At 43.5% G+C, this 122,806-nt stretch overlaps 12 protein-coding genes, 1 non-coding gene and 5 pseudogenes across 15 annotated transcripts; 9 read left to right on the top strand and 9 right to left on the bottom strand.

Moving 5' to 3' along the window:
* Positions 1–4,190: 4,190 nt before the first annotated feature.
* LOC127779476 (probable polygalacturonase) lies at positions 4,191–7,982 on the top strand. Of its 2 annotated transcripts, XM_052306262.1 has the most exons (8): positions 4,191–4,450; positions 4,579–4,700; positions 5,450–5,558; positions 5,655–5,770; positions 6,067–6,187; positions 6,284–6,458; positions 6,553–6,623; positions 7,051–7,982. In XM_052306262.1, the coding sequence occupies exons 2-8, from the start codon at positions 4,680–4,682 to the stop codon at positions 7,776–7,778; spliced, it is 1,341 nt and encodes a 446-aa protein (XP_052162222.1). In that variant the 5' UTR covers positions 4,191–4,450; positions 4,579–4,679; the 3' UTR covers positions 7,779–7,982. The 2 variants fall into 2 exon arrangements, with proteins under 2 accessions (XP_052162222.1, XP_052162221.1); XM_052306261.1 differs by having other exon boundaries at positions 5,450–5,770.
* An 831-nt stretch (positions 7,983–8,813) lies between these two features.
* Positions 8,814–11,342, bottom strand: LOC127779477 (guanosine deaminase). Its single transcript, XM_052306263.1, has 5 exons — positions 11,208–11,342; positions 9,871–9,930; positions 9,535–9,725; positions 9,279–9,383; positions 8,814–9,191 (listed from the first exon to the last, which is right to left on the bottom strand). Exons 1-5 carry the CDS (start codon positions 11,221–11,223, stop codon positions 9,003–9,005), a joined length of 561 nt encoding a protein of 186 aa, XP_052162223.1. The 5' UTR covers positions 11,224–11,342; the 3' UTR covers positions 8,814–9,002.
* A 9,788-nt stretch (positions 11,343–21,130) lies between these two features.
* On the top strand, positions 21,131–21,496 carry LOC127778260 (non-specific lipid-transfer protein C6-like). Its single transcript, XM_052304832.1, has one exon. The coding sequence runs from the start codon at positions 21,131–21,133 to the stop codon at positions 21,494–21,496; it is 366 nt and encodes a 121-aa protein (XP_052160792.1).
* A 1,308-nt stretch (positions 21,497–22,804) lies between these two features.
* LOC127778333 (pectinesterase inhibitor 28-like) lies at positions 22,805–23,513 on the bottom strand. Its single transcript, XM_052304919.1, has one exon. The coding sequence runs from the start codon at positions 23,511–23,513 to the stop codon at positions 22,899–22,901; it is 615 nt and encodes a 204-aa protein (XP_052160879.1). The 3' UTR covers positions 22,805–22,898.
* Positions 23,514–26,671: 3,158 nt separating this feature from the next.
* On the bottom strand, positions 26,672–28,112 carry LOC127780922 (coniferyl alcohol acyltransferase-like; annotated as a pseudogene).
* Positions 28,113–31,972: 3,860 nt separating this feature from the next.
* Positions 31,973–33,255, bottom strand: LOC127779370 (transcription factor MYB118-like). Its single transcript, XM_052306104.1, has 3 exons — positions 33,038–33,255; positions 32,802–32,928; positions 31,973–32,119 (listed from the first exon to the last, which is right to left on the bottom strand). The coding sequence occupies exons 1-3, from the start codon at positions 33,253–33,255 to the stop codon at positions 31,973–31,975; spliced, it is 492 nt and encodes a 163-aa protein (XP_052162064.1).
* An 8,662-nt stretch (positions 33,256–41,917) lies between these two features.
* On the top strand, positions 41,918–43,733 carry LOC127778893 (pentatricopeptide repeat-containing protein At4g18520, chloroplastic). Its single transcript, XM_052305537.1, has one exon. It carries the CDS (start codon positions 42,027–42,029, stop codon positions 43,332–43,334), a length of 1,308 nt encoding a protein of 435 aa, XP_052161497.1. The 5' UTR covers positions 41,918–42,026; the 3' UTR covers positions 43,335–43,733.
* A 903-nt stretch (positions 43,734–44,636) lies between these two features.
* On the bottom strand, positions 44,637–49,637 carry LOC127780720 (uncharacterized). Its single transcript, XM_052307678.1, has 6 exons — positions 49,331–49,637; positions 48,218–48,291; positions 46,110–46,259; positions 45,718–46,003; positions 45,090–45,323; positions 44,637–44,952 (listed from the first exon to the last, which is right to left on the bottom strand). Exons 1-6 carry the CDS (start codon positions 49,487–49,489, stop codon positions 44,644–44,646), a joined length of 1,212 nt encoding a protein of 403 aa, XP_052163638.1. The 5' UTR covers positions 49,490–49,637; the 3' UTR covers positions 44,637–44,643.
* Positions 49,638–59,964: 10,327 nt separating this feature from the next.
* On the top strand, positions 59,965–61,721 carry LOC127780470 (benzyl alcohol O-benzoyltransferase-like). Its single transcript, XM_052307383.1, has 2 exons — positions 59,965–60,471; positions 60,571–61,721. Exons 1-2 carry the CDS (start codon positions 60,019–60,021, stop codon positions 61,495–61,497), a joined length of 1,380 nt encoding a protein of 459 aa, XP_052163343.1. The 5' UTR covers positions 59,965–60,018; the 3' UTR covers positions 61,498–61,721.
* A 6,352-nt stretch (positions 61,722–68,073) lies between these two features.
* LOC127780836 (pathogenesis-related protein 1-like) lies at positions 68,074–68,604 on the bottom strand (annotated as a pseudogene).
* A 4,070-nt stretch (positions 68,605–72,674) lies between these two features.
* Positions 72,675–72,781, bottom strand: LOC127780980 (small nucleolar RNA R71). Its single transcript, XR_008018870.1, has one exon. It is a non-coding gene; the product is annotated as a small nucleolar RNA R71 (small nucleolar RNA).
* A 5,475-nt stretch (positions 72,782–78,256) lies between these two features.
* Positions 78,257–78,984, top strand: LOC127780444 (pathogenesis-related protein 1-like). Its single transcript, XM_052307349.1, has one exon. The coding sequence runs from the start codon at positions 78,308–78,310 to the stop codon at positions 78,836–78,838; it is 531 nt and encodes a 176-aa protein (XP_052163309.1). The 5' UTR covers positions 78,257–78,307; the 3' UTR covers positions 78,839–78,984.
* Positions 78,985–94,117: 15,133 nt separating this feature from the next.
* Positions 94,118–95,448, top strand: LOC127779369 (uncharacterized; annotated as a pseudogene).
* A 1,557-nt stretch (positions 95,449–97,005) lies between these two features.
* LOC127779835 (glucose-1-phosphate adenylyltransferase large subunit 4, chloroplastic/amyloplastic) lies at positions 97,006–103,128 on the top strand. Its single transcript, XM_052306746.1, has 16 exons — positions 97,006–97,241; positions 97,367–97,510; positions 97,701–97,874; positions 97,990–98,082; positions 98,171–98,254; positions 98,350–98,405; positions 98,677–98,770; positions 99,065–99,177; positions 99,521–99,593; positions 99,754–99,834; positions 99,919–100,005; positions 100,083–100,187; positions 100,816–100,922; positions 100,996–101,056; positions 101,561–101,688; positions 102,672–103,128. Exons 1-15 carry the CDS (start codon positions 97,086–97,088, stop codon positions 101,660–101,662), a joined length of 1,530 nt encoding a protein of 509 aa, XP_052162706.1. The 5' UTR covers positions 97,006–97,085; the 3' UTR covers positions 101,663–101,688; positions 102,672–103,128.
* Positions 103,129–103,191: 63 nt separating this feature from the next.
* LOC127779836 (uncharacterized) lies at positions 103,192–103,797 on the bottom strand. The gene has a single exon (XM_052306748.1). It carries the CDS (start codon positions 103,688–103,690, stop codon positions 103,337–103,339), a length of 354 nt encoding a protein of 117 aa, XP_052162708.1. The 5' UTR covers positions 103,691–103,797; the 3' UTR covers positions 103,192–103,336.
* Positions 103,798–110,207: 6,410 nt separating this feature from the next.
* Positions 110,208–113,330, top strand: LOC127778492 (mitochondrial import inner membrane translocase subunit TIM10-like). Of its 2 annotated transcripts, none has more exons than XM_052305101.1 (6): positions 110,208–110,411; positions 110,543–110,596; positions 111,702–111,754; positions 112,027–112,065; positions 112,386–112,455; positions 113,005–113,330. In XM_052305101.1, exons 2-6 carry the CDS (start codon positions 110,555–110,557, stop codon positions 113,050–113,052), a joined length of 252 nt encoding a protein of 83 aa, XP_052161061.1. In that variant the 5' UTR covers positions 110,208–110,411; positions 110,543–110,554; the 3' UTR covers positions 113,053–113,330. The 2 variants fall into 2 exon arrangements, with proteins under 2 accessions (XP_052161061.1, XP_052161059.1); XM_052305099.1 differs by having other exon boundaries at positions 110,543–110,617.
* A 2,547-nt stretch (positions 113,331–115,877) lies between these two features.
* LOC127779368 (DIMBOA UDP-glucosyltransferase BX8-like) lies at positions 115,878–117,372 on the top strand (annotated as a pseudogene).
* Positions 117,373–118,415: 1,043 nt separating this feature from the next.
* Positions 118,416–119,917, bottom strand: LOC127780887 (uncharacterized; annotated as a pseudogene).
* Between the last annotated feature and the right edge of the window lie 2,889 nt (positions 119,918–122,806).

Raw genomic sequence — 122,806 nt, 5'->3', positions numbered from 1 at the left:
GTTATTAATTGCATAGACGCAGTGTCTAGGTAATTAATCTTCAGTGGTTGCTGCGTATCCCACAGTACGTTTGAGGTGGGTGTAGAGGTAGTGACAACCCTCAAGAGCACTTAAGTCCTCCTTGTCCGGGTACGTAGTTGAGCGACATCTGGGAACAGCGGGTTACCAGTGCCTGAAGTATTGCATTAGGATTAAAGTTAAGCTTTCCTTAGACACTGTTTCTCATTAGGAAATCCTCTCTCCCCTCTGCCCACATTAGCTTTGTGTCCTTGGATGAACCTAACGAGGACATAATCACACACGTTCCCTTGATTCGACACCCTTGGAATACTCCGTAAGAGAAGTGCTACATCGGTATATCCGTGCGCTTGTGGATTCTATCTGTGATCGTAAGAAATACCAACACTCACCCTTGCGCAGATGCAGCCTCCTTTTGCAGTTTTGTTTTGCTGTGGGAAAATTTGGATTTGTTTTGTTTTGGAAACATTCCGAAAAAACCGATGTGTGAAAATGGTGTGGAGTCCGGATAGACTTATCCGGTTCGGTTACGCGGAGTGGAGATCGTGCATGCGCCTTGATCAAGCGACCTATCTCTATATAAACCGAGCCGCCGCCTTCACGCAACACACACGAAATCAATCTAGGGTTTGCCTCCTACTCTGTGCTACGCCACCGCTCGTAGACTACTCCATCTCGCTCGCTGGCGTGCACCGGTGATCGGGAGAGCAGGTCTCCGGAACCTCTACCTTCGACGTCCTACACCGGGACAAGGCGGCAATAAGGTTTTTGAGAAGCGCTTCGCGTGACTGCTCCCTGTTCGTCCGCGATGGCTTGCCTTCCTCTCCGCTCGCGTGCTGCACGCCTTCGTCGACGCCCGCAACCGCGAGTGGTTCCTACTAAGCAACCGGTCTTTCCGCAACCTTGGTACGTGTTCAAGATATTGCGCATATTTGATCTGTTCGTGTTTTACTGCTTAGTTTACATATGTAGATCTAATGATGCGTTCATGCTAGTTTACATCTGCAATGTCATGATTTATTTATGGAACAAATTAAATCATTACGTGCTTATAATTTCAACAACACAATCAACCCCTTATCTTGCCATGAACTTTGAGGATAGTTTCAACTAGCAAATCAACAGCGGAACAACAATAAACACATGCACACAAGACACGGTGATTTACATAGAAAAACCTCCTCGGTGTGAGGAGTAAAAAACCACGGGACCAACGGTTCACTCCAAGCTTCCGCACTAATCAACAATGGGTACAAATGGATTCTTCTTTAGAACATCTAGAGGCACATGACAACAGCAACTATAACATCAAGTTACAAACTTGGCATGATCAACTTCAACTATAGCAACTAACAAGAGGCATACCAACAAGCAGAGAAATGGCAGATTCTGTCCTCTTCGGTTCTTAGCTGAGATCTCCTAAACCACAAATGCAAATTGCACGAAACATGGCAGAAGTGATGGTCTATGAGTCCCTTCTAGGCTATCCAAAAAACAACCAAATCGGACACTGTTTGACCCCTCAAACTGACACTTTACTAACTGCTGCACAATCTGTAACCGCAGTAACTCGAGCTGACAAACCACCACCCAAATCTGGTGCTCTACTCAACCAATCCTCATCCAAACGTCTAGATTGAAGTGCTCAAAGTGAGGAACAAACTCACCAAGTTTAGTGCTAATCCAACCATGTTTGAGCCTCCAATCGCTGACTTGATGAAGATCAGGTAAGAGCCCCCAAGCTGAACAAGCCGCCCTTCTTCTTCTCTACTCTCCTCTCCCTCTCTTGTGTTTGCTAGGTTGTTTTTTCACCTCAAAGCTGCTGCTCACTCTCCCTCCAATGAAGGCTAGGGTTTTTCTTCCCACCACTAAAGGTTGAGGTAATCTCAACCATTGATCAAGACATTAATCAATGGCTCACAATTGTTGGACTTTTTGGACTACAAATGGGCTGAGAACAAAGGTCCATGTGGAGGGAATTTAGCCCAACAGTAAGATGGAATTATAGAAGGGCACCTACGGCAAATGTGATGGGAGTGCTACGAATCGAAGAAAAACAAATGACATATGCTTCTTATAAAAGGGAAAAAAATATACTATTTATGGTACAAGCTTTTTTTCTATGCTGTGCATCGAATTTTCTCTCAATACGATGCAACTTAAGTATTTGTGTTTGGTTTGACAATGAGATAGATGGCTTAAGACTTATCCCTTTCTTTCTGAAGTGTTATGATTCCAACCATCTATTTGCACATATAGGGATGAGATGAATAAATATTTTTTAATTGAACGATATGGTCCGTATATCTATATCTATACCTAATTAAAATATAAGTAAGGATTCCGTAAAAAACTTTTGTCCGTCATTTTTTACTTTCGCAACGCGGTTTTTTTTCGGTTTTCCGTGGGTTTTTTCTCCGCATGCGGTTTTTATTTGGGCCCGGTTTTTAAGTCCCATTTTTTCTGAGTGGGTCACGACTTTATTTTGTTACTGTTTTTAAAAAAATTTTGTCTGACGTTTTTTACTTCCACAACGCGGTTTTTTTTCGGTTTTCCGACGTGGTTTTTTCTCCGCATGCGGTTTTTATTTGGGCCCGGTTTTTAAGTCCGATTTTTTCTGAGTGGGTCACGATTTTATTTTGTTGCGGTTTTTTGTGGGCCCAGTTCTTTTCCACAGCTGTTTCCGATTAGTTTTTTTCTTCGTGCACACGAAAGGATTGAATCTCAAATAGAGTTAACTAATTTTCATCTTTACCTATTATAAAAATTGAAGATGATTCCGTACTTATCTTAATTTTCATCTGTCATCTGGGTTAGACACGTATAAAACTAAATTGGACCAGAAAAAACAACCAACCAGCACCACAACCAAAAGCCCAGATCCAACAAAAAAGACTGTCCACTAGCAACCCAGACAAAAACTACCAGATCGGGCCGGAAAAAACTCGGCGACCTGGACCGTAGCAAAATAAGATTAAAATAGTCTTCACCCATAGCAACACACTGACTTTTTTTAGAAAAAATAAAATAAAATATATGCTATTTTATTATTTAAAAATAAAATACACGTATAAAACTAAATTGGACCGGAAAAAACAACCAACTGGCAACCCAACCAAAAGCCCAGATCGAACAAAAAAAACCATCCATTAGCGACCCGGACAACAACTACCAGATCGGCCGGAAAAAACTCGGCGACCTAGATCGTAGCAGAATAAGATTAAAATAGTCACCCGTAGCAACACACGGACTTTTTTCTAGAAAAAATAAAATAAAATATATGCTATTTTATTATTTAAAAATAAAATAATAAAATAAGCGACCCGGATTAGACCTGAAAAAACCATGTGTATTATACAACATGTGTATTATTAAAAAAATCAGATCGGGCCAAAAAAAAACTCAGCAAAAACCAGGTGTATTATTAGAAGAAAAACCAGATCGGACCGAAAAAAATGAGCAACTCAGATCAGACCCGGATGTCACCATTGTCGTTTCTCTCTCTATCTAGCGGAACAATATTGTGAGTCGCGTTTCTGCTGTTCTGATTTTCTTCGTTACCAGTGTCCACCATCAATAGATGAATCCAATTGTGATATGCATCCTACCACAGTCCTCATCGCCATTTGATTATCAGACCATCCATGCCCATCTTGAGTATTATGAAAACATGAGTATATCAGTATGCAATGGTGGTTTTATCCATCCTAATTATCATTAAAATTTCTAATCAATACTTAGTCTAAGAAATAATTTATCCGTAGCGAAGCACGGACATTTCGCTAGTCACTGAAAAAATGAAAAAAAAGATCGGTTAGATTGACCCAACAATTTTTAAGAAAGATGATAACTTATGTTAGTCATTCTCTTTTAAATTAAACCTATTCTATCCTATCCCTTAAATCAAACACACGCTTAAAAGTCTCATCGGTTGACCTAATAAGCCAAAGTAAAATACTAAAATTTAAATTTATGGACTTGAAGTTGTATTTAAGATATTTTTAATGCAATTTCTTTTTAGTGTTGGCTTTTAAGTCACTACGAAGAATATAAAAAAAATTACCTAAAAATTAATTTTATTCCCTGGTAAAACGTTTTGGCAACCAATGAGACTTTGACGGACCCAATATTCCAAGTCAAGAACCGGTGTTCCGTCCAATATTCCATTCCATCGGGCAGCAGCAGCACCAGGTTCCCCCTATCCGACCTCCGACCAGAACAATCGATGAGCCAGCAGCCTCTGCACACCTCCCAATAAAGTGAATAAACCTCGTGACTGTAGCTTGGTCCAGTCCTACTCTTCTCTTTGCTGCCGCTTGGAGCCAGAGAAGGTGGTGGGGAGTGAGTGTGTTGAGTGAAGCCATCGGCATAGCCGTCGCCGTCGACGCCGCTGCGTTCGCGGCCCGCGAAGGCGAGCCCGGAGAAGTAGAGAGTATGGCTTCTTGTTTGCGTTTTTTTTTTGTTTTGTTTTGTGTGCTGTGTTCTTGTTGGTTGGTCGCTCCTCGTTCTTGATTTCCGTCCATGGTGACCCTGGTTAGTGGTGGTGGCGGCTGGTTGCAGGTCGTCGATCTTGGCTGTTGTTCTGGTGTGGTGCCTGCTGGTGAGTCGATTTGAGGGAGGAAGAACTGACTTGACAATTTCTTCACTCGCTGCTAGAGAAAATGATGAGCCGATCCGCATCTGTAAGTGGACGATTTCTTGTTTTGGGTCCCATTTCGGTTGCTCTGATTGATTACCTTGTAGTAGCATGTCCTGCCTTGGCCAAGAACTCTAATGTGGTGGTAGAATTGAGCTATAGATTTGGATAGGAATCAACTGATCCAAGAATTATTTGGGTAGAATTTGGCAGTTCGCCTAGAATTCAGTTCTTTTAAGATCGGGCACTGTGATGGACAGCCTAATGGGTGCATCACGGGATAAGTGCACTGCTGCTGTCTTTGTCTTTTTTTGATGGAGACATCTGTCTTCTTGCATGGGGATTCAAGTGGGACTTTTATAATTCCCATTTGGCCACTTTTTTTTTGGGAAAATTCTCCGAGGATGATGTGTGAGACCTTTGCTCCTAGTGGAGGAGCTCCATGCTTTGCTTTTACCTGTGATTCCTTCCCCTATACCATGGATTCCGACATTGCAGAAGGCGGCGTGGCCTTGTTAGAACTTAGAAGTCAGCATTGGCAACACTACGGAAATCAAAGTCAGTTGATGCTGACATTTTATCCAACCCATTGTAAGGACAAAGACTGATGGATAACTTGAATTAATCTTTGTGGCAAACTAATAAGTTCACCCCCCCCCCCCCCCCCCCCCCAAATAGTGTTTACTCTGTGTTTGAACTATGTTTCATTTGCTTTGTATTTCCTTAAAAATGTACTATTCAGATTCAGCTCATGAACAACATTTTTTGACGTTCATCTTCTGGAATTTGTTGTAGGCACTTCAAGCCCTTTTGGTTTTTGCAACTGTTTTTGCTGCGACTCAATGGGCCACTTCATCTGCCATGTACTGCAACGACTTGACAGCAAGCGTGCATCGGCCACACAGTGTGTCAATTACTGAGTTTGGTGCTGTTAATGATGGTGTTACTCTTAACACGAAAGCGTTTAAGAATGCAATCTTTTACCTCAGCTCATTTGCAGATAAGGGTGGGGCAGAGCTCTTTGTGCCTGCTGGAAGGTGGTTGACTGGGAGTTTTAATCTTATCAGTCATCTCACTGTGTCACTTGACGCCGATGCAGTAATAATCGGATCTCAAGTAAGATAACTTTATGCATTATTTGATTCATTTCACAGAAGTGATTTATTTATTATTGTCTTATGAAATTTAACAAAACTAGTGCATTCAACTTTATACTGCTTTACATAAATCGCATTCTAACAAAATTGCAGAATAACGTGAAATGTTTTATATTTCATAACATTCTTTCCTGAAAACAAATTATTGGAACTTACAGTAACTGTTTCTCATGTTCCAACATGAAAATACCTTACACTAGAACAAACAGTGCAAGAAGTATTACAATCGCGATCGTCATAAGAATTCTTTTGCAGGATTCATCTGACTGGCCAGTTATTGATCCTCTGCCATCTTATGGGCGTGGCAGAGAACTCCCTGGTAAAAGACACCAGAGTCTTATTTTTGGATCCAATCTTACTGATGTAATAATAACTGGTTAGTAAGTATCATATTTATATCATGTGTGCTCTTGTATTTATTAGCCTACTTGTAAATTGTAATGATGCATTTCATATTGCTGTGCTCTTGCAGGTGCTAATGGCACCATTGATGGCCAAGGTGAACTTTGGTGGAACTGGTTTCACAATCACACACTAAATTATACCAGGCCCCCTCTTCTTGAACTGATGTACTCTGACAGGGTTGTTATTTCCAATTTAACCTTCATGAATGCACCATTTTGGAATATTCATCCTGTATACTGCAGGTTGGTTTGTCTACATCTCTGCTTCATTATTAACAGTGCCAGCTGTTGTGGTTGCACCTATTTCTTATCTTGATTATTTTTTCAAAATAATCAGCCAAGTTCTTGTCCAGCATCTGACGATCCTAGCACCTATCAGTTCACCAAACACTGATGGCATTGATCCAGGTGTGCTTGCTTTATTTGAGTTAATATGACCAAAATTCTGAATGTTTCTATAATATTTTTCATGTAATTTCAATTAACTTGCAGTTAACCATGATTCAATATAGTTACTGTCCGATACAATGTACAGAACTTCTCATTACCTTAGTAAACACAAACTAACTGTGGACAGATATACGATGGAATAACAGTTCAAAGCATGGAGCATACCAGTTCATCTTCCTGAGATATTTGCCTCAAATGTAGCTTCGATTCAGTTTTTTCGAATGTACCATGCACCCCTAGATAAAGCGACCACTTTAATGCATAATTTTTAGAGTAGTCCTTGCTCTGATACCTGGTTTCCCCTTTTTTTCCCCTTGTTTTGTATGTTTGCATTCATTTAGCAGATTTCAATAGCTGATGCTAATGCAACTTCAATGCCATCCAGACTCATCCTCAAATGTGTGCATCGAAGATTGCTACATCAGAAACGGCGATGACATTGTCGTCATCAAGAGCGGTTGGGACGAGTATGGTATCTCTTTTGCCCATCCTAGCTCCAACATTAGCATCCGCAACATCACTGGACAGACAAGGAACAGCGCAGGAATAGCCTTTGGAAGCGAGATGTCAGGTGGTATATCAGACGTTCGAGCTGAGGGCCTTCGTTTCATCAACTCGGTGCATGGAATCAGAATCAAGACTGCCCCAGGGCGCGGTGGGTATGTGAAAAACATATACATAGCTGATGTGAGCATGGACAATGTCTCAATAGCCATCAGGATCACTGGAAACTATGGGGAACATCCTGACGACAACTATGACAAGAATGCGCTTCCAGTCATTAGCAACATAACGATAAAAAATGTGGTGGGGGTAAACATTGGTACTGCAGGAATGTTGCTGGGCATCCAGGGGGATATCTTTAGCAACATTTGCTTATCAAATGTGTCCCTCAGTAGCAAATCTGCTGATCCTTGGAATTGTTCGCTCGTCGAAGGGTTCTCAAATTCTGTAGCTCCTGAGATATGTGAGCAACTTAGGCCCAGCCCTGGGCCAGGCCAAGTATGCTATGATGGTAATAGCTACCCAGTGCCAGCAGCACAGCAGCCATATAAGTCGGGCGCTACCCGGTTACAAAATCCTTTCCTCAAGTTCATTTCTCTATACAGTTAGACGCCCCAATCATCAACTAAGTCCTTGTAGATTTTTATTTTTGGTGCAAGTGATTGTTGAAGACTTCCAATTTTGCCTTAAGGCTTGCCTTGTGTAGTCGTGTGTATAGAGCTTTGTGGAGATAACTGTTGGTGTGATGTTATTATTTCAATGTCCTGTATTGTTTGGATTCTTACTCTAAATAAAAGCAACCCATGTTTATAACTTCAAAGGAGTGTAAAAGATACAGTTACCACTTTCTATTAGAGTAACAATGTGACAATTTCTGTTGATGCACAGTAACTTCTACCCTTGTCCAATGTGGAGAAAGTCAAAAGACAAAAATATCCCTTATTAATATAGAATTAATGTTGGTTGGTTGGTAGGTGAGGGGTATTGAAGGGATACAATTTCTAAACTTGCGAACTGAAGTTAGATAAGAAGGTAGAAATTGGTTTATTTTGAGACAAAGTTTAAAACTTATTTTGGGATGGAATGAGTACTGGAGAAGGTGGTACACTGATAGTCTGCTACATATCAATTCAGAAATTCAACAAAGATTGGAGTTACACAAATAAAACTCAAAATAGTATGGACATTTTCTGAGAGTGTTTATATTCCTAGTGTACATCATTGATGTAAATTGATTAATTGAGAATTATTTAGGCACCAGTGCAATGGAACCATTACTGACAACCTGAAAACAAGGACTTCTAACCTTTAGCAAGTTGATCTATGGAAAATTAATTAGAAAGTTTATTGTATAAACTGAACATTCATGCAAGAGCACATAACAGAATTCGCAGATATTGTCATCAGAATGTAAATACACCTTTGAGTTGATAGTTTCAGAAACAATTTATAGTTGAGTATTCTGTTCTTTCAGTACCAGAAGAAGGATTTTACAAATCTGATGCCACCACCCAAGTCTTGAGTCATTTCCATATTATTTTAGCTATAATGTAGAGTAACCCGTTGCTTTCAATCAACATGTTTAATTAGCATCCATCATCTGTCGTTTTCATGGTTTAAGAGTAAATAGACATGCAAACTCTGTTTTGCAATTGTTTCTGTAGGTACCCATTCATTGAATGATATTAACATGCAGACAATTGAAATGTTATCAGGATGAAAATACAATTGAATTGGCAGTTTGAGAAATAATGGAAAAGCTGAACATTGTAGTTTTATTCCTCCCTAGATCATCAGGGGGACTTTGGCGTATCTGAGACTCTATCCTGCACATTAGTACATCTGAAACTTCTCCTTGGTCTTCTCAAAGACTTGCTCTGCAATCAGGGCTCCATTGCCATCAGCCTTCTTGATCTCCATGTTGGCCTTCTGGTAAAACCCAGTGCCTCTGAGAGCATCTGCAATGAAGTCATCAAATCCAATGGCAATGGCAGCTTCTGCCTTGGCTCCATACACCAGCCTCTGTAGTGAAGAATTAGCAGTTGTGTTAAATAAAATCGTCAGATATTTGTGATGAGGTTATGCGTAGGAAAATTGACGGGTGCGGACCTTGATCCGGGAGAGATGAACTGCACCAAAGCACATTGGGCATGGCTCACAAGACGCGTAAATTTCACAATCTGAGAGCTCGATTTTTCCGAGCTTTTTGCAAGCCTGAAAATTTAACAGAACGACAATGTGAGTAGCTATCCGAAAATGGTGTGGTAAACAATTCGAAGTTTAACACGCAAAAGGCCCAAACGGATACACATATTCTCATGAACAAATGATTTACGAGCAGTGACAGATAAATAAAGCATTTCACCTCTCTTATTGCAGTCACTTCAGCATGTGCAGTTGGATCAGTATGCTTCAGAACCATGTTATGGCAGCTGACTACTACTTCATCATTACGGACAACGACTGCTCCAAAGGGGCCTCCATCACCGCAGTCAACTCCCCGGTACGCTTCTTCAACTGCTTTTGTCAAGAATTTGTGGTCTCTGTCTTGCACAGCTGTAAATTTTTCCAAAACTCAAGTTAACACTAAGCAGTTCTTCTGGAAGACCTTAAAAGCGCCCCAAATCACCCAAACAGTGAAAGCTGGGCTGCAGATCAAACTGAGAAGACTAAAATATACTACCAAGTATATTACTCTTACCTTCATGGTGACCAGCAAATGCAGAAGCAACTGAGATGGTTCCATCCTTTGACTCCACAACTACAGGAAAAGTAACTTATTTTAGCTTATTTTACATATTGAGGACATGATCATTGGCAACTTCATAAGCAGAGAGACCTAAAAGAGTAGAATCTTCAACGAAGTTTAACAAGAAGTACTAAAAGTATAGTGATCGCTACCAAACGTTATCTGATTGACAATTCGAGTAAATTCTCTTATTGTCTCTGAACATCCGGAGTATTGCAATTTACCCCAAACTAAATCAGGCAAGAAGTCCAGAAAGGCAGATTAGTTGTTACTTGTCAAAGACATATACTACAAATGCCAAGAAGGCAGAGAAACATAAAAGCAGATTCTTCTTTCCATCCAAAGGCATCAACGGCCAGTTGGTACACGCATATCAATAGAACAGAGTTACTGTGACAACCGGTAGACAGCATGACATCACTCTCATCTACTTTCAGTTGTTTCCAGCCGAACACGAGTTCTGCATTTGCCTTATATGGCGTGATAGGGATGCCAACTCACAAGGATATCCTACTTGATCCGGTTGATCACTCAATCAATTCTAAAGATGCGATGCCCAGCCCGAGATAGTCTTCTCATCAGTTTTTTCTTTCTCTCAACAGAACAACCTACACGCAAGAAAAAGGCGTACTTTTCTAATGACATTGCCACAGCTCACACGCATCGTCCTGTCAAAGAGAAAGAAAAAAAAAAGAGAGCATCTACATCCACCAACCCTCTAATAAAGTCGCCAACGTGCGTTTATTTTGGCAGATTCCGGTGAAAATGGACATTAAAAAAAAGTATTAAGCGAGCGCAAAAAGGTTTCAGATTTGGGACCCCAAGAACAACGATTGCAACAGAAAAAGCTCCACAAAATATGGAGAATCGAACCCGGTGGTCACCGGAATTCTCAGAGTTTATACTAATCCTGATTTGGTCGGCATGATTATTGGCTATCCACGAGATCTCAAACGAGCATCGTGCATTCTAACGAAGAACAGGGCCAAATTCATCCGAGAATTCAGGCAGCAAGAAACAACAAACAGCTTGTAACAACCTCTCCCCCTCAAACACCAGATCACACATCCCAATGGGGCTCTGCCCCATGACACCCAGAACATAACAGAACAGAACAGGATCAAGAACCGATCCCGATTCTCGGTTTCGATACTCCCAAAGCAGCGAGAGAGAGAGAGAGAGCGCCCAGAATCGAATCAATCACAGCCTCAGAGTCCCACACCAAACCACACCACCAATCAAACTCACCATGAACAGATGAAGAGAAGAGAAGGGAGACAGAGACGTACACTGGGCCTCCTCCATGGCGGAGAGAGGGAGAGGAGCAAATCCAGCAAACTTTTCAGCGAGAGAGAAACGCGTTGCCTGACCCTCGTGCTCTAGCTTAGCTTGTGGCGGGTGTTGCGTTCGTTCGGCCCGCGCGCGGCCTAAATAAAGGGAGGGGAGAGAGCCCGACCTCGACCGTGACACGGCAAGCTCTGACTGACAGGTGGGGCCCTTAGACTAAGGGGGCCCCGGCCCCACTTGGCCGGCGTCACGTGGGGAGAGGTTTTGTGGATCAAGTGGGCCCATGGTCATGCTGGGCCGTGTGGTGGGCGTCGAGTCCCGTGGGTCGTGTTCGCTTCTCACGGAATGGACGCAAACGGCGCGGCGGGTTTATGTGGACGCGGTTCACTGGTAATTGGTAAAGGATGCAAAACTGGTCCGTGGATTACTACTGGAATCACAGGCAGCCGTCCCCGGCTAGGAACAGGCAAAAACCAGGAGGATTTACTTATTATTTGTCATCCTACCCAAATACACATGGCTAAATACCACTTTCCTAAATTTTCATTTTCAATTATTACCTAGGCCACATGTCAGCCTTCATTCCTATTTATTAAGCTTGTGGATATGTGTGGACCCGGGAAGAAGGCTGATATGTAGACTCGGATAGCAAATGGGAATGAAAATTTATAAGAGTGGCATTTGGGCATGTATTTTTGGTAGGATGGCAAATAGTAAATTCTCCTGACAAATACCCCGCAAGCGGGGGTGTAGGAATTTTTAGGTGTCAAAATTTACAATTAAACAACAAATAAACGCTAACACTACCAATCAAGTAAAAATATGGTCAAAACAATTAGAAATCTAAATCTTTCCCAACAAACCATGCACTTATCAAAGGGACCCAAAACAACTGCCGAGAATTGCAAGGGAGAAACTCACCGAGACATGCCATCACAATTACTGAGAGTGAGAGGCAATGAGGTTGTCACGCCTAGAGGTCATGTGTAGCGGTAGCAGCGATAATCTGGTGCACGCGGGATTGCTGGAAGAATGTTGGGTAACACTGATCTAGCATATGGTAGTGGAGGCGCTAGCGTCAGAGGAGCGAAAGGTGAAAGGAGCAAAAAGAGGAGGAAATGGAAATAAAGAGGGTGATGTGGGGTGGAGAAGACAAAATTCACAAAACATGGTGAGATCTAAGGTTTGAAGCAGGTTTTATACATGGTATATTGTAATCCCACGTGTGAGCGGTTTTATTAGGTCTCCTGATGGTTAGCGGGGAAAGTGAATGCTTCATCAGCCATGGCCTAAATAGATCCGACATGAGAGTTGGGCCTACTAATTGACTCGTGGTGAAAAGATTTCGTCATATCTAGGCCTAATTGATGAATTCACCATACGGATTGGTGATTGGGCCCTACATTGTCATCCCTATCCCTAAGCATGTATTTGATCGGAGCAAGGCGATGGGATGGGTTGGGGTGAACCCATTTTCAGGGTGTTGTTGACGCGAAATTCATCGTTCACATGAAGGCTTGGGAGATTTGCTTAGCTCCAGTGCAGGTTTAATCAATCGGTTTCAGGGCGTGCCAGTTAGTTTGATCCTGCAACTAACAAGATGGAAATAGATTGATGATCAAGGAGTTGACCAGCCAGTAGACCGATGTGATGTAGCGATGTCAGCCGATGTCGATAAGGTTTTGATCAATCAACTATAGACTCAATGTAGATTCAAATATACCAGATAAACAATGAGATTTATGTTGTCATCGGCTGGAATCAAAGTATGCATAATCATCAATAAAACCGTTCTTTATAAAAAACAATATTGATAGATCGGATCAAACCGAGACAGTACAATATTGAAGTTGATAAAGATAGATTTAACTAAAGATTATACAAGTTTGAGTATGAATTGATGTAACTCAGAAGATGCAATGAGGTAATATAATATGAACCAATCAACCGATACTGATATAATGTGATAAATGTAAATCTGATGGTTAAAGCATACCTTGGTTGGAGATCCGATGTAAGTAAATTAAAATGTATATCGGCTAACTAATTGATATATCTGATAGCTGAAACCCACAATAATGATAACTCATCGGCTAGCACTCCGATGAACGTTGCGTAAAAACCTATCGGGTTACTAGAATTAACCTTACTAGCAGCAATCTAATAGATCAGACCTAACAAAGACAATATAAGATTGAAGATAATAAGAAAAATCTAATTAGTATATAGATCTACACAAACATGATGGATATAACAAATCTATCTAGAACAGCAGTATGATTAGAGAAATATCAACTTAGTCAAAATATTAGACCTAACCGAGAAAGTCTTAACTAAGTTGATACGACTCTAAACAACGATGCAGTTAAATATCGAATCAATATATCAGATAGGCAACGTTGCATCAACCTAGATAGAATATCGGACTTAACCGAGAAAGTTCTAGCCACGCCGATACTAGCGAAGTTGACGAAACTTAGTTCCTCGCTGGAGATCAAAACCGTGCAACCCAACTCGAAACTAATTAAGAACTTGATGGAATAAGGGTTGCGATAGTCCAAAAGTAATTATGTAATTGTCATGTGAGATAGATTACAAAGAACCCGAGTGTACATATTTATACCCTCGGATTGATACTAGTCCTGATCGGACACGATACAAGTTTCCTAAACATAAAAGGAAGGCAAAATTTGCTACAGGGCATCGAAAAAACGTGTAATTAGCTGGTGGACATCGCAAGAATGAGAATTTGCTGTCGGGCATCACAAAAAATGTGTAATTAGCTGGTGGACACTCGCGGGCTTATTTTATTATTTCCGGTGGATTTGGAGAGAGAAACACTGGTGAGAGTACGATTTTGCCCCTACCATTGTTCCACTTACAACGAGGGAGCGAGAAGGCGAGCACCGCGTGGTGGATTGGATTCGATTCATCCCCGCAAACCTTAGACGTTGATCCCCCCAATTCATCCCCGACTCGATCGCCGCCGGTCGCCGTACCGTACAAGCATGTTTCCGTCGTTTATACTTCGGGCACTCTCCCTCGCCGGTCGCAAGGCGGCGTGCCCACCTCACCCCCGCGACCTCATCATGCTCGCCGGCGTGCACAGTGCAAGCCAGGCCACCACCATCCTGTTGCCGTCCTTCTCTAGGCGCTCTCCAGCTGCAGCGTCGGCGGCACGAACCTGGTGTCACCTACCACCACTGCCTCTGGTGGCGATGCATGGTCAGAATTGGGATATCTGCAAAGCCCGCTCCTTGGTAGATTAGCCCGCCGGTGTGAGCGCGGACATCAAGTTGGGGTCGGATTCAGTGGCTTCGGCGACCGCTCACGAAGACTCTGCTTTCCTCCGTGCTCGTCACCTCTTGACCAAGGTACAAGTCTAGGCAGAGCAACATCACCTCGCCGTGCGCAATGGCTACGGGGAGTGAGACTGGACTGGGTCTTGATTCGAACCAGACACAGTCTACTGTAAGCGAAACGATGGCAGGGGCAAAATCGTACTCTCACCAGTGTTTCTCTCTCCAAATCCATCGGAAATAATAAAATAAAGCCGCGAGTGTCCATCAGCTAATTACACATTGTTTTGATGCCCGACAGCAAATTCTCGTTCTTGCGGTGTCCACAAGCTAATTACACATTTTTTCGATGCCCTATAGCAAATTTTGCCTAAAAGAAAAGACAAAAGGTCCGATCGGACACTAGACAAAACTTCCTAAAGATAAAGGAAAGTTACTAGATCCTACCTAATTAAATTGCCATGCCATGGTCTTCACGATTCCTTCTTGAACTCGGTCTCTTCTGGATATGCTTCCATCGGTTGATCAACTTCTTTTCTTAACCGAATCCAGTAAGGACCATTCCAATCCGCTTCCTTTATCTCATTGACTTGCGGGCCATACCCTATCATTCCTACAAAAATAGGATCATTCCATCCATCATAGATGAAACGATCCCATAAAAAAAAGCATTTCTAAAGTGTGTGTCCAGTGTCCTACTAAAGGCATTTCTAAAGTTTGTCCTTTATTTAGTCAAACCCATCCTTTTCTACTAGCTAGAACTATTTGCTTCGCTAAGGTAAAAAAAAAGTTTCCAAAATAGAAGAAATAGTAGTAAGTTGTATACATAGAAAAAATGTGATTAAAAGAGTACTTTAGGTCTCCAAGCTATTGGACTTCCCTAACTGAATAGTAGGGAAAACTCGCATAATAAGAGGACTAAAATAGGGGAGCCACTTAATTTTAGTATAGGATGTCTCATATAGGTATGACAAGCGGTGGCGCAGAGTCATGGATGATGACGGCCTAGTGAGGGGTAAGAGTGCTACCCTCCAACTTGTGCAATGGATTTGAACATAGTGAATAGGTATAGTTTTTTCTTTGAAAAACATGCCCTTCGCTCTAGAAAAAAAATAGCTAAGAACTAGGCATAGATTACATCAACTTTATAGCCGAAAGTAACAAAAGAGGGAGTAGGTCTAAATTGTCTATTGCATTGACAGCTAGATTTATGTTTTACTGGCCTACTTAGTACAATTAGTGCTAGTAGAATACACCGTGCTAACAGGACAATGAGCGGTGGGGAGGGTGAATTTGTGGATGTGGTGGGTAAGCATTCTATTGCCACCTTTTTCAGTCCCAACATGAGACTCACGTAAAGATTTGCGGTGTTAATGGAGTCGCCTACTATCACGATCTAGATAACTCTAAATCAAGATAGGTGTTGAAGATTAAACTGGCTACCGGAGCCGATTTAGAGATCAAATCAGCCTTGAGGCCAGTTTAGATCGATTTGAAGATAACCTCAGGCCCAAACAAGAAAACCCAAGAACCGATAAATCAGACTCGAAGTTGGACTCTGCCAGTCTGACTGGCCTCATGCTGACGGCTAGATTGGGCCCACACCGTCAGTTTGACCGGCCCTGTGGTAGCGGTTAGACCGACCTCATATGGCAAACCGGGTCTTCTTTAAAGCTGGTTGCGTTTTCCTATTTTTCATCCTAGGTGCTAAAGTTGGGTGTTAACACATTTGTATCGACTATTGCTGGCTACTTAGGCTTGTTGCATGGTTTGTATCATTATGGACAAGTTTCCCATGCATATAGCTGTGTTCTTCTCTGTACTTTTCCCACATCTACCCACTCGTTTTTCGAGTGCACGTTTCGTAAAATGTTAAATTATGTGTTTTTTTGAGAAAATATATAGAAGAATTACTTTACCAAATTATATTAATCTAGTTTTTTTAGAAGTCAGCTAACATTTAATTATTCATGCGTTAATAAGTCGCTATGTTTTATGTGAGCGAGGATCAGTTCCTAACTGCAAGAGCCGAACACAGCTTATTGTGTGTAGTACACGTTAGAATAGAAATTATTTGTATCTTTGAAATTGATACAGATTGCGATAAATTGTATCGAGAGGTTTCTCGATCGAAAGTATGTAGAGAAACACTGACGCTAACAACCCAGCTAATGTAATCCAGTATGAGGTGTGATAAAGCTGTACATCCACAAGGTACCTTCTATTTACTCTCAGATAACGTTGTAGCCTTGTAGGACATTGTTGCCATAAGAGCAAGTTTAATAACATAGCCTACTACTAAGAGTATTAGCTCTAATTCATCTATAGCTGATCTAATAGCTAATTCATAAAATAGTTGATTACTGTACTATTAATATATGGTCACACCTATCATACACACATTACGTCTTGAAGTCCGTGCTACAGCTGGCTACAGATCTGTAGGCCGCTGCTCTTCTATCTCATCTTTTATCTCATTAAAATATACTTATAGCTGGCTAATAGTATGCTATTGTACCTACTTAAAAAATAAACACGACGAGCACATAAATCGATGGTAAGGTACGTAGGATAAGGGGAGGGTGGCCGCCGGTTAACTAGAAGTTTCTCTCTCTTTTCTCTTTCTGACAGGTAGAATAACTAGAAAGTTACTCCGACGTACTGACGACGTACGCACTACGCACGCGCACCTGGCCTTTTTCTTGGGCACATGCATGGCTCATGGCACCTACTGCCACGTGCAATGTACATATTGATCAGTACAAACTGAAATAAACATATCGTCATGAGTACACGGCTACACGCTCACCTGCCAACCAGACTGTGTGGTCCTGTGTGGATTATGAATGTGCTGCAAGTATATGCTCTTGGTTGTTCTTTGGATTATAATTCAAAGCAATTTTAAATTTTCAACTATAATTTTAGACTTGATGTCTTTTTTACTTTGCCTTTATATAGAAATCATAAATATCTATCCTCTCGAGCCATTGAATTTGAATGATTGCGTACACGATATGCTACCTACTTACTACTCCTTTCTTTTAATCTACTTACTACTTCTTTCATTTAATTTTTAACATATGTAGTACCGTTAACTTTTAGACACAGATTTATAACTATTTATTTTATTTAAAATTTATGTTCAAATGTATAAGATATAAATCATGTTTAAAAACTTTTATGGTAAAACAACTCACAATAAACTAAATTATAGTTACGTAAATTATTTAAATAAGGTAAATAGTTAAATATATATCTTCCTGTGCCCTTGCACTGAAACGTTGGCATGTACTACTTCACTTCTTATCCTGTGGATAGGGTGGGGACCACGTGTTATGCATATGGCGCGTTGCCACATCACTGATGCGTGGTTTGGGCGTCCCATCCTGATCTATATACTCCAAATGTTTGGGATCAGATATTTAGATCATGTGAGTGGCTTGCTAATTTACTTGTCCAATAAGCTAGGCAGCGAGCTTAGCTAAGCTTCAATTCTAGCTGATCGACTCACACAATTAAGGTCAAACGTACGTACGACCGACCCATTATCGCCGGTGGCCTGAGACGTGGTGGGTAGATCGATCGTGCATGCATGTGGACGTGTACATGCACCAAGGGATAGGGATCGAGTCACAGGACTTATCGGGATTATATGTCGGACAAAATATACGATTAAGTAAATGGGGAGGTTTGAAATCGATCGGTACAATACCGAGAGGTGGATAAAATTCTAGATTTGAAGTCTGGGTTTGAATTCAAAGCTTAATTTCATGCTGGCAGAGAATAATATAATCATTCCATCGGGATGGGACTAATCGGTCGATCTAGCTACATTTAAGGTTGAGTGAATTATATTTTGGACTATCTTTTTTTATACCACTCTTATATGTATTTCTCGCAAAATGGTTTCACTTTGAACCAGGTATGTTCTAAAATGTTTTGCTTTGAAGCATGTATTTCCTCTAAAATCTTTCCTTTTGGGCTTGTAATTCTTATTGCTCTGTCTTCCTCTCTGGCCCTTCTCTCCATATCTTCAATGAACTAGTCTAACCACATCTAACCACTCGAGTGCTTCAGTTAAAAAAAACCACTCGAGTGCCAATATTGTTGGATTTGACGAGGCCTTGAAGTTGAAGAGTTGAATATTTGAACTACCACAGTAGCACTCAGCCTTTGCAGACCCAATAATAAATACTCCCTCCGTTCGAAATGTTTGACGCCGTTGACTTTTTAGCATATGTTTGACCGCTCATCTTATTCAAAAAATTTAAGTAATTATTAATTCTTTTCCTATCATTTGATTCATTGTTAAATATATTTTCATGTAGGCATATAATTTTACATATTTCACAAAAGTTTTTGAATAAGACGAACGGTTAAATATGTGCTAAAAAGTTAACGGTGTCAAACATTTTAAAACGGTGGGAGTATTTAATTTCTAGGAAGGAATATATATTTGATCAGGCCCAACAAACACCCAATTCCTGTTTGGGCCTTTTGTCTAGCCCATTAAACGCCTAATTTATAGCCAATAATCAAGCAGATTTAATGGATGGTTGATTGTCTATGGGTGCATTCTGGAATTTTGCCAGAGTCATCTCAAAGATTTTCCAATATTGCCAAATTGTAAATGTCAAATTTAGTAAGATTTATTTTGGCTACAATCTGAACATATCCTAAGTATTATTTATGGGCAACCTAGGACAATGCGACTTGATTTGAGCTTGGGCCTAATTTGTTACCAAGATGGGTGGCTATTAACTCAGCCTAGGGTTGAAAAATCGGCTTATTGCTATTAGGAAAAAGTCCACTTTGACTCCCTTAATTGTAGCCGAATCTAATTCGTATCGCTCAATCAGAAAACTGGATAGAACGACTCCCCGAACTATTGAAACCGGTGCGATTTGACTCCCTCAGCGGTATTGGAGGGCGGTTTTACTGACGTGACGCTGATGTGGCGGTGTTGACCCGGTCTTCGTCCCACGTGGCCCTTAAGTGGCATTAGAATTTTAAAAAAAAATTGTGGAACCCATCTGTCATTCACAAAAAAAATATATTGTGGGACCCACTGACATGTGGGGCCCACATGTCATCCTCTCTCTCCAACCCTTCTTCCTCTTCCCTTCCCCCCTCTCTCTCTCTCCCCTTTCTCTCCCCCTTCCCCATCTGCGGCCGAGGAGGCCGGAGACGAGAGGGGCGGCGGTGGGCGGGCGAGGGCGTAGACGATGAGGAAGGTGAAGAGGAGGTTGGCGGCGACGCCCGCGGAGACGACGAGGAGGCGGTTGGGAACGGGGCGGTTGCGGAGGAGGTCCGGGTTGTCGGGCGCGAAGTCGGAGTCCGGGTCGTCATCGGAGAGGTGGTGGCAAGGAAGTGGCCTGACTTGTGACGAGGACGATGGTGGTGAGGGCGGAGGCAACGGACTGGACACTGGCGAGGAGGTCGGACGGGGCGGCGGAGATGGAGGTGGGCCTGGAGGAGGAGGAGGAGGAGGGGTGGCGGTGGCGGTGGAGGGGGAGGTGTTGCCCGTGCCGCTCGCCGCAGTGTCCGCTTCCCCGACATGTCGTCCCCACCGCCGCAGCGGCTGGCAGCTACGGCTGCGCCGCCCCTCCCCCAGCGCACGACATCCCCGCCTGCACCGGACGCAGCCGCCTCCCCCCAGCCGCTCCCTCGTGCCTTCCTCGCCGCCACAGCCTCCTCGCCCCACCACGCCCCCCGCGTCCCAGACATGTCGTCCCCACCGCCGATGCGGCCGGCAGCTACAGCCGCGCCCCCCTCCCCTCCTCCGGCGCGCGACATCCCCGCCCGCGCCGGCTGCCGCCGCCTCCCCCTAGCCGCTCCCCCGTGCCTTCCTCGCCGCCGCGGCCTCCTCGCCCCACCGCGCCCCCACGTCCCCGACGCCGGCACCACCGCCCCCACCTTTCACCGGCGCTACCATCCGATGGGGAAGAGAAAAAGGGAGAGAAAAGATAGAGAAGGGAGAGAGAGAGGGAGGAGGAAGAAGGGTTGGAGAGAAAGGATGACATGTGGGCCCCCACATGTCAATGGGTCCCACAATATACTGTGTGTGTGAATGACATATGGGTCCCACATTTTTTTTAATTCTAATGCCACTTAAGCGCCACGTGGGACGAAGACCGGGTCAACACCGCCACGTCAGCGCCACGTCAGTAAAACCGCCCTCCAATACCGCTGAGGGAGTCAAATTGCACCGGTTTCAATGGTTCGGGGAGTCGTTCTATCCGGTTTTCTGGTTGAGGGGTACGAATTAGATTCGGCGTACAATTAAGGAAGTCAAAGTGTTATATAGGGGTTGGATAGATGATGCAGGGCCTAAGATAGAAGGCCCATTGGGTCAAAACTACATCAATTCAATTTAATTCAATTCGCTTGTCAAGAACAATTTGATTTGCCAAGAACAACATGGCTTCCTGTCCCTTTTTAATTCAATTCAATTCAAGAGACCAGTAGACGTACTGGTAGCAAAAATTGAGTGCATCCATGTTTGCATGGACACCTGTATACTTGTATCGCTCGTAAGACGATGGGGTTTCTTCTCCCTTACAAATAGCACTAGAATTTCCATTGATCGTCAATCTCGTCTGCGCGTGCCAACACACACGTACGCCATGGCGGTGCCAAGGCTCGCCGTCTTCTTCCTCCTCGCCGTCCTCGCCGTCATGTCGCCCGCCGCGGCGTCGTCGGCGGCGGCGGCGCCGGCGCCGGAGACGTGCGTGCGGACGATGCAGCGGATGCTGTCGTGCCTGGACTTCATCGAGCACCGCACCGACGCGGTGCCGCGGCCGTGCTGCGCGCAGCTGAACGCCACCGTCGCCAAGCAGCCGTGCTGCCTGATGCACGTCCTGCGCCGCGACGTGGCGCGGCTCGTCGGCCCGGGGTTCGACACCGCGCGCGCCATGGTCAACGTCACCGCCGCCTGCCTCGGCGACGCCTCCGTCCTCATGTCCATCGCCCGCTCTTGCGCCGGTAATTAACTAATAATCAATTAATCGTGCTTAATCCTGTCTTGATCTCCACTGATCTGATTAAAAGGCGCGAATATCAGGAAAACCTAATATTAAATAATTAGAAGATTTATCGTGCTTAATCTCCACTGATTAAAAGGCGCAAATATTAGGGAAAAACCTATTTGGAAGGAAGAACCTAATATTAAATAATTAGAAGGGGTGAGACTTCAAACTCAGATCATCTAGCTCACCACCTTGTAAAGTTAGCCGGAAGATCCCTAGACGTTTATGAAGATCTCCATTGATTAATTATATATTTTTTTTTCAGGCAAGCCGCTGCCGCCACTTACGCCGGAATATCCGTTTACCACCGGAGTGCCGCCGGCGCCTCCGCAGACATCCGGTGAGCAATTTAATTTCTTGCGAGCTTTTGATCGTTAAAATGTAGATTGAACTGGATTTTCATGTTATTTTTGTTGGAGTAGATTGGTTTGTGATGAAATTCAAAAAAGGTTTGGAGAAAATAACGGTGATTTAATTTACGTTTTGAACTTAATTTAATTAATCCGAGTGGTATTCGTGCGTGCAGGAGCGACGCGGCTGGAGGGCACGTCGAACACCGCGCTGTTATTTGCACTTGGGGCGGTCGCCATCGCCATGCTACGGATTTAGGTTGCACTCCGTCTGTTCGATGCTGATCTCTAGGATTTATAGTCATATAGATGCTGATCTCCAAGGTTTATTGACAGGAAAGGCTTATCTGCTTGTTATATTTTTTAACTAGTTTACAATTCTGAAATTCTTTTGTGGAAGATAAGCTATGTTTGTTTGTAGCATTGCGAGGTTAACTACATTGAGTGTTCGCTATGGAAACACTAATTAATGTACAACTTGTTTTCTTATATTGCATAGCAGAAGCACACGCACACATAACACTACATACATGCACCCTTAGTGAGTCCTTAACATACGCTCTGTAGATGAAGGCTAGCGACACATCTCTGATCTCTTAGTGAAGTTAAGACTTCATTCATATCTTTTTTTTAGAGAAGGGTATTTTTTACCCGGCCTCTACATCTAACCGGATATATACGGCCATTGAAATAGGGAACTTAGCCCCGCAAACAACACCTTGGGGTACTACTCAGGTCACTATAACCACTATGCTACATGCCCTTTCGTATTTCATTCATATCTTGGGCAGACGTCACGAGTTATTAGATTTAGGATCATCTAGTGTGCGCCTCATACTGCGACGAACTTTATTTCTTGTAAGAAACACAACCAGAAATTTTTAAAACTACAAATTTTTTACATTGAAACTTTTAAGCTGAGATTCGAACTCTTCAACGTGAAATTTTACCTTCAATAATCTCACGAAATCCATATATATAGTGTGGTTAATCACTCGCGAGCTAAGCGTGGCAGATCACATCACGTCGGCCTCGTCGGCGGCAGGATGTCGGAGGCCAACCCGACCACGACGTCGAGCTCGATCTCGGTCCGCGGCGTCCAGCGGCGACCCCTGTCCGCCGGCGGCCTCGAACGCGACGTCGCAGCGCTCCGGCGCGCCAGTCACCTCCGCCAGCAGCATCTGCGCCTCGCGCATCTCCCTCGCCCCGGCCCCGCCGCGCGAGCGGGACACGACGTCCCTCGCGGCGCGCCCGAGCCGGCGCACGGCGGCGGCGTACTCCGCGGCGCAGGCGGCCAGGCCGTCCCGCCGCGCGGGCGCCGTCTCGCCGCGCTGCAGCCTGGCGATCTTGGCGCCCGTGGCCACGGCGGTCGCGCGGGCGATCCTGGCCGCGATGGCGGCGAGCCCGCGCTCGTCGGCGGTGGCGCTCGCCCTGTCCGCCCGCAGCGTCCTGATGCAGTAGTCGTAGCTGGGCCGGTCGCCGGCGGCGTAGAGCTCGCAGTTGTCCTGCAGCAGCGTGGAGGAGGACGGCTTGGCCATGGCCATGCACGCGGCGTGCGGGACGAGCAGGAGGAAGAAGACAGCGGAGAGAGTTTGGTGATCGGCCATGACAGACATTTCACAAGTTCTCATTTGATCAACCGATTATAAGAGATGCGGATTTTGCATTGATGGTAAAAACCCGTTAGTTAGGAGGCAATTAATTCGATTGGAACGTCGGTGCAACGTATGATTAATAACCACAAGCGTTAATGTTTCATTTGCTAATACGTTAGTACACATCATGATGAGCTAGCTAGCAAGCAAAAAACCTCGAAATGTGCGGGATCCATGGAGGCAGCCCAAGCGATGCCGGTTGTTAAGCGGTGTGCACACTGCACACGCTTGTAGTAGAGACTTATGGACAGTCGCTACGGCTTACGACAACACCGCTGCCCCCTGTCAAGCTCATCAAAGTTATTTTCTGTAGTTCAGTCTCCCTTTCGGCCTTTCCTGTCGAAATCAAGAAAGCCTATATCTATATCCTATGCACGATGTTTGCTTTAGGCGATAGTACCAGGATTCTATTCCATATATATATTTGAAATTCATCTTTAATAAATTGTACTCCCCGCATCCTATAATATAAAGCATTATCAAACTTGACACAGTCTTCAAAACTAATATTTGACTTAAAATTTCTCATATATTATAAGGTTTAATGCAACAAAATTATAATCATCTTAAAGTAAATTTAAATGTCAATCCAATAATATTAATTTTAATAAATAAAATTTAATTTATATTATAATAATTGTTCGTCAAATGTTTTTAAAGTTGAATCCTGTAATATGTGCACGCCTTATATTATGAGATAGAGGGAGTATTTATTTAAAAAAGGGCAAGATATTATTGATAATCACTCTAGTCATAAATATTTATCATTTAAGATAGAGTAAATTTCAGAAAACTGTAACTTTAGTGACAAAACTATTAGTTTGCTGCAACATTAGCGACATGTTTCAGTTTGCTGCAACAATAGCGTGGGAAATTATCACAAAACTGCAACTTTTACGTTATATGTTGTTACAGTTGTCACCTATATGTACTGTAGCAGCATATAACGTAAAAGTTGCAGCTTTGTGATAATTTCCCACGCTATTATTGTAGCAAACTAAAACATGTTGCTAATGTTGCAGTAAACTGATAGTTTTGTCACTAAAGTTGCAGTTTTTTGAAATTTACTCTTTAAGATAAGGTAGCTGTAGTTAGTACATTCACGCGGACATGCGTATTACTTTGTATAGAAAACAGGTGGAACAAAGTTTAGATTAAAAGCAAGATGTTCTCATTTTTCAATTGAATGTTCTTTGACTATTTTTTTAAGAAACCTCGTGAAACTTTATTGGTAGCACCGAGTCCTCGCTTTAGTTGGTTCATATGCTTGCAATTTGTTATAAGCTTGCTTATGATTTGCTAAAACTGTTGTAAGTTGTAACTATGTATAGTATTATATAGTATAGTCGTAGTATACCAATGTAATTACACTACAACAATAGCGTAACTACACTGTAACCTATATAAGTTACAAAGTTGCATATATTTTTATAGTTGTATACATGTTATGAAAAAGTACAAATTACCCCTCTGAACTATTGCAGTTGACCGAATTACCCCTAAACCCGAAAACCAGACATTCCTCACCCTGAACTTTTAATACCGGACGAATTACCCCCTTGACCCAATCCAGAGCAGTTTTGTCCTACATGGCGTACGCGTGGAAATCCAGTCAACATTTTATTTTTTAAAAATAGTGGGACCCACATGTCATACCCCTCTTTCCCTCCCTCTATCTCTCTTTCGGGCGCAAAGCAGGCACAGCGGCGCGGGGATGAGAGGTGGACGGCGGCGTGCCAGGACGGGCGGGAGTGGACGGGTGGAGGCGGTGTCAATTGCGGCGGGTACGACGAGGAGGAGGAGGCCATGGTGGCGGTGTAGCGGCCCGCGGCTATGCAGGGGCTCGAGCACAACAAGGGGATGGCACACGGCAGCGCGGTGGCTTGAGGAGGAGCAGGAGGCGATGGCCTCTGCACGCGGTGGCACGGGGCCCTCGGACCATGCGGTGACAGTGCCGCACGGTAGAAGCTCAAAGACGACGACGCTCTCAGGCAAGCGATGGCGCTAACCGTCTCATGCCGCCGCCTGCTTGGGCACAGCCAAGCCACCGTCGAGTTGCTGCTCGTTGCCCACCGTGCATCCCCGCGCGCCGGCGCCCACCTCCCGTCCACACGCTGCACCGTGCGTGCCACTGTGCACGTGGAGGGATGGGTGACGGCCGTGAGGCGAGGGGGCGGAGGCCGCGGCGGCGATGGCGAAGGGGGACGGCGAGGGGGTAGAGGAGAAGGACGCCTCCCGCTTCCACTCCCGCTGGCCGCTCTAGAGGATGAAGGCCTCCACATCCACGCGCCGGCGTTGCTCCCGAGGATCAGGCGTGGTGGATCCTCGCGCCGCCCTCGCTCCTGCTGCTGCTGTTACGCCTACGTCCGCTTGAGTGCCGGCCCACGCGCCGCCGCCAACCGCGCGCCACCGTCGTCTGCCACCCCCGCGCGCCACTTTCCGCCGCCTGCCCCTTTGCATCGCCGTGCACACTTGTGCCCGCTCGAGAGAGAGAGATTATGAAGAGATGAAGTGGAGGAATGACGTGTGGGTCCCACTATTTTTTTTACAAGAAAATGCTGACTGGACTACCACGCGTACGCCACATAGGATAAAACCGCTCTGGATTGGGTCGAGGGGGTAATTAGTCCAGTATTGATAGTTCAGGGGTGAGGAATGTTTAGTTTTTAGGTTGGGGGGGGGGGGCAGTAATTCGGTCGCCGCGATAGTTTGGGGAGTAATTCGTACTTTTTCCTATATGTTATATTAGGTAAAGTTTGGAACTCCACCTCCCCGCACGAAAGCGTGGTGGTTTATTAATGTATAACTAATTAAGTATTAGTTAAAAATAACTTTAAAAATAGAGTACTAGTTACTCTTCAAACAAATTGAATAACTAGTTACTCTAAAAATAACTAATTCTCGGCATACGGGATGGCCGATAACATCGTACGTTTAATTAGGCAGAAATTCTAATGATCAAACCAAATTGAATTTAACCGGCTGTCGTATAGACAGCCCCTTTATTTAAAAAGGGTAAATTGAAGTGAAATACACAGAAGTCCCAAATGCAAGCGCACAAGGCCGGCCGTTATCTTAGGCACGATATAATAATTAAGGCAAAAAAAAGCCCCGCGCGCGCATATATAGCAAAGCTAGACGAGTCCAAGATACGCCGCCGTGAGAGGCTTGAAGACGCCGTCGGACTCGAGCGCCGCCGCCATCCGCGGCCATATGTAGGCGCTCACGAGCCACGACCCGTCGCCTCCCGGGCGCACTCCGACGGCCAGCGTCCCGCAGCCCATCTTGCCGTGGTCCCAGATGGGCATGGCGAGCGCCGCCTGGCCGAACCGGAAGTCGGTGTCGAGCGGGAACGACGCGAACACCGTCTGGTTCACCGTCCGACGGTGACCGTCGGCGAGCCCAGCCCGAGCCCACCCTTCTCCATCACCTTCTCCGTCTTGTGCCCCACCACCCAGTCCACCAGCTCCTGCAGGTACTCGTCGTAGTCGATCGACGCGATGCTCTCCCGCACCATGGCCGCCACCTCCGCCAGCGGCCTCTCCAGGACCTCCCCCACGGCCGCGTCGCCGAGAGCGTACGACGTCACGTTGCCGCAGTAGCCGCACATCGCCGGGACCAGCGCCGGCGACGCCACCCGCCGCCGCGCGTCCACCCAGGCACCCACCACCCCATGCAGCACCGCTCCTCGGGCACGCACGACGCGGCCACCACGCCGGCGAGCGCCTTCCACAGGTACGCCGACACCGCCTGCACCCGCGACGCGCGCTGCTGCTCGGCGCCGGCGCTCGCCGCGTCGCGCAGCCGGGCGATGTTCCCGGCCTCGATGTAGTACAGCCGCTCGACGAAGCTGTCGTGCGCGGTCAGGGCGTTGACGAGCCGGCCCCCGTCGTCGTACGCCGTGAACATGGCGTCGATCGCGGCGCCGTACGACGGCGGGCTCCGCGGCCGGAACACCGACCGGTCGTGGTTAATCGGCAAGCCGTCGGAGATCCTCCCCGTCCGCGCCAGCTCCGACCACATCCTGACGATCATGGTGCTGACCTGACCGTCGTGGAGGAGGTTGTTGTTCCCCCACACGACGGAGAAGCTGCCGCAGGCGAACCGCAGCAGCTGCACCGACAGCGCGCGGCACGTCCTTGGGGTACGGAACCATTACCCTCTTCACCGACTCGTTGGTCACGGCATAGTTCAGGCTGCCCAGCGCGACGTCGACCTCACCGACGACGAGCTCCGCGCCCTGGTTGTGGCAGTGCAGCTCGGGGAGGCCGGTGGCAGGGTCCACGACGATCCGGCCGGCGAGAGGGTAGAAGTGGTTGAGCAATGACGGGAGAACGGCCTCGAAGGTGGCGACGACGGCGTCAAAGTCGCCATCACCGGCGTTGGGAAGCTTGGTTGGGTAGAGGCAGACGATGGAGGCTTGATAGCAGACTAGCAGTTAGGGTACAGGTCGAGGTTGGAGACGGCGGCTACGTGTGGCTGGATGGAGGCGTCGGAGGCCTTGACGAGGCGGCGGCTCACGACGCGGATGGCCATCTTCTCGCCGGCGGGAGGGGCAGCCGCCTCTGGCGCCATGGCAGTCGATTTCAAGCTAGGAGCTATACCGGCTACTCGATCGAGTATAGCTCCTGTCTCTTGAAGGAGCAAACGTAGAAATGGAGGGGCAATATAAAGGCACACTTCCAGTGTACAAATGCATGGAAACCCTAATACTGCAGGAGTGCTCCGGGGCGCAATCGCGCAAGGTCGCGTGCCCCCATCCCGACGACCGATGCTAAGCAAGCTTAGCGTTAAGCTGAAATGACTTAGCGTTAAGCACAATGACTTAGCGTTAAGCACAATGCTTAGTTTTAAGCGTAGATTTTTATAATAAGATAGGATGGCTTGCCACAAGTACGTACTATGGTTAGTAAAACGTTGATCACACTTGAGGCAAGCTTAGCTACAAAATTAAGTCAATGACAAGCAAGCCCATTTGATTGAAAAATATGCCTGGGACAAGGTTTATAGACCGAAAGACAAAAGAGGTTTAGGTGTTATAAATCTATACATTCAGAATGTGGCTCTGCTCCTAAAACATCTTCACAAATTGTACACTACTGTTGATTTGCGCTGGGTAAGACTTATTTGGGATTCATATTACATGACAAAAGTTCCCTATTTAATTTTCCACCTATCTGACATATACAGAGCCATATCACAATGCACAATCTAGTCTAGGACTACTGTTTTGTTCTGGGATGATTTTTGGAATGGGAAAATCAGAAAGTATAAGTTTCCAGGTCTTTTCTATCATACAACTGTCAGATGGGAGTTGGTGTGTTTTTATAATAATGTGCATCTTGAAGATTGTTTCAACCTTCCACTTGAACCACATGTTTATATACAATATTTGTAGCTAGAATCAGAGTTAGATGGTTTAGGACCTAGCACATAGAGAGGTGACTCTTGGTTTTTTTTTTTTTTTTTTGGAATTCCCTAACCTTTTACGCTCATAAGTTCTATAGGCCTAATTTCTTGAGAATCTCTGTTCCAAGACCTTTCTAGTGGATCTGGAAAACCAAATGTGTGAAAATGATCAAGATTTTCATGTGGCTTGATCTGTTGTGGGATAGATTAAACACAAGGGACATGCTTGATAAGAGACATTGTGCACCGGATGATGTTGTTTTAAATTGTGGTATCTGTGGAGGCCCCAGGGAAACATTGATTCATCTCTTTTTCTCTTGCCCTTACAGTAAAAGTTGCTGGGAACATTTGGGCATCAGATGGAACACTACTACACTTAGCACTAGAGCACTAAACTAAACTTGAGAGAGAGAGAGATCGAGATCAAGTCTTGCTTGAGTGTGTGTTGAAAGTAAAATGAGCTCCTCCTGAAATAGGCAAGTATGACGGTTGTAACTGATGCGAATTGTATGAAATGCCCCGCAACCACCATCAGCAAGCAATCCTGGACGTCCACATGTAAGGCCAACTGGAGCTGGCGTCACCAGGGTTCGGTCGAACCTGGGCCGGCCCAGCAGGCCTCCACACTTCCCAGGGTCACTGACAGGTGAGTCCCTATGACGGTTGTGGCAATTATGGCGGTTCCCGGGACGGTTGCACCTGACAAGTGGGCCCATCTTATCCTTAAGCTTGCTTAGGAGTGAAGTTTTCTCATTTCTTCTCTATTTATGTATTAATCTCTGCAAACAAATAATACTCCAAGTACAAGTGTAACTATGTTATTCTAAAATAAATATCCATTGCAAGCATAGCTAGTTCTCCTTTATTTTAGTTATATTGACGGTTGAAATTGGTCTATAACGACCGTCAACAATGTCGTTAAGAAATACCGATAGTGACAAAAAAAATACTACATCACATGAGAGCTGGCTAAAAATAATTAATTTTGTCATTTTGTACTTTGTGCTTCTTATTAAGTGCTTAATGCTTTAAATTACTTCCAATATTAGTATATTACTACTTAATCACTGCTTTAGTATTTAGTTATGTTGTCTTGTTAATATATACTAAATTAAAATGCTCATTTTTAAGGTGAAATAAATAAGTTAGACCATGTGAGCGAGCTTGACAAGCCAGTTTACACTTAGCTGGCCAAGGTAGACTTTTCTTCCAAATTCAATGTAAAGAGTTATAAAATTTTTTTAAGAAAAGAATGATAATGTAGAGTATAGTGATACCTAAACACTCCAGCAAAAATCAAGTTCAAATATGACCTACACATTGAAAATAAGATAAATTCATGTATAAATAGTACCACTATTATTCATATGCTGCTAAATTTATCTTTTTTTATATCTCAATTTGTGAGTTGAGTTAGGAACTAATTTTTTTTTTGTAAAGTAGTGTATATATATATATATATATATATCTGTGCGCGCGCGCGCGCGTGCATGCGTGTGTGTGTGTGGGTGTGTGTGTGTCATATGAATTTGTAATTTAAAAAAAAAAGATTCATAACTATTTGAATGGTTTTTGACCAATGTGGGATTGATAGGTTAAGACAGTTTCCTGTTGAAGTAGGGTTAAAAACACAACCAGTTTTGGACTTCAGGGTAAAAAAAAGGACTTTGAGCATAGTAGGCAAAAAGTAAACTTTATCATTTTATACTTAGTGATTCTTATTTAGTACTTAATGATTTAAGTTACTTCCAAGATTAGTATATCACTACTTAATCACTACTTCACCATTTAGTTATATTATCTTGTTAATATATATTAAATTCAAATGCTAAAATTTTTTAGGTGCAATAAATAAATTAGACAGTGTCAGCGAGCTTAAAATAGCAGTTTATACTCAGCTTGCCAAGCTACACTTTTAACTCATTTAAGTTAACGAGCAGAGCTACCTTGTTATTTAACCCTACAGCCAAATGGAGGACTCTCGTATTATCTAGTTATCTCTAATGTCTAGTTTACATATTTGAGCTTTTCTAACATTAGAAAAACATCCCCCTCCCCGCGCGTGTTCCCATAAAATCCTTTGTATTATGGGACGGGTACCAGATACTACCACTCTCCCACTCAACAATATAAAACTAAAATATACTACTTTTCTTGAGAAAGAAAAGTAAAAATTCTAGAACAATGTAACTCATACATTGATCGACACCTTAAATATAATAAGCACAACACAATAAAGGTTCATACATTAAACAATATCTTAAAAAGAACAAGAAATTAATAAAGGCTCCCACACCACAGGGACGACTCAAGACTCAGATGTTCCAAACAAATCAAAGTATAGGCATATAGCCATACAAACTGCAATTGTAGGTGAGAGTTCAACTTAATTGGAGAAATTCCAAAAAGAAAAAAAAACTAAGAGATGATAATAATAATAATTATTATTAAACGAGTGATGATCCGGCAATACTGCAAGCAAGCCTCAGTTGATCCACCTGGCCATGTCAGGAATGCCACCACCCTCAGATGGCATCACGAACTGGTTAGACGCCATCTGGATGACGCCATTGTTGTCCATGCCGCCGGTTCTGCCACTGGTGCCGACGTTGCTTGGGCCTACCTGGGCGTTGATCCCGTGGGGTTGCACCGGCAGCTGGCCATACTACAGTTGCCCCTCGCATCGAGCTGTAGGCAGTATCCACTAGTGTTGAGATGTGGCACCACCGGTGTTATGTTCAACAAGTTCAAGTCTGGCTGTGGTGGGTGCGGTGTAGCCTGGTTAAGTAGGTCAAGGAACATCACCAACCCCAGTGGAGTGGATCCACCCAACGCATGCACTGTGGGTGGGGTTGGACTTGCACCGATCGTCCCACCGGTGCCGTACCCACCGATATCGAATGATGCAGGTGGTGCCGTCTCATTGGGCAGTGGGTGCTGGCAGCTACGGATGTACTCTTCGAGGAGGGAAGGCTGCCTTGGCACTGCTTGCTCACTGTTTTTCTTCCTCAGTCGGCGCTTTGAGTTTAGGCTTCGCTTGTCGTGTTCCAGCGGTTCTTGACGGTGTTCTCCGACCGGCCGGGAAGCGACCTGGCGATCGCTGACCAACGGTTCCCATAAGTTTGATGAGCTCTGATCACCTTCCTGTCCTCTTCCTCTGTCCAGATGCCTTTCTGTAGTGTAATTTATATTTGCTACTTATTAATATTGGATGCATCTATATGATTAACAGCATAAGGCAATTAAAGGTTAATGTATCCATTAAAGAAAAAGGAACTTTACGGATTCTTATTTAATGATTTTCTTAATTTGAGCACATTTATTGAGAGATAAAAAGCATATATACATATACATGATAATGCAGGGTACTGCCAAATAATGTTATTGATTACTCTGGCGACAAATAAAGAATATATTGAACCTAGTAGAATGTCATATTGCTTGCTTATAGTGATAAAGCAGCATATAAAAACATAGGCATTGGACTAATAAGTGTCTAAGACATTTTAAACTATAAGTGTCCAAAACATTATGCTTAATTAGCATAGACAACAACGACTAAGAACATAAATAAACTTGGTGGAGTACTGTCCAGACGAGTTCCCTAGGACTAAGTATGGGACACATTAATGGCCATAATGAAGAAATTCCCATATTTATTATCTAGAACAAAAGTTATGCAATATGACTACCGTACTCAGCAGTTAATAACCGGTCACCTTGGAATGGAGGGATGAAATTTCTAGGATTTTTACGTAAATCTGAAAAGGAATTCCACCTCAAAAATTGCATTGAGAAAAAACTAGATCCCTTAGATCTACACATGTAACCAAAGGAATGTCACAAGATCCATACCTTAATGTCCGGGTGCAGATGGTTGGTCCATCTCTCGCGGCACTGCTTCCCTATCCGACCGGGGAGGCTCTTTGCAATCTCTGCCCACTTGCGATCTCCATGGTGTCGCACCATCTGTCTAAGAACTCTACAATTAAGAAAACACAATGATAGTACACGATCTCTTCATGAGAAGGAAGAGATGCCGAGAAACAAGAGTAAAAATCTGAGTCGAAGCTGGATGATCCGTCACTTACTCATCCTCTTCTCTTGTCCACCCTCCTTTGATCAACCCTGAGTTGCTGTTGCTAGATGCAGCTTGCAACTGCTGTTGTTGAGGCACCACGGCAGCATCTTCTGGAAAGTTAGCAACCAAGTTGTAATTAGCGGTTGCCAGACCCCTCTCCGGCATAAGAGAGCTTGACGGAGCAATGCCTATGCTAGCAACAAGACAACCTAAGTTGGGGACCCCCATAGTGATTGGAGTACCATGAGTGTTTTGGTAGCAGGCACCACCATTGCTAGAGGCCCATAAAGTGACTATCCGGCATCCTGTCGGTTGCCATCACCAACTCCTGGTTGAGGAAGGAGTCAATCGTAGCCACTATAATTCACCTCCCAAGGAAGGAAGCAAGGGCCAGAATTGTCGATGGGGGAGGATATTAGGAAAGGCAAATCAACCTCAATATGGAGCAAATCAACAAGGGGATTGGTCAGTGCGAAGATGGGGACTTGACTTCCCTCATAATATAGGGGACGCAGGGATACATCGGCCGTTCATATCTAGGTCAATCCAACGGCCACAAAGAAAGCTAGAGTATGGCGTTCCATGTATGCCGAGTGCATCAACATCTCAAAAAGGTTAGCTATCACACTAAATGGTCTAGTAGTTATGAGCTGCCAATAGGATAAACATTGATCAAAGTGATAAGGTTATGCTATAATGGCTAGAAATGCAAGCCTAAAATGCTCAATTTGTCGTGGGTATATGTTTGTATCTACAACCGTGCAAAACACTTACATGTGTTCATCCCATACCAGCTATGATTTAGAATGTTGCGTGCAGCTCAGTGTGTGCATCTCATTGTCTGCTTGTTGGCTTATTAGCTAGAACAATTTTGAGTTGGTTTTTTGTTTTTTTTTTCAGTTATGTCTATTTTCCAACCTTGGCTTCTAAGCTGCGAACAATACATATATAAGAGTTGTACACATAAATTATTTTTGGTTGCTTCATTTATTTTTCAATGGCTTATGAGTGGTAGTTCAATCGATCCTGAACAAGCTGTTACTATTCATCATTAGTTGTTGATCACGATAGAAATCATAAATAGTGTTGTCATCGCATCAACTGGATTCAAGAGTTCATTCTTATCATTAAGAAGAAGAGGGTTAATGTCATTGCCATGGCTTATATATATGGAATTCTTTATCTTTAGAAGAATCAAGGAAAAAGTAGTACAAAAATGGTGAACATTAACTAACCTACAAGATAATATAACGTATGAACTAAATTAACATATTTATGTATTGCCCAGGCCCAAAAATGATTCAAACCTAACTCCAAAAAATGATTAAGCCTAACTCACTTTTGGACCATACCTACACTCTGTGCTTTCGTCCTCAGTCCTCACTTCACGCAAAAAGGTTCGAACATGTGTTACTTGTCATTGGGTGCTATCCAACTTATAAACATGTCCATCTCAACTAAGTAGCGATGTGGGACTAAAGTCCAACACTACATGTGGTACTGCGCATTTCAACTTCTGCACACACTGCACTCTAGCTAGCTTGGCCCAAAAACCACCAAAGCAGCCCACTAGCACTTCTCTTTATCTCTTTCTTTTTTTTCTTCAGTTACTCCGGGGTGTCATAGTTTATCAGTCAGAGATTAGGCATTTTAATCTTGGCACATGATAAAGATTATTTGTAATATTAATGAAAGCACGTACTAAAGTGTCCATGTTGTTACATAGCTTTCCCATGTGTCCACACCTAGTATCCAGAACTGGTGGCAAGTTCAGTTTCATCGTCCCTAGCTACAGGGCGGTACAACAATTTTGAGGTACATCCTAATTCCTAGTGGGTTTGAGCAGCTCAGGCCTTGTACGACGTTTGTTGGACTTAAACTTAATAGTCCAGTGTTGTACTCAATGACGTTGCACAAACAATGTAGTGGTGGTGGTGGCCAAATCTCGATGACCAGCGAGTGTTATACGTGGATGTACCCTTTGAACATGTAGAGTTGTCTGGCATCATCTACTCTTGTTTTCCATCATCATCTTCTAGCAATTTTAGCTTAGGTTCCGCTTGGTCATATTTTGATGGTTTTTTATGGCTTTCTCCGACTAGTCTGGGAGGCACACCTAGAGATTGCATATAAATGAGTCCTATAAGTTTTGTGCACATTGATCAGGAACCTATTAGATACTCATCCCCTACACCTCCTCAGTCAGAGAATTTTGGATATATGATGTCATCAAAAGTGGGTATCACTGGAATGACATCCCGCTAATGGGTTTCGATAAAAAGTCACTCTCATCATCGAGTGTATGCTGAAACTCCATTTCTGCCATTTTCCAAAATTAAAATGGCTTTCCCATTTTTTTCCAATATTTTCCATCTAAAATGTCCCTGATTGTACTGCTTCAGTCAGGTCAGGTCGAGCATGCCGCATCATACTCCATCAGTGTCTCTCTCTTTCTCTTCTTCAGTTTTTACCGGAACCAGGCCACGTCAAGAGGGAAAGGGATGTGGTTAGGCACCAGGAGGCATGGGCTCACTGTGCTATACCTCATGGGCTCCTTCCTCCTCAGTTGCTCCAACCATCGAATCTCCGCTGCCCTTAGTTTTCATCAGTTGGTGAAAGAATGTTCAAGGAAAGTTGCATCTGAAGATTTGAAGTGCGGAAACAAAGCATTGTGTTGGATTGTGGCTGCTACCTTCAGATCCTATTGGGCTGGTTCAGCATCCATGAATTGTGGTTGCTTTCTACGGATCCACTTGGCTACCAAGGCCCAACACTACGCTGGGGGGAGCTCAGTGTGTGCCTCTCACACAATCAATTGCATCACTGAATTGCATCCAGAATTTGTTGCTCACAAAGCATCCAATTTGATGACTTTGATATCTTGTTTAGACAATTTTGAATTGATCCTAATCTGTGCTGAATCGATCGTTTCTGCCAAAAAAAAATTCCCGTTTGGACTGAATCAATCCCAATATGGGGCACTTTGGTCATGATGCCTCTAAAAAGTGGCAAACACATTTTGAGTTGGGAGAAATGACGAAAATGGGATTTCAGCTAAATGCTCCGATTGAGAGTTGCATTTTATTGTATCCATTTTCAGGTTAATACTGGTTGCATCACCATGATTGGCGACACAAGAAAATTAAATGTACTATACACTTGGAAAACTCTTCCTTGATAATCAACTTCGATCTCTGTTGACGGTCCTTAAATTATAATATCCGACCGTCAATGCCTGCATATAATGATATAAAATATGGTATCCAACTTAGTGGTAGGGACTATTACTAATCATTTCCACTAGTGTTCGTAAATATGTGTATGTAGGTATTTTATGAAGAAAACACACCCGTCATGTGATAAAATACACCTCCGAACAATCAAGATGCGTTTATACGGATTGGAGGCCCCATAAGTCAGTAAAAACCACCTAGGATTGAGCCCAACCATAGTATATGATGTTGAGGGCTCATTAAGAAGTCTCCCCACCAAAGGGGAGGCCCGGGAGGTGGCCCAGAAGTTTGGCCGAACTCCGGGTCCGACCGAATTTTGTCTCTCTTTCCTTATCTCTGGAACACCTTTTGTATATGTGTCATGATTATGTATAAGACTTGTAATATGGTGGACCCTGCCAAGCCCAACCAAAAACTATTGGGTATGCCTTATGTATAACACTGATAATCTATCACTACTTAAAAAAACATGTTGTCCCCATAAGTCATCTACAAAGGCTTGTGAAAATCGCATATTTACATGGTGCAAAGTCATTCGCCCATGAAGAAACAATTTCATGTGCGGTTCTTAATAGCCGCTCGTGAAAATGAATTTCCAGCTTCTAATTTTTTTTTACGCATGAATATATGCGCGTCTAGTATATAGGAGTTGAACCTGGAACCAGGGTTCCCCAAACCGTTTTTTGGGTGGTTACTGCCATCCCACGGTTTGGTGGTTACCGCACGGTTATCACGAAAACCGTGCGGTTACCGTGAGACATACCATGATTTTAAAAACTGATAAGGTTATCGCATGTGATAACCGCGATAACTATGTAAACCATGCCTGGAACTCTCACATTCACTCAGCGTGTAGTCTCCTCACCATCTTGCCTATGATGCATTTCATGACTGTGGGATGGATGTTGTTCTTTTTAAAAGAGGCATTCCATTTTTTGTCTAAATTCTCATATATAGCAGTAGTAAAATTATAGCGTAAGTAGTAAGTTTTAAAATTTATAGTGCAAAATATATGTACTTTAAAATAAAAATATTGATTTGATGAGAAATGTAACATCATAAATATATAGGTACTCAAGAAAATACTATTCCCATCTAAACTTTCACAATTTTTGTTCTAGAGTTTTTTGGATGGAGGGAGCATCATATGTTCTTTACTTTCGAGGTCCAAGAGGAAACAATTTTCCAAAAACCACCCGCCTGTATAAATATCATCATTTCCACATGTGGTCATCGTAAGCAGATGAAAATGTGTGTATTTTTAGAGGCGGTGGTCCAAAGGCGACCGCTTCTATAGAAATATAGAAATGTGTGCATTTCCAGAGGATATGGCCCAAGGCGACCGCCACTTAAAAAAGACTTTCTGCATGCCATCTTTCACGCAGGACTGTCTAAAAAATCTTTGGTTGAAAACATTTAAATATGTAATTATACGGCAATATAATGAGTTATAATGGAACTTTTTATATAATTTGTATATGAGTATTAAAAACGTTGCATATAACTTGCACATAAATTATATAAAGAGTAAAATACATGGCCGGTCCCTAAACTTGTGTGGTGGTGTCACTTAGGTTCGTGAACTTGAAAATTGCACGTTTAGGTTCATGAACTTGGTTTAATGTACCACCCCGGTCCAAACGTCCTTCGACTGTGTTTGACCGCCAACGTGGCATGCCACGTAGGCAACACTTTTGCTCTCAGCCCCCTCCATATTACAACACGTCGCATATATCTCCTCGTGGTTATATAGTGACACCAGAATCCCCAAAAAAATCCTCAAATCGTTCTTCCCTCTCATTCTTCTCCTTACATGTATAGAAAATGATGTCCCGATTAGCAATTGACATTGCTCTGCGCTCCAAAATGACTTTATCCTTGCACAACGGACACTTGATCAACAACACCTTCTTTCGGTGACTTCAAGACAGGGACGAGCTTGGAGAATCCATGTAGATGCCTAGCGTGCAAGACGCACTACGCTGCCTCCCGCTGCTAATCCGGCCGCACTGTGTCACTGCTAACCCCGTTGCACTGTGCTGCCTTTTGCCGCTAATCTCACCGTCGAGGCCGCCACAACCGCTACCTCTCGGCCTTCTTTCGCTAACCTCACCATCGAAACCCTAGCCGATTTAGGGATATTTTGGGGGATTTGGGTTGAATGCACTGCTCAAGGCAAGTTATGTGCGAACGTATATATGGAGGGGCTGAGCACAAAAGTGTTTCCTACGTGGCATACCACGTTGGCGGTCAAACATGGTCAAAGGACGATTGGACCGGGGGTGGTACATTAAACCAAGTTCATAGACCAAAACGTGCAATTTTCAAGTTCACGGAACTAAGTGACACCACACCACAAGTTTAAGGACCGGCCATATATTTCACTCTTATATAAAAATTACAATAAATTTACACTACCATATAATATAGTTATATCTAGAAGTTTTTTAAAAAGGTTGCGTCGGTTTTTTAACGATTCCCTTTTAATGTGCCTACCCTCAATGTATTGCATACACCGACCAGGTTACCAGCCAATAACATTTTTACAATAGTAAAAATTTCAAATATATTCTAAATCACTTAACATGTAAATGCCTAAGAGCAAGTTTAATAGTATAGCCAACTACTAGCTCTAATTTATCTATAGCCAATCTAATAGCTCATTCATACAATAGTTACATAGTACACTATTAATACCTGGTCTCACCTGTCATATACACCCTGCGTCTTGGAGTCCGTGCTGCAGCTGGCTACAAATCTGTAGCCCGATGCCATTCTCTCTCCTTATTTATCTCCTTAAAATATGTTTACAGCTAATTTATAGCCTGCTATTGTACCTGCTCTAAAAATATCTCGTATCACTCAACAGACGGTTACTTAATATGTACTCCCTCTATACTTATAAAGGAAGTCGTTTAGGACAATATTTAAGTCAAATCTTGGGAATATAAATCATGAATAACTCTCAAGTTATTGAGTTTGAAAATGTAAAAATTATATGAATAGATTTGTCTTAAAAAATACTTTCATAAAGGTATACATATATCACTTTCCAATAAATATTTTTATAGAAAAAAGAAGTCAAAGTTGTGTTTTGAAGACTGTGTCGCTGTCCAAAACGACTTCCTTTACGAGTACGGAGGGTGTACTCCCTCTATCCCGTAATCATTGCATTGCAATTTATAAAAGTAGAGAATAAATGTATTGGGAGTAGATAAAGTGGGAAACAATTAGCATTGAGATTTGATAAAGTGGAGGAATAAATGTATTAGAGCAAGCTTAATAGCAGATCGAGCTAACTCCTAACTATTAGCCTATGTTAGAGCCAATATATATAGATTAGTTAGAGCATCACCAACAAATTACCTATAATCTTTCCCCAAAATTATTTTTTTGGTTTTCCTAAATTGAAAATAGGAAGTGAAAAAACTCCTCCCTCCAACAGATAGCCTAAATTCAATCCTCGAAAATTAAAAGTGTGCCCTTATGTTAAACTACTAACAGAAAATTCCGTTTTTGTTTCTTTCATGCACAGAAAGATCGCTATCTCCCACGCGCGGGAACGGGAGGAGAAAGGCGGGGAGTGCAAGATTGGGAGCCAGTTTCGCGCCCGTATATAAATGCAGCGAGGAATCGGGAGAAGGGAACTGCAAAACTCGGGTAGGAGAGTAGGGCATCTGTTGGAGCTGTTCTTTTACTAAAATCCCTCAAAATCAATTTTTGCAATCATATAGGTAGACTGTTGGTGATGCTCTTAGAGCAGTCACAACCCTCCACCTCAGCTGGTGTCGAAGCATTAAATATACTATCACATAAGCAAAAAGTTGAAATAGCAAGAGAGTTAATGAGAAGAGGGAAAAAGATGAAGAAACAATTTCTCATACAAGAATCCAGCTCTACACAAGAATCAAGAACGAAAATAAAGAATAGGTGGATTAAATTAGAGAAGAGAGGTGATTGGATGAGAATTTAGTTTGATGACACCACCCATTGGGCATATAGTAACTATACCTAGTGTACTTATGACATGGCAAGTATGGAAACTGTTTTGCAGTGTTTGGGTTGAGATTGCCCTTATAAGGTAAGCTTTACTTTCTCCCCTCTCTTCCTCTTACTTATGCATTTAATGTATTTACCTTAAAGCATATGTAGAACTAGCTCTTATATAAGAACCAACACCTTTTATTTTTTTTTCTCTCCTGCACATAAATTTATAGTAATTGGTTTATAGGCCGCTATTAGAGAAAGTTTAATAGTAGGCTATAAGTCAACTGACTTATGTGGAGGAAAGAGGATTTGAAAATTGAAGAGGATTGTCTCTCATGCAAAAGCTAGCTATTTACATATTCCTAGATGAATATATTAAATGCATAGGTAAGAGATAGAGAGATGAGAAGAAAAACAGAGATAACCTTATAGCTGATGTAATCATGGCTACAATAGATTCAACCATTTTTCACATCATAGGCAACTGGAAGATATCAAAGATCAAGTTGTAGAAGTTCTGAATCTAATTCAGCCACCTGCAACAACATTGACTTCAAACGGCTGCCAAGCATACGAGCTCCGTTTTCGACCCGTAAGTATTTGATGGAAACTCTTGGGATCCTCTTTCCAATGGATCCATCCTCATCCCCAAATTCCATCCATGTTGGCCACAATCACAGAAACAAGGTGTTATGTTACCTATAGGAAAAAGTACACCGAAGGTCCGTCAACTTGTCATCGAGTTACAAAATCGTCCCCCAACCGCAAAACCAGATATGACATCCCTCAACTTACAAAACCGTTCACTTTAGGTCCTTCGGCGGTTTTAACCTCGGTTTTATCCGACGTGACGGCTGAATCAGCGTGGGACCCACGTGGGCCCCACCTGTCAGGATGCCATGTCATCATCTGATCTCTTTCCCCTCCTCTCCCTTTCACCTCTCTCTCTCTCTCTCTCACTTTTCTCCTCATTGGGCAAGCCGGCCGGCGGGTGGGGGAGGAGGTCGCCAAATTGTAGCTATGATCAACTCACCGAAAGATCGTGCCGACCAAAGTTGTGAGCGTATCAAGTGGACCTCATGGTTTATCAATAGCTTATCTAGTCCTTCCGTCCCAAAATATAACAACATTTAGCCTCTAGGGATTTGTCCCAAAATATATCAACTTCTTCATCAACATTCTCTTCCCAACCAATCACAACCCTCCACCATTCAATTTTCCCACCTACTTTCACTTATTATCCAATCACAACATTCTTCCATTTAATTCTACCAACATTTTTAATAACCGTGTCCAACCCTAAATATTCTTGCATTCTGGAACATTCTTGAACCGAGATAATAATATACTCTCTACCATAGGTGGTGTTCTTTTCTCCTAAAAATAAAGATGGAGATGAAAATTAAGTTTTTTACGCAAAACGAGGTGATATTAACATATGATTGATTGAGTTTAATTATTACAAACTTAAAAAATAAATTAATATGATATTTTAGAACAACTTTCGTATAGAAAGTTTTCACACGAAACATACCGTTCAATAGTTTAAAAGGCGTAACACGAAAATCTTAATCTCATCCACTCTTCTTGGAGAAAAGAACGGGACATAGTTGGCTCTTATACTCGTACAGCTCAACAGACAGCACTACAGCAGGCGCTGGCAGCGCACGCGCAGGGGATAGGCAAAAACAGCCACTGGCGCTGTGAGAAAAACAGCCCGTTTGTTTTGCAGCGGGCGTGCGCCCATCACCATTCCTGCCCCCGTTCGCGACACCATCCATGGCGCGTTTCTCCGTCGCCAAGCCGTTCGCCGCCACCGCCACCGCGGCTGCTCCGCGCCTCTCTCCCCGCCGCCGCCGCCGCCGTCTTCTCGCCGCTAACGCCACCACCGCCAGGGGAGCGCTGCCGCTGCCGGCCCTGCGGAAACCCACCAAACCACCACCGCCGCCGCCCCTGCACCCGCGTCCCAGTCTCCCCGTACCCACCACCTCCAGCGACGACGATGGGGACATCAGGAGGAAGCCGGCGACGGGCGCGACGGCTTCTCTGTGCTCGTCCGGCGCCGGCGACGTGCTCCGCCTGCTGGACGCGCTCCGCCTCCCGCCCGACGAGGACGTCTACGTCTCCCTCCTCAGAGACTGCGCCGACGCCGCCGAGGTCGCCTCCGTCCACGCGCACATCGCCGGAAAATTCGCCGTCTCTGGCCTCCCTTTGCCCCTCGCCAACCGGCTGGTGCTTGCATACGCGGCGTGCGGGGACATCGGGGCTGCGCGCCAGGTGTTCGATGAAATGCCAGTCAAGAATGGCATCACCTGGGCGACCATGGTCTCGGCCTACTCCGATGGTTGCTTCCATCATGAAGCGTTACAGCTGTTCGCGCAGATGTGTCACCAAGTGCGGGGGATCACCGGTGATCACTACACCCATGCCATTGTGGCGGTGCTGCGTTCGTGTGCTCGGGTGAACGAGCTTCAGTTCGGTGAGCAGGTACATGCTTTTGTTGTCAAGAAAAATGGAGTCTGTGGCGATGTTGGTAGCTCGCTATTACAGCTGTACTGCGACAGTGGGCAGCTCAGCAGCGCATGGCATGTGCTTGAGATGATGAGGTTCTCATGCCAAGAACCAGTTCCTGAGGCGGCCTGGACCAGCTTGATCACCGCATACCATCGTGACGGCATTCTTGACGATGCCATTGATGTCTTCAGGGCCATGGCTTCCTCGGGCATTGCCAGGAGCAGCTTCTCTCTGTCAAGCATCCTTGCGGTCTGTGCAGAGGCGAAGAACAAAGGATGCTATGGCCAGCAGGTGCATGCTGATGCCATCAAGCGTGGCCTGGACATGAACCAGTTCGTCGGGTCAGGGTTGCTTCATATGTACGCGAAGGAAGGGCAGCTTGCAGATGCAGCCAGGGCATTTGAGGCTATTGATGGCAAACCCGACGCAGTGTGCTGGAACGCCATGGCCATGGCATATGCTCGCGGTGGAATGTACAGAGAGGCCACCAGGGTGGTGTATCAGATGAAAGCTGCTGGAATGAATCCTTCGAAACTGACGATGAATGAGGTTAAGCTGGCCTGCTTCAGATGAGATACTGAAGAATGATTTCCTTGTTTTTGTACTGTATGATCTGTGTAGAAAGGAAGTAATTTAGAGACTTAGAGTTGTGCCCAGATCTTTTTAGAAGATGTAAACAGCCAGTAATGGTATCCAGAAGTGCCCTTCTACTTCACTTAGTCAGCTTGGAGTGTTAGTGTGAGAATATAATGTAGCATCTGGAGGTGTTCTTTTTCGCCTAACAATGTCTCCAAATATGTACTCTTTTATAGATTGTGCTGGATAGCTACAATATAGCGCTTCCAAACTTGTTTAGGAAAAAGTAAGGATCATCTCCAAAGATGAAATGGTCCGTCTCCAAAAATGAATTATCTGCCTGTCTGAGACAATTTCTTCTGCAGTGATGAACTGATGAACCTGGAAGCTGTCATGAAGCAGCCTCATGTCCCCTGAAGAATCCACAACCGCAGGTCCCTGAGTGCCGCTTGGTAACCATTTTGATCCTGAATCCATGATTGTCACTGCATGAGTGCATGTGCATATAGACCTCCGTTTGGCCTTGCGACAGACGACAGTAACATTTGCATTCCAGATAAGCAGGAGTTGCTTACTCGCATGCTGCCTGTTTAATCATAGCGTTCTACTGTGTTAATCCTGCCGTGGGGCATATCCACATATGAACTTGAAAAAAAAAGAAACTACTTACTCCCTTCGTCGTTAAATATACCAACCTAGTACTCAAGTAGACAACACCTAGTATTACAAATCTAGATAAGAGACTCCTGCCCAGATTGGAGTACTAGATACCACCTGTCGAGAAATTTCCGTGTAAAATATAGTAATATACCAACCTAGTACTTAAGTAGACACCGCCTAGTATTACAAATCTGAACAAGAGACCACATGTCCAGATTGGATTACTAGATACCATCTGTCGAGATATTTGAGTCCTGGGTTGCTATATATTTTATGACAAAGGGATTAATACATTATGAAATGTAATTTGATCTGCTCCTTGCCAGGTCAAACCACCCACTCTGATTATGTAACAGGAGTGCATCGATACCCATAAGGACATAACGCATTTGACCAGACATGCTTTATCAGCAACAACAAAACTGAGAAACATGTTACATTCTCTTCTCCCTACATTACAAATTTACTTGACACCATCAGCTAATCTGTCAGTTTAGCTCAATTTGAACCAAAGATATCAGCACGTCCCTAGCAACGGGGAAAAATTGGCAGAAACAAAGGATTACAAGGATACCTTTACAGTGTAATCTATGAACAACTCGTGAGCGCTACCCATTTACATCTGACGGATATATATCACACAATATCATTGTTTCCCCACATCAGGAATTGCAGGGACCTCAGCAGAGTAATTGGACAGTTCTACATCAACCAAGTTTGAGAGGTCGTATGGCTCTGAAGGGGCAACAGTTTCTTCCATGCCATGGGAGGGCATTGTTTTATCTGCCTCATGTGTTAGGATGACTGATGCCAACGGAGCTTTCGAGTCCACGACAGAGACTTCTACCAGCTGTATGTCCTGTACTGTTGACACAACACTGGCAGAGCTATATTTTGTCGGTTCATCCTCTTCCTCATTACTGTAGAGCACATATTCATGATATGTTGGTGCAAACTGCAAAGAAACATGAACAATCATGATTAAGACAGAGATGAAGCCCCATAATGCAAATGGAGTCATTGTGCCATGAAGGACTCTTCATCAGGATGAAGGGCAGAGTGGGGGATGTCATATTGCGATATCTTGTTTACCTGGTGCACAGTATCATGATAGAAGTCATTGAATTTCAGAGCATGAAAAAGGCTTCCCCTGAATCCACCGAAAGGACGGGCATTGGAACCAGCATACTCCTTGTACGAGAAGGCAAATTGGTGCCCAATAGCTGCTATGAGCATCTCAACACAAAGCACAAAATTTTGGAGATAAGCAGCTTCTTCAGCATTTTTTATGAATCTAGATTTCGCAGCAAGGAAAACCAGGACGCCCTGTGAGAAAAGCTTCAACTTGTTACTCCCTCCGTTTCATATTATTAATCACTTTGACTAAGTTTATAGAAAAATTTAACATCATCTACAAAACCAAATTAGTTTCATTGAATGTATTTTAATGATATGTTTGTTTCATATTTGAAATATTGCTATATTATTTTATAAACTTGGTCAAAGCTAAAGAATTTTGACTAGAAAAGAAGTCAAAACGACTTATAATATGAAACAGAGGGAGTACTAAACTTCTCCTCATCAAGTAAAAAGAGGGTTTCTGTGATAGAAATCACTTTGTTTCAATAAATGCAACTCTATACAGCACTTTGATCAGACCAGAGGCTCCGAGATAAGATATAGAGAAAGGAAATAACTAATCCTAATAACTTCACTTTACCTGCCAGTAGGTGAGGAACACCACTGATTTGATAATGATAAATTTTGGAACAGGATTATATGGCTGAAGAAGATCTCTGCATGCTACGTAGAACAGTGCTAGAGCAAACAGTGCCATCGAATACGAAATTGTGTAGATGATAGTTATGTATAGATAGGATTGATTGACACTAAAATTTCCATCTTCATATTTTCCTTTGGCATAAAGAATGAAGGTTATAACAACCAATATTGGCTTGAGGATCACAAACTGCAGACAACCCTGTTTGCATCTCCGTATAAAACGCCTATAGCGAACATTGAAAAATCAATCATCAGCACTTGCACTATCAAAATTCATAAGATAATGCTAGTTACCATAGGCAATTTCAAACATGGAAGTGCAGAACTCACCCATCTAGAGGAACAGCTGAAAAACAGCAAGTCATCATGAACCATGACGGTTTCAGAGATCGGCCAGTCAAACTTACTACCACGGCACCAGGACCTCCTACCCATGCCAAGCAGAGTGAAAAGAAATTGTAGATGACCCATGCGTCATAGCTAAAACACAATTCAGAAAAGAAGAAAAGCTCAATAACATTTTAATACCATTTTACTGTCACAATAAACACAATACCAGATAAGTCACCTCATATGAAAGTAAACATGACTAAACAGTGTAAGTGCATTCGTGTTTCTGTCATTTATAGATTTGCCTGTAAGTACACCAACACACATTTGATGAGAGTTCAAGAAATTATAGTGAAGCTTACGAAAAATTCTTTATCCAGCCTTTTTTTCCATGATTTTTCAATAAAAACCACATCTAATCAATATGCAAAGCCTTTGTGGTCTTATGGATTATGACCAATGGAATTCTGCAAAAGTACTGCACGAAATAAATAATGTACCTTCAAGTAATTGTTCAAGCTGTATGAAATCGTAGCATAAAAGACAAACGTAATATGCTCCTGGATATATAGAGAACATGTGAAATATGCTGAGGTGCTTTAATCTTTGTTACAGCATTCTGTTAGTATTTTTTTTAACAATGCATCTGTGGTTTTGATCCGCATGAAATTAAATACTGTTCGCATGCATGCACAAAACGCAAAACGTGTCCTCTAATCATCAATGAAAATAAAGCAAACCAATAACCAGATAAACGTATTTAGGATTGATCAGTCATAGGAACAAAGTTGACTAACAATACACAGTGAAAAAAGTGGTTAGTGATTTTGATACCGATGAAATTAAATACTGTTCGCATGCATGCACAAAACACAAAACGTGTCCTCTAATCATCAATGAAAACAAAGCAAACCAATAACCAGATAAACGTATTTAGGATTGATCAGTCATAGGAACAAAGTTGACTAAAACTAGGCATGGGCAAAAAAAATCCCGAAGACTGAAAACCGCACCAAACCAAGCCGAACCGAACTGAAGAGGCCGTTTTTTGGGTCAGTTGATTGTCCTGTTTTTATTTTCCTGTAGTTCGGTGTTCGGCTTTTGCTTCGGTTTCTATCTCACGTGAACCGACGAGACCGAAGAAACAGATGAGTGTTCAGCCAATCCAAAATGCTCGAGGCCCACTAACGTGTGCATCAAGCCCAACTTTCACTGTGGCCCAAAAAATACATGACAGCTAACAGATCCACCAAATCCTATTCCCTCTCTCCAAATCAAGCACAGGCCCTCAGGCAGAGCTGGGCAGGCCGTGCATACTTGCGGAAAGTCAACCGCAGTGTGCGGCATAGATCTTTCTCGGTAAAAACTGAACCCAAAAAAACCAAACCAATCTTCTTCGGTTTATTTTGCTCGGTTGATATTTTTCTGGAACTTCCTTCAGTTTACATTTTACGAAAACCAAATTCCAGGCAACCCGAAAAAACCGATCCGATTAAACCAAGGAAACGGAACGCCCACCCCTAACTAAAACAATATACATAGTGAAAAAAGTGGTTGCTGATTACATTTCATGCATAACACAGAGGCTATCAAGGATCTGAAGCAACAAAGCATCCTAATCCAGAAAATGTTGTTACTGAATGTCCGAATCAATGCTACACCTTGAATCACCCAAAGAAGTATCGATCAACAAACTGGAATCACGTACTGACTACTTCTATTACGGACAAAAAGAATTAGTTGGTGCAAAATGCCAGGCCGCACTTCATTAATCAAAAGCAACTATTTACTTAGCAGAAACTGCAGTATGAAAAACGATAATCTGCCCTGAAACTTCAGAAAAAACTTCGAGGTCATGATCAATGAACCTCTAACTAGCATATAGTGCCTTTACAACCTTGTAACAGGGAAATCTTTTTGCAATAGGGAGCAAAGCTGACACCTATTGGTATTTTTGCCATCTTCTTAATACCAAGATATTGAGATTCGTGAAACTAAATATAGTGTATGAAGTGTCAAGGCATAAACAAGTAAGTATCAATACCTATATCAAGTATACTGGCGCAATGTACAGGATAAAATAAGGGTTGGTTAGCAGTCAAACTTACATTTCGCGAATAGAGTTGAAGTAGATGGCGCTACCAGGTAGTACAAGGGAAAGAAATGACATCACAGCATATACCTGCACAATAATGTATTTATCCATAGTTAATGAAATAAAATGTTGAGAACATGAGTAAATAAAATGACAACTAAACTGAACCAGCAAACTTTACATTCATAAGTGAATATTGGCAAGCAAAGTTTATAGTACAAGCATACATCTTTGATTCTATGGGACAAATATCAGAATCATTCAGGATTGGAATTACAATAGTAGCATCACTAAAAAATAATGCATATTACAGGGCATTCTAAGAAGCTTTTGCAGCTTCACTACAAGTAGTAAAATGCATATATGAAACAGAAAGACTTGCATTTCTCATAAAGAACTAAGGATTAAATCAATGCTATAAGCCTATAACTGCAGAATATATTCCCTAACAAGTTATAATTCCATTGAATAGCCAACACATTGTTGGTTAAATTCACTTTGAGATGAACAATAAACACAAAATAGTATTTTCCTTTCAAATCCACAACCATCAAGAAGACACCAACACAGATCAAATTGACCAACAGACCAACATATATGATGTATCACTTGCACTCAAATCGCAGCTGGAACCATGTGGCCTTGACTGAATTATGGAATCAGCACATAGACTCTGAACAAACAATACCGCAAGTCCGCAATCCCAGAAATCCATACAGGCAACTTGCATGCCAAATGGAATAACTTAGCTAGCTGCAATAACATTACTAAAAAAAATACACTCCCATCCAACTTATAGATTCACAATCACTTCCTGAACAATTCGCCAATAGATACCTGTTCGTTCAGAAGTGAGAAACAGGTAGAGGCTTGGGGCCTCGCATCCCAGTATCCAACGACCCAGATTAACTGTCGACTTGTAGTAAAATCAACTCACAACGCAGCAGCAGTATCCGCGCCTCTCACGTCACCGCCGGTACCAAAATTGCTCAAGGAATCGACACGCGCACCTCTCTCAAATCGGAGCTACCACAAACTAAACCCGCCTAGGAACGCGAAGCTGGGGACGTAGCCGACGCATGGGGGAACGAGAGGGGGAGGGGATCGGGCGGAGGCGAGTGCCTACCGGGACCATGAGGATGATGCGGACGATGAAGCGCTGGTGGGTGGGCTCGGCGTAGTGGAGGAGGTGGCGGTAGACGAGGCGCAGCGCCACCACCGTCGCCGCCGCGGCGCACGCCAGCGCCGTGCCCGTGTACGCGACCGTCGCCACCCACCCCTCCATCGCTCGCTCGCTCCCTCCCAACCTCCCTACGCCTCTTGCGCCGAGAGTGGAAGGAACCCTAGGCGGCGAGCCTGCGGCGGCGGTGGCGCCGACGAGGAGGGGGGGGGGGATGGGGGAGACGCGGCGTCGGCCGGGTGGATTCCGTTGGGAAATGGCAGGGGGTGGGGCCCGCGGCGGGTAGGGAGGAGAGGGGGTGGGGGGCGAGGGTCGTTTCGGGTGAATAATAAATGGAAGCGTGTGGAATGGTACGATTGGGGATTTGAGTTTTGACTGTGCCCAGAGCTCTCTGAAAATCGAACCAACTCGGTGGTGTTGGATACAGGAACTTAACTTTAGTTTCCATATTTAGATATTAATTTAGAGTATTAAATATAGACTACTTATAAAACTAATTAAATAAATGAAAACTAATTTGCGATACAAATTTTTTAAACATAATTAATCCATAATTAGAGAATGTTTACTGTAGCATCACATAGACTAATCATGAATTAATTAGGCTCAATAGATTCGTCTCGTGAATTAGTCCAAGATTATGGATGGGTTTTATTAATAGTCTACATTTAATATTTATAATTAGTGTTCAAACATCTGATGTGATAGAGACTTACAAGTTTTAGTCACATCTAAAGATCAGCCTAAAATAATTTTAACAAATACTTGTCCACCCTAAAATAAACTAAGTTAGCCAACCTAGATAAGAAAAAATATTCTAAATTTATTGTATTAGATAATGTCTCATTATAACATAAATTAGCTTATTTTGAGATGAAGGAAGTACTCCTTCCATCCTATAAAAAAAAATCAAATTCTAGCTATGAACCTAAAATTTTTATAGATATAGAGAAAGTACTCCCTCCGTACTCGTAAAGGAAGTCGTTTTGGACAGAGACGCGGTCTCCAAAACACAACTTTGACTTCTTTTTTCTATAAAAATATTATTATTAAAAAGTGATATATGTATACTTTTATGAAAGTATTTTTCAAGACAAATATATTCATATAATTTTTATATTTTCAAACTCAACAACTTGAGAGTTATTAATGATTTATATTCCCAAGGTTTGACTTAAACATTATTCTAAACGACTTCCTTTATAAGTATGGAGGGAGTACATCTTTCAGCTCAAAATATAGCAACATCGTATTAGATTAGCATAGTCTAGTATAACGAATTTGGAACCCTATCTAAATTCATAGTACTAAATTGTATCTAATTCAATACTAGGTTGTTATATTTTCGAATGGAGCTATTCTAAATATGTGCCACTATAGCACTATAAAATGTTCATTGTACCCCCTCATCTCCCCCACTCTCGCCTCTTGCTTCTCGCTGGCCAAGCCATACAATGGTGCAAGCAATGGAGCTCGAGCCTAGTAACATGGCAACAAGGCTTGAGTAGTGTTGGAGCTTTGGCTTGACAACAAGGCGAAAGCATATCCCGGACTCCTCCATCGATCCCATAAAATGACAGAAGAGTAGGAGAAAGAGGAGCGCAACCAAAGGGTGACTGGGGTGGACTAGCCAGCTCATCCCAAACATCCGGCTCACGCGCGCACCGGCGGTTCGAGGCACTCTTCATCGACGACTAGAATAACACCACTAAATGCCTAGCAGCACATGGAAAAGAGTCAAAAGACCACTCTCATTGTCCCCTAGGAGAAGGCCACTACGCATCACTTTGACAACCTCTGCGTGCTCGAAAGGTACCTGCCTCCACCATCTCCACCCCATGCGCCCACGCTCTCCCATCTCGATTCATAAGTTCTCCTGCTCGTCTGGCACTTTGGTGATCAAGGGTGGAGCTCAAGCTATATCGTTGGTTTGTCATTAGGCCAGAGTTCCACTACTGCGCCATTGCCTTCACTCTTACTTGGCCGAGAGAGATGAGGGGCACAATAGACATTTCATAGGGCTACTGTGGTAAAAGAATATGAACAATGATAGAAGTGGCATTTAAAGAATAGCACATCCTTTGAGGCAAATAATTAAATTTTCCCCTTATCATTTGCCTAAGACCTATACCCATGAAAAAACAGCACTACTACAAAAATGCCCATAGGTGTCGGTTTTTCAGCCAGCACCACTGACCTAGTGTCATTGGTGCCGGTCGTAGAACCGGCACCTTTGTGCTCTCCTAAATTCAAAAAAAAAACAGAGAAGCCGGCTCTAAGCCGAGCCGAGCTGATGCTTATGAGCCAACCCATTCCCCGGTCAATAACAATCACAGATCAATGCAGATCAATCACAGGTCAACAACAACAAATCCATCAATAACTACACAAGCAAGAACTGCACGAGCAAGAACAATCCATGCACGAACTCATTAGTGATGTCGCCGCCAGAAATCCTTGGCCACCCACCGCTGCCTCCCTTGGCCACCGCCACCAACCCACCCCGACCGAATCTGCGTGCCACCAGTGGATGGCCGATGGAGAGGGAGAAGAAGAAGTCGCTTGTGGGGAGGCTGCATGTTGCCGCCGCCTCCCATCCCACCGGATGTGGTGGAGGGGAGGATGCTGCAGCCGCCCGCCGCCTCTCATCCCACCGGATCTGGTGGAGGGGAGGGCGTCGCCCGCTGCCGCCGCTGTCGCCGTCAACGCCAAATGCGGGAAGGAGGAGGGGGCGAGAGAGAAGCGACTGTCAGGCCACTGCCGTCCACAACCTCTCTCACCACCCTGTCATCTGCGCCACTGTCGGGCCTCCATGTCGCGCGCCGCCACCATCCATCCACACGGTGTAGACCAGCTCCTCCATTCCTTCCACGTGCTTGCCCCTCAGCTACCCCCTCCGGCAGTGCGTTGTCGAGACCTCGCCATCCCCCAAATCTCTTCTTTTCTCCCCCTTATCTACCGTCGTTGGTGCCGATTCCTCACCACCACTTCGTCATCGTTCCGCCGCTGATCTTTTCTTCTCTCCCTATTCGCAGCAAATCATTCTTCCACGCGACGGCTGTCAGGACGTAGGTGGTTCCTGTAGGCGCTGTCAGTCGGAGGGGTGTACGCAATGGTGGGTATGATCCAGCGGCTAGCAAGGTCGCTCTCCGCCCAAATCCAAGGGCGACCGGCCCATGGCGCCAATGCGGTTAACAGAACTCATTATGCAGTTCATCAAGAGCAACGTACCTGCCCACGGTGCGTCGGTGCACCTCCCTACCCACTGTGATAGGCTGGCCGAAGAACACTAGCACGACCTTATCCAAAGAAACCATGCCTCGCGTGGCCAGTCGCCATGGCCGAGCAGGAAATGATGTCCCGGCCATCCGGGAAATCGTCGAGGAGCGTCGTGCGGAGGCGAGCTCGCGCGCGCGAGGTAGACCTCAACGAGAGCATCGCGAACGACGCGGCGGCAGCCGCTGCGCGAGCTTGGGCACGTGGGCGTGTACAGCCGGCGGCCTCGCCGTGCTAGGTCGTTGTTCTCCAGAACGAGTTGAGCGATTCTGGGAGCAGGGTCATCGACGCGCCCTGGCACGAGCGAGAGCTCGGACAACCATCACAGCGTTGGGTCGAGCCACCTAGACAGTCTCAAAGACCCTGCATGCCCTCGGGTCACCGAGCGCCAGCGCCGACACCTTGTTGCCATCACAGTACACCTTGGGGGTTGGCCGTGAAGTCCCACCCCTAGAAGAACGACGAGCCGGGCATATCGTCGAGCGACTGCTGCACCGCCTGCAACGCTAGGAAGTCGACTGGGTCAAGAATCCCCTCCGCCACCACAGCTGCCACCGCCAAGAATTACACCCAGCCGCTGTCACACGGCGAACTGAGGTGGGGGAAGGAGAAAAGGAACTGCTCTGTGGAACCCACCGCGTATGTTTTGCCATGTCTCACTGACATGTAGGCTCCAGCTGTAGACATCGGTTCATAAACCATCGAAGAAGTCGATTTGCATTGGTTTTTAAAAGTGGAGGAGGCATTATACCTAGTTTTTTATGGTTAAGAGATGCGATTCGACCAAGGACAATAGTTGATGGAGTAAAAATAGATTTATTACACCATACAAATAGATTTATCGTGATTATTGTGATTTGTAAGCGGAATTCTCATAGAAGTATTTTTCCCCTAAAACATATCCCCTATATTTCATATTATAAGTCGTTTGACTTTTTTCGTAGTCAAACTTTTTTAAGTTTGACCAAGTTTATAAAAAAATATATTAGTATTTTTAAAAAACATATTATCAAAATATATTTAATGTTAGATTTAATAAAATTAATTAGATAGTTTAGATGTTGCTAAATTTTTCTATAATCTTGGGAAAAAAGAAACGGAGGGAGTGTCTCTAATCTTGGGCACCCAAACACCAATTAGCTAGAAGAGCAGATACAAGTGGGATCGAATTAATGGTCGGTCTCTCTTTAACCAACAACTTGAACTATTAATTTTTAAAAAATTATATAATTTGACACGTCATCAGATTTATATTTTTAATTTACTGTCAAATAATTTCATTGCATATACTACATATTTTTAAATAATAATATTAACAGAATTGTTTGGTTTAGGAAAAAAACGGATAACTAATTTGGAACGGAATTAGCACAAGAGATGACGTATTGTTTACGTAGTTTTATCTTTGTAATTGTGAAAAAGGCAACGGGACATGACAAGAACTCACCGCCGGCCAGTGCCATTTATTTATGGCAAAGCGTGGAGAATCCACATTATTAATCAAGGATGATATTAACTGTTAGGGTTAGAAGCAGTCAGAACCTGTTTTATTAAAAAACAATTAATCACATGATTAGTGAGGATGGTGTGAATAATGCCATTGTTTTTTGATCGTGTTTATATACAAGTACCATTTTAGAAAACTCAATGAAGTTGTTGGCTGCATACATTCGGTTTAGATGTAGAAGTCGGATTTTATTTTATTTTTTTTAAAAAAAAAGAAAACCAGGAATGTAAGTAAGGCCGGAAGCTTGAAATGTACAATATATTAATATTCGGTATAACAGTGCACAAAAAATAATATAGTTTTGGTTATAGTATTTCTTTTTTTTAAAAAAACATGGGTTCCGCTTTTCCACATGCACACTTACTAACACAAATATGTAGAGATAATTGCACGGTTGATAAATTAGTCACACCAGCCCACAACACTTATTACTTTGGAATTTTAGTAATTACGAGCTATGCCGATATTCGATTTCAAGGCAAATTTAAACATATATGATCGAAAGTTTATTAGCCAGCTCATGCTAATAATTGAAAATATATTTAAAAAAAATCTTCGTCATCGAAACTCACTGCCGCCAGACACGTTAAACCAAGGTTAATCACAACTTGCAAGGTACAGGTGTGGCACACTGGGACGTTGCCTTTTCTTTGCTATGAACATGTTCAGGAGTAAAGCGACCGAACTGGACAATTGGTCGTAGCAAACGGCTAACCATATGGCCAACTAGCACCTCACACTTGCGCTGACTAGTCTCTCGCATACTTATCTGGTCATATTATATACTGAGTATATCAGATAAGACTTGGTTAAATTTTAAAATATTATCTATTAATAGTTTTTCAAATACTCCCTCATTTCCATTTTGACATATATATAAGGTGTTTAAGGTTTGTTACAAGTTAGTTTGATCAAGTTTATGTAAAAAAACACATAAATATTTTGAACAGCAAATTAGTTTAATTAGAGTCACCGCTAAATATATTTATTTTGTGTGAAAAATATATTTATGTTTTTTCTATAAATTTAATCAAACTTTTAGCAAGGTCAAACTAAGAAAACCTTACAGTAGAACATAAGCGCTGAATAGTTTCAAAGATGGTAGTCGTACTACGGTACTATATTTACTTTGCAAAGTCATTTGGAATTATATATAAGAATACTCTATATAAAAACACAATACGGGATTAATCAAAATTCAAAATAAAAAATAAAATAAATTTATAAAATAGAAAAAAAGAGCTCAAATAGAATAAAATTTATAAATTACTAAAATATTCAATAAAAATAAAGACTATCTAAATAAGAGACAGTCTAGAACGCATGACGAGATTAATTAAATTTCGAAATAACAAATAAAATAAATTTTAAAAATAGAAAAAAAATTATAAAAGTTCAAGTAGAATAAAAATTTATGAATAAAAATTATCGCAATGAAAAATATGCAATTTAAAAAAAAAAGCTCATCTAGAACACAACGATGATAAATGACAATAGAGGGAATAAGCAATAGGCATGTAAAGGAGTAGAGTGCTGGCGGTTGATGGGATATCTAAAAGATATAAACAAAACCCCAAATAGAATCCCAATGACGATTAAGAGGAGTGACGATGGGCATACCGTTAAGCAGCATAGTCACAACGATTGGCGGGACTTATATATGAAGAGTAAAAACAAACCCCAATGACAATCATGTTCGATTTTTAAAATCTCAATGACAATAAGGAGGGGAGGCAGCGAGCGGGCAGTAGAGAAGTATAGTGGTGAAGCCATTAATGATTTGGTGTGATTTATAGAAAGTAAAAAAGAATACAAATGATTATTGTTTGTTCGATTTTTAAAATCCCAATGACAATAAAGAGAGGTGGCAGCAGACGGGCCGTAGAGTAATAAACTGGCAATGTTTGACGATACTTCTGAAAATTATGAAAACGAAACCCAACATGACAATGAACTCTAAAAGCTATAATGCCTAATTTTTAAAGTTATAAAGAAGATGAATAGAAGTAGTGGTAGATCGAGTAAGCAAATAAAAGGTGACAAAGTAGTAAGGGGTAGCAATTGGTGTGGCTTTTAAAAACTATAAAATTATTAGAATCACAGGAATAATAATTTTAAATAAAATCATGTGTAAAAAAATAATTTTAAATTGATGCTAGCCGCGCAATTATGTGGGTCACCCGACTAATTGGCAAAGAAAAACAAGCCAGCACAGCTGCCACCGGCATGCCAAGCTGCTGCCAACCATCCAGGTGGTTGAGCATAATCCAGGAGGTACTCTGAACAACCAAGTTGCTTGATTAGACAATTGTTAAGTATCTAAATCTGCTTCCCGCAGCACATGTCCTTCTAAATCAAAACAGTTCATTGGATACTTGCAACAAAAAGTCTTGCACCGCCTATATTCATATTTTAGTTCTAAAACATAATAGATGGTCTATATAAGAGAGAAAGGCAATACATAGTAAACCTACGTAGCACGAAGACAGAAAAATTGTAAACTCCAAATCTATCTATCATAACAATGTACACGGTCTGCTATTAGTGGTTGGCCGTGTCACTCGACAGCAGGAAGTAAAGATAGCATATTAGGTCCATGAGCAGCCAACAGGACGAACCGACGAAGAGAAAATAAAGAAAACAAGATGATTATGTTTACGGTTGCTGCTGGTATGGGATAGATCGACTCCCGGCAGCAGAACATCATTCAAAGTTGAGTTGACGAACATGGGAAGATTGTACCTAGAACATGCATAGTCGATTTGCTGTTGCCGTCGAACTTCCAAGAAGACCGTGAGCCCCTAGCATGAAGATCTTGGTGTACGTGGCCGCCGGGGATGGGAAGGGCCGCGCTGGAGAGGTAGAAGGCCGCGGCGTCCCCGGAGTCCGCGGCGCGGAGACCTCCTTGCTCCCGCGGCGACGATGTGTGGGCGGTTGGATGGAGGCATTGGCGGCGCGGGAAGTGGTAGGGGAGGGGGGGGGGGGGGTGAGCGGGAGACCAGGCGGCGAATGGAGCGGCGGCCGGGATTCCGCGAGGAGGACGACCTGCAGCCGGCAGGGGGACGCACGCGGAGACCTCTTGCTCCCGTGGCGTCGACGTGCGGCGGTTGGATGGAGGCGGTGGCGGCGGGGGAAGTGGTGGTGGGCAGGGGGAGTGGGAGAGCGGGCTGAGAAGGGATTGGCGGTGAAGGAACCGTCGGCATGGGAGGGGGTTGCAGGAGGAATCTTGAGGGGATGCGGGTGAAGGAGGCAGCGTGATCAGGGGATGCGGGCGGAAGGGGAGGAGCGTGTGCGATTGGATACCTTAGCACCAGCGTGACCAGGGGGTGCGGACGGAAGGGGAGGAGCGTGTGCGATTGGATACCTTAGCACCATCCGATCTCCCGATCCTACGATTAATAGCTCGCGTGTCTGTTAGGTTGGCTTCACCGCCATCACTACAGACTTAAGTAGTAGAGAATAGATATTAATAGTTTTTCAAGCACTCCCTTGCTTCCATTTTGACATATAAGGTGTTTAAGGTTTGTTACAAGTTAGTTTGACGAAGTTAATATGTAAAAAAGAAAAAACAGAAATATTTTGAACAGAAAATTAGTTTCATTAAAATCACCGCTAAATATATTTATTTTGTGTGAAAATATATTTATGTTTTCTTTTACAAACTAAATCAAACTTGTTAGTAAGGTCAAACTAGGAAAACCTCATGGAACATCAGCGCTGACTAGTTTAAAATATAGTAGTCGTACTAGATTTACTTTGAAAAGTCATTTGGAATTAGAATAGAAAATATAAGCATGTGCATGTTTCATCATATAAAACGCCCATTGATTGTCTAGGCTAGCTTGAAGGCCAACATTTGAACTTACGTTCAATAGCTTTGATATTTTTTCTTTGACGCAAAAGGTAGAGAGACTCTACTTGTAACCATCTATTTCTATTATATACTAAAAGTACATTAATCTTCCTATAAACGCTCCTAAGCCGTCATGTGGTGCTCCTACAAGCACTCCTAGGTTGCCACGTGGCATTCTATAATCTCACCGTCGATTTTCATTTAAATTGGTGGACCCGTTATTTTAGACCGTTAGATTATATCTATTTTAAAAAAAATGTATGCTTCCTGTGTATACACATAATCCGTTTACTTACCTAAAATAGAATCTGCATATCCGAAAACGTACGATGGGAAAAAGTATACCTTTACCTACTGTTCGTTTTGAAAAAAAAAACAAAGGACGCACGTACCGTTTACCGGAAAAACGTACGATGGAAAAGAAATACCTTCACCTACTGTTCATTTGAAAAACAGGACATACTTACGGTAAAAAATGAAAAGTATATGTAAATGTTAGAACCAATGTGGAAAAATATATAGACGATCTTTTTAAAATAGGATTTTCTATCCAAACAAAATAAAATTTATTAGTTCACAAAAATATGGTCACGTGACACTTCTACCTGCACTCCTAGAGTGTCACGTGGCACTAGGTAATCTCACCATCGATTTTCATTTAAATTGATGGACCTATTATGAACAATAGGTGACGAAAACAAACTAGACGCTAAAGTATACTCCCTCCGTCCCAAAAAATGCAAGTCCTAGCATCCCAATGCAACACTAAAGGAGAGGATAAATATCCAAACTACTCCTCATTATTAGTAAATTAGTATTGGTGGGTAGGTGGGTAAGAGGTATTGAAGGAATAATTTTTTTTTATTTGCGAACCGAGAGTAGATAAAAAGGTAAAAGTTGATTTATTTTGAGACAAAAGTTTGAATGGTAGAAGTTGATTTATTTTGGGACGGAGGGAGTAGATCTTTATTGAAACATAAATAATGATATGATACTCTGAAGATTGTCACGGTCATATATATGTTTAGCGATATATTTTTAATGATCAAAATATTGTATCTATACCATATAAAAATTTAAGCGGTACTGATTAAATTTAAACAAATGGTGTCTACACAAAAACGTAAAAATATACTATTTTTATGAAAATAATTGTTTTTCATCACATCCATATTCTCTTTCTTTCCTGAAAGTCATCGAGCAGGAGTGACATACATATGATTGAGTTGAGGCAGACCTAGTAGAGGCCACCATTGACAATAGTACTCAACTTCGTACTTACTAATATTAATCATCTTTGAGGGTGCTAATAATGAAATAGGACTTATATGTCCACGCTGGATTTGAGAAGCACGAGTACGTCGCTCTGAAACCCATGTTTGAAGGCAACAGAAAAATAAATCCTTGGTAGCTCTACCCGTTAGAGGGGATATTCGTATATAATTTTTAACAATGTTATCCTATTAACCAATAGAACCAATATTTTTAGAATATTTATTTATATATTTAAAACTAAGAGTTGACATAAATATTTAGGTATGTATGTAGTGGAGATTAATGTTTTACGTATTAACGATGTATTAATTATATATTAGGCTTATTTTGGTGATACAATGTAGTTCCATTATTTAAAAGACATCTAGCAAGAATGATAATAAGTAATGGTGACAATAGGTGAGTTTACATGTAATCTTAACAAAAGTGATTTTTGTTTGAATATAAGAAACATTCTTATCGTTTATTAAAGTCTACGACATATATTTTTTAATTATAAGGCGAAATCTATAATTTCTTATATACATATAGTGATATATGACTTAATTCTATTAACATTATCTCTATCAATAATAAATAAGGTGCCCGCGCATATGCGCGTGCTTCCTTTCTCCTTTCTAGTTGTATTAATGGTGGTCAAACCAGATAAAATCTGGTAAAGCCGAACAAGAGAACAGATATAGCTTTGATATAGCTAGGTGCAAAGCCAAACAACCAAAAGCCATGGCGCTGTCCTTCGCCGTGCGCCGCCGCGCGCCGGAGCTCGTCGCCCCCGCCGCACCGACTCCCCGCGAGACGAAGCGCCTCTCCGACGTAGACGATCCGGAGTCGCTGCGGTGGCAGGTCCCCGTCGTCTTCGTCTACCGTGCCAGGCGATGGCGAGCGCGCCGCCCATCAGCCGCGGCCGCTGATCCCGTGGACACCATCCGCCGGGCGCTCGCCGCCGCGCTGGTGCCGTACTACCCGTTCGCCGGGCGGCTCAGGGAGGTTGAAGGCCGGAAGCTCGTCGTCGACTGCACCGTCGAGGGCGTGATGTTCGTCGAGGCGGACGCCGACGTCCGCGTCGCCGACCTCGAGGCCGCCGGGCTCAGGGCGCCGTTCCCGTGCATGGATCAGCTGCTCTTCGACGTGGACGGCTCCGCCGCGGTGCTCGGCACGCCATTGCTGCTGATCCAGGTAAGCTTCATCTTTGCTCATTCACGCATCGACAACGGTGGCATGCATGGTACATGTCCACATGTGTTGAGTGTTGACTTGATCCATGGACGTACACAGGTGACCCGCCTCCTCTGCGGAGGATTCGTCCTCGGGATACGCCTCAACCACGCCATGTGCGACGCCTCGGGTATCGTGCAGTTCATGGACGCCGTCGCCGATCTCGCCCGCGGTGCCCGTGAACCGGCCGTCTCGCCGGCGTGGTCACGCGAGCTTCTGGACGCGCGCAAGCCACCCAAGCCGGCGTTCCATCTCCGCGAGTACAACGACTTCACCGCCGCGCCCCCGGCGGCGCCGTCCGTGGGCGCCCTCGGCGACATGGTCATGCGCACCTTCTCTTTCAGCCCCGGCGACGTCGCCGCGCTCAAGGGTGCTCTCCCGCCGCACCTCCGCGGCCGCGCGACGAGCTTCGACGTGCTCGCGTCGTTCGTCTGGCGCGCGCGCGCCAGGGCGCTCGAGACCCCCGCCGGCGAGGACGCGCGGCTGGCGATCATCGTCGGCTTCAGGAACAACGGCGAGCTCCGCCTGCCCCGCGGCTACTACGGCAACGTGTGCGTGCCGGTGACGGTGGCGATGCCCGCCGAGGCGCTGCGGCGCCGCGGCTCGCTCGGCGACGTGGTCGAGCAGGTGCGCGAGGCGAAGAAGACGGTGACCGCCGAGTACGTCCGGTCCGTGGCCGACACGCTGGTGATGCGTGGGCGGCCGGCCATCGACACGGCGAACCTGCTCCTCCTCTCCGACGTCCGGCTCGCCGGCTTCCACCGCGTGGACTTCGGGTGGGGCGAGCCGGTGTACGGCGGGCCCTCGCACGCGTGGTTCGGAGTGAGCTACTTGATCGCCGTCAAGAACGGCGCCGGGGAAGATGGTGTGGCCGTGCCGGTCGTGCTGCCGGCGGCGGCCATGGAGCGGTTCACGTCGGAGATTGAAAGGCTGCGCAAGGGTCAGCAGCGTGTACACTTTCGGGTTCAAACAACTAGCCGCATTTAGTTTTTGACCAAAATATCCTTGCATATGTCGCAGTTTGCATTTTTCTAATAGCTACTTCTACCATATATTATATTTGTTGTCATATTTTTCTAAAATATCCTCGTTCACATGGCAAATGTCGCAATAGAAGTTGCATCTGTCGGGTTTTAAAAACTAGCCGAATTTAGTTGTTTGACCAAAATAAGCTTGCATCTGTCGCCTTGTGAAATTTCAATGTCGAATACTTTTTTAATAGTCCCATTAGAAATTACTACTCCCTCTTGTGTTTTGAAAAGTTGTTCGTTTCATAAATATATATACATATTGGAGGAAAGTCTTAATATATTATGTAAAATTTTACTTCCTCCGTTTTACAATGCAAGTCATTCTAACATTTCACACATTCATATTAACATCAATATAATGTGTAAAATACTAGAATGACTTGCATTGTGAAACGGAGAAACTTTAGGATGGGCCTTCCTATTGCACGCAGTTGTCCCTGAAAGCAAATCGGCCCATGTTCTCTGAGCGCAGTGTGCCCTTAACTCCCGCCGCTAACTCTAGCTTAGCATTAATATCGTTTCTAATTCGTATTTAGTGTTTTTACAATAAAACAACATATAAACAATCGAGTTGAAAAGTTATGAGATTGGAGTTAAAAGCTTTGAAACTTAATTTGAAAATTTCAAATCCGAGTTGAAAATTTTAAAATGTAGGTTGAAAATTTCAAACTTGAGTTGAAAGTTTTTAAATTTGAATTAATTTTTTAAATTTTGAGGTAAAAGTTTTTAAAATTTTAAATTGACAGTTTCAAATTTTAAGTTGAAAGTTTGCTCATTTTTTTTTAAAAAAATTCTTTTTATGAAAAACAAATAATATATAAATTAAATTAAATGGATGTAGCTTTCTTAGATGGAGATTAAATGGATCACGCTGGATTAAACTTCATGCATGAGCCAGCTACTAATCGGAATATCGGATGATAAATTTCTCTTGGTCTTTTGTGTCTAGAAGTTCTTTTTTCTGATTATATTGGGATTGGGATGGAGGGAGTACTATATTGCTTCCCATCCCACAATCACAAGTTTTGTTTAACATCGGTATAATTTAATAAAATATAAATATAATTCTCGCCTGATATCCATCGAGAATCAACGGGACATATATGTGCTTGGTGTGAGAACTCGCCACACTGATGGAATGCAAAAATAAAACATGAATGGGATATTTTTGTGCTTGGTGTTTAGAGAACTCCCGATCATATATCGTGTACAAAGGACAGAAAAAAAACATGAAACGAAAGAGAAAAGGTTTTAACCCCATGAAAAAGGAAGACTTAACTTATTTATTACTAAAACATCAGAAATGCTACTTACCGGTATACCGTTTGGAGTCGATCCCGGACAGGACAATTTCTCACGGATCAGACAGACACCCTCACGAATCAGATACACACCCTGAAGAAGCATCTGAGCAGCTCCCAAACAGACACCTACAGCTCCCAAATGACTCCCAAGCATTTGAGTCATGGCTGCGGCGGCGGCGACGAAGCCGGTGGCGGCGGAGCCTGCTCACGACTCCTCCTCTTCAGCGACGCCGGTGCGCACGAGGTCAGCTGTGCCGGTGAGGGAGAGTGGCGTGAGCGTGGTGGTGGCGGTTGCGGCGGCGGCTGCTGCGGCGGAGTCGGTGCGTACGATACCCCTTTCTCTCAATCCTCTTTTTTCATCGATTTTCTGATTTCGTTTTTAACATCTCTTCATTTTTTCATTTTCTAGGGTTCGTTGAATCCCAACCTGTGGATGGGGCTCGTCATATCACATCCAAATTAAAATCAAAGTAAGCTAATACTCTCCCTTTTTTCTGTGTGTTTTTTTCATTCACTAGGGGTGTTTGTAGTAGAGGTGAGGGATATGTGCTGAATCATATGATACTTGCAGCAAAATGTTCGAATTGGAATAGATCGCTAAAAATGCTTCTAGCTATATATTGATGGGAAGGCAAACAATATTGCTTGGAGCAATTTTGCATTAACAAGTACACACTGTCTTGAAAGAGAGAAATCTCCATTCAACTAGCTACTTACTAGTTAGGATTTTTTAGGTGAACTGAAGCGTAAACAAAATCAGAGAAATATGCATCAGTCGGTTGCCGGCTTCTAGTTCCGGGCATACTTTGCTTTGCATGCATGGATGCAATGTCTCTAATACAATAATTCATTTTTGCTCTATGGTTCTTACGGAAAGATATAGTAGTACCTCGTGCCGGTATGGATGTAGGGCACATTGGTTCAACTCGGAACAACGCTATATGCCTATATGTTGTCAACGAGAAACCATCAAACATACATTATTTTCTTGATCGACGTACGACCATAAATGTTACTTTCATGGTTGAGATTTAGCAAATCTGTTCATTCAACTTAACAATCTTTTTTATTAACTTAACACATACTCCTTCCATATTTTAATGTATGACACCGTTGACTTTTCGACCAGCGTTTGACCATTCGTTTTAATCAAAATTTTTGTGCAAATATGAAAAAAATTATGTCATGCTTAAAGAACATTTGACGACGAATCAAGTCATAATAAAACAAATGATAATTACATAAATTTTTTGAATAAGACGAATGGTCAAACATTGGACCAAAAGTCAACGTCGTCATACATTAAAATATGGAGATAGTATTACTTAACTAGCTAGGTTCACATACACCAGCGTCATCCTCTCATTTTAAAATAATGGTTGACTCGTCTTCTCCTGTTCCTGCTGGTGGGTTTAATTACCAAACTCAACTCCTAAAAAAAGCGTTAGACCAACATCAAGCGCAAAATTAGTGTCCTATATAGCAAACAAAGAAAACATAACCAATCGATCCTATTTCTTGCATAAACATTAATTTCAGAATGCACAGATATATATGTTTAAAAAAAGCCTTGCATATACGTACGCTTGATATTTGTTGCCTATATACTCCATCCGTTTCTAAATATTTGACGCCGTTGATTTTTTTAAATATGTTTGACCGTTCGTCTTATTTAAAAAATTTAAGTAACAAGAAAGGAAGCCCGCACTGATACGCGGGCATTTTATTTTTAATGATAAAGAGAACAGTAAAAGAAGTATTATCTCACCATATTCATCTTAGAAATTCACCATAAGAGATGGTAAATTATCTTATAATGGTAACTAAAATGGAAGAAAAATACTTATGCCATGAAATAGATCATAGACTTTGATATACTAAATTATAAGAATGTATCTCAAATTTCAAAAAAAAAATCACTTAGTCCATGCTTAGATATAAACTCACCTATCACCACTATAGATTATTATTATCTTGAAAGTTGGGTCCCTTTTCATAAATGGAATTGTATTAATACCATAAAAAGAGCCTAACACATCAGTAATACAATAAAATAATCATGAACACTTCACTCATAATTCTCTATCTTATGTCCAAATCTATGTATAGATATTCTTAAACCATTCACTAGAACGGTAACCACCATCTCAATCGGGCGGCAACCCCATCTCAATCGGGCACGGCGTCCGTCACAGCCTATATACCAACATTACGTTGGAATTAATAGATGGGTCTTAGCCCATTAAAAGATTAATTCTTTAGAAAAATAAAAAAAGCTCACCTCATGGGATAGCATGCATAGAGAGTTTAGTACACCTTGCCTATTCTAGCAGAGGGAAACCTCCTTATAAGGGAGGATGCTCTCCTAGCAACTTGAGACATGCTCTCCTCGCCTGGCATGGCGTGCGCGTGCACGATGTACGCGTCAAATGGTCCGCCAAAATTGGTTCCTCACCCTTGCGCAGATGCAGTCTCTTTTTGCAGTTTTATTTTACTGCGGGAAATTTAGATTTATTTTTTGGAAACACTCAGAATAATCAGGTGCCTGAAATGGCGTGGAGTCCGAATAAGTTACACGTGACTTATCCAGTTCGGTTACACGGAATGGAGATCGTGCAAGCGTCCTGATTAATCTAGGGTTTGCATCTTCCTTTGTACTACATCATCAGTCGTGGTCTACTTCATCTCACTTATCGGCGTGCACTGGTGATCGGGAGAGCAGATCTCCAGAACCTTCACCTTCAATATCCTGCACCGGTAGAAGGTGGCAATAAGGTTTTTGGAAGTGCTTCTCACGACTGTTTCCTGTTCAACTACAACGGTTCATCTTCCTCTTCACTCGCGTCATCCTCTCGTTTTAACACATATTACTTAACTAGCTACGTTCACATCCACCAGCGTCATCCTCTCGTTTTAAAAAAATGGTTGACTCGTCTTCCTGTTCCTGCTGGTGGGTTAAATCACCAAACATCAACTCCTAACAAAAGCCTTGGTCCAATGTGAAGGGCAAAATTAGTGTCCTATATAGCCAACAAAGAAAACATAGGCATCGTATTCCTTGGCCTCCCACTCATCAACATTAATTTAAGAAGGCACAAATATGTTCTAAAAACCTTGCCTATATGCTCGATATTTGTTGCCTATATACCAGCATTGAGCAACAATATCAAGTCAAGTTGCCTAACCTACTAATAAAATAAGTTAAACGCCTTAAAGGTTATAGGCTTTGTCATCTACCTAGATGTTAATAGTGAAATTTGGTAAGCCTCTAAGATAATTATCACATCGTCAATAGTCGGATTCCTGCTATAATCGGTTAAGGAAATCAATATATTAAAGGAAGCTTATCCAGAAGTACCTGAGTTCAAGGAGGATGCGGCATGGCAAGTTATCTATTAATTAGGAATATTTTATTAGTTTTCTTTTATCCTTAGAAAAGTATGTTTAGTGTCATATAAGGACTTTATGTTTTCGTTTTATCTTTTGGAAAGTTTCTTTCTTGTCCTACAAGGATAAGCATCTACCCATGGGTATAAATATTTACACCCGGAGTCATTGCAAACTATCTTTCGATCAATACAACTACCCTTTTTTCTGAGGTTTTTACTTATCAACCGCCGGAATTTGGCACCTAACGCGGGGCTACATCGGTTCAATTCGATCTTCAGCAAAGGGGTAAGTCCTACCTTCTTTCGACCCTGGTGAATCTATCGGCTACATTGGTGTTATTCAAGACTACATCGCTTTCGATCTCTTACAACGCTCTGGTTTGGTTGATATATTTGCCTACCTGATATCTCAATTCTATATCTAATTGCATTGTGTTTAGAGATGCATCGGTTTAGTAGGAACTGTCTTGGTTAGGTCCGATCTTCTGTCTTAGCCGATATATCTCTACAATCACAATGCTGTTATAAATAAATTTGTTATATCCATCACATTAGACAAATCTATCGGCTCATCGAGTATTAGATTATTATATATAATCTCGTGTTGCATCGGTTAGGTCCGACCTACTAGATTGTTGTTGATAAATCTTGTTAAGTCGATAGGTTCATGCTAGTGTTTTATCGAGGTGCTAGCCGATAAGTTATCTGGACGTTGCATCGGCTTACAAGCATTACATACAAGTTGGATTTAGCCAAGGTTTTACTGTTTATCTAATCTTGAGTATTTAATGACATCGAATCTCTAGCCGATGTATGCTTTAACCATCGGATCAGTACTTATCCTATCATATTATTTTTAGCTGATTGGTTTCTATTGGACTATATTATTGTTATATTTTATTATCGTCAGCCGATTGTCTTTATATTATTATCTACATTGAACATATAGCCGATTGCTAAAAACCCTATCGACATCAGTTGTTATCGGCATCGGCTAATATCAGCTATTGGCTGGAATTACTCCATTGGCTTGTCATCCAATCGGTTGTTTTATCTACTGTTTACATATTTTGTCAGTTGCAGGATCAAACTAACTGGCACGTCCGCATCTCATCAATCTTTGAATCTGCACTGGAGCTAAGCAGATCTCCCATGCCAGTGCGTCGACGTTGACACTCTGGCGATAGAGATGCGACAGGAGGCCACCGCAGACAGGGCGGCCGCTGGTGGACGCCGTGCCAGAGCCGTTGACCCAGCTGCTGCTCTTGTGCATGTCCCCAGTAGATATTGGGAAGAGGTGGGGAGGAGATATGACAGGTGGGTCCCACCAATTTTTTTTAAAGAAAATGCTGACTGGATTGCCACGCGTACGTCACGTAGGACAAAACCGCTCTGGATTGGGTCAAGGGGGGAAATTCGTCCGGTATTCAAAGTTCAGGGTGTAAAATGTCTAGTTTTCGGGTTTAGGGAGGTAATTCGGTTGACCATATAAGAGATATGGTCGACCGCGATAGTTCAGACTCGTAATTCGTACTTTTTCCTTTATAAAACCATATAAGAGATATACCGTAAAAGAAGTCCGTACTTTTATTTATGGTAAAAACCATATTGATAGATACAATAATGACTACGGACTCTCTTATTCAGCATGTATATATATTTGTACGTAATATATATGTATCTTACGAGCATTCATACGTATGGAAACGGATCCTCTAACATACTACGCTCTCTAACTAATAATATGTAGGTTCATAACTATACCGAACCCATATATTAGTAGCCCACGTTAGAGAGAGCAGCTAGTTCATCAGAGGAGACTCGATCGGCTTAACGTAGCTAGTAGGGGCGCTCCCCGTTAATGTTGCCACGCGGGTTGTAGTTGCAGGCGATCGGCGTGCTGCTGCGACCGTTGATGTTGCAGCCGGTGACGCGCGCGCAGCCGATCTGGGTGGTGCGGCTCCACACCACCTGCGTGTAGTGGCCGCACACCTTCCCGCCGACGCAGCTGTTGCTGCTGCGATCGTAGTACGGCTTCTCGCCCACCCAGCTCCCCATCGCGTCCGCTGGCTTCCCGACCCAGCCGGCGGCGCTGCTCCACCCCCACTACAGGTTCTCACCGTATGGCCCCTGTATGTGGTCCGTGCGGCATGTGCTGGCATGCTCCCGGGCCTTCGCCGCCACCGCCTCGCTCCACGACACCTGCGCCTTGACGCCGACCGCGGCCCGGGCGTCGTTGTGGAGCTTGACGAACTGTGCCTTCTCGGCGTCCGACAGGTCGACGGCCATCGTCGTGGTGGTCGCCACCACGATGGTCGCAATGGCCACCGCCAGAGCAAAGGCAGCTCCTTTCTTCGGTACACTTCCCATGGTATCTCCAAATTCACGAGTGATCTTAGTCCTGCTCAGCTTGGCTAGCTATGTGACTGTACACAGAGGTGATGATTAACGCTTGCAATTAGGCAGTATTTATACTAAACAAGGAAGGTAGCCCACGCATTCGCGTGGGCATGAATCGTAGACTGTGTTTGAGAAACTTATAAAGGCAGAATATTAATCAAAACTTATAGAAGATCATTTAGCTTGTTTGGATTATTTGAGCACATTTAGAAAAAAACATAATATTTTCTTTAGTTAAAGGCACTCAATTGCTTATGCAGTGGCTCAGACTATCTATATTTCAGTTAGTTATTCTTGCTTATATAGTGTGAGTTTAGCTATACATGTTTCAAAATATATCATGGTGTGACTTGTATTGTTGAATTATTTCTTTTTCTATTGTCAAATTGAATATGTTTTTTTTATTTCTATTTCGATACTATAGATTTAATTTAGCTATGCATGTTTATAGAATGTAGAATGATTCATAGTGATATAATATTTGTTGTAATACTTTAAGGTATTTAGATGGCTACAAAGTGCACAGGTGAACTGTGCCCAAATGCTATAATTATATAGCAAAATATAGGCATATGTATCTTATATTGTTAATTTAGTTATAATGAGAGAACGGTTAAACAGAAATTTATTAGAGCTAGTTGTTTTAGTGAAAATTTGTTTTTTATCTAATTTATTAGAACGTCACGTGGCGTTATAGAAGCATTTATATGTGTGTCACATGGTATTTAGATACGTTTATAGGAAATTTGATGGACTTTTATAGATAGATTGGATATCGTGGATATAATTTAGAGACACCTGTTTGTAGAATTATTTAAAGTAAAATAATATATGCTGTTAACTTTTTTATAGTTAAAAATATTTCCTTGTTTTATCTAGTTGCCATATAAAGCATATGGCGCATAGAACGATCTTAAATTACTTATTTTGTTAAAATTAAAATAAGATATGTGGCTTAAATTGGAGATTGGAGATTAGGAAAGTAAAAATGAGATGAGGGGAGGAGTTACCTACGTACGTACGTACGTACCAACCGGAGAGGGGAGATCGATATATGTGGAGAGGGGAATTTTGTTTTTTTATTAGATCTAATGGCTGATAATATTGGACCCACCAATTTAAAGAAAAATCAACGGTTAGATTTTGTAGTGTCACTTGGTGGTTTAAGAGCGATTGTAGGAGCGACACATGGCGGCTTATGAGTATTCGTAGGAAGTTTCATGGACTTTTAGTATATAATAGAAGATAGATAGATGAGTTTGCTCTGCATGCATGGATGCAATGTCTCTAATACAATAATTCATTTTTGCTATATGGTTCTTACGGAAAGATATACCTCGTGCTGGTATATGGATGTAGGGCACATTGGTTCAACTCGGAAAAACGTTATATGCCTATATGTAGTACCCCAAGGTCCTGAGTTGAAATCTTCTATGGAGCGAATTTCAGACTGGGTTGTTTGCGGGACTAAGTTCCCTATTTCAATGGCCATATATATCCGATTGGATATAGAGGCCGGGTAAAAAATACCCTTCTCTAAAAAAAATATTGTCAACGAGAAACATTAAACATTTCATGATCGACGACCATATATAAATGTTACTTCAATGGTTGAGATTTAGCAAATCTGTTCATTCAACTTAACAATCTTTTTTTATTAACTTAACACATACTTAACTAGCTAGGTTCACATCCACCAGCGTCATCCTCTCGTTTTAAAAGAATGGTTGACTCGTCTTCCTGTTCCTGCAGCTGGTGGGTTAAATTACCAAACATCAACTCCTAACAAAGACCAACATCAAGCGCCAAATTAGTGTCCTATATAGCAAACAAAGAAAACATAACCAATCGATCCTATTTCTTGGCCTCCCACTCATCAACATTAATTTCAGAATGTACAAATATATATGTTCTAAAAGCCTTGCCTATACGCTTGATATTTATTGCCTATATACCAACATTACGTTGTAATAGATGGGCCTTAGCCCATTCAAAAATTAATTCTTTAGAAAAATAAAAAACGGTAACCTCATGGGATGGCATGCATGTGGAGTTTAGTGCACCTTGCCTATTCTAGGAGAGGAAAACCTTCTTATAAAGGAGGATGCTCTCCTAGCAACTTGAGACATGCTCTTCTCGCCTGGCATGGCGCGCGCGTGCACGATGTACGCGTCGAATGGTCCGCCAAAAATGGTTTCTCACCCTTGCGCAGATGCAGTCGCTTTTTACAGTTTTATTTTGCTGCGGGAAATTCAGATTTGTTTTTTGGAAACACTCCGAATAATCAGGTGCGTGAAATTGCGTGGAGTCCGGATAAGTTACACGTGACTTATCCAGTTCGGTTATATGGAGTGGAGATCGTGCAGGCGTCCTGATCAATCTAGGGTTTGCCTCTTCCTCTGTACTACGTCATCACTCGTGGTCTACTTCATCTCACTCATCGACGTGCACCAACTAGGTTGCAGATTATCACAATCTGCTTGATACATAGTATCAACTTATTGTGCACCAACTAAAGGTTGGTTTGCATTTACCGTCTTTCTTTGTTTGTTAGCAATTGTGTCTCGCTGAGCGGCCATACTTCTTCCTCTCTTTTTAGTGAGTGGAAGTTGAGTGGTTTTATTTGGTACCTCCACTCTTCCTGACGCATTCTGAGCGGGAATGAAAGATTTAGTCACACCTTTATAATTAGTAAATGCATTTGGCAGGTTATTTGCAAGTCTTTGCAAATGTATGATTTTCTGAACTTGGAGTTCAGTTTCAGTAGTACGTGGATCTGAGGCTGGAATACCCTGGGCATCCTAGTCAATTTTTTGGCATTCTTTCTGGTACTTGAAGTCTCCCCCTAATGCCGGGAAATGTTCTTCATCAAAGATAGTGTCAGCGAACTGGGCAGTAAATAGATCACCTGTTAAGGGTTCTAAATACTTTATGATCGACGGAGATTTCATGTGTGGGCCCATAGCAGTACGCTGTGGTGGTGAGATCGGTGTTGACGGTCGTTAGTAATCAGTTTCGACCGTCATATTACTAAAATAAAGGAGAATTAGTTATGCTTGCAATGCATAAACATGACAGAATAATAATATTCCACTAATATTAGGTTCACTAACTTTTTGCAGAGAATAAACATAAAGTGAAGGAGAATCGACATCGAATCAGACGATAAATCAATCGGACGATGTCGAGAATCAGATTTATGTATGAATGGGACAAGAACTCAGAATTGACACGATGAATTGGGCCAAAACTTACAAGTCTACGAAGAGAAGCAACGGAGAAGGCCGCCAGCCGAAACTTGGGGATAAACTCTGTAACCATAATATACCAGGAGTATTTCTACGCCATTGTTGGGAATTATATTTCTAGTAATGCTGTTAAAAAATACCAACAAGCATTTCTGGCGCCGTTGCCGGGGAAGATTCATAATAGATATTACCCGAACTAGTACTTTATATTTACCTCTGTATAATCACTGCCCTTTGTAGGCTAACCTTTGTTGTTTTCACTTTTGCTGTGGAAACAGTGTAGTGCATGACTGGTTTCAACTTGCCGGAAAACTTTAAGGAAAATCTAGAAGCTTTCTTCCGGAGCGTCAAGCCGCGAGTCATCGCTCCGCAGAAAACTCTACCAACAAAGAAACCAGCCGTACCAGCACCACCGACCTTCAGTACTATGGCTGACAAGACCCTCCGTGAATTCGCTGCTCCCTCTGCTGACAATGTGGCCATTGGGCCGCAGATCAACATGGGGGACGTGGATTTCAATCTGAAGTCCAACCTCATCACGATGGCATGGGCTAGCCCATTCTGCGGCAAGCATAATGAGAATGCCAATGCTCATTTCCAGCAGTTCCTGGAGATCTGTAGCACGTACACCATGAAGGATGTCAGTCCAGACGCCGTCAGGCTACGACTGTTTCTGTTTTCCCTCCTTGGGAAAGCGAAGCAGTGGTTTTATGCCAACTATGCTACGATCAACACCTGGGACAGATGGCCACGATATTCCTCTCGAAGTTCTTTCCCATGGGCAAAACCAACGCCCTACGCGGAAGAATTTCAAGTTTCCAGCAGACAAGGGACGAGTCCATTCCTGAAGCATGGGAACGACTTTAGGAATACGTGGCCGCCTGTCCTCATCATGGGATGGACGAATGGCTGATCCTGCAGAACTTTTACAATGGACTCACTCCCATGTCCCGTGACCACCTGGATGCGGCAGCTAGAGGAGCCTTCTTCTCTAAGACAGTTCGAGGAACCATTGATCTAATAGAGAAGATGGTCTCTAATATGGGTTGGAGCGAGGAATGACTCCAAACCCGTCAGCGAGGCATGCACACCGTCAAGGAGACGGAAATACTTGCCACCAAGCTGGACCTCCTCATGAAGCGATTGGACGACTACGACAAACGGCCATAAGGCTCCGTTAAAGCCTTGGACTCACACGTCACGTGTGAGGTCTGCGGTGGCATGGGTCATTCTGGGAATGACTGCCTGGAAACCCGTGAAGAGGCGATGTACATGGGCAACAACAACAACAACAACGGGTATCGTCCACAAGGAGGTCAGGGGTGGAACCAACCACGCAGTAATGGTAACTTTTCTAACCATCCCATACTATCATTTTCTTTTTAGTTTTTATTTTCTAATTTAGCAGCATTTTCTTATTAGTCCCTATATCTTTGATAATTTAGTTAAATCGGTACATATATGAGTACATCAGTTGTAATGACAATTATGTCATAGTCCTTTAGACTTCTAATGCTATATGTCATGTGACATATGTGTTTATTTAAATACTCTGCTTCACTAAATTTCGTGTTGTCTTAATAAAATGCCTTTTGCATATTATTTCGAGACACGCTCTACTTCCTCGCTTCATTAATTTACAAAATTCTATAAATTTTGTACTTTAATTTAGCAAATTCTCTTAATTATGTACAACATGGTTAATGGAGAATTTTTAATGCATGTTCGACTACACATTTTGACTTGGAATTTAAACACATGTTGATGGAGTCCTACAAATTGGCCACACTGGTCATAACCTAGGCAGCGAGTAAATCACCCATCATTAAGTGGTCTATATTTTGAGATGATTACCCGATGGAGTCCTACAAATTGGCTACATTGGTCATAACCTAGGCAGCGAGAATCTCGCCCATCACATGGAGGTCTACATCTAACGATGATTACCCACATGTGTTATTTTCCGAGAATATGTTTTGAAAAATTAGATTATTTGAAATTTGGATGAGCACAAGGTAGTGGAGTCCTAAACATTGGCTGCGGTATATTCACCAGAATATATTAGCCTGGAGACCATGTTTTAGGTAGCAAGTCTAACTTGCCAACTATTAAGTGATCTACTCCATTGTTTAATTACTTGGAGATTATCCACATTGTGCCATCTAATTTCGAATTCTAACTCAAATTGTAAGGTCTATTACCTACATCTTTTCGAAACATTACAGAATATGAAGTCTTACAATTTGCATTGAGATTACAACCTCAATATCATGTTTTTATTAATTTACCTCTATAAATTAATAATGTTAATCATGATTATAGGGACATGGCAACTATAGAGTTCGACGAACTCGCCCTCGATGGGAGTAACTACCCAATTTAGGCTTCCGATATCTAAATAATTTTTTTCTTCTCGTGGGATTTCAAATACAATTGTGGAACCCAATGATGGGGATCCACCAGTTGAGAACTGAAAGTTATATACTGCCATTTTCCTTCTGAGGCTCTACATCCATAAAGATCTGAAACATGAGTACATGTTGGAGACGAGCCCACTCAACCTATGGAAAGCTCTAATAGAGCATTATGATCAGCAAAAAGAACTCATTTGGCCTGAGGCTAATTATGAGTAGATTCATTTACACCTACAGGATTTTAAACTGTGGCTGAATACAATCATGTTGTTTATAACATTTGCTCCAAGTTGAAGTTTTGCGAAAAAAGCGCCAACGAAAGCAGAGAAGATAGAGAAAACTCTATCAACTATATTTCCAGAGGACGGGATACTGAACCAACAGTATCGCACTAAAAGGATTTAAGGGAAATTCCTCGAATAACCCTAAGAATCTGACTGGAAAACACAAACGCAACAATACAGGCGCAAATCCAATGGTCGACAAAAAGGAAAAGGGAAGGGAAAGGCACCACAACTTCGTGGCAATAGCAACATGCATTGCAATAGGTGTGGATCTGACTATCATGTCGCTAAAGATTGCCGCATCCGAACAACATATTTTTCTCCAGTATCAAAAATCCCTAAAGCAGACAAAGTCTTCTGAGGAATTAAGATTTGAAGCTCACTTCAATCTTACAAAAAAAAGACCTGAGGTTGAAAGTTCTCACCAGGCTCCTATTGAACCAGAGAACAACCTCGCTCTTCTCCCAGAGGATACCGCTGCACTTTCTGCAATGGATGACATGCTCATCGAATACTGCTCAACGGACCCACTTGGAGATTTACTGTAATCTCAGTGCGTCCCACTTGGAGATGAAGCTGCTCTAATCTTAGTGTAATTGAAATAGTATATTAATATCCTATCAGTTTGCCAAACAATATTGGTTGTAATAAGTAGATATGTACAAACTCCCTTATATTGTAAGGTTGTAAGACTTGCTAGTCATTAGAGTATGTACTATTAACCTATGTAAACGTCATACTATGTATTTGATGTTTTAATTATTGTGTGTATGTATATATTGTGGATAAAGAATTCTTCACTAAGCAATTCTTCTTTCACTATAGATGTCTAAGGATATCGCTCCGATTGGAGAGGAATTATGTCTTGTGGACAGTGGTACCACAAACTCTATACTTAGGGAGATCAAATACTTTCAAACTCTCAAAAAGAGAGAAGGCAAAATTTTGACTATTGCTGGGCACGATACTGTGATAGTTGGCTCAGGACAAGCAATTATTACACTCCCAATGGGTACACAAATTACAATCGAGGATGCTTTATTGTATCCTGATTCAACCCGTACCCTACTAAGCTATAGAGATATCCGTCAAAATGAGTTTCATATTAAAACCCATATGCATAATCGAGAAGAATTTCTTCTCTTAACCAAACAAAGCGAATATGGCAAACACATTTGCAAGAAAATTCCATCTCTCACATCGGGATTGTACTATACATACATTAAGCCCATTGCACATGTTGCGTACAAAGTAATTTTTCAAAATGTTGATGCATTCCACACTTGGCACGATCGACTTGCGCACCCCAGTATTGGGATGATGAGAAAAATTATTGGCAACTGTATTGGTCATCATTTGATCACTGACAAATTTCCCAAATCCTCTTATCTCGTATGCACTGCATGTGCTACTAGGAAATTAATTTTGAGACCATCTTATCTCAAAATTAGAGCCGAACCACTTAAATTCCTTGAACGCATTCAAGGAGATATATGTGGCCCTACTGTCCCAAGATCTGGACCGTTCAAGTACTTTATGGTTTGATTGACGCCTCTACTAGATGGTCTCATGTGTGTCTTCTATCGACACGAAACCATGCCTTTTCCAAACTAATGTCTCAAATTATAAGGCTGAAGGCAAATTACCTGAACATAGGATTCAATCAATCCGTATAGACAACGCTGTCGAATTTACCTCTCATGCTTTCGATGATTATTGCATGGCATTGGGAATTCAGGTTCAGCATTCTGTTCCATATGTCCACACACAAAATAGTTTGGTTGAATCATTGATCAAAAGAATTAAGCTTATTGCTCGACCATTATTGATGAATTGCAAATTACCTTCGTCATGTTGGGGTCATGCAGATACTGCATGCTGCTGACCTTGTCCAACTACAACCAACTGCATATCATGAAACTTCCCCAATGCAGTTAGTATGTGGAAATCCTCCAAGTATTTCCCATTTGCGTAAGTTTGGTTGTGCTGTATACAGACCGATCTCACCACCACAACGTACCGCTATGGGCCCACACAGGAAAGTGGGGATCTATGTGGGATTTAAATCTCCGTCGACCATAAAGTATTTAGAACCCTTAACAGGTGATCTATTTACTGCCCGATTCGCTGACACTATCTTTGATGAGGAACATTTCTCAGCATTAGGGGGAGACTTCAAGTACCAAAAAGAAAGCAAGAAAATTGTTTGGGATGCCTAGGGTATTCCAACCTCAGATCCACGTACTACTAAAACTAAACTCCAAGTTCAGAAAATCATACATTTGCAAAGACTTGCAAATAACCTGCCAAATGCATTTACTAATTATAAAGGTGTGACTAAATCTTTCATTCCCGCTCAGAATGCGCTAGAAAGAGTGGAGGTACCAAATAAAACCACTCAACTTCCACTCACTAAAAAGAGAGGAAGAAGTATGGCCGCTCAGCGAGACACAATTGCTAACAAGCAAAGAAAGACGGCAAATGCAAACCAACCTTTAGTTGGTGCACAACAAATTGATACTATGTATCAAGCAGATCGTGATAATCTGCAACCTAGTTGGTGCACACCGACGAGCGGGATGAAGTAGACCACGAGTGATGACGTAGTACAGAGGAAGAGGCAAACCCTAGATTGATCAGGACGCCTGCACGATCTCCACTCCATATAACCGAACTGAATAAGTCACGTGTAACTTATCCGGACTCCACGCAATTTCACGCACCTGATTATTCGGAGTGTTTCCAAAAAACAAATTTGAATTTCTCGCAGCAAAATAAAACTGTAAAAAGCGACTGCATCTGCGCAAGGGTGAGGAACCATTTTTGGCGGACCATTCGACGCGTACATCGTGTACGCGCGCGCCATGCCAGGCGAGGAGAGCATGTCTCAAGTTGCTAGGAGAGCATCCTCCTTTATAAGAAGGTTTTCCTCTCCTAGAATAGGCAAGGTGCACTAAACTCCACATGCATGCCATCCCATGAGGTTACCTTTTTTTATTTTTCTAAAGAATTAATTTTTAAATGGGCTAAGGCCCATCTATTACAACGTAATGTTGGTATATAGGCAATAAATATCAAGCGTATAGGCAAGGCTTTTAGAACATATATATTTGTACATTCTGAAATTAATGTTGATGAGTGGGAGGCCAAGAAATAGGATCGATTGGTTATGTTTTTTTGTTTGCTATATAGGACACTAATTTTGCGCTTGATGTTGGTCTAACGGTTTTGTTAGGAGTTGATGTTTGGTAATTTAACCCACCAGCTGCAGGAACAGGAAGACGAGTCAACCATTCTTTTAAAACGAGAGGATAACGCTGGTGGATGTGAACCTAGCTAGTTAACTATGTGTTAAGTTAATAAAAAAAAGATTGTTAAGTTGAATGAACAGATTTGCTAAATCTCAACCATGAAAGTAACATTTATATATGGTCGTCGATCATGAAACGTTTGATGGTTTCTCGTTGACAACATATAGGCATATAACGTTTTTCCGAGTTGAACCAATGTGCCCTACATCCATATACCGGCACGAGGTATATCTTTCCGTAAGAACCATTGAGCAAAAATGAATTATTGTATTAGAGACATTGCATCCATGCATGCAGAGGAAACTCATTTAGTATAAATACTGCCTAATTGCAAGCGTTAATCATCACCTCTGCATACAGTCAGATAGCTAGCCAAGCTGAGCAGGACTAAGATCACTCGTGAATTCGGAGATACCATGGGAAGTGTACCGAAGAAAGGAGCTGCCTTTGCTCTGGCGGTGGCCATTGCGACCATCGTGGTGGCGACCACCACGACGATGGCCGCCGACCTGTCGGACGCCGAGAAGGCACAGTTCGTCAAGCTCCACAACGACGCCCGGGCCGCGGTCGGCGTCAAGGCGCAGGTGTCGTGGAGCGAGGCGGTGGCGGCGAAGGCCCGGGAGCACGCCAGCACGTGCCGGACGGACCACATACAGGGGCCCTACGGCGAGAACCTGTGGTGGGGGTGGAGCAGCACCGCCGGCTGGGTCGGGAAGCCGGCGGACGCGATGGGGAGTTGGGTGGGCGAGAAGCCGTACTACGACCACAGCAGCAACAGCTGCGTCGGCGGGAAGGTGTGCGGCCACTACACGCAGGTGGTGTGGAGCCGCACCACCCAGATCGGCTGCGCCCGCGTCACCGGCTGCAACATCAACGGCCGCAGCAGCACGCTGATCGCCTGCAACTACAACCCGCGTGGCAACATTAACGGGGAGCGCCCCTACTAGCTACGTTAAGCGGATCTAGTCTCCTCTAATAAACTGCTCTCTAACGTGGGTTACTAGCTAATACTATATGGGTTCGGTATAATTAAAAACCTACATATTAGTTAGAGAGCGTAATAAGTTAGAGGATCCGTTTCTATATGCATGAATGCACCTAAGATACATATATTACGTACAATATATGCTGAATAAGAGAGTCCGTAGTCATTATTTGTATCTATCAATATGGTTTTTATCATAAATAAAAGTACGGACTTTTTTTTACGGTATATCTGTTATGTTATATGGTTTTATAAACTATGAGGGATATATAAATTTGTGAATAATGTTACTATCATTTTGTCGGATGAAGAAATGACCTAAATAAAAGTTATAGATATTGATGAGCTATACAACTTTGTTGTTGATGACTTTTTCAGTTGAAATCATTTAGTATTTGAAAATATTGTTTGAAGTTGTCATAATTTAAAATTTAAATTCAAATTATTGAAACAAAGTCATATAGCAAAATGGCCAAAACAGAAGTTGTAGATATTGATAAGCTATATAACTTTGTTGTTGATAATTTTTTTTCATTTGAAATCATTTAGTACCTAAAAAATTATTTGAATTGAGAGGAAGGAGGCAAAATATACTTCTCGGCGAGGGAGGAACGAAAGGGTTGGGCCGGCGGCCTGAAGAGGGAGGAGGGGAAGGGGAAGCCAGCCCGAGGAGGGAGAGAGAGGCTGCCGACTGAGGAAGGGAGAGAGTAACACTTGGGCCGAAAAAGGCCCGAGGATAGAGAGAGTGATTTTAATTCGTTTCCATTTATTTTAATAGGTTAAATTAACTTTGTGGTATTAAAATTAGTTATTGAGCTTCAAAAATTCACGGAAAATTTCAGAGAATAATTTAGACCACGTATAATATTACAAAAATATTTCCGGCCATGATTTTTAAAGGAAAATTTAGTTTCCTTATTAATTCACCTGATTAAATTGCTTCAACTTTTAATATATTTTTCTAGAAATGCATTATATAAATATTTGACATTTGCTTTTTGCCCTTTATGACAAATTAATATTCGTCACAATGTCCCATTGAAATACTTTATGATGATTTCTAGTTGGTATTAACGACGAACACATTTTTTTCATCACTAAGCCACCCCATATCATACTAATAGTCATGAAATGGAATGTGCTAATGATAAATAGCTCCGATGTCACGAGGAATTCGTCGCAGAATGTCATATTTCTTGTAGTGATTGTATCTATCATATATGGTTTGTATCACAAATTAATAAAAGTACGGACCATTTTTATGGTGGTGAACCCTAGTCATAAACGTATATGTATTTTTATCGTAAATAAGTTAAGTCTTCCTTTTCATGGGGTTAAAATTAACCTTCTCTCCTTCGTTTCATGTTTTGTTTCTGTCATTAGTACGTGATATATGATCAGGAATTCTCGAAACACCAAGCACAATAATATCCCATTCATGTTTTATTTTTGCATTCCATCAGTGTGGCAAGTTGATCTCACACCAAACATATATATACATATATATGTCCCGTTGATTCTCGATGGATATCAGGCGAGAATTATATTTATATTTTATTAAAATATACCGATGTTAAACAAAACTTGTGATTGTGGGATGGGAAGCAATATAGTATTCCCTCCATCCCAATCCCAATGTAATCAGCAAAAAAAAAAACTTCTGGACACAAAAGACCAAGAGAAATTTATCATCCGATATTCCGATCAGTAGCTGGCTCATGCATGAAATTTAATCCAGCGTGATCCATTAATTAATTCTCCATTTAAGAAAGCTATATCCATTTAGTTTAATTTAATTTAATTTATATATTATTTTTTCAAAAAAAGTAAATTTTTTTAAATAAATGAGCAAACTTTCAACTAAAAATGTGAAACTTTCAATTTAAAATTTTAAAAACTTTTACCTCAAAATTATAAAAAAAATCAATTCAAATTTAAAAACTTTCAACTCAAGTTTGAAACTTTTGACCCATATTTTAAAATTTTCAACTCAGATTTAAAATTTTCAAATTAAGTTTCAAAGCTTTTAGGTCCTGTATCAAAGCTTTTTAACCAGCGTCATCCTCTCGTTTTAAAATAATGGTTGACTCGTCTTCCTGTTCCTGCTGGTGGGTTAAATTACCAAATATCAACTCCTAACAAAAGCGTTAGACCAACATCAAGCGCAAAATTAGTGTCCTATATAGCAAACAAAGAACATAACTCATCAACATTAATTTCAGAAAGCACAAATATGTTCTAAAAATCTTGCATATACGTACACTCAATATTTGTTGCCTGTACTCCCTCCGTTTCTGAATATTTGACGCCGTTGACTTTTTTAAATATGTTTGATCGTTCGTCTTATTCAAAAAATTTAAGTAATTAATAATTCTTTTCCTATCATTTGATTCATCGTTAAATATACTTATACTTATACATATAGTTTTACATATTTCTCAAAAGTTTTTGAATAAGACGAACGGTCAAACATGTGCTAAAAAATCAACGGCGACAAATATTTAGAAACGGAAAGAGTACAAACATTCAGCAACAATATCAAGTCAAGTTGCCTAATCTACTTAATAAAATAAGTTAAACGCTCTAAAGGTATAGGCTTCGTCATCTACCTAGATTGACCTTTTTTTCTTGTTTTACTTTATATGATACCTCTTTCCGCCCTCTGATCGTCTTATAAATCTTGTCATTATATGATCCTTAATTTGGCACACCACATACACATGCATGTTTTGTGATATCCTTATAGAATTTCTTTCAATATGACCTAATTAATATTCTCTTGGAATATTCCTTTTATTTTGGGCATTCACTAATGTGAAGTTCCATACCATACCATATGTGTGAAATATAGTTTCCTATACATGCAATAGAGCTTCTAGAAGATAAGGTTTGTTAGTATTAGTATACTGGCCTTGAGCTGAGTATACTGTTGGCATTGGCATTAACAAAGGCCAATGATCAGCAAGTTTTTGGCTACCTCCTATCGCCTCTCTCAAGGGATGTCATGATCCAAGTCGCCATGTGGAAAACAGCGACTGAAGCATGGCGAGCAATTGAGAAGATTTACTCCTCTCGCACTTGCGCGAGGTCGGTGAACACTTGGCTCGCCCTCACCAACACCAAGAAGGGAACCATGAAGGTTGTAGAGTACGTTGCCAGGATGAAGGCCCTTGGCAACTAGATGGGAGTAGGTGGCCGGCCCCTTGATGAGGAGGATCTAGTCCAGTACATCATCACCGGATTAGATGAAGATTTCAGTCCAATCGTCTCCGCTCTGTGCACAAAGACTGAACCTATGACAGTTGGGAGTTGTACTCTCAACTCCTCAACTATGAAACCCTACTTGACCTTTACCGCAACACCGGTCAAGGGGGGGCTGCCTTTTGTCACAAATTGCGGTAGGGGCATTGGCAGACACGATGGCGGCAACAACTCCGGCAGCAGCGACAGGGGCACGTCGCAAGGACACAGTGGTGGCCAAGGACGCAGCCGAGGACACGGCACAGGAGCACCGGACAAGCGTCCCACCTGTCAAGTCTGCTTCAAGCGAGAACACATAGCAATCGACTGCTGGTATCGCTTTGATGAGGACTATGTTGCGGATGAAAAACTAGCAGCTTCAGCCACTAATCCATATGGTGTAGATACAAATTGGTATATTGATACATGTGGTACGGATCATATCACTGGTGTGCTGGAGAAACTCAACACAAAGGAGAAGTACAACAGCGGCAAGCAGATTCACACCGCTAGCGATGCAGGTATTGATATTAGTCATATTGGTCATACTACTGTTCATACCCCTAGTCATAATATTCATTTGAATAATGTGCTATATGTGCCACAAGCAAAGAAAAACCTCATTTCTGCTAGTCAATTAGCCACTGATAATTCTGCTTTCCTTGAGCTTCACTTTAAATTATTTTCTTTAAAGGACCAGGTAACGAAGGACATTCTGGTTAAAGGGAGATGTAGGCATGGTCTCTGTTTGATCACTAAGTCCTTTGGCCGGTCGTCCAACAAACAAGCTCTTGGAGCCGTCAAGCTATCTCTATCCAGGTGGCACAACTGCTTAGGTCGCTCATTTCTTCCTATTGTCAAGCAAGTTACTAATAAAAAAAATCTCCAATGCTTAGATGAGTGAGCCAATCAGTCTGTGTATAATGCTTGCCAAAAAGCGAAGAGTCATTAGCTACCTTATGTTAGGTTTACCAGTGTGTCTTAATCTCCTCTCGAACTTGTGTTTTCTGATGTCTAGGGACCTGCTCTAGAGTCTGTTGGGAGAAATAAATATTATGTGAGTTTTATTGATGACTTTAGTAAGTTTACATGGATATACTTGCTAAGATATAAATATGAGGTTTTGAGAAGTTTAGAGAATTCCAAGCCTTGGTAGAATGAATGTTTGATAGAAAAATTATTGCCATGCCGGCTTATTGGGGAGGAGAGTAATAGATGCTCAATTCCTTTTTCTCTAAAATAGGAATCGATCATCATTTGTATTGTTCACATATATACCTATCGACATAATGGGTTAGCTGAACGGAAACACTGTCACATTGCTGAAGTGGGTCTTTCTCTTTTGTCTCATGCATCAATGCATCTTAAGTCCTGGGATGAAGCTTTTGTTGCGGCTACCTATCTCATAATTGTTCAACCGAAAACCAGACTCGTCCCTAAGAGTGTTTGATTGTGCTTGTTGGCCTCATCTTCACCACTATAATACCCACAAACTTTAGTTCCACTCCAAACAATGTGTTTTTCTTGGGTTTAGTACTCGCCAAAAAGGTTTTAAATGTCTTGATATATCTTCAAGTCATGTTTATATTTCTAGGGATGTTGTGTTTGATGAGAACATTTTTCCTTTCTCTACCCGTCATTCAAATGCAGGAGCAAGACTTAGGTTTGAAATATTGCTACTGCCATCATCCTTGATAAATCATGACACAAGAGAATTGCTCAACACAAGATTAAAATTGATGTGCAGTCCTTCTGATTACAGCAAAAAAATAGGACCGTTTGACACATGCATCCATTCAAACCGAGATCAACACAAAATGATCAACAATTATGAACTTGTAATTACAGCAAAACATAGGGCTCTCCAAACCATGCTATTTTTTCTTACCATACGTACAACACATATATTCATTCAATCATAATTTAGGTGGAAGAACAATAATCTCACTCATAACTCATATTGTAGAATCAAAAACAAAAACAATCACACATAAACATACATAGGAAGTTCAAGCCACAAATAATGAGTTAAAGTCTGATCACGTAATAGCCCATTGAAGTCTTACACATAGTAGTCCAAGAATAGTGGCAGTTCAAGCATAGAAGCTACACATAATTTCCTTGCCTTAAACATACTTTCAAGTCTTACAAATAATGCCTACCCACTGGCAACACATTTCATAATAGCAAATTTACTGCACAACTCATTCGACAACCCTACATTGATCCAGGAAATTTCTCACTAATGAACAAAGCAACCCATTGTAGGTTGTTTTTGAATGGAAGACCATCAAAAGCTATAGCAATGTGAGGATTGGCCACCAAATGAGCATAGTAGAAAGATATGTGGTTGTCCTTAAAACCAGGAAGGCTTTTCAGGGTGTCAAATAAACTTGCTGGCAGTGTATTGACTGGCTCACCGGCTTTCACTATAGCAGCGGCGAGCTTTTCACTAACACTAGTTAATGCCCTAATCAGCACATTATCTTCACTTTCAATTGTTTTGGCTGTTCTTTGGCTTGCTCACATATGATATTTCAGCATCAAGATCAATAGTGGTTGTCCCATAATTCACCTCTTCATTTCCAGTTTCAATATCTTCGGTATCAAGATCTGAACTTGAGTTCTTTGCAAGACCACAGAGATCTTTACATCTAAAAATCAAAAAAGGAGACACAGATGGATGTCACACCTTAAGTGGCTACCTGATATTTTAGTTGGGGTTGTCCAATGAGGGGGGGGGGGGATTAGTTCATCTCCTAGCTCACCAATAACATGAAGTACTTTGTTGAAATAATGACAAATTGTTTCTCTGGACCTATCAGAATTAGTGCGAATTAACCTATTTCTAAGGTTGTGCCCCCACTGTGTTTTGAAACATAGCCACCTGCTCCTCAACACATGTGGATAATATCCTCAAGCAAACCCCGATTTCTAAACGGCTTACAAAATCAAAAGAAAGATTTCTTCTAAGTCCAAGCATGTTGACACAAGTTATATCATTCTCCAAATTTTTGTGTCTAAGTACTCAATTCTCATTCTATCCCTTTCATCCAATGGGCCATATTTAGTACCTTCTGTCCTTACACCTCTCTTTTTTTTCTTCTAGATTGAATAATCATGGCCATCATCTACAATAATATATTTGCCGCAGCAGCAAAAATTAAAAACTTGGTCCTCTTATCCATCTACATTACAATAATCAAAGGAAAGCAAAAAAAAAATCTCTTCTCAAGCATAGATCATATAATCAGAAATTACTTGCTCACATTAGAAATAAATCTACCGTGAATAACTTGACAAGAAAATACCACATCAATAGGTAATCATCTAGGGTTTCAAGAGTGAATTAATCGTCTATGAATTAATTGCTTCAACTATTCCTTTTCACAACAAGGGGCAATCATCTCATGAAAATAAATTCAGCAAGATCTAGGGTTTCATGCTAGGGTTTCCTTACCTTTGTCGCTGAGATTGCGAGGATGAGCAGTTGCAGAGTAGAGAGGAGGACATGGACGATGCCGTTAGGGGATGGGGGCACCGAATCTTGTTTTGCCGCAGCAGCCAATGGTGAGAGGATGACGATGTTGAACAACTGAATTTCAGCGATGGGGGGACGAATTAGGGATGGGGCCACGAGTCACTGCCGTTAGCTCTCTCTTGCACTCGTGTGGTTGCTGCCGCTTCTTGCGCCGCCGCCGCCGCCTACATTTTTCATCGGGGAGCGATGCGATGGGGAAAAATGCATGGTGGAGGGGTGGGAGCGGGAAGCGGGTTCGATCGGCCCGGTCATTTTTTGGTGATCAGTAAAACTCAACATTTTTTTAAACCAAACCAACCCACCTAGTCTTGAAACCAAACAGCTGTAAAAAAAAAAAAGATGGCCACAACCCAACCTAGCAAAACCCTCCAATCAAACACATGCTTAACGAGTAGAATGTCCATTATGCCTGCAGTCAGATAAAAGGAAGACAGAGTTTGTCAGAAATAATGTCATCAAGCATCTGCATTGCAATTTCCATGATAACATAATTTACAATCATATGTGCATGGAAGCTTTGACTTGGTTCTGCATGAACTTTTTCCACCAAATCTTGCCATTTTCCATATTCGGTCCCACCACCAGTGACAGTTAGACTAGTGACACCACTGAACAAAATCCAATGCCTTGCAATCTACTTATTCCAGTCTGACCTCTCTCTATAAAAGCCAGTAAACTTCCCTTCACCTCAAAATTTAACACTGAGCGAAAATTAAATCCAGATTCTTTTCTTACGAAGAAATGCGTCTACTTGTATATAAACTTATGCGTTTGTGATTAATTCTGTCTTGCACCATCAACACGATGCTGGATTTGGATGGACCAGGCAGTGTTGCGTGCTTGGTGAGTTTTTTTTTTTTTTTTTTTTTGCCAGGCCAGGTGAGGCACGTATTTCTTGCCCTTGGAGACGAGTACAGCTGCGGGTTTCGCAGAGGAGGAAGGTAAGGCCCGGGTATCTTCCAATGGCTACAAGGTTGCACACAAAAACAATATTCGTTAGTTTTACTCCTGGAAGTTATGATTTTTGCTCCTGAAGAGAGCAACTATGCCATCTCCGTGAGACCCTTTAGCTCTGCATGCTGCACACACCAGATTGTGAAAAAAATATATTTTTTTGTTTAAAACGAGGGAAATAAAAATTAGTAATTATAAAGGCTTGTTTTTTTTATAGTTAACATTTTCTTCAAATCTTTTATTGAAAGTTCAAATATCAAGACACTGTTGCTGTATGCTTTTTATCCCAAACAAAATGGGATGTGGATTTTCATCCCTCGAAGGCATATCCCCTCGTTGTTTGCTTGTCATTTAAATAATTATTAAAAAATTGACAACATAGATTAATATGAAATATATCACTCCACAAACATGCAAGACCAAATTCAATTTCTACAAGTTACATCAAAAAGAACAAATTAAACTTCGCAGCTATATTTGTTATTTTTGGTATAACATGTAGTAGTCGAATTTAAACTTGCATGTTTGTAGAGTGACATATTTCATATTAATCTATGTTGCCAAATTTTTTAAAACTTTTTGATGATTATTTAGGTGGCATGCACAGAACGAGAGATGGAATCACTTTCCCAACAAAATGAGATTATGAAAGAGCTAGGGGGTCTCTTAATCTGAATCCTCTAAAGCCAGAACACGAGGGAGATCGTTTTTCTCTCCCTTGGACGGAACATCGTCAGGTATCTTTTCATTCTCCATAAAAATAACAATCAATTTAAAAACCATTAGAAATAGTTTAATTCTTCTTGAAAAAAAAAAGAGATACTAGCTGAATTCGTTAAACAAAAATACACCCCTAATTGCGTTAGGATTTATAATCAGTTCCAGTGACCGAATTGCGTTAGGTAAGGAGGGCGCACGAGATCCTTTTTCATGAAAGGCAAACTGTTTGATTGTATTGAGTATAGGGGTCCGGTATATATAGGAGTATATGGAGAGGAGATAAGGAAGAATTACAGATATGAAAGAAGTCCAAGCAGCGCGGACACTTGGACTGAAGAATAAACCGGCAAGAGTGCTCAATACGGATGATAGCCCTTTGTGCCGTAGTCGACGTAGCCAAAGCGTAGGGTGTGAAGGAGCCGTGGTCGAGGTAGCCATGCGTAGAGTAGCCGTGGTCGATGTAGCCAAAGTCAGGAAGCTGATGTCGAAGTAGCCGAGCCACAGAGCGCGCATGGGGCGCCGTAGAGTGAGGTGCACGAGGACGCGCTGAAGACGATGACGGTGACGCAATCGAGGCAATCGTTGAGATAGATGACGCCGAAGAGCCGATGTAGTCAAACCGTGAAGGACGAGACGTCACACAGGGTTTGTCAGACCCCGGGACAACTCGGGACGAACGCGTGCGCCGGTGTTGCCAATACCGCACGGGCAAGGCAGGGACCACCATGAACCATACGCCAATGTCGGAGGAGACTAGCAGAGAAGGCCTCCAAGATGGTCGTGGCACGAGAACAGCATAGAGGGAGAATTGCTGGAGCAGCACGCAGTTGCCGGAGAAGAGCGAAGTGTAGTCGAGGAAGATACGGCGACGCTGGCGATGAGTCATGCTAGACGAAGAAGATGGCGAAGTAGCGGAACCAATGGCTTGGACGGCGATGTCGGTAGCCATGTGGAGGTAGCTGGACCACCAGCCTAGAGCGGCGACAGTGGCAACTTGGAGATGCGGCGGCGATGCTCGAAGTAGAGGAAGAGGACCCTGAACAGCTAACGATGACCAGTGCGGACGGCGAGGTTGTTGATGCGCGAATGGCGATGAAGACGACACTAGCTGCGAAGCTGCAGTCCGAGAGGACAACACAGCTACAACTCCATGTCGATGCAATGGCGAGAAGTCCGCCGGTGATGTAGCCATGCTGAGGAGGGCGCCTCTCAGTACTACAACTAGTGGTGGTGTGGACCGCAGGCAGTGGCACCGCGGCCGAGGGGGCAACGCAGCCGCAACCCAAAGCTTGATAGCGTAGTAGACGTAGTCGAAAACGACCGGCAACATGGTGTCGTCATAGCCGAGCGCTTGAACGGGTGATCAAGTCGATGATGCGCGGGGCAGGACGACGAAGTGGAAGCCGAGTCGATGCTTACATCGGAGATGTGCAGATATCGACGAGACGGTGGATGACGCAAATCCGATCTCTAATAAGGAAAAAAAACACACAAATACAAGCACCAGCAGCAGCAGCACGGTAGCACCATGTCCCGAAGACCAGAACCCTCCATCTCCATGCATGCCGGTCAACGAGCCCGATACATTCTGCACGCATCTTCTCTCTCTCTTCTCTCTCTTCTGTTTGCTAACCACGTGCAAGATGACAGGAAAGAGAAACAGATAGGCAGACTGCAGAGAGAGCGAGTGAGGCAGGAGCCGAGTAGCCAACGGGTAGAGGCCAGCCTCTGCCTGGATCTCTGGTTTAGCCGCGCACTCCCTCCGACGGCAGTGAAGACAAGTACAAGTCTCTCGAAGCGGCGGATGGAGAGGACGCCGGCGATGGGTGCTGGCGGCGGTGGCGGCCGTGAGCCCTGTCACACTCAGAAATTTAGCCCAAATTTTCAGACTATTTTATGTATTCCTGTCCAAGAATTAGCCAGGGTACACAAAACGGTAAGTAATATACAGTTCTAAACATAAATACTTACAGAAGAGACACTTAATCCTCACACCGAAATGAAAGCAGCAGCAGTGGAAAAAGGCGATCCTAGCGGGGCTTCAGCTCCACTCCACAGGCAAAACTCAACTGGGGTCTGAGCCTTGGTCCTCTAACTCCGTCTTCAACTCAGAAGCACTACACTTCTGAAAAGGGGGAATAATAGCAAGGCTGAGTACAACCACCGTACTCAGCAAGCCACACCAATGATGCAGATGTGCAAGTGGATTTAAGAACAGCTTGTGGCTATTTGCATAAAGGCGGTTGTAAAACATTTTATTGAGCAAAACAGTAAAACAGTTGGTTAATTAAGGTAACATTAAATCTCCACTGATCAACGCTACACCACGTTGAATAGACCCAACCAACCCACATGAACTACAGTGCATTGAGTCGATTTATTAAGTGTGAGACTAATCACGGTGATTCTGGTCGATCGCCCATAACCGCGGGCACGGCTATTCGAATAGTTTTACTCTAGCCAGAGGTGCACAACTATACCTACAAGACACAATCTATCGGCATGTCACCATGCCCGGCCGGAGACGTCACCATGTCAAGTGATTGTAACAAGACCCTTCATATTACCCCCTCCGACCAAGCACACCACACCTCAGGTTTCACCCCCGCCCCCAGCAGGCAGCGAGCAATCCCCTCTCGTGCCTAGGTGAAACTGGAAGCGACAAAGGCCGTCGCAGGGCCCATCCCGCTCCATCACGCCCACCCTTGCTTGGATGCGTCAGCCAGAGAAGAGCTATACTTCAAGTCAGGCAGTTACCCATTCCCGCTTGTGGCAAGCATTGTATGTCTTCCAGTGCATCCCATGAACCGGTCCTTAATTGCTATGGGTGTGACCAGTAAAACCATGCACCCACAGCCCACCATTCAGTCGCATTTTAGTTGGATAATTACGGCCAATAAAACATGGCCGGGTGTCTCGAGCACGCAGCTCGTTCTGATACCAAAATGTCTAATACTGTAATTATCTCATCAACTGAGCTAGTGGTAATTAAGCATGGCTAAGCATATAGTTCTAGCTAGGTCATCAAAGTAACACAAGCTAGTCGATTTATCACCTTAGGTTGACGAAGGACAAGCAAGCAGATAGGTAAACCCTGATCCCATGTAATTAGCAAAACGATGCCTATTTATTTGCAAACAGTAAAATATTTATAAATTGGGATCAACATGCTCAAGAGGAATGTGTGACTTGCCTTGCTTCTTCATAACAATCTTCTAAACTCTTTTCCTCGCGATCGCGATCTTCCGAAACGACGGATTCTACACGCTGGCACGCAAAACAAGAAAAAAAACCCTAATAAAAACCAAGAAAACAGTACTTGTAGAGCTCAATTTTAGATGAATTTTGCAAGTTGAATGGCCAATTTGGAGTTCGTATGGATTATATATGAATTTTAGAAGTTTTGAGCCATTTATATGAATTTATAGAATTATTACCAATTTATTGCGCAATTAAAATGGTTTATGATGTCACCGAGGGGAATAGGTGGCGCCGACAAGCGGGCCCCACCTGTCGGTGGCTCAAAGGAGGTCGGCGCACGGTGGACTCGGTCCACGTGCGCGTTGCCCACGGGCGCACCATGTGGCAGCCTCGTGGTGGCCATGGCGGACGGGCTAGCGGAGGTGGCGCCACGAGAGCACCCACGCGGGGCGGCACAGGGAGGCCACGTGGACGGCTGTAACATCCTGGCCTAGGGCTTAATAGGATTAATAGAATACTCATATCAACAAGTTGCAACTTCTTTTCCGGAAGCCAATCTCCAAAGAACTCCAGGGTTAAGCGTGCTTGGCCTGGAGCAATTTGGGCTGGGTGACCGACTGGGAAATTCTTCCTAGGTGCACACGAGTGAGGACAAAGTGTGCACAATAGACATGTGTTGGTCCCTGACGGGGGCGTCGATCTCTCTTAAGGGGGTGAGGGTGTAACATCCCGGCCTAGGGCTTAATAGGATTAATAGAATACTCATATCAACAAGTTGCAACTTCTTTTCCGGAAGCCAATCTCCAAAGAACTCCAAGGTTAAGCGTGCTTGGCCTGGAGCAATTTGGGATGGATGACCAACCGGGAAATTCTTCCCAGGTGCACACAAGTGAGGACAAAGTGTGCACAAGAGACATGTGTTGGTCTGTGAGGGTAGTCTATGACCTATGAAAGCTATCAGATGTAAGCGAGCCCGGCCTGGGAGAGGCGGGACGTTACAACGGCCTCTGCGGGCCTGGCCTGGGAGAGGCGGGACGTTACAACGGCCCAGATCGGCTAGGGCGGTCGATCGAATGGCCACGGGCAGGCGCGGCGCGGCAAAGGGGCCAGGCGGCCACGAGCGAGCAGGGCGGCGGCAGCTGGCCGGAAAGCGGTGGTGCTCGGCCTGATGGTCGCCGGCAGTGGGCGGCAGCCGCGCTGGCTGCGGCGGCACACAGGGGTGGCGGCGGGGAAGGGAGAGGGGGCTCACCAAGAGGACGGGGACGGCGAGGCGAAGTCGGGAAGGCGGCTGACGACGAGGATTGGCGGTGGCGCTTCTCGGGTTGGGGTCGTGGACGGCGCTTCGGTGACTCCCGACCGCTGTGGAGGTGCGGCCGAGGTCAGCAGGACCTGGGAAGCAAAGAGGAGGGGTTAGAGGAGGGAGAGGCATCGCGGCACAGCGAGGAACACCGGCCGAGCACAACATTTGCGGCAGGACTCACCGGGGAGACGATTATGGTGGCTCCCGGCGGCGAGGAGGTGGTGGCCGAGGGTGTACTCGTCCTTGCGTGGCCGAGGGAGGCAACGGCGTACCGCGAGGAGGTCGGAGGCAGCAAATGAGGTGGCGGCCTCGGATCGATGGCGAAAGTGGTGCTCCGGCGGTGGACTGGGCAAACAAAGTGGCGGCCGGCCTTGCTCTTGCGACGGCGAAGTCAATGGCGCAAGCGGCAAGTCACGGTGGAGGTTGAAGCGGCGGTGGCGGGCTGCTGGAGGCGGCGAACGGCGGTGGTGGCTCGGGTACGTGATGCAGAGGTGGTTCCGACAGGGATACGGGGAGGCAAAGCGGATGCCGAGGTGTGGCTCGGCGTGGCGGAGCCGATGGTGACAGTGGCGCGGCGCGGCGATGGCCAAGGCAGCGGGAGGCGGCGGCTGGAGCACGCCGGCGAGTGGCGGCGCGTGGGGAGAGCGAGGGAGTGCACGGCAAGCTCAGGAAGGAGGCGGAAACTCGAGAGGAGGGCACGGGGATGGTTTTTATGGGCGCGGTGGATGGAGATCGAGGCCGGGAGGGGCGGAATCGCCGGTCAGAGTGGGGAAGCGGCGTGGGATCATGGGGGAGTTGGCGGCTGGTTTTTGCGAGCGCGAAAGAGGGATAAGAGCGGAGACATGGGCAGCTAGGTCCCACGAACGAGCGCGCGCGCGAGGAGTGGAGATGGGTGGAAACGGCGGCGTCGTGGGGTGGAACCGGCGCCCATGGTGGTTGCTGGCGGGGCGGCTGGAGGAAGGGTAAGGTGAAGGGGATGACAGGTGGGGCCTCGGGTCCCACCTGTCAGAGAGAGGGAGTGAGAAGGCTGGGGGTATGTGGACTTTGGAGGGAAAGGGAGCGAACGTGCCGAGCGGCCCAAGGAGGAGAGGGGAGGGAAGCGGCTGGGCCGGAGGGGAAAGAAGGAGGGAGGGGAGGATTTTCGGCCGAGCCCGAAAGGGAGGAAGGGGATTTTAATTTTGTTTTCTTTTTATTTAATTGATTAAATGATCTTTGTGCTATTAAAATTATTTCTTGAGCTCCGAAAATTCGCGGAAAAATCTGGAGTGTATTTTAGGACACAAACAATATTACTAAATATTCCCGGCTAATGATTTTTAATGGAAATTTTAATTTTCTCTAATTTCCTCCCAATAATTCACTTGATTAAATTGATTTAACTTTTAATTAATTTCTAGAAAATGTATTATTTAATGATTTTTAACTCCGAACGAAAATCGAGGCGTTACAAGCCCCCCATGTTGGGACACCGGCGTCTGCGGTGGGAACCCGGTGGATGGTAGCCCGTGGACCTCGGCGCCGTGAGGAGCGGCGGGCTCCGGCGCCTAACGTGGATGACCGCAGGGCAGCGCCGGTGACCCGACGACGACCCGCGCCACACACGAAGGTTGTGGAAGAGCACAAGCCATTGCTGGCAGCGACCCGAGATGGGGACGAGGAGGCGCGCTGGCGGCGGAGGGTGGAGTTGCCGGGGCGCGAAGGAGATCCGGCGCCCGCCGGCGGCGGCCGAGGTAGAGGAGCTCGGGGCCAGCCGGTGGAGCGGCACGCGCCGGCGAGGGGCCCATCCCCCCGGCGGCGAGGTCGATGCAACGGTGCTAGGCCATGGAGGTAGATGCGATCTGCTAGGCCATGGAGGTCAACGCAACGGTGCTAGGCCATGAAGTGAAGATGACGAAAACGCCTGAGGAGATCGATCTCCTCTAGGACAATGACGACAGCGATGTACACTCGACGAAGGAGGCCGCGGCCGAGGAGATCAAAATCGATCCCGGCGATGAAGCATAACAACTCGAAGGAAAAGAAAAAAAAGGGTGGCCGCCCCCGGGAGCGATCTCGCTCCCGGGGGCGACGGCAGCGGAGGCGGTCTAATAACATATTGGATAGTATAGGAGAGATATACTGCGTAACATAGATTGATTGTATTGAGCCTCAGGGGCAGGTATATATAGAAATACATGGAGAAGAGATAAGGAAGGATTACAGATATGGAAGGAGTCCACACAAATCGATCATATCCTAGTATAACTCTACCTACCATATACTCTAACACAAACCTTAGCATGGCAATGGCACCGCCATCGCGAGCTAACGGCGGCGACTACCCCGTCGTCGCAGTGTCAACGACGGCGTCCTGATGGTCGATCTGCTCCACGAGGTCCTGCTATGCCTCCCAGCGAGGCCGCTCTGCCGCCTCCATGCCGTGTGCCGGCCGTGGCGCGCCCTGCTGTCTGGCGACCCGGTCTTCGCCGCCGCCCACGCACGGCCCCGCACCTCGCCGTCGCCGTCCGCGGCCGGCTCAACTCCTATGGGAGGGAGCTGGTGGACGTCTACGTCGTGGACGCGTCCTCCGGCGACATCGTGAAGAGGGCCTGCGCCGGGAGGTGCGACCGGCCGGCCGAGGTGTCCACGCACGGCGGCGTGGCTCTCCTCGTCGACAACAACCAGCTGCTCCACGTGCTCGACCCGGTGTCCGGCGCCGTCCCCGTCGTCCCCGACTACAAGATCAGCCACCCCACCAAGTACTCAGTCACGCTCGCGCGGATCGCATCGACGGGGGAGTACAAGGTGATGCACATCACCAAGGATGGGGAGCTGAAGCACGGCGAGCAGCAGGCCTGCTCGGTCCTCACCCTTGCCTGCGACAGCGTCAACGGCGGCCGCCTCGTGCTGTGGAGGGAGGTACGGCCGAGCCAGCCTTACACCGTCAGCACGTCACGCAGGTTCGCGGCCGTCGTCGGCGGGGTCGCCTACTTCGTGCTGCTCTATGAATACAGGCTATGGAGGAGAGACTGGATCGCGGCGTTTGACCTTGAGGCGGAGCAATGGCGACCGGACCTCGTCGGTGGCCCGCCGGAGACCACGATGACCCCTGGAACGTCACCGTCACCCTTGCCGAGCTGAGGGGCACCTTGGTGGTGGCCCACGACGACCACCGAGCTGGCGTCCTGGACCTATGGTTCCTCCTCGCCGGCGACGGCGACGGCGGCAAGGTTGGGCCGCAGCATTGGACGAAGCTGTACACGGTGACCATGCTATACCACGCCCTCGGGCTGCCGTGGCCGTGGGACGCGGAAAGCGCGGAGCCGGCGGTGGTGCTCGTCGACGACGGGAGGGTCGTCTTCTGGGTGTGGGCCAACGGCAGTTCAGAGCACGGCCGCGGCGTGATTCGGGTGTACGATCCGGCCACCGGCGGTCAAACAGACGTGGCGGCGATGGTGGGTGCCGTCCATGTCGGCGTGTACACGGGAAGCCTGCTGCTGCCTCTACTGAAGAAGTGGGAGTTGAGGGATGGGGTTTTCATCTCTCGAGCAGATTATCTCTGGTTTCTTCACGGCATGGCCAACTCAAGGGGTACCCTCAATTGCAATCTAGGATGGGGCAACACCCAAAAAGCTAATTTCTCATAGTGCAAGTTGCTTCGGGTGGCAGTCTCGTATTTTTTATTTCAGCCCCTGGTGTGTTTTTTGTTTTATTCCTCACAATTTTTCAATTTATATAGAAATCCAAATTTTATATTAAACACCCTAAAATCTAGAAATTAATATAAAATCTCTCCTCCCTCCCTCTTTTCCCCACCGATACCCCAATCCCCTTCCTACGCCGTCCCACTTCACCAGCCGAACTCTTCACTCTCTCTAGCTCGACCTCTCCTCCCCTCCTCAGCGGCGCCTCTCCCCTCTTCTCCCCTCCCAGCGGCGCCTCTCCGCTCCTTGGCGTCGGATCGAGGCGCTGCGGCGCCGGATCGAGGCATGGCGGCGGCAGATCGAGTGGTGGAGGCGGATCGGGGCGTGGCGGCGCCCCATCTTCTTCTCCCCCCGCCTACCTCCTCGTCTTCTTCACCCTTGGCGTGGAGGTAGTTGATTGCAATGTCCCCGGGCTACGGTACCGAGCGATGCCTCTCCCCAATGCGGTTCCTCGCCCGTTCCTCGCCAAAAGTTGAGGAAACTATGCGACGCTCTACAGAGGGTCGCAACGCTTTGCGAGGGCACGATCCCGGCCGAGCTGGTGCGAATATTCGCATCGGGAATGGTGAGACCACGCTCTAGCGTGGAGCGTTGGCCATGGCCTTACATGTCACATAAATAATCATTAACAAATTACAAAATTAGTACGATACTCCCTCTGTCTCAAAATAAGTGTAGTTTTGCACTGTTCATGTCCAACGTTTGACCATTTGCCTTATTTAAAATTTTTTATGATTAGTATTTTTTATTAGATGATAAAACATGAATAGGACTTTATATGTGACTATTTTTTTTAACTTTTTTATAATTTTTTTCAAATAAGACGGATGGTCAAATGTTGGATACGGATTCCCACGGCTGCACTTATTTTGGGACGGAGGTGATAAATTAGTATGAAACATATGACTTCACGAATATACAAGTTCAAATTTAACTAGTTATAACAAAAATACCAAATCCTCGCCACCTCTACTACCGTTCCCCACATCAGTATTTTTTGTTTGACAATATGAAAAAAAAGTAGTAATGGTGATAGGTAGGCAAAGGGTATTAAAGAAATAAAATTTATCGTTTTATGTGTTAAGGGTAGATATGATATTGAAGTTGATTTTTGTATAGGACGAAATTCAAACTTTAGAAATTGAGTTTTTGGACGGAGGGAGTATACATGAAGTACATAAAAAAATCAGTTAACAATATATTAAAAGTTATAAATTATATATTCTTTTCTTTCTAAAATAAATCTAGTACACAAATCCTGTATACTTAAATTTGGAATGGAGCGAGTACCGTATGTGCAAGAACCTTGTGAACCTCGTAGTTCGGGGACATGTGGCCTGCATGTCAGGATGCAAAACGGACGGTGGATGCGAGGGGCGGCCGGGTCAAAGCACCTCCCCACCGCCCACCCCGCTGCCCTCGTAACTCGCGCCTCCCCACTCTTCTCGGCCCATCGTCCCGATCTGCGCCCTTCCCCTTGCAAAACCCCCCCTTCCTCGATCAAACCACTCTCCCCTCCCCTCTCCTACTCCGCCACCTTCGCCCTTCTAGAACCTTCCCGCGTCTGCCAATGGCGACCTGCTCGTGGGCCGCCACCACGGCGGCGGCGGCGCCCCCCCGCCCGCCCGCCAGGTGCCGCTCGCGCGTCGCCGCGCTCCGCCGCACGGCCGCCGCCTCCGCCGCCGCCGCCAGCTGCGTCCTCGCCGAAGCGCCCAAGGGGCTCAAGGTAGGTGGCTGGCTAGCTCCGTGTTCGCGCGTGCGCGCGTGCGTGCGTGTTGGGATTGCGTGAGCTGATCTCCTGTGCGTTGGGTGCGGATTCATTGGTTTGGTTTTGTGTTTTGGTGTGCCAAGGTGGAGCAGGCGGATGCGGTCGAGCCGGCGGCGGCGGCGGCGGCGCGGAGGGACGTGGGGCCGGACACGGTGGCGTCCATCATCCTCGGCGGCGGCGCCGGCACGCGCCTCTTCCCTCTCACGCGGACCAGGGCCAAGCCCGCGGTAATCAAATCACATTATCCTTTCTTTACAGTGTTTACACGCACATTTCGTCATGCATTTGATAAGCATTTCATTGGTTGTGTGCAATAGTGGGGATTTCGGTTGCGATTGACACCATTGACTATTGGTTGATTGAATCGTGAGATGCTTACATCATTAGTGATTGAGCTGTATGTTCTTGGTACGTCAGGTGCCTGTTGGGGGATGTTACAGGCTGATCGATATCCCGATGAGCAACTGCATAAACAGCAAGATCAACAAGATCTACGTTCTCACCCAGTTCAACTCCCAGTCTCTCAACCGTCACATCGCACGCACTTATAACATTGGCGAGGGGGTTGGATTTGGTGATGGCTTTGTGGAGGTAAGATTAATGTTTGTTATGAGGTGAAATCGAGTGGAAACATGCAGCTGTGGCAATGGGTCGGTGATCTCTAATTGATAATGTTCTACGGTGGTTTGTTTTGATTGTTGGGTAGGTGCTGGCAGCTACCCAGACAACAGGGGAATCAGGAAAGCGATGGTTCCAGGGAACAGCCGATGCTGTCAGGCAGTTCCTGTGGCTATTTGAGGTTTGTCTAGTGTCATCTCATGATATTGTACTCTTATCACGGGATGTTATCGCTTTCCCAGTTTTAACTTGCCTGATTTTTTTACAAGGATGCAAGGCTCAAACGCATAGAGAACATACTAATTCTATCTGGTGATCATCTGTATAGGATGGATTATATGGACTTTGTCCAGGTGAACTTCATGTTGATATTCTAGAGCAAAGATTATTTTTGCACTTTATTTGAGTATTGTAAAAAAAAAAATCTAAATGACGAGTTGTTTTGCAGAAGCATGTTGACAAAGGTGCTGATATTTCAGTCGCTTGTGTTCCTGTGGATGAGAGGTTATTCATAATTGCCCTATCTGAATCGTTTTCTTTTTTTTAATCTGTCTTTATTCTAGCTAGTTAGCAGGACTGTACATGCTGTAATTCTTCACAGTTTTAGAAGTTTACTTTTTGTCACGCTAATCATCAATATTACTTGTGAATATCATAATATTGTATTGCAAATTAACAAGTAGACAATACACGTGGATTTCCATATTTAATTGATGGGTCAGATGATGACATACACCTCTCATATTTTTTTAAAATTTGTGTCATCTACTTGCAGTCGAGCTTCTGATTTTGGATTGATGAAGACTGACAAGAATGGACGCATTACTGATTTTCTCGAAAAGCCCAAGGATGAAAGCTTGAAATCAATGGTATATGCCTCTTCACTGAATCAAAGACAAATGAATACTAAAAATTATTTGTTTACACATGTTTAAACTGAATTGTTACCTGAAAAAGGTGTAAAATGAATGCATTCCATCACCTTTAATTGCATATGTTAAATCATCCACGGTTTTATTCACAAGGCTTTTGTTTTGCTTTTGTGAATGTTATCTAGATTATTGGAGATTTGTTCTTTATTTCTTTATCATTAGCTCAATTTCCTTGATTTATTGGCTCTAACGAATAAGTTTTTAAATAATCTAAGATATTTATTAATGCAGCAACTAGATATGGGAACTTTTGGTTTGCGCCCAGAAGTTGCAGATACATGCAAATACATGGCTTCAATGGGAATATATGTATTCAGGACTGATATCTTGTTAAGACTTCTAAGGTAAATGCTAATGATTAAGACTAAGGTAAATTCTAATGATAATATCTCATGAGCAATGCTTTCCTTAATCTTGGAAACTAGGTTTGCATGATAAATAAATGTTCCAGTTGCATTGTAGTTTTATCTTCTATATCAAGCATTTAGTTTCTGTAACTTTATTTTCTGATGCATGGCAAAGTCAAATGTGCAAAAATAACAAATGGTTTGTTATATATGATAAGACATACTGTTGGTTTTATTTGCTGAGATAGCTTTCCTGGGATTGTCTGCACTCCTTGGTTCTTATTTTTCTTGCCAGTTTGAGGTATGCTGATACTCTTTCTCTTTGTTCTGTATCTTTTAGAGGACATTATCCTACAGCGAATGATTTTGGGTCAGAAGTTATCCCAATGGCTGCAAAAGACTACAATGTGCAGGTATTTACAACTTCATAATCCTTCAAACTGTATGTACGCAAGAAATTCCATTGTCATAAATCAACCGTTAGAAATTCTTCAAATCCCAAAATGAGCATGTGATCTTACTTTTCACAAAACCCTGAATATGAATGCAATATTCCTTGTTCTGTGGTGACAGGCCTATCTATTTGATGGTTACTGGGAAGATATTGGGACAATAAAGTCATTCTTTGAGGCAAATCTTGCTCTCACAGATCAGGTTTACTTTTTTAGTTAACATCATCTCCATCTATATCTTTATGTGCGTGGACAATTTATCTAAATTCAGTTATCTTCTTTGTAGTCGCCAAACTTCTATTTTTATGATCCTGTGAAGCCCATATTCACATCTCCTAGATTTTTACCTCCAACGAAAGTAGAAAACTGCAAGGTCAGATTCTCTTAGAGATGGTTTCTTTGGTTATACCTTCAGTAGCAGCTTTTTTTGATCTAACCATTTACGTGCAGGTTCTGAACTCTATAGTTTCCCATGGGTGCTTTCTAACAGAATGTAGTGTTGATCGCTCTGTTATTGGTGTCCGTTCAAGATTAGAACCGGGGGTGCAGCTGAAGGTGAATTTTTGAATACTCATAATTCAATGTACTTGACAGTTATTTGGAACTCATAAGTTTGCCATTCAAATAATTGAGGCAGAGATGGATGAAAGCATACCAATACAGAATCTTAGGAACTAAGCCTGCACGAACAATCTTCGGAAATTGTATTTAAAGAGAAAAATACTGTTTCCCAAATCCCAATGCTAGATAAACCAGAGATAAATTAGTCTTTTTTCTAATATTTTGGCCATTTGGATACAATCCATTTATTTTAGCTTCTATTAACATTAACATTATTAGAACCACAGGAAACAGGTTGCAAGTTCCATTTATTTTCCCTTGATCACGGTGTTCTCTTTTTTTCTTCAATACCTGCATTTACTGCAGTCTCGCCATGTCCTATTGATGCCATGCGAGTTTTTTCCCCTAGTTTTGTTGGCATTTATGCCCTTAACCATGAAAGATTTGCACATAGTTTTTAAACCACAGAAAGTACATTTAGTCATACCAACTTATGCTGAAGCAATCACTAAGTACTCTACATGTTGGTAATGGTCTAATGGATTTTTTTTTCATTTTTATTGAACAATGGATGTTTAATTATTTCAATATCGTTAACAAAAAGAAAATCAACTGGGTATAGGACACCATGATGATGGGGGCAGATTACTATCAGACTGAAGCTGAGAGATTTTCTGAATTGTCTGATGGAAAAGTACCAGTTGGCGTTGGAGAAAACACCATAATAAGGTCAGTATGAGCAATGATGCATATATGTATTTGGTAACTTGCCTGTTATGTAATGCTAAGTTTTGACATACAGGAACTGTATCATCGACAAGAATGCTCGAATTGGAAAGAATGTAATGATTATGAACTCACAGGTATGACCCCCATGCATAAGACTATTTCTTAGTATCATTGTCTAGGAGAGCCTTCTGGATTCTTCTTTGCAATGATCTTTATAACATTTGCAAGCTCATTTCCACAACCGTTTAGTGAAGATAAGATGACTCCATTAAATTCATTCACTTCATTGAGCATGTTGGTTTTATGGAATTCGAAATTTGTAACAAGTATGTATCGCAGGAGCAAGGAAAAAATGCACTTTTTGGAAAGGTAGCAAAGTATGTATTAGTGTTAATGTCTACTTAGAGAAAAAAAAAAGCCTCATATTTCCTTAGATAAGAATGGTGGGAGGAAAATTCATTCAATCTACTAAAGCGCTCTTTCAACCTATTTGGCCTTCATTGCACATAGTTCATCGTAGCAGCTTTTGCAACTTGCTTGTCTATGCTATTAAATATATATGCAGTTTTTCTTTAGTCATTAAGTTTACAGTTCAAATGTTGAGACCTAAGAGTTTTCCCTTGCTTGTGTGAATGCAGAATGTGCAAGAAGCAGAGAGACCATTAGAGGGTTTCTACATTCGTTCTGGGATAACGGTAGTGCTTAAAAATGCGGTGATTCCAGATGGTACAGTTATCTAGAGAATCACCAAAGGAAATATTTGCAGGTGAGTTTCTCCAAATGCTTTATTCAATTAGGATTATAAAAATATCAGTTCGATTGGACAAAAGCGCACCATTCTAAAGTTTGGTAGACAAGAAATGCTCCTCGTAAATGTTGGTATCAATAAACAAGAATATATACGCACACAATAAACAAAAAAAAATTCCAAAGCTGTTTACTGTTTACAACACCTGAATTGCCTATGTGGTACGGTATTTTCTTCTGCAAACTAACAAGATGCATAATCATTTTGATATTGATAGCTGGAAGGATATTATAGATGTCCAACTACTCCATATACATGTTACATGGCTTATAATAGAAAAGTTCTGCCACTAAGCTTAGCATAGATATTGTGGATGTTCATTCTAGAAAGTTTCTTTATCTTGTTTATGACTCCTTTGTGAGGACAGTAACATATTCTTTTGATAGGAGCTTAACGACAGCTACCATATTCTCAATAACCTCCCACACACTGCATAGTAGATTTATTGTCCCAAAAACAATTTCACGGTATTTGGTGTGACATGGAATTTAGATACTATGACTTGGATGACTGTTCAAAATTTCAAATAACTCAGAACTTAGGTCTGATATGTCGGTCATATCTGGATCTGTAGTACCGTGAGATATGGCATGAGCACGAGTTTATTTGTAGCTCTCAGATCTAGAATGTCCAAACATCAACTTTCATAAAATTAGTTGATCCGAGGTGTGTTTATGGTTTTTTTTCTTTTTGTGAGAGGAGGTGTGTTTATGGTTATTACATGGATTTCCAACTTCAATCATGACTGAGTTTTTGTTAACTTCTCGGGGTTGGCCTTTTCTTTTTTTAGTCTGTGCATGAACAAAGAAAGACATTAAAATTAAGTTACCAGATAGTTTTTGTCATTGTAGTATGTACAGGACTTTGTCAGGATCCATTACCAACTTACTGGATGTGTAGCATCATCTATTGCTTTTAAATACAAATCTTGCTACTTGCAGATATCAATCCCTTCTGGTTTGTTGCATTTGAAGTACATCTTTGAAACTCATAAGGGGATCTGAGTTCGACCTTCAACGTCGATGCAGCAAATAAACTTAATACAGTGCAAAGGTTGCCAGCTTATGAATGAGGCTAGGAACTGAGGGATATATCACCTGCATCGGCATGGCAAGAACGTTTTGGTTCTTTCGTAAGCGTCAAAAGCAATATATCAAGAACTTCTGCCATGCACATGAATACAGGATATATATAATACTTAGAAATATTTCATGTCGGTAATTGTATATGCATGTAGAAGCGAGAGGGTATAATCTGTTGTGAGTTAAATGTGATTACATTGAGTAATAATAATTACTTGTAGAAGAAGTACATTTCTGTCACGTTGTAGGGTTTATCTTGTACCGCAAAAAATCACTGACTGTTGCTTATCCATGAATTAACTTCCTCTGATGTATATTTATATTTGTGAATTATCAAGAGATCGAAATAAATACTGTACTACTCTTTGATTGATGAAACATATCACATGAGAAGTAGAGAAGTAATCGCATCATGGATCAGAATCAACAAAGTGGTATGTATGTTTGCGAGCCCTTAAATCAGATTATCAGAATCAAGTCATGGAGCTTTCTTCTTCAGACAGTAGCAGATATGAGTTCGGCGTCTACTCTTTCTTGGAGAAGAGCCCGCCGAAGCTGAACCCGCCGTCGCCGGCCGCCTTCTTGGCCGGAGCGCCGCCGGCCTTGGTGGCCCTGGACGCGGCGGCGGGGGCCTTCTCCTCGACCTTGTTGAGGATGGGGTCGGTCTCCAGCAGCTGCTCCTCCTTGTACAGCGCGCCGAAGATGGCGTCGAAGAGGCCCTTCTCCTCCGTCGCCGCCGCCGCCGTGACGCTCTTCGTCGCCGACGGCCGCGCCACGCGTGCGGGCGGCGGCGGCGCCGCCGCCGCCCGACGGTGGCTCAGGCGTCTCCCGGCGGCCACCGCCGGCGCCACCGTGGTGCCGAAACCAACCGACGCCATGGCTAGCTTTTGTGTGCCTACGTGATGTGTGTGCGCCTGTGAAGCGTGGGCGTGTGCACGGTCACTTCTTTTTTTTGTGGTGCGTTTTGAGCTCTCGTGGGTCTTGAGAGGGTCAGGAGGGTTGAGGCGGCCACAAACGGCTTATCCACATGACTGGGTACGTGAGCACATCGGCACAGACACAGATACCTAATAATTAGAAATTGATTATTGCCACGTAGTCGTTGCCACTTTTCTGCATGCAAAACGATGGTTTCTAATGGCAAAAAGAGCATTAGAAAGGGAACCTTACTAGAGCAGGTACAATAGCAGGCTGTAAGCCAGTTATAAACATATTTTAAAGAGATAAAAAAAGAGAGAAGAGCAGTGAGCTACAGATTTATAGCCAGCTACAGCACGGATTCCAAGACGTAATATGTGTATGACAGGTGGGACCAAGTATTACTAGTATAGTAAGCAACTATTGTATGAATTGACTATTACATTGGCTATAGAAGATTTGGAGCTAGTAGTGAGCTATACTATTAAACTTGCTATTAGACCATCCTCAACCCTGCATGTTATCTAGTGTCCATAGTATTAAATACATTGTCATATAAGAAAACAAAATATATGATGTGGCAAAAGAACTAATGATGAGAGGGGTAAAAAGATGATGAAACTATTTCTCATGCAAGAAACCATATGTACAAAAGAACCAAAAATGACAACAGGGGATATGTGGATTAAAGGAGAGATGAGAGATGATTGGATGAAAATTTAATTTGAAGATACCATCCATTGGAGATATAGTTTCTATACATAGTGACTATATGACATGGCAAGTATGGAAATTATTAGATACTTTCTGGCTTGGGATGGCCTTACCATTCCTCTATTGGCATCACCATGATCTGGTTCTTCCTTGAGATGGATCAGATTTTTTAGTATTGCGGGGGGTACATAGGTAAATGATGGAATATGTATTGATGTCGAATTGAAATATTGTATGATATTTATAAGAACGATATAAATTGGTGGTACTGCCTATTGATTTTTTTTTTGCAGACTGTTGGAAAATAAATTAGTGTGCTGATGCACATGTTTAAATTTGGGAGAGAAGTTGGAAGTGAGCAGGAGAGTGTCACGTCCCAAAACGACCCTAAAATATATTCTTTAAATTATACCTAGAATAATTAAAATCCTAGTGAAAACCTCCAAAAATTAAAATGTGCAAAGTTAAAAGTCAAAAAAGGCTTGGAGGATTTTTTTTATATTTCCTAAAAGCCTAAAATGTGTAAATAAATTTTAGTGGAATTTTCAGAGCACAAATAATAATTATCAAGAAATAAACAAAGTTGAAAAGGTTTTATAAAAAGAAAACCCTAAAACCCCCCCCCCCCCCTCTCTTGGGCCGAATTCAGCCCATTCCCTCCCTCTCTCTCCTCTCCCCGTGGCCCACTCGGCCTCCCTCCCCCCGCGCCTAGCGCCGCCGCCGTCGCCAAATCCGCCGCGCTCCACCGCTCCCGTTCAAAATTGAATGGGGGAAATATTCCCCCCTGATTCCCTCTCCCTTTCACCCCATTTTTCCCCTCTCTCTCTCTCTTTATTTCGGATGGAAGCCCCCCCTAATCTCGCCGGCGCCATTAATGGCGGCTGGGTCTCCCGCGCCGGTTTCCTTCCCCTCCGGCTACCCTCTCTCACTCCCAACCCTATATATACCCTCCCCGAGCTCCCCACCACCGTTTCCGCTACTCGCCACCCTTTCTCCCCGCCGGAATCGAGCTCGCGTCGTCGCTCTCTCTCTCTCCACCGTCGCCGCCGAGCTCCGGTCCACCGCCGTCGTCGCCCCGGACCACCTCCCACCTCGGCGCTGCCTCCTTCGGTTTCGCCGCGACCTCGCCGACCTCGTCCACCCCTCCATTTCGGTCACCGACCACCGGAATGCCGCCGACCCCGTCAACCTGAGCCGCGCCACCGCCTCCCTCCGCTCCGGCCGCCTCCTTCGTCGCCGCCGTCGCCTTGGGGTGAGCCGTGGAGCGCCGCCTCCTTTCCCCCTTCCCTCCCCTCTCTCGGCCGCCGCTCCGCCACGCCGGTGGTCGCCGGCGGCGACCATCGGGGCGCGGACGCCGTCTCCTGCCGGCCGCGACGACGTGGCCGCCTCCAGGCGCGCCGTGTGGCCGCCACGTGGGGCCCGGCCGTCAGCCGCCCGTGGACCGAGGGGCTGCCGCGTGGGGCCCACCACTCCCGTGGACCCGGTCCACGCGCACGCCTCCCCTCGGCTGGCGCAATAATCATTTTAAATTCAAAAGTAATTGAAGGAAATTGTAAATATTTACCTAAAGAGCATATAATCTTCAAATGGCCATAACTTGGTCGTTTGAACTCGGAATTGGACCGTTCAAGTCTCTAATTTTTCCTTAAGAAGTCAAGAACCCATTTCTGTGCTATGTTTCTGCTTGTTATATGGAGTTTATTAGAGTAAAAGCCTTTTTTCTTCTTGTTGGTCGTGTAGATGCTGCAGCTTCGGAAGATCCGCTCTACGTGGATGTTGAAGCCGACGTTTGGGAAAGCGAGCAAGGCAAGTCACATCATCCTTGAGCATATTGAATCCCAGTTTATAAAACTATTTTGGTTTAAATTACTACATTATCGCTTTATTTAAATTCCCGTGTTATCACTGTTTTATTTAGCCATGACTATTTACCATTGTTATGACCTTATTATTATTGCTATTGTTATTATTACCTTGTTCACCCTAGGATAAACAAAACCCCAACTAGTGGGTACTCTATTTATGGTTCCACTAGTATGAATTTAGCTAGCTGCTTCGCTGATTAATTAGGCAACATTAGGTGGTTTTATAACCTTAGACTTTAGGAATGCTCATATCATTTGGACATTATGGAATGGTTGGATTATGTGGAAATGGACACAACCCTTCTCCTCCTTTCAAAACCCCCAAAATGGTTTTAGGCTGGGCTCGAGGTGCATGGTTTTGCTAGTAGCACCTCAGCCACTATAAGGACCGGTCTTCGGGCCTCAGTTGCAAAGCACTACCGTACTTCCACATGTCTAGTGGGTAAGGCGTAGTTTGTGGCTCAGTCTGGTCATGGGAAAAAGTACACGGATAGAGATGGATGACGTCGGGGCTCGATGGACATCTCTAGGGCAAATGAAGGCTACATGAGCTGCGCCCCGGTAGTCGAGATGTCATGGTACAGGGCTGGTGTCCTGCTGCTAGGGGCTCAACCTTGGTTACCTATCTCGGGATTCCGGCCGTAGCCAGGGTTGGGTCGGTACTCTTGTTTATTACTAGGATGGGTTGGGAACTATGTCACGTCTTTCGTCCATATGCCGTGGTGGTATGTGGCACGTGGTTACACGTGAGGAAGATGTGTCTTGTGGGTAAAGATGTACACCTCTGATCAGAGTATAATCTATTCGAATAGCCACGCCCTCGGTTATGGGCAAGCCTAGCAATGTACCCAAGTTAGTGGTTTATTTCTTAAAACCTGCTTAACAACTAAAATGTGGAATGGTTGGCCTGGGTTGGTTTGGGACAAGCTGGGACCTGAGTCTGGTTGCCAGTTCGGTCTGAATCATCATAGGCCTTGGGTTAAGGCAGGTTCGTGTGGGTTCACGGCCTTGAGTAATAACACAGTGTAGCTCTAGGATCGTCTTTATAAAATAGCTTTAGGCAACTAAATGACCTTTAAATGCTGTTTACTACAAATCCTACCCCTATATTATAACCCTTGTACTCCTTTGCATTTAATCTGCATTTGTGGGTGTGTCTTGCTGAGTACAGTGGTTGTACTCAATCTTGCTCAATTTTTCCCCCAACCCAGAAGAGGAGTTCTTGGAGGACGAAGGCTTTGGTGTCTAGCTCGTGCCTGCCGTTAAGTGCCTGTGGTCGTCGCCCTAGTCTTCCGTTGTTTTCCGTTTATCTTCGTGTGTGCTGGGCCTTTGTCGCCCATGTAATAAATTAACTATTTACGCTTCCGCTTGTTAAACTCTGAATTGTATCAACTTTTGGTGTACCTTGCCTCCTGGGACAAAGAATAATACACACACGTATGGAATGCCCGTTGGGTTAATTCCGGTCGTGACAGAGAGGAAGGTAAAGGAAAGTAAGAGTGCGGTAACATGCAATATAATTACGATACATACGTCTTGCGTCACAAAAAAAAAACTAGATACTACTATCCAGTGAGGTCTTAGAAAAAAATCATTTTAGCAACTTAATTAGAGAAGTGAGATCAGTCTATTTCCGTTAACTCATTCAAGACTACTCGATGTTTCTAATTTTTTTCCCCATTGAGCGTTTCCTCACTCTCGTGTCGCTCAATACCTTGAGTCACCCCTACCCCGATCCCCGATCCCCACTCCCTAGTATCCTTAGCTTGCCTCTCCTCTCCTCTCCACTATCGGCATGTGCAATGGAGCAGCGGACATGTGACGATTCACCGCTCGTCGCGGTCGCAGAGGTCACGGCTCAGCTACCCAGAAGGGCCACACGCAAGTGAAGTGCGGCGGAAGCGGATGTCGACTCACAATAGACAAATGAATTAAGGAAGGCGTGGATGAGGCATGCGACGTGGTGGTGGGGTGCTCGGCACCAACAAAGTCTACTTCCTCATTGAGGAGCAACATGCAGGTGGCTACATCTTCAGCATGGAGCGGCATCCCAATGATGGCTTCGTTCCTGACTCCAAGGATGAGGCACATGGTGGCATCCTCAACTCCGAGCTACCCCCTCCCCCCACCCCCTCCTCCTACCGACGGCTGCTTCATCCCTAACTCCAAGGACGAGGCCAATTGGTGGTGTCCCCGACTCCGAGGTGCCCCCTGACACCGGCTTCACGCTTGACTTTGAGGACAAGGAAGTGGCGGCGTCCCCAACTCCAAGCTGTTTGACTTGGAAAATAAAGCCTTAAAGCAAAGTAATTTACCTTGATGCATTTGTTCTTTTTCTTATGTAGCCTTAAAGTTAAGATCAAAAGGATGTAAGTTGAGATAAAAAATTACAGCTTGTTCATGTTCATGGTGCTCAACTTGAACAAGGTTATATCTCCTTAGGCAACAACTGGTCTTCTATTTTCTTCCATATCAGCTTCTCCTCCATTGAGGTCAGGGAAAGCTTCTTCATTTCTTTCATCTTCTGATGGTAAATTAAGATCTCTAACCATTTTAATATGTGTGTTGTTGAGTTGGATTATAGGTTGATGAAGAGAATGAAATAAGATGGTTCCTTCAGGATTTATATAAAATAAAGGGGCACTCCCTGGCGTCAAAAGCACCCTCCATAGGTTAATTCAAATGTTTGAATATGCTAATGATTGTTGTAGAATGATTCATTACTTAATTGCAATCATGAAATATTCCCTGGAACCTTTTGAAGTGCATGTACTACTTCCTCCGTCCCATAATATAAGGGATTTTGAGTTTTTCTTGCAATGTTTGACCACTCGTCTTATTCAAAATTTTTTGAAATGATTATTTATTTTATTTGTGACTTACTTTATTATCTACAGTACTTTAAGCACAACTTTTCGTTTTTTATATTTGCAAAAAAAAAATTGAATAAGACGAGTGGTCAAACGTTGCAAACAAAAACTCAAAATCCCTTATATTGTGGAACGGAGGGAGTACTGAAATAGCAACTGAATCAAATAAATAGAGGTGCTGAGAAATCTTAAAACATTCAGTTGGGGATGGAGGAAGTAATAGGAAGACACCAATAATAAGATGGACAAGCATTTTCTCTTCACGTGTATACCCAAGAAACCTTATGGCTAATGGGAAAGTAGATAAGCTCACACTTTAGAATATTATACTCTGATCATTTTCTTTTCTAAAACTGTTGGTTGTCCTGACAAAAGTTATATATGTTTTTAGTTGACAAAATCATGATATTTACTCAATAGTAAATCCCATGTTCGGACCATTCTGCAATCCATGGGAGAATTGAATTGTTTCCTTGAAGAAGTACACTAAAATTCCTATAAAACACCTCTAAAAATATCATGTAAAACAACTGTATTTTTTGACGATGCCTGAAGACTAATTAAAATGCAAAAAAAGTAGGGATTTATTTAAGAATCCCTCAAATTTTAAACACAAAACCACTAGCCCTAACGGGTCGTTTGGTTGGCGGGAGTTTTAAGAGGGATTGGGAGTTTAGAGGGATGTGCCTATTAATTGTTCTGTTTGGTTGAAAGACATTGGAGTTTTGATGAATAAGGATAAGAAATTGAGGGAGGAACTTCCTTTTCAATATATAGATAGGGATGGTAATGGGAGAAAATTCCTCCTTATTTTGCCTAAATAAATCCGAAACCATCTATTTTCATTTAAGATCTAATCTCGAATTAAACTCTCTATCAATTCCCACCATCTGTACTAAATAATACTATATTAAAACTTAAAAAATTAAATTCCTATATTAATCTCACCATTAATTCCTTAAATCTAAACTCCTAATTATCTTTTGCCTAAAGCCGTAAGCTATTTCAAACCAGGCCAAACAGGGCTTCCAAACCACGTTTGCAGGCGGGCCCACCTGCAGATCGACCATCCTCAAGCTCCGAAATCGCAAAACACCTCCTCGCCTCCAAATCTCCAATCGATCAGACAAGCCACGAAAACCCTAGCCTTGTCCTGCCGCGATCGCCGTCGTGTCGGCGCGTCGGACCCCCGCCCCCGTTTCCCCGATTCGTTCTTGGTCTAGTTTGCTGAGGTGAGTTCGGATCCCTGCCTTTCTTTGACCCCCGGGGGATCTTGTACTGTTTCCCCCCCTCTCTGCGATGTTTTCTTTGCTGGATTAATCCATTGCTGCCTCGCTGAGTGGTATATTTTGTTTTCATGAAGTGAGCTGCAGTGATGGCCGCGAAAGGTCAGCCGGTGAATGTGCAGAAGGAGCAGGTGAATATGCAGAAGGAGCAGGTCTGTGTTGGTTCATCTGATTTCGCGTATCAGTTTGTATGGGATATCAGTAACAGTTTTCGAACTACTTTGTCACAAGTGATTTTCCTGCTTTTTTAATTACACTGACGCTGAAGCTCTGGATGTGATTAGAGGGAAACTGAAACTTGCTGATTTTGTTGTGATCCCAACAATCTTGAAAATTGGGCAGATTTGTGCAAGTTATGGCTGCACCTTGCCCTTCTGAGAATCGTTTGCGTTAATAAGATCTGCCATCCAGATGTATGCATGGATCTGTTCTACATTTTTTTATGGTGTTTCTGTAGTCGGGTTAGCAGGAGGCAAGGACAGCTTGAACATCCTCTTTAACAGTGATAAACGAACAATATACATAAAAAGAATATACCAGTCAGCGAGGCAGCGATTTTAAAATAAATAGGAAGCTAGGAAATCGTGTATAATATTTGTTTGTAAAGCATTAGGATAATTCACTTCATTTGACCCACAGAAACTTGAATGAGTCTTGAGATGTACATATATCAAGACAAAATATTAGTACTCCCTTCTTATTCATGTATGATGTTGGTTGGTTCAAAATTATACTAACCAATGTCATATATAAAAAAAGAGGGAATATATGTTTTTCTCTCTTTTTTTTTTTCACTTTTGCTACCATTTTTCCTTGGAGTAGCATACACTGAAGCTGAAAATTCTTTCCAGTCCTAGTGGTACCTAATATCGTACTAGTTAAAAGAAAGTTTAAATCAAATGTTTGTATTTTTCAAACTGTTGGTGTTTATACTGTTGTATGTTACTCTATTTGTTGTTTGAAATATAGTTTTCAGATTCTATGTTGCCATGGCTAAGAAAGACCACCACTATGCGTCTTACAATTTACTTATCCAGTCTAATTTGCAGTATTTGGAACTGTTGGTTTGTCAGATAGTCTTTTCCCCTATCATTTTCTTTGATAGTTCTTGTATGTAATGTCATTCAGTTTATACTTTGACCTTTGTTATTATGAGTTTGTGACTAAAGCTTTCCTGATAATTATAACCTCTTTGACTAAAGATTAATAATATTATTCCTCTTTGTGACTGAATAGATGTTTGGATTGGCAGAGAAAGAGATGGAATATAGGGTGGATCTTTTCAATCGGTGAGTGACCTAGTGAAGTAACGTCTTCTTTTTATTTGATTAGTTCTACCTTTAGCTATCAGAGAGTTCAGGTTGTTCTTCGGCATGGAGTTATCTAAATGTATACTGAGATATCATGTAGCATATAATTTAGTATGACTGTTCTTTAATCTTAAATCAAAATGTTCGCCCTTTATTTTTGCATCCTTCAAGTTTATTACAGTAGTATGCTAAAGCAATTAACCTAAACCTGGCAGTTTCCTGATTGTCTACCCTTGTTTCACTTTATGCAGGCTTACACAAACATGTTTCAGCAAGTGCATTGAGAAAAGGTAACATATGGGGTTTGCCTTTGTATTTCAGGGTCCTCTGTTTTTACTATTAGTGACTTCAACCTTCATTTCTTTTCACCCATGATGCTGTAATTCACAAAAGTTGAATTAGGTTTGTTTAGTCAAGGTAGTGTTTTGCTGTTCTGTAAACCCTTTTGTGATGGAAAAATAATCATGAGTTAAATGGTCAAGGCTCAATACTAAAAATGGCATACAATACGACATCTCTGTACATATGGAGTTCATAGCCATGCTTTTAGCACATGAACTGATGAGCTACATGCGATTATTTGGACTTATGCAACTTCTGTTATCTCTAGGCATAAAGAAGCTGAACTAAATATGGGTGAGAATAGCTGCATTGATCGATGTGCTTCGAAGTATTGGCAGGCAAGTTTATTCAGTTTTCTGGACTGTTAATATTTACTTCCCATTTAGCTTCCTGAAGTAGATTCAGCCTGTTGTAGTGAAGAAATAATTGTGAAAAATGAACCTCCTTAAGATGATTGTTAACTGTTGGCTTTGGAAGGTGTAGCTCTCTCTGTTCAAAGAAGCTTACTGTTTACATAAAGGACCAGCCAATCTGCTTTCCATAGGAAATACTTGATGGCTGATTTGTTCTGGAATCAATTGAAAATTTTCTCTGATTGTTTCCTCCTGTTTCTACAGTGCAAGGAAGGCTGCTCCTCACCCCTATAGTGTATACAGCTTTGTAATTGCATAGTTCTCCATTTAGTTATATTGATCTGCACTCTTTCCCTTCATATAAACAAACATGACCATAAATTAATTCCGAGTAATATTCTTGTGGTTCTTTTCAGTTTCTTTTTTAGTAAGCATAATCATCATCATTCTAACAGATTAGAAGTATTGTGGTTAGTTTTGCTTTCAATCCAGTTAAGTTAATTTCTCATTGTTCTTCCTGAAATACCTTTTCAGGTGACTAATTTAGTTGGACAGCTCCTTGGAAATCAGCCTCAAATGTGAGCTTAGAGATGCAATTGCTCTTATTGGTAGTAGAACATCATTGTCTTCCTTTTTTGGCATGGTAGTTCGGCAAATTATTGAGCACAATGAGAGGAGAAAATTGTCAGTTCCTCCCATTTGTATCTTTGACATGAGTCTGCTTGACCAACACATAATGTTTGAGATACATTCCAACCTGTATCAGTACTTTCAGCTTGCAGAAAGGCGGCATCTGTTGGCTGCTGTCATTTTTTGGTTGGTGAGCTATAAAACAATACAGAGATGGAAGTTTGCCTGCATCGCTCGCTTGTTTGATACAATTGAGGACTTTTTTTTTTCCTGGTTGTTTCCTTCTTGTTTCTGGATAAATGTACATGAGATGTAGATTCATCTTCTTTGATATTGGTCCGGAAAAGCGAGGGAGCGGCGTGTTTCATTTTGTTACCGCGGCTTTGCATATTTGTTGAATTTTTTTTCCCGGAGACACCAGATTCTTTTAGTTTGTTAGCTGCTAATTAATTACTCCCTCTGTTTTTTATTTGATATTGGTTAGTTTAAATAAAGAAAAATGGAGGGAGTATTTTGGTGGGGGTCAATGTATGCATCCACCGATTACAGGATGGATGGCCTAGATAGATGCAATATAAGAGACATTCTTACCATTTAATCGGAGTTTATTATCTATTTCACAACATAGATTTCTTCGTTTTGTTTTATACGATTATAAGTGACCTTCAAAGCAAATTTGACAAGATCAACTTTCTTTAAAGCATTTTCTTTATCACTACTATCATAAAAATTAAAAATATTTCTGTTAGAATTTTGGTATGTCCGTTCCATGTATTAGCTTTGTCCAATTCTTGGGAGCTCTGCGTGTGCTCTGCTTCAATGCATCGTCCACACGAGGCCCGCCACTAAACCCTAGTTTTCTTGGACGGAAGACTTTACTTAGCATTAAATGGACTTGAGTTTGCAATTATGAAGCAAGCGCGGATGGGAGGGAATCGTGCACTTCAAGCGGCTATGGGTTCTCAGTCTATTGTGCAGCTGGGTCTTTTGATGTTCTTGCCAATGTTTATGGGGATTGGACTAGAAAAAGGTTTCATAAGCACCCTAGGACATAATCATGCAGCTTCAGCTCTATTCAGTGTTCTTCACTTTTTACCTTGGGACTAAGTCACATTATTTTGAGTCCTACGCACGCGCTTCTGCATATCCATTTTGGTTTTCATCCAGCTAAAATCCAAGCCCTTGTTGATCGAACGGATCAAGCGTGGCATCAAGGAGCTCGCAGCTCCCTGGCGGTTCTTCATGTGCGCATTAGCGTTTGCCGAGCCAGCCGATTCGGCTGCCGACAGCGGCGTTCAGCGAGATGGGTTCCTGAGCCTTCTACTGTTCATGTGGATGGACCCGCAGCTGCGGCTGGGGTGTACTCCAAGAGTCCAAGCTGCTCGACCTCGATGATGTCCCGGCTAATGTTGTAGCTGCCGACGAGGTACTCCAAGCAAGCATTCTTCTGCGAAGATGTACTTGGAAATAGCAAGGTCTAGCCTGCAGGTTCGCTTGAACGTTCGCTTTGTACATGAGAGAGCAATGACGTGTATTCTTCAAACAACACATTCCTGGTTAGACCTTGCTAATTCGTAGATGTTCCTGCCAAGATTTAACTTGACGACTAACACATTCAACACGTACTGCTACATGAGTGTCAATGACGTGTAATTCTTCTCCCAGCTTATATTCATCTTGTTCACATAAATTTCGCTGTGTATAATGTAAGTTACTCCTTTAATTAACACCTGAAACTTGTGCTTTGAACCTTAGCAAGCTTGCTTGCTCATCTCCCCAGGGAGTTTGAGATGTTCTCTTCCCATACCAATTTTATTTTTTCAGCGTACATACAATTAAAATTGCTTTCTCTTGTTATAATGCATTATCATATTACTAAGTATAAAATAAAAGTGAGAGTTTACCTTTAAAATGGTTACCACAGGTCCTACACACCCATTGCAATAAGGGGCATTTTGCTAGTACTCCCTCTGTCCCAAAATATAAGGGGTCTTGGATAAATGTGACATTTTCTAGTATTATAAATCTGGACATGCTCCCTGTCCAGATTTATAGTACTAGGAAACGTCACATCCGTTCAATATTCCTTATATATGGGGACGGAGAGACTAAATAATAAATGAGATGCCTATCACGACCGAACTTCCTATTTTGTTTAAAAACCATATCCTATCTTCCTGTAAAGTTAATACCCACTAAGTACTAAGCACAATATACAAGTGTGTCACATCATCACCCACTAGCAATTATTATGTAGGGTATTTTAAATCACATGCAAGAGTGTCACATAATGACCCACTAGAAATTATTATCGAGAGTACTTTAAATATCATGCAAATTAATGTGACATACCATTTATAATTTTGTTGCATTTTTAGAACTCAATATGCAACCAATGTTAAATCATTATCTTCATATCATTTTCACATTATTTAAACACATACATCTATCATTTCTATAATATATAGCAATGTATTCATCCACATATTCCGCATCAAAGCACGAGATATCAACTTAGTATACGTATAGATCACAAAGCAGATTTTCTATGTCAAAAGGATAATTATTAATGCTAGCAATGGATAACACACATTAGCCCTGCCTCGCGTCATACTGAGTAAGAAAATACAGCAAGCAAAGGAGCAGTCTCACACTTTCATTTGCACGTCCACGTACCCCCGCCCATGCGCGACCTCGCCACCATATATAAACCGCGCCAACCTCGCCGTCGTCCTCGACGATCTCACCCCAGCTAGAGCTCGCCGCCGTTGCCAGCCATGACCGGAGCTCGCCGCCACCGCCGCCGCGTCGTGATGTTCCCGTTCCCGTTCCGCAGCCACATCGCCCCGATGCTCCAGCTCGCCGAGCTCCTCCGCGGCCGCGGCCTCGCCGTCACCGTCGTCCACACCACCTTCAACGCCCCCTACGCCGCGCGCCACCCGGAGCTCACCTTCGTGCCCATCCACGAGCGCCTCCCCGACGCCGCCACCGACCCCGGCACCGACCTGGTCGAGCAGATGCTGGCGCTCAACGCCGCCTGCGAGGCGCCGTTCCGCGAGGCGCTCCGGCGGGTGGTGCGGGTCGGGGGGTGGAGCGAGGTGGCGTGCGCGGTGGTCGACGGGCAGTGGTACTGGTACGCGGCGCTCACCGCCGCGGCGGAGGTCGGCGTCGCCGCGCTCGCGCTCCGCACCGACAACGCCGCCGCGCTCCACTGCATGCTCAGCTACTCGCGCCTCCGCTACTCCGGCTACCTCCCGATCAAAGGCAAGTTGTTTCCGATATGAGATCGTGTTCATGGCGATTCTTGCAGCAGCGCTCATCGCGTCTGATTCTTGGCTGCAGAGGAGAGCCGCGACGAGGTGTTGCCGCCGGTCGAGCCGCTGCGCGGGCGCGACCTGATCCGCGTCGACGGCGGCGACGCGGAGCGGGTGCGCGAGTTCATCGCCCGCGTCGACAACGCCATGCGGACGGCCGCGATGGGCGTCGTGATCAACACCTTCCGCGCCATCGAGAAGCCGGTGCTGCGGAACATCCGGCGCCACCTGCCGAGGATCCCGGCGTTCGCCATCGGGCCGATGCACAGGCTGCTCGGCGCGCCGGAGGAGCACGGCCTGCGCGCGCCGGACAGCGGCTGCGTTGCGTGGCTGCACGCGCACTCGCCGCGCTCCGTGCTGTACGTGAGCCTCGGCAGCGTGGCGCGCATCGACCGCGAGGTGTTCGACGAAATGGCCCTTGGGCTCGCCGGCAGCGGCGTCCCATTCCTCTGGGTCATCCGCCCAGGCTTCGTCACCGGCATCGTCTCCGACGCCCTGCCTCTGCCTGAACCACTCACCGCCGTCGTGGACAACGGCATGGGAAAGGTGGTGACATGGGCGCCACAGAGAGACGTCCTGGCGGCTGGCGCACCCGGCGATCGGCGGGTTCTGGACGCACTGCGGGTGGAACTCGACGCTGGAGAGCATCTGCGAAGGGGTGCCCATGCTCGCGCAGCCATGCTTCGGCGACCAGACGGTGAACGCGAGGTACGTGACGCACCAGTGGGGCGTCGGGCTGGAGCTCGGCGAGGTGTTCGACCGGGACCGCGTGGCCGAGGCGGTGAGGAAGCTGATGGTTGGGGAAGAAGGCGCGGCCATGAGGGACAAGGCGCGTGGTCTCAAGGCGAAGGCAAGCAAGAGCGTGGAGGATGATGGAGCTTCTAATGCTGCCATTGATAGGCTTGTGCGATACATTGGTGTCATTCTGAATTCTAAAAACTTGATGCTAGGACTATGATATTGGGATGCTCTAACGTAAAGCCATAACGTGTGGTCAGTGGCATGTGGGCCTGAGGGCGGTGAGGCCTATATGTCCCTGACCACGTCAGGGAGGACGTTACGTCTGAGGATCTATTTCCATCATAATGCCATGAATAATCATTGGGTTTTTAATAATAATCTTGTATCAGTTGATAGGCCGTGATTCTGTGATTGATCATGTCACTAATTCCTACAATGTACTAAAAAGAGTTTTGCTCATGGGAATGTCACCACAAATATCTCAGTTAGCAAACTGGGTGGTAGTAATAATATCCTTGATTAAAAAAGACTGAAACAATGGAGAAGTTAACAAATCCATTAAGAAGGGAAAACTCTCTCTTAGGACTAAAGGCTGGGATGTTGCTGTGTTGGTATTTGCCTACCTGGTAGTACTAATCTCTGCCCTGGGATCATAGCATTTCATTCCTTCCAAATTTCCCGTATCACCAAAAAAAATTGCAATTCTTATCTTCCGCTGAAATGGATGAGGGTTGAGTCTGCAAAAAATTTGAAACCGTATTCTTATCTTTCTAAGAACATTTATCTAACATTCCCAGTAATTTCATAATTGTGATCTCATCCCTATACCTGTCTGTAAGATAACATCAATGTCTTTGCTAAACATTTTGGTTTTGGGATGGATTATGTTGGCTGCTGATTTGGCTATCAGTGGTAACTGGGTAATTAGTAATTACAAGAAGAATGTTCGCTCTTGGAAGGTGTGATTCACTTAATTATTGTAGTTCTGAAATTGTTTGCACAAAAAGCAGAAGGATTATCATGGCACAGCCTTATATTTTCTAGGATTATCAGAGCAACAGAAACCAACCAGAATCTTCAGGGTAAAAATAAACCAAGATCATCAACAAACTTGTTGTAAAAGATGAATTGAACATGCCTATTCAAACAAAAGGATTAAAGAACCATATAGCATTCATTTTGCAGGAGAAAGAATCAAACATTTCGGACAACCAGACAATAAATATTTCTTTCAAAATCCAAACGACAGCAATAGGTTGATCAGGTATATGACAGCAGATCAGGTAAGAAATCAGACGAAAATACTATCATATGTTCGTGGATATCGATCCGGCGATCATGGCAGAAATCAGACGTGGCGCGACGAGATGAGGCGTCGAAGGTCGCAGGTGAGCCTCTCCTCCGGGATCATCTCGCCGTCGTCCATCACGGTGGTCGTCCTCGCCGTCATGGAAGGCCTACATCAAACACACCACCAAAGATGTCAAGATTCAGAGATGAAGATCACCAGCCATGTCGTGTTTTGTGTGTCAGTGTCAGTGTCACTCACCGTGCGACGTCGGCGATCCTCGCCGGCGGCACGTTCGGGGAGGATCCCGCGGAGCATCTGCATCAGCTGCGCCCTGTAGAACCTCATCTCGCGGCAGGACATCTCCTCGAGCTCGCCGTTGGACTTGAACTCGATCGTGCCCTCCGTGACGGATCCCGGCATGCCGACGTCGATCGCGACGCGGCCCGCGAACTGCTCCCACCAGCACAGGCGGCGGAGCGCCGGCGCGCGCAGCGTGAACGAAGCGTACTCCACTGCCCACCCGGTGGAGCAGACCACCACGAGCTCGTCCAGCGCCGGCGCGTCGACGGTGACATGGCCGAACGGCTCGTCGTCGTTCTTGCGGCATGGCGGGCCGACGCTGACGTCGTCCATGACGAGCAGCTTGAGCAGCTGGAGGCGGATGTCCACCTGCCGGTACTCCACCGTGCAGCTCTCCATCTCCAGGCTCTCCAGCTGCGGGCACCAGTTGCCCGGGGCGAACGGCACGGCCGCGGCGACGAGGACGCTCTGGAGCGTCAGCGAACGGAGGGACGGGAGGCGCGGCGCGTCGTGGAGCTCCAGGTGATAGAGGGTGAGCACCCGAAGGCAGTCGGCGTAGACGGCCGGCGCGCGGTAGCCAGACCCGCGGACGTCTAGATCCGTCGCCGTCGAGGGCACGTCGACGTCCCACTCGTCCAGGCGGCGCGCGCAGGCGGCGCGCGCGGGCAGCGCGAGCGCCGCCGGGGCCGTGGCAGATGGTGATGCGGATCTCGCGCGCGGCGACGGCCCTGATGATGGCGTTGGCCTCCTCGTTCATGCAGCGGTCGGCGGCGAAGTAGGTCAGCCTGAGCTTGTCCACGGGGCGGCGCATCCGGCGGAGCGCGGCGCGGTGGCCGAGCACGACGTACCCGGGGAGGAAGGCGCCGAACAGCACGAACTCGCGGAGGTCGATGTTGACGACGGGCGCGGCGCGGTGTAGGCGGAGGCGGCGCCACGCGGCGCACACCGCGGAGAGCTGGATGACGTCCCAGTAAGGGAGCATGGAGACGATCCGGGCGAGGACGCCGTCCGGCAGCGCGGCGAAGCGGTCGGCGGCGGAGATCTCCGCCTCCTCCGTCTTGCGCCGCCGCCGATTCGGCTCCATCGTCTCCTCCTCGCTCTGGTGGTGATCGGTGGAAATGGTGATCAACTGATCGTGGCGTCCCCCGCGGATTGCTCGGCATAACCGCATAAGTAGTTGCTTCCTCGTGGGAAATGGAAATTAGGCGGTGGATTTCAAATTTCAAAACTTCAAAAAGTTTCTGATCCGAAAACTACTCCCGCCAATCCAGGCGAAATTACCGGTCTAAAAAAAAATCCAGGCGAAATTACCAATCTAAAAAAATCCAGGCGAAATTGGGGGAAGGAGCTAACGAGGGAGATGGGCTCATGGGCTGGTGGGCTGGATATTTGCTGCTGTTTGCAAGGTTCGGCCCAAGCAGATGCTGGGTGTCAAACATCTGAATTTTAGTGCCTCACATAAGCCAATAAAATAGCAGCTAAAACACAGGACAATATTAAGGCGGTGGCTGCAAACCAATCACCAAAATGTTGTAGTTGCACATTGTTAAGGTATCAACTGAAAAGTACAAAATGAAAAACAGTTGCAAAATGCTTTGCAGGAGAAGAATCGAAAAGGAATATGCCCAAAACTACCGACTGTGTTTGTGCCCATAGTTCATTTCAGAAAAAAAAAATGTGTCCATATTTTACTTTCAGACAAAACCAGTTCTTTTTTCTGCATTCGTCAAGCATTTATAATCAGACTGTATTCGATCGTGGGACTGTTCGGTTTTTGTGGGACAACAGGAAATCATGTTGGGTCCAAGTCACACTACTGGGCTTAAATTTCAGAGAACGCTGTAATCTCTGAGATCGGCAAAATCAGTTTTACAGCTGACCACAGTATGAACTTGTGAATTCTGAAGCACTTTATTAACCGAGTATTTCAGAGTATTTTAACATCTCATCTCAGCTCCTGAAAGTCAGAAGCCAAAAGGTCCCGCAATGCAGAGCTAATTTGTCTGAACATGACATAGGATAGTAGGATTAGCATTCGGTTTGGCAAATTGAAATTGATTCTGTCGTGTCAGATTCACTCCATCTCCAGGTTGCTTATTTGCTTCAATACCCAGAAAATATGACAGCTCCCCTGTGACCTTGATTGCAAACTTGGCTGTAATTTACTGAATCAGTCCTCCAGTGTCAGATTTTGCAGCTGAACTAGCAATAGTAGCATCATCCACATAGACAAAGATGTAAATGATGACACCAGATTGATGGAATATAAATTGAAAAATATCACTTTTGAATGGTGTAAACTGTAAACCCCAACTCCTGCAACTTAATACTCAGTTTATATAGTTCATACTTCATAGTACCACACACGTTGCGCTTGGTTAATTCCATACAACACCTTATCTAGCTTCCAGATACGTATTGAGTGAGCAGGATCAAAGAACACATGAGGTTCTCTTTTGCATATTTAAATCCAGATAAAGTTCACCGTGCATAGAAAATTTTACATCAAATCTATCTATTATATACTAAAAGTCCATTAAACTTCCTATAAACGCTCCTAAACCACCACGTGGCACCCCTATAAACGCTCCTAAGCCGCCACGTGGTGTTTTAATAGACGAGAAACATCTAACCCTCAATTTTCATTTAAACTGGTGGATCCATTATTTTACTCTATTAGATTAGATTAAAACCAGTAGTTTATCCCTTCCCCTCCTGTCCCTGCACGTACATCTACTCTTCCCTCCCTCCCTCAGTACACGTACTGACGTACATATTCCACCCTCCCTCACACGTATGTATGTAGGCAGGTAGTACGTACTCATCCCCCTTTTTTTTTCTTCCCATTCACCCTACTGTTATTTTTTAACCTAGGATACCCCTAAATATTTTTATATTACTTTTTTCCGTTATTGACTTTTGAGCATGTGTTTGATTATTCATCTTACTAATAAAAATACGTAATTATCATTTATTTTATTATGATTTTACATGGATGTCTTATATTCGCTATATTTTAGCACAAAATACATTGTGGCAGATGACATCCACATGTATTAATTAACTCCACAACACTTTTTCAAAAGTAATCACATCAAACTATATACTTTATGGTATCAAATATTACTTAACAAATATACAACGGTAGTTTGAACTATGTAAAAATGCAAACCATGTAATTTAGTTGTGTTTTTAAGTAGATCCAATTTAAATTTTAATTTGTGTAAGATTAACATTCTCAAATCATTTTGGAATTTTTCAAAAATATTTGGTTGGTATTTTAATTGTAATAAATCCTAAATTATACATAGATGCAAAGAAAATTCACCAAAAATATTTTCAACAGGTAAGGTATATATCATTGGTTTTTTCATATTTTTAATAATTATTTAAATGATATGAAAAAAGTCAGAATATAAAAAAAATACAATATTTATTTTAGAAGTTCAAATATAGTTAATATGGGTCCTCGATAAAAAATAGTTATTTATTTTAAAAGATTATAATAAATTAGGGTTCCTGATTAATATATGATGAAAACATGAGAGAGAATACATGGGGAGAGGGCATGAATGAGGGCAGAGGGGTGGATGTTGGGCGATGGTGCACGTATGTACATACATACAATGCCCCTCGGGCTATATTGGCACAATCGATGTTTACTTTATGTTTTCACTGCCAATACATATCCAGAATGACATATTTAGTTAAGGTCGGCTTTTGACTCTAGCTACCATAACAATTATAATTTTATATCTTTATTTGTGATTGATCGAAAAATGCAGTTTGCCAGTTAGAGGAAACAATCGAATTCATGAATTCTCTAAAATGTGCTCAAATAATCCAAGAGTGCCAAACGATCTTCTACATAAGTGCTCTAGAATATATTCTATGTAACATTTAAATTACTTTATTAGACAGTATTTAATAGCATTTTAGTACATGGTACATATATATACTTGCCGGTGGCTATGTGCTTATATTCCATACCTTACGGGTATGAAAAAAAAGTATGTTTTCTCTGTGCACAAACCTTTAAAAAGATCTTATCATCCATATA

The sequence above is a fragment of the Oryza glaberrima genome, chromosome 7, assembly GCF_000147395.1.
Source record: "Oryza glaberrima chromosome 7, OglaRS2, whole genome shotgun sequence".
Classification (NCBI taxonomy): Eukaryota; Viridiplantae; Streptophyta; class Magnoliopsida; order Poales; family Poaceae; genus Oryza; species Oryza glaberrima.
Note: the sequence above shows the minus strand (reverse complement) of the source record. Positions and strands in the feature narration are given on the sequence as shown.

What these genes read in the sequence shown, in the direction of transcription:
- LOC127780444 (XM_052307349.1), top strand. Translation starts at nt 78,308, where the DNA reads ATGGGAAGTGTACCGAAGAAAGGAGCTGCCTTTGCTCTGGCGGTGGCC.
- LOC127779476 (XM_052306261.1), top strand. Translation starts at nt 4,680, where the DNA reads ATGATGAGCCGATCCGCATCT. An exon ending in CAGTAATAATCGGATCTCAA is followed by an intron (nt 5,771 to 6,066) that starts GTAAGATAACTT and finishes ATTCTTTTGCAG; the next exon opens with GATTCATCTGACTGGCCAGT. An exon ending in ATTCATCCTGTATACTGCAG is followed by an intron (nt 6,459 to 6,552) that starts GTTGGTTTGTCT and finishes CAAAATAATCAG; the next exon opens with CCAAGTTCTTGTCCAGCATC.
- LOC127778260 (XM_052304832.1), top strand. Translation starts at nt 21,131, where the DNA reads ATGGCGGTGCCAAGGCTCGCCGTCTTCTTCCTCCTCGCCGTCCTCGCC.
- LOC127780470 (XM_052307383.1), top strand. Translation starts at nt 60,019, where the DNA reads ATGGCGCTGTCCTTCGCCGTGCGCCGCCGCGCGCCGGAGCTCGTCGCC. An exon ending in CGCCATTGCTGCTGATCCAG is followed by an intron (nt 60,472 to 60,570) that starts GTAAGCTTCATC and finishes GGACGTACACAG; the next exon opens with GTGACCCGCCTCCTCTGCGG.
- LOC127779836 (XM_052306748.1), bottom strand. Translation starts at nt 103,690, where the DNA reads ATGGCGTCGGTTGGTTTCGGCACCACGGTGGCGCCGGCGGTGGCCGCC.
- LOC127778333 (XM_052304919.1), bottom strand. Translation starts at nt 23,513, where the DNA reads ATGAGAACTTGTGAAATGTCTGTCATGGCCGATCACCAAACTCTCTCC.
- LOC127780720 (XM_052307678.1), bottom strand. Translation starts at nt 49,489, where the DNA reads ATGGAGGGGTGGGTGGCGACGGTCGCGTACACGGGCACGGCGCTGGCG. An exon ending in GCATCATCCTCATGGTCCCG is followed by an intron (nt 48,292 to 49,330) that starts GTAGGCACTCGC and finishes ATTATTGTGCAG; the next exon opens with GTATATGCTGTGATGTCATT. An exon ending in TTCAACTCTATTCGCGAAAT is followed by an intron (nt 46,260 to 48,217) that starts GTAAGTTTGACT and finishes ATTGTGTTTTAG; the next exon opens with CTATGACGCATGGGTCATCT.
- LOC127778492 (XM_052305099.1), top strand. Translation starts at nt 110,555, where the DNA reads ATGGCCGCGAAAGGTCAGCCGGTGAATGTGCAGAAGGAGCAGGTGAAT. An exon ending in TGAATATGCAGAAGGAGCAG is followed by an intron (nt 110,618 to 111,701) that starts GTCTGTGTTGGT and finishes GTGACTGAATAG; the next exon opens with ATGTTTGGATTGGCAGAGAA. An exon ending in AGCAAGTGCATTGAGAAAAG is followed by an intron (nt 112,066 to 112,385) that starts GTAACATATGGG and finishes TGTTATCTCTAG; the next exon opens with GCATAAAGAAGCTGAACTAA.
- LOC127778893 (XM_052305537.1), top strand. Translation starts at nt 42,027, where the DNA reads ATGGCGCGTTTCTCCGTCGCCAAGCCGTTCGCCGCCACCGCCACCGCG.
- LOC127779477 (XM_052306263.1), bottom strand. An exon ending in AAGTGACTGCAATAAGAGAG is followed by an intron (nt 9,384 to 9,534) that starts GTGAAATGCTTT and finishes TTAAATTTTCAG; the next exon opens with GCTTGCAAAAAGCTCGGAAA. An exon ending in TTCATCTCTCCCGGATCAAG is followed by an intron (nt 9,192 to 9,278) that starts GTCCGCACCCGT and finishes TCTTCACTACAG; the next exon opens with AGGCTGGTGTATGGAGCCAA.
- LOC127779370 (XM_052306104.1), bottom strand. Translation starts at nt 33,255, where the DNA reads ATGGGGGTCCCCAACTTAGGTTGTCTTGTTGCTAGCATAGGCATTGCT. An exon ending in TGGACAAGAGAAGAGGATGA is followed by an intron (nt 32,929 to 33,037) that starts GTAAGTGACGGA and finishes TCTTAATTGTAG; the next exon opens with AGTTCTTAGACAGATGGTGC. An exon ending in ATCTGCACCCGGACATTAAG is followed by an intron (nt 32,120 to 32,801) that starts GTATGGATCTTG and finishes ATTACACTACAG; the next exon opens with AAAGGCATCTGGACAGAGGA.
- LOC127779835 (XM_052306746.1), top strand. Translation starts at nt 97,086, where the DNA reads ATGGCGACCTGCTCGTGGGCCGCCACCACGGCGGCGGCGGCGCCCCCC. An exon ending in AAGCGCCCAAGGGGCTCAAG is followed by an intron (nt 97,242 to 97,366) that starts GTAGGTGGCTGG and finishes TGGTGTGCCAAG; the next exon opens with GTGGAGCAGGCGGATGCGGT. An exon ending in CGAAAGTAGAAAACTGCAAG is followed by an intron (nt 100,006 to 100,082) that starts GTCAGATTCTCT and finishes ATTTACGTGCAG; the next exon opens with GTTCTGAACTCTATAGTTTC.